This window comes from Cyprinodon tularosa, unplaced genomic scaffold, assembly GCF_016077235.1.
Source record: "Cyprinodon tularosa strain WSP-4 unplaced genomic scaffold, ASM1607723v1 ctg150, whole genome shotgun sequence".
Classification (NCBI taxonomy): Eukaryota; Metazoa; Chordata; class Actinopteri; order Cyprinodontiformes; family Cyprinodontidae; genus Cyprinodon; species Cyprinodon tularosa.
Window position 1 is genome coordinate 375,180 of NW_024038332.1, and position 144,179 is coordinate 519,358.

A 144,179-nucleotide genomic window follows, 5' to 3' on the forward strand; every position below is an offset into this window, starting at 1 on the left:
TATCCTCTTAAAGTTAAAAAGACACATTTCCGTGACCAAGACATTATCACTGTGTAGATTATCTGCTTAAAGCTCCACTGCTTCTCAACTTTGGGTGGAAAGGATCAAGCTCTGCCTTACATCACCTCTCACTGATTGATGAGAGAAGGCGTCTTGTTCACTATGGAGGTCCAGCACAGTTAAGATAGGTGCTACCTGCAAGGGGCCAGTAATTACAGCTCTATTCAAAATGGTCAGACGTGGGTAGAGAACTCTGGAATTTTAATCAAGTCATGCTACTTTTTTTTCTTTCACTCAAGTAAAAAAGGAAAGCTGAGACATTACAAAATTAGGAGTAAAAAATGGTTTGATAAAAATGTTTCTAAAGTACTGAGTAACTGTTGGATCATAACATCTGTTTTCGTCTTTAAACTGATGTAAAGAGACAGACAGTAATGTGGACATTTATTTCAAAGTAATACAATAAATGGGGGTTAAGAAGGATTGGTAGAGTAGCCAGAAATGTTACCCCAGTAAGAGCAAAAAAAACTATTATAATATTATTACTTAAGTAAAAAGTAAAGGACCACTACTCTAAGAAAAAAAATTGTATACACTACCACTCAAAAGTTTGGGGTCACATTGAAATGTCCTAATTTTTGAAGGAAAAGCACTATCACTCCAGTGTTCTAATGGTACGATGTGTTTGCTTATTGGCTCAGAAGGCTAATTGATGATTAAAAAAACCCTTGTGCAATCATGTTCACACATCTGAAAACAGTTTAGTTCGTTACAGAAGCTACAAAACTGAGCTTCAGTTTCTTTGAGTTTCTCTTTGAGATTGAGTTTCTGGAGCATCACATTTGTGGGGTCAATTAAACTCTCACTATGGCCAGAAAAAGAGAACTGACATCTGAAACTCGACAGTCTATTCTTGCTCTTAGAAATGAAGGCTACTCCATGCGAGAAATTGCTAAGAATTTGAAGATTTCCTACAACTGTGTGTACTACTCCCTTCAGAGGACAGCACAAACAGGTTCTAACCAGAGTAGAAAAAGAAGTGGGAGGCCGCGTTGCACAACTGAGAAAGAAGATCAGTACATTAGAGTCTCTAGTTTGAGAAACAGACGCCTCCCAGGTCCCCAACTGGCATCTTCATTAAATGGTACCCGCAGTAGTTTGTTTGTGCTGCACTATATGTTACCCTATAGTGCTGTACTGAATATTCAGACCAAAAGGAGGTTTAATTGCTATGGTGGTTCTTATTTCTAGGTCTACAATGGATCAAAGTTTATGTCATTGTAGCCTCCATATTTAAGAACCAATAAGCAAGTAGACAGGATTAGTGTAAGTAGATGGATAATTGGAAAACATCACATTCTTGCAACAAGTCTGAACAGCATTTGATCATCTCTATCTTCCGATCTTAATTACAACATGTCAGTTCTGAGTTAGGGAATCCAACACTAGACAGAGTCTGGAAATTTCTGATGACACAAAACAGTGAATTTCAATGTATTTTAGTCTGGATTGCTTTGAATTAGACAAAAACAGTCTTTCGACTTTTGTGGTTGACAGCAGCACTGGATTTTCAAAATGTTCACTAGTTGAAGAAAAGGGTAGACCACTAAAGGAAAAATAAAAAATTTTACAGTCTGTAAAAAAAACTTGCTTGGAATATTCCAAAAAAAGCAAAAAAACAAAAACAAAAAAACAATCCTCTTGACTTTATTACCAAGTTTGAAGACATTTCGCTTCTCATTCAGGAAGCTTTTTCAATTCAAAATGGGTGAGATACAATATCTGAGGACATGTAGTCACACTGCATGTAGAAAATTAACCTTTTTATTGGGTTACTTGAGTGATCAGACTGTTCAGGGAGAAAGAAGAGACACAAATGAGAATTAAAATGATGCTGTCTTTGCATTAAAGCTACTCACTTCCTTGTTTCAACAAAAGAAAAAAACAGAAAAACTGAGATCAGATTATTTCAATAGAATGTTAGTTAATGTGCTTTAAGGTGTTTGTAGTGTCTGTAGGCAGCTACAAGCAGATTAGCAGCAGAGGGAAAACACCCATTTTTAACATGCTGCATCTTGTTGCTTTGGTCTGCTTTATAAATACGGGTTGTAGAATCATAGAGAGGTTCACGTGAGAACTTTTCCAGCAATACTAACAGCTCCTCCCTTAAACGCCAGGTCCAGAGGCGCACGTGATTTTTACAATGATTGCTCAAGAATCATTGCTACGTTCAAACTTTGGACTCCTACTGGTTTGTTTTCACAGCTCCCAGTCTGAATTGAAACACAAGAGAGGCACAAAAACAAGACACAGTTTATGGGATTTTAAACCTAATCAATTTCACATAATAAAGAAATGTGTTTGATTTAAAGTCTGTTGTAACAGATTAAAAATTATTCTAATGAATCTTCTAAATTGAAGCTAATATCCAAACTTGTGCAGCTTGTTTATAAATGTTTATCTGGTTTTTGTTTTAAGCTGGGTTTTTTTTTTTTGGTAAATATGAATTTATATGAATTATTGTTGAAGTTGTGTAGATTTCAATGATTTGTTTTGGTTGACTTTGTCATATGGCTCATGAGATGCCATAGCCAATAAGGGCCAGCCTTATGAAAGCTGGCAGCAATCATTTGTGCAAATGAATGAATGAAAGCAACTGTCATCAGGATTCAAATGTTTGCATAGAAACAAATGCTTTTCATTTCTGCTTGTTTGTATTATGAGCCCATGTTTTTGTATTTTAATATTTATATGCATTAGTTTTTAAGGCGATCCTGATGGTAAGGAAAATATAAACCTAAAAATCCTCCATCCAGGTTGTGCCAAGTGTTGATCTGGAGCTGGGGGGCTGCAAGGACAAGTTTAGCAGAAACGGTCATGTTTATATATATATATATTTTTTGTTTTTTAAGGAATTGGCTGAGGTGAGTGGAGTACCTTAAATAATTTAAGAGCCACATAAGCTAGAAGTATTTTCTAAAATGGCTCTAACTGATCATAGCAGTAAAGTGTTTCCTATTTTAAATGATGCAATCAGAAAAACCGATATATATATTTAAATGCGCATTATGCTATTTTAAAAATACAAAAGTAAAATAATTAAGTCAGATAAATTACATAATTGCAAAAAACAAACGCAGGCAGAATGAACCCTTTTCCCCTTTTTTAAACAAAACTTTTAGAATTACAGAGGTTAATGTAAATGTGATATAACCAGGTGAAGTACATCTATTCATATTAAGCCATAATCCTAAAAATAACAATCTTTTCAACATTTGTGCTTAAAAAGATCTTACAATAAATAACCATGTCACGTTTTGAATTTTTTAGGAAAAAATATGCTGTACTTTTACACAGTATTCACATTGTTTCTTTTGATGTACTTGTATACTTCTTACTATATATTAACATCACTCTAAATGTCACAGAAGCTCGTCAGATACAAGCAATATTAAAACAACAAAGCTTTAATTCAAGAACGCATCATTTGATCACTGCTGCACTTTAGGAAACGGAAATGTCATGAAAGCTGTACAAAATTAAATTTCCTTTGTATACTTTATGTGTATAACAAATTACAATAAAAGTTGTCTAAAGTCTAAGTCTAAGAAAAAAGAATACCCCTTTTAATATAAACGTTTCTTTTTCTTTAGCATAATTTGGTCCAACTGCTTTCCCTTCATTCAGTTAAGTTACCAGAAATGGGAAAAGTAATATATTTATTCAAGTAATGGTCCAATATTTCATAAATATATCACATCAAAAAGTATGGTGCGATAAAACTTATACTTTTGTCCAAAAGTTAGTCAACTTAATATAACTTAGTAAATATAACTACTAGTTACTCTCCTCTGACAGAAGGACAACATGATCATAAAAGAACTATGTCTGATGACCTAGGAACCAAATCTCATTTTCCTTCGATAGCCTTCGAGTCAGTGAGGGAATGATAGATGTTGACATGGAGGCCATCGGCTCGCCGCCTCCTTTATACTGATCCATGACAACCATTGTTCTGCCCCAACTGTTTTGTGGGGTCAAAGGAGACACATTCTCAATTCAGGTCAACTCTCCACCAAAGCAATGAGGAACTAAATTAAAGGAGACCAGAAAAGTGGTTTTATGATATTACTGAGGTTTCAGTCAGCATTTGATTTTGTAAAATCAATGTTTAAATATGTTTGAATTTTGAAAAGAGCTGCTGTTTGCGTTGGTAACAGGTCCCATTTAGAAATGTTGGTTAGAATTAAATTGAGGATGGGGGTTAGGTGCAGGGTTAGGGGGGGTTGGTTTCTGAGTTGCGCTCAAGTCAAAATCTCAAAAATACATTATTGAGACAAAACAAAGCTTAACTTCTGTAACTCATTGGTGATTCATCAAAGAGTTGTTGTAGGTGCTGATGGCAGCCCTCCTTTTGCTGTCTGCCTGAAGTTACAAAAAACCAATACATCCCTTGTGCCTTGTGCTGTAAATATTTAGACCTTACTAGCCTGTTTTCTGCCACATAAAGTTGTGCTTTTATATATGGGTCATATGGGCTCTTGCCCAGGGCGGCATTTGGAAAAGTGCGCCCAATATCACAAAATTATTAAATATAGCAGGTGTGGCGTTAAATTTATTATTGCTATGAAACATGTAAAGACAATAGTGAACTGGTTCCCTATGTGTTTGTTGAGAATATGTAGATTAGTTTATGTTCTTTTTTGTATGGCTTTATATTTAATCATGGGAATATAATATGTATGTATTTAATTGGTTAGAGGACTGTAAAATAAGCTATTAGAAGTATAAAGTCTCATGAACAAAAAAGGGAAATAAAAAAGGAAAAACATGGACGAATGATGTAAAGAACCATCTAATAGAATAACAAATATCGGTTTTAGAAGCTGTAGGTGTTTTTATAACAAATGTTTTTTTCCCCACAATAGAATGGCATTAAAAGAACCAAAAATATGTTTTTTAGAGGTTTTAGAACAATCTGTATATTTATTGGAAAATTATGGAAATTATGCATTTAATTTCTTTTACATCGAATAATACGGTATAGAAGCAAGTCCATGTTTCACCTTAATTTACAAGCTAAAAGAACAGATAAACTGTTGGTTGTTTAAAATGGTAAACAGATTTGCAAAGGCAATATTTACCTTAATTAATAAGTTGTGTTTTATTAAAATGTCATGTAATATTTTGTGGCACTATACTATTTTTACTTAGTCGAACCCTGGGGAAAATGGCTCTTTGGATTTAAAAGTTTGCAGCCCTCTGTTCTATATGCACACATATTACTGTGAAAGCATTTGCTTGATGATTAGCTAGTGACATTTACAGACTTTAGCTGTTTATTTTACACAAAAATAACAATCAAATAATTCAAATTAAAATCTATGAAAATGTATACACAAATTTTAATACTTCAAGTAATACTACAAGTTTCTTCAGGTCTATGACAAAAATGTCCAGGTGGGGGAAGAACAATCCAACATCTGCCATTGACAGATGGACTTAAGTGTAGAAAAGCTCCTGGCTGTGAAGAGGAATTCTGCAGAAGAGGAGACAAAAGGCAAGGAGGGGACGAAGAGGCCGAAGTTCTGCTGGGGGTTAATGAAAGGAAGCAGAAGGAGGAGGTTAATGTTTATGGAGTGAAGTGAGGAAATGGTTATTGGTCATTTATCAGCACAAAACACTAAAAAGTAGATTTAATATAAATGATTTTTTTTTTTTAAGTGAGAAGAAGCAACAGAATTTCCTCATAACACTTTCTGTCTTTGTTGTTGAAGGTTTCCAACATGTGAACACATTTAAATATCCTCTGAAAAGTGTAAACAAAGAGGAGAAACCGTTTCAGTCTCTCTGGGCTGTGAATTTACAACCATGGGGCAGGGCTAGGTGCATTTGTGTTAATCTGTTGATTGGTGCTTCAAACTGAAAGCCCACTCAGTGGGTTTAAGCCTTACATAAGCAGTTCTTTATCTATGTAGATTTCTGGAGGCTCGGGCTGTGATCGCTATCATCTGGAGTCTGCACTGTTTTTATTTCTAAAAGCCTCCGAGGACTGTTAAGCTCTATGTGAATTTTCTGTTTATTTTAAATGCATCCTGTTTCAGGAAAAACTGCAAACTTATTGAGATGAACAGACTTGATTTGAATTAACTGTTCTTTACATTTAGAGTATAACATTTGGTTATATAAAAGCAAGAGTTTTCACCCAAACTTGTTCAAAATGATGCTTTTTTGTTTAAATATACACACATTCTTATTTTTGGTTACTGTATCTCACCAAGTTATAATGAAACAAAATGCTTTTTGTAATAGCTATCACCAATGTTCTAGCTAACATAATTCCTGATCGCTAATGAGACTATTTGTTTTTTTTAAATGAAAGACATTTTTTTAATTTTAAGTTTTATTTGCCATGAACATTGCTAAGAACCCTTTACAGTGTTTTGGGGCTTGGGATTAACCCTACAACTTTGAAAATGATCTATCTTTAATAGGTGATTACATTTATTGCAATGCAGAAGCACTGAAATATATTTGAATATATTTTTTTTATATATTGAATCAGCTAGTTTGATTTAAACTGATTAAGTGGGCAAAAGTCCTTTTTGTTCAGACCAGGTAGGTTTTTTTTTATAGCTTAGCTCTACTGGACCCTATGTTGTGCAGTGCAGTGGTGTACATCCACAATGTGTGATCCAAGCACAAGAACATTTCCTGCAGTTTCTGGCTTTAAGTAAGACTCATAGTAAAAGAATGGAATCAGAGAAAACCTCATGAAATACTCTGAATAAATACAGAACAGGTAACAGCAATAGAAGCTGTTACAAGTAACAATTTTAATAGAGAAAAAACAAGAACATTTTGAGCCAAACAAAACATTATGGTACTAATGGAAACAAGCCATTTGTGGAGCCCGCAGTATGATGCTTCCACCACCCTTTTTTAGCAGATGTTTTTTTTTTTTTTTTTAGAGTAGTATTTGTGTAATTTTATATATACTAACTGCTTTTTTTTAAATCAATTTGCACCATTTGGTGCGTATCGATGCTCCGTGTGGGCTGGTGTGGCTGTGGCATCGTTTTGCAACAGTGCAGTCTTGTTAAGTGCTTTAAGGGTCTGGAAGTTATGGGCCGAGAGCCCCTAGTGGCAAAATGTAACACAGTGTTGCTTTAATGATTTCAATCTTTAAATTAAATCATAAATGACCACGAATGCTGATTTTGAGTTTTTTTGGGGGGCTTTTACTCCCTTGAATCCACCCTGAATGGTAGCAGTGACTCTGACAGTCATGAGTAGTTGTGGAAGTAGGTGCTGAAAAAAAACACAAAACAAAAGCTGTCTATATCATTATTAAAAGCAACCAGTACTTTGCAGCATAACTTTATTAAATAAGTTGTGGAACAATTTACCACCATAGCTACGATCCATTTCTGATCCATTTTATTCCCAGTTTTTTAGCTATGGATGATATTTTCTTTTAGGTTAAAACATAGTTTTATTGTTTGTGAAAGCTCTGTGTTTATCTTGAAGCTTTTTCTCTCTCCGGTTCTTTTTCCTGAAAAGAGATCACCCGGGACAAACTCTTTAAATAACACTTAATAACATGTATGTATATAACCAGGAAACATGACAACAGATTTTGATAGAAATTGTAATCTTACTCAGATCAGAAAAGTTGACTTAGAGTTACAGAAGGCAGCTGCATACCAACTGTTCTCACTTCTCGTGAAGCGGCCCCGATTTACCATTACAGAATCATTTTAGACATCTCCTGAATGCCACATCATGATGCGGAGACATCCATGGCTCCAGCCATATCAAAATATTACACTTGCTAAATTACGCCACTTTCATTCTATTCCCAAATCTTTGCCACCTACAGAATAAAGATTATAACTGTATATCCGGACAGAGCAAGTGGCCTAATTAGATAAACTGCTGAGGAAAGCAGTTGTTCTAAAATATGCAACAGGCAGGTAATCTTAGGGTGCGCAACTCACACATCATCAATGATAATTATCCTAACATTTGATATAACTCTCTAGAACCATTCTTGAATGCATTTTATTTTGCTTTTTTTCTTAATATTTTTATATTTGATCTATTTAAATATACTTTAAACTTTAATATATATCTTAGGCTTTAAAATATACTTTAAACATAAACATTTAAAGTTAATAACTTAAACCGCACCACTGTAGACTGTGTTGACTTTCTTCTCAACTTTTGGATTTACGCCTTTACTTGAGACTAAAGTTTGACTTTAGTCTGGTTTAATCCAAGTGTTTTTTCACCAACTGTTTGTGAAATGTATGTAAAAACGCAATTTCTGCATTGACTCAGGTTATCTATACCTGATAGCAAAATTTGATTGATAGTCTGAATAATGTGTGACATAAGAGGAAAACAATTTTCACAGTTAACTTATAATTAAGTGTAACCTCCCAAATATTAAACAAAAATGACATCTTTTTAAGGAGAAAAACCTGTTAGTTGAGGGATTTGAGACCAGCCCTTTTTTGCTGATTTACCTATGGCTAACTGTGCATCACTGCGTGTGTGTGTGTTCATGTTTTTAATACATTGCAGGTCCCACTTTTAGGAAAAAGTCTCCAAAGAAGTGATGTTTAGGACTGAGATGTGAATTAAGTGTAGGCTGGGGTTAGGTATGAACCCATACTGGTTAGGTTTAAGATAAGAGTCAAGGTTAGGGTGTAGAAATTTGGAAGTGAAGAGAAAATCCCCACAAAGATAGTGAGACATGTTTGTGTCTGTGTGTGTGTGTCTCTGCACAGTCACTCATGCATCTTGGAAGTTGCTTAAAAAGTAGTTGGCAGCAGTTGTGCCGCCCATCTGTCAGTGACAGAACTCGAGTCTCTTTTCTACGCTGGATCAGACAGAGTTATTAATCATGGATAAGGTCAGGGATTAAAAGTTAATAAATTCCATGGGTATCAAAGGCAGCTTTATAAAATGGTTATAAGCCCAACAATTAGCTGCTCTCGCTCAAAATGTCCCAGATGCTTGGTCCCATTACTGGAATAATTGGCTACGGTGTCACTTATGGGTGCTTTAGGTTAAACATCCTGTTCAAAGGGCAATCAGAGGTGGAGAAGAGTTTTTCTCTAGGAGTTAAATATCTTCATTTTATTAGAAGCCCAGCACATTTTCAAAGCATCTTATGCGGACATCTTCAACTAGATACCTTAAGACATATTTGTTGTAAAGGGAATCAAAGCCAGGTTATTTTAACTGGTCTCCTTCAATAAATTTTATTGAAGGAGACGTCACTGACGTCACTGACGTTTCTTATGCATCTATAACTTGTTTAGTATTCATGTTTTAGAAGGATTTCATACCGTATAGAAATATACACAATTTACTTGTAATCAATGTAATTATTGACAACCAATTAATTTAACTGAGGGATAAAATCAGAACTATTAACCCTTCATCAGAAAAAAAAGGATGGGTTTTAACTCGTTCAGACATATTTCATTAGAAGCAAAGACTGAGTTTAAATTACAATATACTGCCACCTGCTGGTATTCCCATTTTAGTACACATTTCAATCCAACAAAATGAGATGGTTAGATTAAAAACTTTTTAATGTAAAGTTTGTGAAGACTGATAAATCAAATAAATCATCAGAAATATTTTTTCACAAAAATTATATATTTAGTTCCTTCTTAATAAATGGCAAGAATCAATAATATAATATAATATAATATAATACAATATAATAAAATATAATATAATATAATATAATATAATATAATATAATATAATATAATATAATATAATATAATATAATATAATATAATATAATATAATATAATATAATATAATATAATATAATATAATATAATATAATATAATATAATATGATGTAATATAATATAATATAATATAATATAATATAATATAATATAATATAATATAATATAATATAATATAATATAATATAATATAATATAATATAATATAATATAATATAATATAATATAATATAATATAATATAATATAATATAATATAATATAATATAATATAATATAATATAATATAATATAATATGATGTAACAGACCAGACCAGAACAAAACAGAGCAGAACAGAATAGAACAGAATACTCGTGTGTACATGAGGGAAGTGTTGTAAAAGCCTTTTTGAAATGTCTTTGCTCTGATAATGTCAAAGTAGTTCATGAATAGATGAGAAATCAGAAAGTCCCATTCAAGCTATTTAATACACTTGTTTTAGTTTTAAGAATGCAAGTTAGACTACAAGTCATTAGATCCCTATTCAGCCAGTTAATCTCAATATTAGAATATATCGATTGCCATTTATGCTAAGAAAAATCACTGAAAAAAGATAAACATCAGTTGAAATAAATTTTCTGAATGACTTAAACACAATTTTTTTTGTGCCTTTGAATTTAATACCTGTTTATAAGAAAAATTTAATCTTTCTGCTGGAGGCTAAATCATGTGAGATTGCAAAAACAGGCAATATTCAGCAGCACCGGCTTGGGGTGAGATGTAACTTGAGTTAAGTTTGAACTGTTGCAGTATCTTATTCAAACAAGCAGCAGCTAACTGTGGGAAAGAGGAGAAAAGATAAGTCGCCTGTAAACCGTATAAAACCTCCCTGTATTAGATGATAGAAAGGTTGTGCTGCTCCTGTTCAATCTGTGTTGTATTATTTCAATTAAAATTAAGCTTGTATTCTCTTTGTGATCAGAGGGTGAATTTAACTAATGCTCCATCAGTAAATGCCCTCTCCCTTACTTTATGTTTTACCAAACAGGGTCTGGGCTTTTTATATATATTACAAGCTCAACTAAAAATAAAATTTCAGATTATATTCAAATAGTGTACTGAGAGATACTGAGTGGCTGCACAGTGGCACAGTTTGTACCACTGTTGCCTTGCTGCAAAAAGGTTCCAGATTTGACTCCTAGCCAAGGGTCTTTCTGCATTGAGTTTGCATGTTCTGTGCATTTGTGGGTTCTCTCTGAGTCCATAATCAAGACTGTCGCTAACAGGAAATTGTCCTTAGGAGGGAATGTGTGTGTGTGTGTGTGTGTGGCCATGTCTTTAATACCTGGTGGGGACAATTTCCTAGGAATATGCTACATTTTGGGGACTCATAGGTACTTGTGGGCACCAACAACTAGTCCCCATAAGGAAAGTTTCTCTTCTTGGGGTGGGGGTTAGGTTTAGGACTAAGGTGTGAATTGGGTTTAGGTTAGGTTTAGGGATAGGTATGTGTCGGTAATGGTTAGGGTTAGGGCAAGGGTCATGGTTAGGCCATATAAATTAGTGGGAAATGAATGGAAGTCAATGGAAGGTCCCCACAAGGATATTGTGACACAACATGTGTGTGGGTGTGTGTGTGTGTGTGTGTGTGTGTGTGTGTGTGTGTGTGTGTGTGTGTGTGTGTGTGTGTGTGTGTGTGTGTGTGTGTGTGTGTGTGTGTGTGTGTGTGTGTGTGTGTGTGTGTGTGTGTGTGTGTGTGTGTGGGTGTGTACCCTAGACGGGTACACACCCACACACACACACACCCACACACTTTATTCATAAGCTTACAACCAAAGGAGTGTTTCTAGTTCTCTCTTTCACTCTAAAACCATCATCATGGCCACTGGGAGCATTTAAGAATACTGCTAATAATAACTATTCAGTATCATTTTACTAAAAAGGGTGTTGCATTTTTATGGATTGCTTTGACCTGTTTGAAGAAACTGGAAACCTCTCAGTCTTCATCAGCATCTCAGCAGAGCAAAATGCAAATGAGTTAACCCATTCTCATTGTTTTGACATGTTTTTCCCACTCTTTTGCAAAATAGTTAATGGACATGTCATTCAAGCAGTCCAGACTCCATTGCTTTAGATATGGTAGCCAAAAAAAACCCCGTATGTTCCCAGCTATTAGAAACTTAGAAACAGCCGACAAATGCAGCCTTCTTTTTGCCCATTTTGAAGGACAGGTCCGTAGATCCTCCCTAGGTTTGGGTGTCCAATGATTAATTGCAAGTCCAAGACAGCCAGGTGCTCCGTGCTCAGAGGAAAAAGGGAAATGGTGACAAGCAGTGGTGAATAAGTGCAGTTTAATATAATACAAGTATGTGAATAGTTCCGTCTTAATTAAAATAATTAGTTTAAATGGTTATTGAGTCAGATACAGTATGTGGTGGGTATTGTTTAGTTTATTGAAAGTTTTTTTCTGTCCCTATGCAAATGTCTTTGGCTGACATTTAAGCACAGATTCCAATATCTGCAGTGCACAGACTATAAATATGATCTTCACCGCGACGGCACTGCTACTGAAGCTCCTCAGAAACGTAATTAGCATACAAAATAAAAGTGAGAAGTTGTGCATCCATTCTTTGCCTGCTCTCTGCATCAACTGTCACGGTTGCTAGGTGACAGTCCTTGTGCTAGGTGGAGGTTTAGCTAGAGCTCAAGTTACAGATGAAATTCAGGCAACTGTGATTGATCTTTTGGTATATTATGCCCTTTCACTTTGAGTGGCTGTACAAAGAGTTCAACACATTTTTAATAGAAACATGGTTGCTCCATTGTAAGAGTTTTTCTACTGAAGAACAGGTAAGGATGTTAGAATCTAGAATTAAAAGGCTGCTGGTTGGTGAATTTTGAATGCTCAGCAGGAAGCAGCAATTGTGAAAATGGTTCTGGCAAATAATTCTATTAGGTTGTGTGAAATCAGCAGTGATTGCAGATCAGGGGGCATTCAGAAATGTAAATACTGTGAGCGAGACCACAATTAACCATGTCCTCAGAAGGGACCATATGGCCATAAAACAGCTCTACAGACTTCCATTCCAGGAGAACTCTGAGGTTATAAAGTATGGAAGCGAATCGTTACTATATTTCAAATGAAAAAGCATTTTCATTTTCATTTTAAGAATGTGGCTGCATTTTTTGACTCATAAATGAAATTAGTAATCAATCATCCTATTTGCATTTCCTTTTCCTCTTCTTCACTACTGCTCATCCTTTTACTTAATTAAAATGAAAAAGAAAAAGACATTTGAGATTTATATTTCAAAATGTTCCCCAGCAAATACATACCAAAATTCAATTTGAAATGTAAAATTTGAAAATGAAAAAGCATTTCCAGAAATGCCTTTTTAATTTTAAGAATATGGCTGCATTATTTGACTCATAAATGAAATTAGTAATCAATCATCCTATTTGCATTTGCATTTTCTTCTTTAAGACTGCACATTTTATGCCATAATCAAAGAGAAAACACAGCGGACATTGCGTTTTCGTTTTCGTGGTCTGCCAGCAAAGTGCTGTCCATAACTCGAAAACGAAAAAGCATTCTGAGCGGTGGGTTCAGGAGAGTGACGTCAGCAGCTGCTCTTCCTCAGGTCCTTGCTGTCCGGGCTACCCATCTTGTTCAGTAGGGGGCACTGTGCACATCTGCATTGCATTACATTGTAAGCATGCCGGTGGGAAACGGGTTGAATTGCCGGGTCTGACTATCGGGACATACTGAACGACCACTATGACCAAAACAGTGGAAGAGCTACTGAGGGAGGCCGCTGCTGCTTTAGAGCAAGTGCCTGCTTCTAATGGACCTGTGGCAACGCCGACTGCTCCTGAGTTTCCCGCCGGCACGCTTTCAATGTAATGCAATGCAGATGTGCATAGCGCCCCCTACCGAACAAGATTAGTAACCCGGACAGCAAGGACCAGAGGAAGAGTGGCTGCTAACGTCACTCTGCTGCCCCCACCGCTCAGAATGCTTTTTCGTTTTCGAGTTATGGGCTCTGTTCGAAAAACCTAGGACGCATCCTTAGAAGACCGGATTCGAAGGCTGATTACGTCATAGTGCGGCGCCGAGGTCTGGTCGGATTCCAAGAGTCCTCGTTATGCGGCCTTAAAATGCGTCCTTCTTTTTGCCCGATTTGAAGGACGGGTCTGATGTATCCTCGGATATCCCCGGATATCCCAGGATTCATTGCGAGTCCAAGCAAGCTGTGATCAGAGTAAAGGTTACTTTGCGCCGAACAGTGGTGAAAACTGGAAGTTCAGTTTAATATAATACAAGTCATTTAATAGTTCCGTCTGAGATTAATAAAAAAAATAGTTGTTTTAATGGTTATTGAGTCAGATATGTGGCGGTAATGTTTGGTTTATCTAAAGGTTTTTATCTGTTACTGTGTAAATGGGTTTGGCTGTAATTTAAGGACAGATTCTAATATATTTGCAGGGTGGGGACTATAAATCTGATAGGATTTTTATCTTTTTATTGCTGTTTTGCACAATATGCTTAACTACGTATTTTTTGTTGTTGAATTTTAGAGATTTTCTAGATATATTTTTTATAAATATATTGTTTAGATTTACTTATATCTTTCTACCCCTTTTATAGAATACAATAGAAAATCCCTTTATTGTCCCACAATGGGCAAATTTACAGCAGCAGAAAGATTATTGAAAATGGTCACACAAATGTGGACCTTAGAAAAATGTATAAGAATAACATAATAGGGAAGAGTTAAAATATAAACAATACAATACTGTAAAGTGTTTTAACAATATAAAACTGGAGAATTAATAACCAATATGCAGCTATGGACATTTTTACAGTGATGGATATTCGAAAATAGCAGCAACATCAGAGATGTGCAAAATGACAGCAGCATGTTATTTAACTGACTATGGTTTCTATCATTACATTTGATTTTATTTGTTCCTGCTCCCAGCTGTTGGAACCTTTATTCCACTCTGGATTCTTGTGAGTGTAGTCTTTGTTCACTTCACAATAAAAAAGAAATAAATAAACAGTTTTTAAAACTTCTTTATTCATTCTTTTCCTGCTTTGTGTGTCAACGTTTACGGTTGCTAAGCAACAGAGCATACGGCGGTAAAACCCGCCGAAGGGTAGACCTGGTCAAATTCACAGCCTTAACTCTTCCGGTCTCCTTATTTTCAAGGACTTCGAAGGATCCAGTCTAGGTAGACCGCGTCCTTGGAGGACACGTCCTAGGTTTTCGAACAGAGCCATGGACAGTACTTTGCTGGCAGACCACGAAAATGCAATGTCCGCTGTGTTTTCTCTTTGATTATGGCATAAAATGTGCAGTCTTAAAGAAGAAAATGCAAATGCAAATAGAATGATTAATTACTAATTTAATTTATGAGTCAAATAATGCAGGCACATTCTTAAAATTAAAAAGGCATTTCTGGAAATGCTTTTTCATTTTCAAATTTTACATCTCAAATTGAATTTTGGTATGTATTTGCTGGGGTACATTTTGAAAAATAAATCTCAAATGTGTTTTTCTTTTTCATTTTAATTAAGTAAAAGGACAACCTATTCTCATTATGAGTGCGTATGAAATCGTACGAAAAGTTATGCACCGTAATTTCGTACGTTTTGGACGTTTTTTTCGTCGTATGCGCATGCGCATCTGACGCACCATTCACGAATATAGAATATAAATTACAATTAGCCCTAACCCTGATCCTAACCCTAAGATATAAAACAGCAAGCAACATAGTTAAAGACATGAATAAGTGATGATCGCACTGTTTTTCCCAGTTTTTACGTCCGTCCGCGGATCTGCTTTTTTTTTCTGTCTGCCAGCGCATGCGCACTGATGTGGTTTTTTGAGGAAAAATGTCCAAAACGTACGAAATAGTGTGCATAACTTTTCGTACGATTTCATACGCACTGATAATGAGAATATGTTGAAAAGGATGAGCAGTCTTGAAGAAGAAAATGAAAATGCAAATAGGATGATTGATTACTAATTTCATTTATGAGTCAAACAATGCAGCCACATTCTTAAAATGAAAAAGCCTTTCTGGAAATGCTGTTTCATTTGAAATATGGTAACGATTTGCTTCCATAGTAAAGAAGGCCAGATGCCAATATGTGGAGGTAAGAAGACAGAAAAGTACTATACTTTTATGCCTTGGCATATCTCGCAGTTACTGTCAACTGGAGTTACTTTCATGTAATTGTAATTTTGCAATCTTTTTTCTTTAGCAAATTATGGAGCTTGTAACTTAAAGGGTGTTTTATGTTCTTATTTATGTCCATGAAGTCTGCTTCAACATATAAAAAGTGAGGCAAAATGGGAGGAACACCATTGGGCATAGGGCCCCTTTTACAGCTCTGGGACGGAGAGGCGCAAACAAACTATGTGTGCTGCTACTCTCAAAGATGGCATCCTCTACCATATGCCCGCGCCTGAGCGCCTCACTGTATTCCTTAACAACCTGCATGACAGGCTCATCTCGTCCCAGGAAAGAGCAGCAGCACCTAGAGCCAAAAGTGGCAAATGCCAGTTTGAAAACGGCAGATGCCAGTTTCATAATATCCTGATCTAGTTTTATTGGCAATATATTCAAAAATATATATAAAATATATTTTTGCATCTATCAAAAAGTAATATCTATATATATAGTTGTAATTTTTTCTGTGTGTTGAAAAAACATTAAACAGTCATACCACCAAATACTGTCATTGTGTTTGTTTTGACAATGTGGATGAATGTTCCGAAAACGGCAGCATATTGTCAGTATTACGTTATGAACTAGGATGTGATTGATCTGCTAAGCTGCAGCCTGGCCACCATCTGTACACTTCTTCACATTTGTCTCTGGTTGCCATCAACAGCTGATTACCACCCCCTGCTGTACATGCATCATGTGGGAGTTGGCTATAGATGCTAGTCACAACTTGGGGCAACATTTGCTGTTTGGTAGATTTCTGCCATCTCTGAGTGCCTTTTTAGTTGTATTTATGTTTGAATAGCTTAAATGTTTGAGTTTTAATGAAGCAAAAACTGAAGTCGTCATGTTTAGCCTTAGCACTACTCATGACTCTTTTTCATTGATGGTGCTCTGGAACCTTATCTCCAGTTAATGAAAACGACAATACATATATTTATTTGCAAAGACAAGTTGTTTTTTCAAAGTAAGTAAGAACTAAGTTACAGAAAGTGGTTAATGCCTTTGTTACAACTTGTTTTTATTATTACAATACTCTTTATGTTTTGGTTGGTTAGGTCTCACTTTCTTGTCTTCATCTTGTCTAAAATGCAGTTAACAAGACTTTTTAAGTTTGCCCATATTTGATCAGTTTTATCTTCTCTTCCATAAATCTAGTAATCTCCTGTGAGAAAAACACGTGGTTACGATGTCTTGTTAGTTAAATTCTCAAATACTAAAGTCAAAACATTCCTTTGAGTACAAAGCATCTGCATTCAACAAATTACTTTTACTGGTCCTCCACTAGATGGCAGCAGCTACTTAACAGGTCTGGGGTCTTCCTGCCAACCTGTGTGTGGTCCTGTTTGAAGTGTCAGTTAAACTCTGGTAAACACACTAAATTAACCATTGTGTCCCTTGCTCTTTGCATAGGTTAAAAGACAGGAAAGTGAGGTGTAATGTGCCTTCAGGTGGGCTGCCCACACTAATTATTGCACTCAGTCCATCATGGCCCACCAAGTCCGCATATGCGTCTTTGTTTGGCATTTCTCCAAGGAGACGGATGCTTTGATCTGCTGTTTGAGCCTGTCATTGTCATCTGAGTCAAACTTACACAGACAGATGCAAATCACCACGACCAAGCTGGGCAACTGTAAATGGATGGTCCTGAAGCTCTGTTGTTACACCGACCAATGAAGAATGAAACACAGACTTCAAAGCAACCAAATAAAATGAAGACCATTCACTAATTAAAAAATAAATTTAAACCAATAAACGAACAGATTTTATCTAGTAAAACCAAAAACACTGGAATGAAGAACTGCAGAATACTGTTAGGGAAACAATCATCTGATTCCCTGCTGATTTTGTACTTTTTTCCCTGGTTCTACATTTGTATTGGTTTCACATAGAGACAGAAACTTAAACAAAACACAGGAATTAAATTAGTCTGTAAAAGTTAATTATTAACTCAATGTATTAATAGATGGTTTTACATGGTTTCCTCTATTGATTAGCTAACAAACCAATCATTTATATATGTATTTTTTAGAATCTTACAAAAACTTTAAGACCTTTTTGATTCCCTGTCTGCTACTTAGCAGCACATTGCTTTAATTCCTTTTAGATATGTTTTAAGATTTGGATCTCTTAAGCCTGGCTTGACCAGTTTAATAAAAGTACTGCCACCTTTTTGTTGCCGTGATGATATATTTGGGGTTTTCATTATGCCAAAACCCATGTTGCGAGACACTTTCAACTGAGAGATGTAGCTTCTTGTCTAAGATTTCATGGACTTGAACCCAGCCCTAACCTGACAAACAACCCAAAGCATAATGCACCACCTTGCCTGTAAGGAGGCATTCTTTCTACATAACAAACATATTTGTTCCTTTAAAGATACATAGTCCAGTTGTGTAACATTTTTTTATTCCATACGCCAGTAACTCACTCTGGTTGTAAATGTTTTTATGACAAAATATGTCGTCCTGCTGGTGTAGTGTTATGCATTTTTTAAGCTGTGTTTCTGCTCAGTTTGTTAGTAAATATTGCCTTTCTGTGTAAATTTACCATAATAACATCATGTGAGGGGGATTACATGTGTCCCCGATTCAGCAGCCCCAGTGAGCAAGCAGGAGTCCGAGCCAAGTCAGAGAAACAGTCCAGAACAGGTCAATTCTGAAATCCAGGAGTCCGTAACCCGGTCAGGGGTTCTGATCAGAGCAGGAACAAATAGATCCAGGGTTCCAGGAATCCACAGAGCGTTCAGGCAGAATCAGAGTTCCATGAGTCCAGCAGCTCAGCTCAGGCAGACATGTTCAGATGGAGACTGACGGGGTCAGTAGTTAAGAGGCAGAGACAAGACATGGTACCGGGAGAACTGGGGAACTTTAAACTGGCTTCCTCCACTGAGCCAAAACAGGAACTAGTCACGCTTCAGTGCATAAGAGCCAGGACTAGGAGGTTTAAACTAGTTCCCCACCTGCTGAGCTGAAACAGGAACAGGGTGCGCTCAGCGGGCAAGAGCCATGATACACAAAGAAAAGACTAACACTAAGAATCCTCTCTAACCACTGGCCTCCCAAAATGAAAAATAGAACCAAGGCAAAGTGAAACTCAAAAACACTAACTCAAAAATACAATGATCTGGCCCCAATAGCTGGGCTGAACCATATATAAAGCAAAAAGAGCAGGTAGATAAAATGAATGATAAGTGAGCGGGAAGGGTTCGGTAGGTGAGTGAAGAGAGTAATCAGATCAGCTATCAGGGCAAATCATGACATTGCCTTTCTGTGGATTTCTGTTTGAGATTATTCCTGTCTGTCTTTCTCTCTTTCCAAGAAAATTCAACTTGAAAGTGTTCATAGCTTGATGGGAAATTCTGTGCATACAAGTTTATTTTCTCACTATTTAATGTTCTTTATAAGACATAGGAAGAACTGAACCCACTTGTATAGAACTCTCCTGCATCATGTTCAAACATGAGTGGAGATTATAATGATCAGAGAACCTATAAGTGGGAAATAGGAGGTATACACGTCTATGCTAGGAAGAGATAACTTCCAACAGCCAGCAGGTCCCAGCATGCAACTCTCTCACCAAGAAAAATCACATTATTCTCCAAACGCGTATCCTCTGAATCTGTTTATTATACAATGCAGCTTTATTATTACAGTATGCCTTAGGAAAGACCAGATGACTGCAGCTTCAGTGAGGACGTATAATGTGTGACTGATAACAGACCGACTTCTGACATCAGTATCAGATTGGGTAATTAAAACCTTAAAGAACATTTGCAGCTCAGATTCTGCATATAAACTTACATACATTTCCGAGAGATGTGTTAGATTTTAGGTTCTGGGACTAATGCCTGATTTTTAGTCATCTTATTTAGGAACCATTTTTTGACTGATATTAGTTTTAGGTACCCATTAGCTAATAGATATGGGAAATGTGAAGATCATTTGTGGTCATTCAAAGAATGTTCTTTTGAAATAAAAAATATATCTTTTTATTTTGGTTATTTGTGAAAGGGAAGGGAAAGAAACTCTTATGGCCAAAAAAAAAAAAAAAAAAAAATGCAACATGACAAACCAGATGTATTTGTAAAAAATTATGGAAATTTATGGGAAAAATGTGTTGCTGAAATTAATTGTTCAGTCTTCATGTTGGTTAAAACAGTTGCTTACGAGATCCAATAAAACCCAATCACCAAACCAGCTAAGCTAAAACGAAGACTCAGGCAGGATATTTCATCTATATTTTTCTGTAAAAGGCCTGAGGAGGTGAACATGGGGGGTCGAGGAAGTGTGGCAGTAACATAGGCAAATAGAGAATGCAAAGAGAGGAAATAGCCTGACCTAATAATCCCAGGCCAGGAGCAGCAGTGCATTCAGCTCACAGCACCTAGTGCTCAGCTTCTCTCTGTCTCCTTTCAATGCGGCAGAGCCTCGCAAGCGGCGCTTTATGGACAAAGCTCTGACACCCACAGGAAGTGTAAACAGAGGTCAAGTGTTAAAGTCCAACCCGCCAATTCTCACCTCCATTAAAAGGAGAGGGAGTCTCCAAGGACCTCTCAATGCACCTGGTAAGGGACCTTCTTTGAAGCACTGCAGCTGCAATTTTCATGAAGAAGCTTTTTTTGTGTAAAATATCAGAAAATCTTCCTGTTTTAAACGATCTTGTATGAGGGCAATAACAAATAAATAAATCATGGCTTTCCAAATTTTTTTAATATAAAATATAGAAAGAAAATTGTGCCATTCATCAGCATCAGTAACCCTGGTTTCTCTTTTAAATGATTCCCTGGGCTGTAACTGCAGCTGCAGCTTTTGGGGAATTTATCTAACCGATTTGCTCATTAGCAGACCAGCAAGCATCTTTAAATTTAAAGTTTGTTTATTTCAATAATAATAGTTGGAAAGGTCTAAACTGACAGGGCCTCAATATTACACAAACACAATTTGACCAACATCATTCCACTGTAGTTCGGTCTGTATTTTTATGATCATTTTCCCACTGATGGGTGGACCTCCACTTATCTCAAGTCTTTTGCAACCTTCAGTAGTTTTTTTTTTTTTTTCAGGTTTGTCCTGTAATATTATGCTGCTATAGGTTTTGAATGCTGAAGACTTAGGCCATACTTTTCATCATTCCATCTCTATTCTTCCATACTGTAGTCTGTGTTAGTTCAACCCCTATCGTTATGTTCTCTGCTTTTCCTGTCATACAGCTTCATCTGATCTGTTCTTGTTTTGTTGTGACATAATCCTGGAGAGAAATATCAGCTAGACTACTCCCATTAACACCTTTGTTTATATGTGTTGTAATATATTGTTGTTTCTTTTACTGTCACTAACTGTATGTGTGCTCTTTCATCCTTTGACATTGGAATAGGCATGGAGCTCATCTACCTGGCTGTAGCTGACAGTTACCTTTTGTTGTTTTCCATCTAGCAGCAGAAGGCCGCTCACACTGAGCTTGGTTCTGCTGGAGGTTTCTTCCTCCTGTTAAAAGGGGTTTTTCCCTCTCCATTGTCGCTAGATGCATGCGTAGTGTGAGGGATTTCTGTAGAGTCAATGCGTCAATGCAATCAGCTGGTTTTCCTTAGATAGAAAAACTTAAACCAATCTTACTGTATGATCTGGTTGTTTGACTCTGTAAAGTATCTTGAGATGACACTTTGTGAATTGGCGCTATATAAATAAACTGAATTGAATTAAAATAAAATCAATCTCATTCTCCAATCACGAAACTGAGCCCCACTCTGATGCTTAAAGAAAACCAAGATTTCACTAATGAAATCTTTATGCTTGGACACTCTACAGCTTCAGTTGAGTAAAGGTGGGCCTCCACTATGAGTTCTTGCCCTTTATGCTGATGATGTCCAGGTATATTTACTTGCACCCCCTAACACTGCCACTGCTCTTGAATCTCTCCATAGCTGCCTTTTGGACATTCAAAAATGGCTTGCACAGAATTTTCTCCACCTGAATGAAATTAAGTCAGACTTAATTATTTTTGGTTCCAAGGATGTCCCTCAGATTCAGTCCAGGGTCGGATCCAGGCAGCAATGATGTCAGGATCCTGGGAGCTGTCTTCGACCATGAATGGAACTTCAAACTACAAATAAATGCTGTTGTCAAAGCTAGCTTTTTCCGGCTGTGCCTTTTGACAAGGTAAAACCCTTTCTCTCATGCTAAGACCTTAGCTTATTAGTTCTTGGTTGGACTATTGAGACGCTCTCTACTCTGGCCTCCCACAGTCATCAGTCCAATAGTTATAGTTAGTGCAGAATGCAGCAGCTCGTCTCCTTTGTGGATTTGTCGACAGTTTGAGCTGTAGCTGAATACAACAATTGAACGATTCATTCAGTCAGTTGTATCCTACTCTTAACTAAGTCTGTGCAGTTCTTGACCCTTCAGGCCCCGTCCACACGAAGACGAACCCTGGCCTAAACGCACAAATTTTTCACCAAACCAGCCTCTCATCCACACGAAGCCGGCGTTTCGGGGGTCTGTAAATGATCTTTTTTTTTATTCAGCCTTCAGAGTGGGAAGATTCTGAAACGCCGTTTTCGCGTTTCCATCTTTACGCTCTAACCGCATATCTTCTTTTACACGCATGCGTCATAGCGTCGCCTCTAAACACGCATGAGCGACACATCACAAAAACAATGGCGCCGTTGCTGCTAATGCTACTCACCCTGCTGTCGGGCTTACAACAGAATCTTCTTCTTCTGGAATATCTCCAGGAAGAACGGAGCAATATTGACGACATAGTTCAGCACCTGAATTTGACTTAACCACGAAAATGGACCCGCAGGGCAACCATGTATAAATATTAGTGCACATGCCCAACATTTCGTCGCTTATTTTTGCTTTGGCACCACAGCGCCACTTACAGGCCTGGCATACATTTTGCAGCGTTTTCATGCATTTGTGTGGACGCTCACATTTATTTTACGTCTCCGTCTTTACGGCAAACGTTTTGGAAAATATCAGCGTTTCGTGTTCGTTTTGACTTCGTGTGGACGGGGCCTCAGTCTCTCCATTTTGACCCTGTTTTCTTCTTGACACATTTTGCTCCAATCAGTTTCTGCAGGTCTGCCTTTAAAAGCTACTCCATCGCAAAATATAAAATTATACTAACCTTTCATCTAAAGCGTGTGTAAATGCAGACTGTGGAAGAAAATATAATTTATATATATATATAAGTTTTTTCACTTTTACCATTGATGTCTGTTATATTTTTCTTCTGCACTTGGTTTACTTCAATTAACTGCAAGGCTACCAACTTTGCCGCAGACGCTGTATTTTCAGACAACTTAAAAAAAAAAATGTATTCACCTATTTGAAACTTTTCTAGATTGCTTCAATTTTTTTTTCCACAGCAGCTCTTACAGAGCCCCCTCACACGTGCGGGTCTTCTGTAGGAACTCTTCACTGAGATCTCTAACATATCCAATCGCCTACCATTCATTAACACAGAAAAGGAAACACTACGCTATCCGCATTTGAATGTACCTGCTTTTCAACGCAACAATTAAGTAAATGCATCAGATAGATCTCAGCTGGCATGCAAACTGCCTACAGACGTGTCCTAACTTGTACTTTGCCCCTCTGGACATGCTGTAACTAATCTTAACTAGTTACGGTACTTTGCTGTAAATCCAAGATTTTCTATGTTTGTTCAACTCTAACATGGTATAATAGCTATCATGTACAGGACAGTAGGAAAAAAACTCACAATGCACTATAAATCAATTTGTAAAGAGCAGAATTTCCTTTGAAATACAAGTATGCTGTGATTTCTGTTTGTTTTTTCAGCTGAACTGAAAATAAGATTTGTTTCTAAAGCATATTTAGAACATTTGTTGACCAGTGAGTATATCTAAGATGATCAGATTCACAAAACAGATTAATAATAGCATAACCCAAATCTGATTAAATTAGCAGAGAAACCGAGAAAAAAGTGACAAAAAGTCACAAAAGTGATTATGATCTAGAGATAATAAAGTAAATTTGTAAGTATTTTATACACAAATTTTTGATCTTGCGACATCCAGTAACCTGCTTTTCAAAGATCCAAATGATCTTGAGGGTTGTAGCCTAAATACGCTCGATAACGTCATTGGCCACAACCAGGGAGAAAATGTTGCTGTCCTGAAAGATAGCTAAAACCTGCACTAAAGCAAAATCGACTTCATATAATAAGTCATCCGGACTCTTTTTTTTTTTTATCCTCATCTTTCTTTACAAGTATCCATCCGTTTAGATCTGGCTTTTGTCCCATTCTGAAACCGTTGAGATTATTGAAAACTCATGCTATTTATAGACCCAAAGATGAAACTAGAATTTATGAGTATTCTATGGTCTACATTTTTTTGTCCCATTAAATAACTACCATGGTGAGGAGATTTGGTGTTTCGGTAAGAAGTCTAGCAACCTCAGGGTTAGGAATAAACTATCATGATAAGTTATTATATTGAATTAAGTTTAGGCAAGACATCCACCGAGCTAAAATGTTGAAAGCTTAATTGTTTATTTTTACCAATACATCTTTTAAACATACCCTGAAACCATAACACAAATATTTGGCAAGAAAAAAAAGAGTTAAAAAAAGATCCACGATCATATTCAAAGGAGACCACGGCAATGCACTGTTTCACAATTATTTTATACACCTCCCTCCAGTCCAATTGTTACAGCAGTGCTAATTTCCCTTTTTAATCTCTTTGAAATATTTTCTGATCTTTCAATTTCAAACTGTGGGAAAAGTTGAAACCACTTGTGTAGCTGCTTACAGAAGGACTGAATGTGTACTGGAGCCAGACGGAGAATATACCTGGCTTTAACTGGACTCCCATTCATAGCGAAGGTGGAGGTGGGGGCCCAGCAGGCCCCTGTAATGACCCACTCTGGCGTAGCTGCAGGGCGGCACAGCCAAGTCGTTCTGGATGTAAATGACTCTCTCATTAGCGATGGATGTAGAGGGACAGGAAAAGCTCGGCACTGAGAAAACATTCCCCTTTAGGGTCAATGATAATAATGATGACAGCGTTTTTTCTTGCTTTTGTTTCCTTCAATCACCTGTGAACTAGACTGAAGGTGAAGATCTTCTCATCACTGCTTCTGTCACTCCTGTCCTCCAGAACAATTATTCTTTTTTAATTTCTGAACTTTTATCTTGTGACTTAACTTGATAACATGTAACATAATATTATGAAATTCCAAAGATGCTAAAAATATAATTTTATATTGATAGAATTTGTATATATGGTTTTTTTTTCTATAAAAGCGACAGTTTTAGGCTTATACTGTTTCTCAATAGGATTGTTGCTTTAAATTATCTACCAATTTGGATTCATTGTTTTAGATTAAAGGAAACTCTTATTGCCCTGAGGTCATACTTTGTTTTTTTTCCCCTCATTCTGACTTATAAAACATGTTAAGGTCTAAGAAGAGCATCTATGAACATCAATGATGTCCTGCCAAAGAGGCTAACTGTTGCTCTACTCTCTGATTTGGTCGTTAACATAAAAATCTGCTTTGATCTAAACCGTTTCATTGTATGATTAGGGTTGTTGAAACTCTCCCCCAAGTCTTTTGAAGCCTTAAGCTCTGTCCAGCAAATCTGAAAAAAAGAAAACATCCAGGCAGCATGATACTGCAACCACTGTGCTTCACCATGTTGTTGTTTTTGTCCCTCTCATAAAATTTTGTTTAAGGGTAAAAACCTTTTAGTCTGTTGGAATGAGAAATATGGTTTCCACATGCTCCCTTTGTCAAAGTAACTTATTATGGTTTTATTTCAACAAGGGTTGCCTTGCTGCCAAAGCTAAATAGTATTATCTAAACAACCTTATATTTGTTGTCAAGAGATAATCCCACCCGAACTGCGGATCTCTGCATCTCTTAGACTAGATATGACAATTATGGACTGCAGTGTTAAAACGCTGATCTTCATTTTTAATCTTTCTTTACACATTGTGTGCTTTCCAGAACAAATTAGCGTTGCTGAAGTAATCCATCTTTTCAAAAATAGGGGGAAACATGAATGTAACTACAGACTCATGTCACCGTGGTTCACACATAAATTGAGTATTTTCTTAGAGAAGCATAAATGATTTAACGGAAAACACTATATATTTAGATCACAAATATCGATGTGTTTATCATTTATTGAATTGATACAAATCTGTTACAGCTGCAAATGAAAGAAAGGAGTGGGAGAGTTTATTGATTTACTGAAAGCATTTGAAACTATATAGCATAAATCATAATTGTCTAAATTACATCATTGTGGGATTAGGGGAAAGGCACCTCGTTGGGTTCAGAGGAATCTATATATCCTAAATGCAAGAAGTCTTATCAAGTGCAACTGTCTTACTGCAGATTATTGCACTTTTTGTGAGTTTAATTTTCCAAAAAAAAAAAAAGTAAATGTGAATCCCTTTATTGTCCCACAATGGGGAAATTCACTCTCTGCATTTTGGGCTGCCATTGTGTGGCCCCCGGGGAGCAGTGTGGGGTTAAGGGTTTTGCTAAGGAATCCAGAGTGGAGGCTGTGGTGATCGAAGCGGATGCTTGCAACCTTCTCAGAGCACAAGCACAGGAACACGCCAACACTCTCCTGTTCTGTTAGATTAATAATCTAAGAGAACCAGTTTTAATTCATATGTCAATCTCAAAACAAGATAAAAAAGAAGATTGTTACACATGGATATATGGACGATTTTTTATTGCATTCAAACTGAGTTGATCCAAACGCACCTGTCAGATTTGTATTTGTATAACTGTTATGAAGCATTATTATGGATTTTTTTAAATATTATTTTTCATTTATTTATTTGTATGTAAACCACAACAATGATGATGTAAAAAGTGTCTCAGTTCAACATGCAGGAACCCAAATTGCTGATGGAGATTTTGAAGCTGAAGGTGAGAGCCTTGTTTGGAAGAAGATAGCCCACTGAGCCATTAGTGAGCATCCTTTAGCTTTATGCCTCCTCTCAAGCATGACTATGAAAGGAAGGTACTCTGGGACAATGCTGCGTGTATTCCTTGTCTGGCTCCAATACACAAGAGCACCAAACTGCAGCAGCAACTGAAAGCCCTTTCTTTACAGGGGACAGCAACAAGCTTCACTGAAATCAAAAACAAAAGACAAAGCTGATTTCTCAAAGTAGATGTATTTGCACATCCTATTAGACATAATGTAAAAGTCCCCATAATTAATCATAGAAATGCAAAATGTTGTTTTCCTGATGTTAAATATTGGCCTGTTATCATGCTAATGGTAACTGATCCGACCTAATGGGATAAATCTATCAACCATTTGGTAGTAGTGGTACTGATTTTTTTTTTCATCCAGCATTTAATGCATAACAATTATAAATGAATATATTTAAACATTTTCTAAATGAAATAAACACTTTGCTTATTAGTATTATTCTGTTAATGCCATGCAGATTTGAAAGATGTTTAGTGCCGTAATGAATTTTAACTTGTTCATTGATTAGATATATTTAAAAATGATCCCTAAATAAGGCATATTTTCATTTCCTAGAAATATTGACCACGTTTTTCTTAAACAAAATGTTTATATTTAGCCCATTTTAAAATTTTTCTTTAAATGCTTAAAACCTAATGAATTTGTTTGATTGATTAAAACCTGAGTGTGAATATTTCTTAATAAATTATGCTGAATTAATTTAAGTGCCTCGCAGGTGTTAAACCTCATGATTTCTACTCAGGGATACTGATCATCATCATTAAATATTCTAACACTCTTAAACCAGTTTTATCAGCACAAGTCAATCAAAACAGCATATTTGAAGCCTGACAATATATTTAGAAGTAAAATTTGTAAGAAACAGGACATATTTTGTTGATTTTTTGGAAAAAGAGATTAAAATCTGCGCAAATAGATTGAAATCAAACTGTTACAAGGATTTTATTGGTTAATTAGTTGATCTCTTTTTATTAACCAAATATAGTAACTATAGTATATCAGTTTGTTTGTTTTTTGACAGTTTTTCTTTTTTATATAGGCCTATATTTGTGTCAAGGCAACAGTTGAATAATTAGGAATTAAATAAGCTGATTAAACCTTATTTGACCAACAAACGTCTGTAGTTCTGCCATTTATAGAAGAGCAGCTCTGTTTCAAGCTGCTTTGTGAACTGAGGGAGATATGGGTCGGTAAACAGCGCTCCTGGGGTGGGTGGTCCGGTACTGGGCGCATCACAGGAGCTCCGGTGGAGAGCGTCTGTGTTTGTCCTCTTCATTAGACATTCAAGTGTCATCTGGACAGAATAAATAAAAGGAACTGAGGTCAAAGAGAATGAGCTGTGTTTAAATGCGTTTTAACAGTTACTTAAAGCTCTGAGACGCTCTCTGTCACTTCCAAATGATGGAAATGAGCTTGCAAAGTTTGCAGAGCTGGAAGTAATCCCAGTTAAAAGAGAGAGAGAGACTCGCTGCGGATGGTGGAAGAAAACTATCACCTCCTTAAAGGAAAGTCCTAATTCACCATATTATCCACCCTTATCTTTCATTTATCTTTTATTGTTGAATACAATCAAATAAATAACAGAACCACTGCTCGGATCTTAACAGCCCCCTCCTCAAAGGAAGGGATGGATCAACCAGTGGATTAATGTAGTGAAGTGGGATTAGTGGATCCGTGGGGTGACCCCACCACACCCGCTGAATCTGACGCCTCGATTATAACAGGCATTCAGTCAGTCTGCTGCTAAAACGGACACTTTGGCAAGACAGATGAAACATTTCCAGGTCGATCATTTCTAAACCAACCTGGAACATGAGCAGCTCCTGGTGCGTAAAGCATCTACAGGTCACCAAATAAGGTGATTGGGGAACATCAAGGCCTTACCAGCGGTAATGATTACATTTGGATTTAAGACCCATGCAAGAATTTGTTACGCAGTAAATCTCTTTCAGCCCCCCCCATCCCCACCCCCCCAAAAGCGCTCTTCAAACGCTTTGTTATTCAAAGGGGTTAAGGATGTTTGACAATCTCAGCTTGTACAACTCCACCAATTAATTGGATGCGTTGCAGGGATGTTGGTCCCTCTCATCTCATGTGTTCCTTAGAAAGACAAAGGCTCAATAGGAGGGGGGACGGGGGACACCTCCCTGTGCCAGGGTATAAATTGGACCACTTCGGAGGGTCAGTCATTCACTTTCGGTTGGAGTTTAGCTTGGAGTGACATCAGAGACAGACCGGAGGAAACAAATAAAGATGCAGAAGCCAAATAGACCAGTGGAGACTTGCGGATACTTGGTGCGTAATTACGCATCGCCTTGCGCTCAGAGCAACGGGAACCGCTGCGCTCCGGCAACGAAGGCCCCCAGCGGCAAATCCTTCACCATCGAGGCTCTGCTCGCCAAACCGGATCAAACACCCAGGGATCGGAGCAGTCCGGTTCATTTTGGGATAAAATACCAGCCAGCTGCGCCAACTCTACCTCTATCTGCTTTACCGATTCCTTCAGCGCCTTACCTCTATTCTCCGAACCAGTTGCAGCCCAGTATTCACCCGCAGCCTGGATACTCGGTGTACTGTTACCCACCTTTCACCTACGCACCATCCTGTCGGGGCGGATTTTACGCACAAGGTAACATCTGGAGCAGCATCTCCTCGGTGGCGCTCACACTTTCGCGCTGCAGTGTCAGTAAAATATTTCTTCTTTCTTTTCACAGCTGCCGCGTCCAAAGTCAACGCAGGGCTCCATCAGTTCAAGATCAAAGGCGGCAAGTCGAAACGGATGCGCACCAGCTTCACCAGCGAGCAGCTCTCCAGGCTGGAGAAGGAGTTCGCTCGGCAGCAGTACATGGTGGGATCCGAGAGGTTTCTGCTGGCTTCAGCTCTGCAGCTCACGGAAGCTCAGGTGAGAAGAGAAGCAGCATGAAAGCAGCTAGAAAAATGGAAACGAGTCAGTAACGAGCAGAAATATAAAAATGTACCCACTGAAGAAAACTAGTTAACTTTAAAGATCTTTACTCCAGTTCAATACAAGTTCATAATTTCCCCCATTGTGATACAATAAAGGGATTTTCTATTATATTCTATTATATTCTATTCTAAAATACTGACAATTGGTTAGATTTTTTAATGTTGACTTTTAATAACATATTATTAATTAATCTAACATTAAAACCTTTGCAAACATTAGAATAATCGCATTGGAATCAAATCAGCACTATCTCCTAAAACATACCAAGAGATTATTTGATATCAAATTCATTCGATATAAGTGTTGCACAAAGATTAAAGAATTTGTTTAATTAAAATCTCATGAACCAAAGCTCAGTTTTATTAGGAAGCTTAAATTTAGCTTTAGTCCTGAAGCTAAACTACTCAAAGTTGGAGTTATATTCCTGCTTCAAGTTTCATTATGAGTAAAAATGTTCCTTAAGTGTTTGAAAGCAGAGAAACGTGTTATTAACTGATCTGAAATGGATCAACATCCATTTGGTTTCATTGGTATTTGCTAAACAATTCAGTTAAATTCTAAAATTAAAATGTTAACATTTAAACTTCATCAAACATAACATTTACAAACTGATATCCTTTATTCTGATCGAATGTCTGTGATAACTGTAATAGTTCATTTTAAAACCCACAAAGATGATGATTACTTTATTAATCAATTAATTTACTCTTCTTTTGATAAAATGATTAATAATCAAAGAGAAAAGCAGTTAAACTGGAATATTTTTGTTTTAAGAATATGAACAAAGTGAACCACGTCAGATCTGCATTGAGCTTTTCTAAAAAGGTTTCTCTTATTAAATGCAAAAAAATGTAGATTTCTTCCTACTTAATTGTTGCTTTGAATTACTTCAGCAAATTGTGTTTTATAAAGTCTGCATACTCCAGTTAATTATTATTTGTTTATTAAACAGTTATTTATAATCAGTCTGCAGGGTTGGATCATTAAAAACATTAAAACTCTTCTTAATTCCCGTCTTTTTCCAGGTTAAAGTCTGGTTCCAGAACAGACGCATCAAGTGGCGCAAACAGAGTCTGGAGCAGCAGCAGGCCAAACTGGCCAAACTGGGTCTGGCTGCTCCGCCAAAGAGCCCTGGATCTCAGGGCCACGGGGATGAAGGCGATGAAGAAGAGGATTTCTCTGACTCAGATATAGATGTTGATGTATCAGATGACTCAGTGGATCACTGCTGACCGTTTCAGTGGGACTTCTACAAAGACTTTACTGTACATAGTGCTGAGAAAGAAGAGACAACCGTCTCCAAATATGACTATTTAATAGATTTATTCTTATATATTTAATTTTCTACATGTATTTCTTTGGAAATGCGATCATATCATGTACTGCTTTATATCTGACATATTTTTTAAATATATTTTCGGATTTTAAAGTCATTTCAGTGTGTTCATTTCTTTCTCCTCTGCACTTTACATCAACATGAAGTTACACATTTATTCTCCTCAATGAATTATGAAATAGCCTTTTTTTCCAAATTTCAGATTTCTAATGTAAATAAAAAAAATTAGAACTGCAAAAGGTAGAAATCGGATACAAAATAAAAGGTTAAATCCCCTTCACATTAGGCATCAACTCATTTTAGGTGTGAATGTTGATGATGTTAGGTTTATTGAAGACAATTAGTGTGTGTACATATTAATCATTGAAGACCTGCCTCCAGCCAGAAGGTCATTACAGGGTCATTCTGTCTTATGACAGTTGTGATCTGTTAATAAAAGGCTCTACTGTGAAGGGAGCAGGGAGAAAAGGTGCTGGTTGTGAGCTAGCAGTTCTTCTCCCTTCTGCAGAAGCTGTTGTTGCAAATCCCTGTCTGTGTCTGATCATTTCGTCCTCTATAAACTCACATTTTTTGAACCCAACAGATGAGTTGATAATTTTAATGATTTATTTGAATTGTTTGTTCTTTGGGGTGGAATAAATTCATGACGCAAAGCCTAAATCATTTTACCAGCAAGTTTTGGTTGTAAAAAGAGTGAAATTATGGTGGATTATCAGTCATAATTACACAGTTTCAGGTTTATACATGCAATAAATCCTTGCTAATTGAATAAAACATTCCATGTTTTTTATCCACCAACAAGCTTGTTGTATAATTCCGGTGGGTTATTTGACCGAGGTTTTTAGATAGAACTGGAAGCATTGACTTTACATGGTAGGTGTCCTTGCTGACTTACGATCTCAGTATATATTACGTCATTTTAAGGCTATGTTTGTTTCTTTTGGAGAGCTCTGGTTTTCCTGGGGTTTTGGATTGGAGGTCAGGCTAGAGAATCTGAAACCAGCCCTTTATCTTTTCTTTTTATTCCTTCAATTTAATGTATGCATCAGTGCAAGTGGAAGAGAAACAGGCCCCCGGCATGATGCACCGCCATGCTTTATAGTGGCTGAGCTTTCTTTTAATTTAAAGACCTCCCCTCCTCTCTTTTAAAAATATCTTAGGTCACTGTAGCAAAAACATCTGTCTCAACTTATCATTAGATTTTAGGTCATTTGGTTTTTTCATGCGTATGTCTGTGACATTCAAGGTGTATTAATTATTAAACTAAACTGGCTTTGCCGTATATAGTGATAAGAGCATCATATAGTTTATGGTCAGCTTAGCTAAGTAGTTCATCAAAAACTTCAATAATTTCTTTGCATTTTGTTACTTTGGGTACAATTGTTGAAATGTAGACACTAATTTCTAACTGAACCTTCCATCAGGACAGTGAACCCAAACACATCCAAACTGGCTTCGGGAATAACAACAAAAGCCAACATTTGGCTTCTGGAGAGGCTTTGAATTCAGGAAAACAGACAAACCTTAAATACTATGGAGTAAATTTTGTCTCATTATTATTGCATGCAACATAGCAAAAACCAAATTTTTACTGTTCAAGAGCAAGCATTTGTAGGCTTAAAGTGAAGAAAATTTGATCTGTAAAATTCTATTTCAAATGAATACTATTGTAAAACCCGATTTGACAATAAATCTGAAAAAAAAAATGAAAATATGAAACATTGAAAAACTTGCAGCACAATGTATTTTTTATCAAAAATAAAATATAAAAAAGGAATAAAAAAAAAACAAATAATATCTAAAAAGAAAAAAAGCAGAAGTTACTTTAAATATATATTTTTGGTCAACCATCTTTAATTTTCCTTTCTGGATTGCATTTTATATTTTTCAAATTTCAATGAACAAAACCCGTTGCTGGTGAAGGTTCTCAGTCATACAGGTCATAGTCATTCCAAAAAAACAATCCACTGGACTTTGAAGACGTTTTGCTTCCCATCCAGGATGCTAAACGTCAAAAGAAGCCAAATGACCCCATTACAAATAGGTGGGCTCCTTCGTCTGTTCCAATTTGCATGTTTTCAAAACAAAAACAAGGCTTTGTTGGGCTACTGTATAAAACCTCAAACTCAACGCTATTCCTAACATTTTGAATTAAAAAAGCTTCCTGGATGTGAAGCGAAACATCTTTAAACTTGGAAACCGAGTCCAGTGGATTGTTTTAAATTTTTTGTGAATCAAGCATTTTCTGTGCTTGCAATAATAATGGAACACAATTCACACTATAAAAGCCTGGTCTGTGCCAACCAATTTAAACAAGTTTGAGATCTAATTTCTGAGGTGATCAAATATCCAGATGAGAAGTTTTTTTTTTTTTTTTTTATGAAAAAAGACAAGGTTTTCTGAAAAATTAGACAGGCCACCTCTCTGTCTCATTTTAAAACTCTTCTTAAAACCCACCTCTTTTCTTTGGCTTTTAACACCATGTAGAGTGTTGATTTTATGTACAAATGTTGATTTTATGTATACACATGCATACTTTTATCCTGTGCGGGCAGTGCTTTTATTTTATTTTATTTACTTTTATTTATTTTATCTTTTTGTGCAGCACTTTGGAAACCATGTGTTTATCTAAACCGTGCTATATAAATAAAGTGGATTGGATTGGATTGGATTGAAAACCTTCTAAGGGTCATAAACAGTTTATAAACATTAGCCCAGAAATATTAATTGGGGCCTTTATGTATAATTTGGTTTGTAAATCTACATTTTTGTGAAATGTATGTAGGCTAATGAAAAAAGAACAGTTGTTGAAAAAAATGGGCAAATACAACATATAAACTTCTGAATAAAAACTTTCAATGTGTGAACATTTGTGCAGACAAACACGATTAATCACCCTTCATTCCCTGAGCTGCTCAAAGAGAGACTGATCACAGAGACCTCTGACATTTGCTTGTTGTCCCTCTTGTCTCACTCTCTGCCCAGTGTGAAGATGATGAAGACATTTTCTCCCAGGTTTGATCTCTTGTAAAGTCTGAGACAGACTCTGGTTCCCCTCCGATTTCGGCTAAGCAAATAAATAATCAGCTCAGGGATTAGTTGGGATATCTGTAACCTGGGGTGGTAGGGGTCACTCTGTCTCAGAGCTGCAGAGCCAGGTCTTGCTGCTTAATCTGTTTAAATCGTCAGCATGCCAGTTCTCACTGCTGCTCTGCAGACAGGGTTCCCATATGCCCACCCACCGCCGGCAGGTGTCCACTCAGCTCTATTTAGACTGGGGTTTCCTCCAGGTGGAAGAGGGGCTCACGCTGCTGCTCTGCCTGGCAGACGGTGGATAAAAAGAGAAGAGACGATGGAGTGGAGATGTGGGAGTCCTATTAGAGCAGCTAATTGGGGCAGTCAACCTGAAACTGGCATCCTGTGGATAAGCAGACCTTATTGAATAAAGTGGGCTGATCACACATAGGATCATTCATTTGTGCTGGAAAATATTTTCTAACATAATGTTGGTCTCCATGGGAAAATAAAAAGCTTTTACAACTGACGAGATGGAGCAAAAAAAGGAAACTATGGAGCTCTAGTTTTTTACACTGAAAAAGATGAAAATATAAGATTTGAGATGGTGGTTAAGGAAAAAAAATCAAATAAATAAAATAATAAAAACGATTTCAAATGGAATAAGTTGATTTACATTTAAAAAAATATCTCCATTAATGTATTTCAGATGAATAATATGTAATTATTTCCTTTTCTGGTCAAAATACTCCTCTCATTGGTAGATTTTCTTATTTTCCTGCTCCAATTAAGGGAAATACTATTATTCTAAGAATGTTTTATCATTTTCAGATGATTTTGCAGTATATGCAGGTTAGAAATCAGGTAACTTTCCATCTCGGATGGAAATAGAAGTGAAACTAAATGGAAAAAAAACTCAAATCACTGCTATACTGCAGCAAACAATGAACTCATACAGGAAATTGAGGACTGTGATAATAAGAAAAGTTCTGAATTATATTAAGTTGTCAAACATTATCAGATAATTCATATTGCAACTAGTAACCTCAAAGTTTTCATGTAGTAAAGCAGAATAAAGTAGTGCACAGTTCTATAGTGGAAGGCGGAGTATGCTGTAAATTATTCAGCTATATTCAGTTTATTCATATAACGCCAATTCACAACACATGGCATTTTACAGAAACAATTCAACCAGATGATCTTTGATTAAAAGTTTTTTATCTAAGGAAAACCAGTTGATTGCATCGACTCATTAACTTGAAGGCAATCCCTAACACCAACCATGCTTATAGCGACAGTGGAAAGGAAATCTCCCTTTTAACAGGAAGAAACCTCCAACAGAAACAGGCTCTGTGTGAGCAGCCATCTGCTGAGGCCAACTGGGGTTCAAGGAGACAGAAGCAGAGATACAGAAATAAGCAAAGATACAAACTAAATTGTTAAGGAGCTCCACAGGCGGCCCCATCCAGGAAACACACAGCCAGGAAGACGAGCTCCAAGCCCACTCCCACATCAGAGGACAAGAGAGCACATCCAGCCAGTCACAGTCAGGGAAACAGGACTACACTGAAAAAAGGCTGATCTCAAACATCTATAGACAAAGGTGTTGATGGCAGCAGCACAGCTGATATTTCTCTCCAGGATGGAGTCAAAGCCAAACAGGAACAGGCCAGATGAAGCTACTATGAGAAAAAGCAGAGAGAGCACGATGCTAGAGATTGAACTAACAAATTCTGCAGAGTGTTAGAACAGAGATTGAAGCAGAATGATGAAAAAGGGGTCCCTATGTCCTCCAGCAGTCAAGGCCTATAACAGCATATCTATAGTGATAGTTCAAAACCATCAGTTCATGCTCCTTCTCTGCTCTCTCTTGCTTTTTATGCACCTGTAGTTTCTCTTCTAACTGGAGTGGACCAATTTCTGTTGCTCATGTCAACTTCTGTTACACAGATGATATATCACAATGTTGGCAAATTGCCTCCAATGAAATATGCCGATGGTTCCTATAAACTCCTACTCTTTCATAAGCTAACCTATTAAATATTTCTGCAGTGTTCTCTCTGAGCTCTTTGCTGGGTTTCTTGGTCTTCATGGTTTACTAAAGTTCTCCAACAAACCTCTGAGGCTCTAGCATTACATCTAAGGTAGCAGAGTACAGGAGCCTGAAAAGGAATCAATGCCAAACTTTCTGTATTTATATTGAAACAATTCAAAAAGTTAGATCCTTTTCCTTTTGCTGTATGGTTATTTGGCTGTTTAGGGGGGTCTGTTGTATAAAAATCCAAACAAAATACATTCATGTTTGTGGTTATAAGGTAAAGAATAATAAAACGCTAATATTCAGGAGCAATTTGCAAAATGTGAAAAAAATCTGAAGTAGAAATTTGTGTCAAATCAGGTCTGGCAAGTAGAAAACAGCTGCTGAATCTAGCAATGGTTGGTTATAGGGCCAACAATGGCTCCTGTTATAGCCCATTTACTGAATAGATAATACAAAATAAACTAATACATGAAATATAATAGATACTAAAACATAAACTGCAACTGATTTAACTAATTCATTTTTGTTTTATTTTTATAGTTTATTTTATTTCTGATTTAAAATCAAGCTGTTGTACTTTTTGCTTCAGGTTTCTAGAGCTGCGAATGGCTCATTGGTTCACCTTATATGTCAAAGCATGAATGTTTGCCCTTTTTTTTTCTTTTTTTGTTATTTTGCTTTGTACCCCCATTAAAAAACACCATAGTCTATAGGTAAAGCTTCACACACAGCAGAAGACATGGTCTCCAGTATTGTCCACTGATTATGGCTAATGTGCATCTGAAGAAGAATTTGAGTAAGAACCCATGGCAAGCTTTGTCTGACACGATCAGCCTCAGCCAGGAACCGAAACGGCTCCCCTTCCTCCTCTTCTCTCTCTGCGGCTCAAAGTAATCCCATTGTGGAGCAGACAGAAGCAGACTGAATCCTGGGAAAAAACCCTAAGAGAGTCCCGGGGAGGGGATCGGGGTCATTGTCTCAATTAGTACGAGGCACCTTAACGGCTGGAAACACGCCGGGGCAGCTGTGTTCCGGCAGGGTCTGAGGGGAAGCTGCTTCTGAAAGGCAACTGTTACCCCTTGGTTTGTTTCTAGAGCTGCTGGTCTCATCAGAGGAGTCACAGGTTAGCTCCCCGCACAGGCCGAGAAACAGCTACTACTCTTCTATCTCTGCCTAGAACTTACACTGAGGGAATTATTCCCTTTCTGTAAAACGCTGTCAGCTTATGGAAGCCCATTCCTGCCACTTGAAGGAAATAAAGTGTTGTGGTATTCTAGATTCATAAAGTTGTAATTATGAGATTTCAAGTCAGAATTTTAACTTTCAAAGTCAGTAGATATCAAGAATCTAACAACAATGCTTTAATATCTCATAATTAGGACTTTATATCAAATAACTATAAATTATGACCAATGGCGTAACGACAATAATAGGCCCGTAAGCAACATTATCAGGGGGACCCCATATGAAGTACAACACCCCATCCACCCCATCGCATCCACCCTACCCCCATTGACAGACACTGCTGCCGCCGTAGACAACCGACCCGAAACATGCCCCATAAATACAGGCTTCATCATTCTTCACTTTCACTAGACATGGATATTCTTGAAAGAACGTGTTTATTTTGGGAAGTTTTTTCTGTTCTTCCAGAAGCTCTTCTTTGCTTATTCTTTTCTGGATTCCGCTTAAGTACCTCATTTTGGTATCCATTGTCGCTAACACATTGTACATAACCGATATGGCTTTAATCTATGCTCTGGATTACCCATAATTCCAAGTCGAAATGTAAAAAATACAATACTCAAATACATCGTTCTTTTATGATCTTTATTGCGGTTTGAAACATTATACGAGCTTATCTTTTATACCAACCGTCTAATGAACTAAACTCAGTTATTAACATAGTAATTAAAGTAGCACTATCTGCTTTGCTATTGGTGTCGTCTTTAAACGGCTCACCATCATGTTGACATCTGGCATGTCTTTGGGTATAAATAAGGTCAGTTAACAAAGCATCAGGTGGGTTCAAGAGGAATTTTTCGCACCATTACATCTGCAAAGAAACGTCCTAGTCCACAATTGCGTAGGGGGCCAACCAGGTGTCAGTGACCGAGGTCGAGGGCCCTAAGCAACTGCATTCCTTGCTTGCCGATATTTACGCCATTGATTATGACCTTAAATCATAATTGTGAGTGTTGCTGTCCTTTCTAAGTTGTTACATCTTCTCTGCAGATCCCACACATGCTGCATGCTACTGTTCAAAATTTAGTCATCAGAGAACTTGTTACCAAAAAAAAAAAAAAAAAAAAAAAAAAAGGCTCCACAGAATTTCTTTCTTGTCCCAGACTGCCTCTCTGATGAGGGGAAAGACCTAATAGTTTGGCCATCTGATAGTTATAGTGAGGGATATTAGGAAAATGTAATATAGATATTATCAGGACATATTGGTTAAGTCATGATCTCATATCGATATTATCACTTTCTTTTATTTCCTACCAAACATTTTGAGCTAAATCAACAGAAAAAAATAATTGTTGGGGCTTCAGATTATTGTTGTCTCACTAACTCTGCTCTAAATCTCCCCCTTCAATCCCTGACCTGCCCTCCATGTTCCTCTGTCTTCAATTTGTTCTCCCATGTTCTAACAAACCTCTTTGGCTTCAGACTGAAAGTGTGTAAAACTGCATGTGGTTCCATCATCCAGATGGAATCACATTGTAATGCTGCAGCGAGGTGTGAAAGTTCTCATGGAGAGCAGCAACCCTGTTGCTCCAACAGGGAGAGGACTGCACAAAGGAGGTGATTGTTCTAAATAGAAAATCCCTTTTGCATTTTATTTGCAGAGTGAAGGCCACTTTACTCCATCTAATAGTCATTAGCTTTCATTACAAGCGTTTGAAGTGGATGCAGTTCTTTTGTTGGGTCCCGAAAGAGCCGCACAAAGACGAGAGGAGCGTCAGCAGCATCACTGCCCAAGAGGACTGCATGGATGAACGCATAATACCGTTGGACGCATCCGAAATGCGCCTCTTTACGCGCCAAGCAAGTACTATAGGGAGAAAATCCTAACTTGATAAGTTTTATATATTTCTTAAAATACAGAATAAGTATTAAACAAACAACATTTAAGAGATCACATCCCCTCAACCCCCTGTTCGCCGGGCCCTGTTAAAAGCGGGGTGTTTGTTTATCAGGAGGAGCGCAGCGCAGGTGGCTCCTGGGGGCCGCCACTTCTCACGCAGGTGGCACAAACGCAGCGACCTGCTACTTTTCCCATCTCGTTATAACGGGGTGAAATTTTCCAAGTATTTAAGTGGAACAGATTAGCTGAGCACACAACGCTAATGCGGGACAAATTAGTTTATTAATGAAGAGGGGAGCCCATCAGACCGAAGGGCCCCTTGATTCAACAAAGAGCTGGGAATGATCCCACAGATATTACATTTATAAAAAACGTTTTCTAAATACATGAGCGAATAATAACAACCGACCTTAGACGTTCAGAGCTTAAATATGTTTATTTTATTTTATCAGGTTGTTTAATTATATTAAATGACGTTTTTAAATGTGCTTCTCGCTATTACTCAGCTGACAGCCCTTCTGAAGCCCCGTTTGCACGACTGTGAGTGATGTGCTATGTTGACCACTAGATGGCAGCAGTCCTTTTTCTTTTGTAGCCTAATCTCTTGGAGGTCATTAGAGGTGGACAGAGCTGTTAAAAAATGTAATGTAGCACAATTTTCACATGTTTTATCTAAAGTAAAAGGAAGCAAACAAAGAAGTAACTGAACTTAGAGTAAAAAAAAAGTATTCTGTAAGAAAACTTCTAAAGTACTGAGTGACTAATCATTTGATTCATATTTTCAATTAATGTATTAAAATGGAAAAATATGGATACATTTGGGCATAATAATATTTTCTAAATATTTTTAAAATATTTATTTTCTAAATATTTTAAAACATAAAATCTAATAAATTAATATTAGGAGGAAATGAATACTGCTTAAATATGTAGGCCTATATGAGATTTAATGATATTTCTAACTATTCCTTATCATTAGCGTCCAATTTGTTGATAGATCCTCACTCCCACCAAAAGCAAGTCTAACTCTTCGGTAAACATTCAGTTTAAGGTTTTTGGAGGGTTTCAGATGAGAAAACAAGAATTCATTTCTCCACTTTAGTTTGTCCTAAAGGTTTTCTGTAAGTTTAAGGTCAGGACAAACTTCATCCACCTTCAGTCGTTGAAGTGATTTGCACACCCAGACAACAAAGCTTAAGTATGAAATATCAGCAAAAGATCTGGCCTGTTTTGCACATTGCATTCGTACAAGAATGGACCTAAAATGTAATAAATTTTCCCCCACATTTATTTTGGTGTTTAAACCAGAAGATTTGCACTCAAATATGGCCCAGTCATCTAAACTATTGCTGCCAGGAAAAATCAATTTTTGGTGTAGACTAATTGACAAAGAGGAATAAAACATCTTAAATAAAAAACAAACAAAAAAACACTGCAATCATTCTTTTGATGGTTTAAAAAATAAGAAATGTTACGGTACATGATTAGGGGAAAATGTACAACCTTTATACATAGTAACGGTATACATGCAACCATGTTTAAAAGACACTCATTGAAACTAACAATAGCACAGTTACTATAAACCATAATTTCTTGTAGTAATAAAGTCTGATAAAGCTCCACTAGAGGGCAGCACCTACCTTTCTCTGTGGTCTTTTCTTTCTTGGGACCCTTTAACCAACCCTGACTGTATCCCTTTATAAAATGTCTTCCTACTTCCTAACAATAAATATGCTGTATTTTGGTAAAATATTTACATCATAATTACTGTAGATTTCAAGCCACCTTTCAAATAAAGAATATTGGATTAAAAGTTATTTTCCCATCTTGCTCATTCAGCTACAGTCGTTTAGGACTTGCTATGTTTTCTGTGTTTGACAACCAGAGCCGGGCAAAACTTTGGAGGGCCCTGAGCAGAATTTAATGTAGAGCACCCTCTTTTATTATCATCTGTGAGTTAATAGGCCCACGGTTGACCCTCACAGATTTTACTTTACATTATTAATGGCATGATCACCAACTAAAACTTATGAATATATTGTTTTAATCCATAATCTATAACATATTAATTTGGTCTGGCACTCATGGTGTATAGAAATTCTAAAAATACACTCAACTGATTATGAAACTTGGCTGCAAGAACTGCAAGCTTAGAAAATGTGTATTTTTTAAAATCTATTCCTTAGCAGATAGAGGGTGCATACAATATGACTCCCAACTAGAGATAGGCCAATATTCACCCAGACAATATTTTGACCAATATCAGCATTTTTCCTGGTATTAGTATTGAACAATATGTGCATGCATTGGCCAGTTTATCCGAGCATTCAGCGACCACGCCTTGAGATTATGTGAAGGATCGGCATTCCTGCTACTTCCAGCTACTATCTATTTTTAATGTTGTTGGATTTATTGATAAATGTAGCCTCTTTTTTTTGTTTAAACTGAGACTTTTTTAACCTTTTTTTTTTTTTTTTTTATAATTGTGTCATCATAATAGGGGAGTTTGGCCTAGTGGTTTGGGCACTGCACTTGGAATCCAGAGGTTCTGAGATCAAGCCCCATTCCCAGCAAAGACCCTTAACCCCACACTGCTACCTGGGCACGGCACGGTGGCAACCATAGCTCCCCAAGGGAATGGATTAAATGTTCAGTACTGTGGCAGTGTAATGAAAATTAAAGCTGTAAAAAAAAGAAAAAAAAAAGTAAGAATTGGCCCCAAAAAATCAGCAGCACATTTTAGAGAACGATTAGACTGATAACAAATAATTAGTAGTGGCATTTGTCTGAAATAACCCGCCGTATAGGTTGATTTTTATTTAAAAAACTGAAAACAGCAGTTGAAATCACTCAACTAGTAATATCTGGTAGCATAATAATTATCAAAACATTGTCATATCCATACAAAATGGTAATTTTCTACAAATGAAGCAGTTTTTTAGGTTTAAAAGAAGGATGGAGTTCAAAACAAAGATACTCTTGGAAGAACATCTCTCACATCCTGCAGAAACTTTGCAATTATCTCCCACCAGGACAAAACTCCCCAAACATACAGACAGAGCCAACATTATATAAAGATGTAAAAATGGGCCAGTCAAGGTCCACACCTCAACATTCTCTATCCAGACTGACTGAGTTTGAAGGATTTAATGAACAAATAGAAACCTTTTGGAGACATAACATCTCAAACCTATGCAGGTAAAGTTGATTGTGAAACTGATTCAGTAGATGAATGCAAATGCATGCCACACTATTCAGAGTTCTTTTAAAAGTGAAAAACATGCATCGCTTTTCTTCTTCTTTACACTGCTGAGAATTCGTTCTAATTAAAGAGCAGCACAAGCGAATAAACATTACTGCAAGGTGCTTTTTGTGTAATATTGCATGCTTGACTTCTTTCTCTGAAATCAACGCGCTTTGTTTTTTCAGGAACATCATATTACTGATATGAGACGATCGACTTTTAACTAGAAATATTAGAGCCACAATAAAGCAGCTCACCCTGCGGGATTGAACTATAAAGGCGTCCTGATAGTTCCACAGAGGAGCCGCAGTGAAACCCCCTGTGGTCAGACTGAGTGACTCTCCCAGAGCCTCGGGCTGGGAAATCAACAACAGGGAGGGGAAACTGCAGGCCCTGCTTTGTTTTTGGTCCAAAAGCCTCTGCGTTCTGATCATGTATTAACCAGCAGCAGCGACGGGGGTCAGTGCGCACAGGCCTGCAGGGGTTCATCATTAAGCTTTGCAGCCTGATCGGTCAACCTACAAGTTCCTGCTGCTGGAAGGTGAAGCAAGGAGACGGTTGATGCATGAAGCCACCACTTACATGTGCACCATTCATTCAGCAGATCCAAATCGTTTATTATAATCTTTATTAAGAAATTTTAAAAAACACAAAAACTTATTCAAGATCAGAGAAAATAAATAATTATTTTCTGTTTCTTATTTCTGTTTTCTTTAAACAAGAACTGAACATACTGTTTAAAACAGCTGACAGTCTGATTCACAGAACTGCTGCCTTCTTTAGTAGCCTTTAGCTCTAAACACCTAATAAACAACTTGTTTTACCTCATCATTTCCATCGGTAATGATTTTCTAATGCAACCTCTACCCAAACGAGCGCACTAAAGCAGATAATGATTAACTTGTGTGGCTCACAAAGGGAGCTGCAGCATTTTCTCCCACAGGACTCTGCATTCTACCTCAATGTTTTTTCAGACGACTCAAGATGTTTGATGGTTCAATCCTGAAAAAACACATAACAGTATATAAAATTGTCGGTTTGTCCCAGAACGAAATCAATGCAAGGATGGATACTTTATTGTAAAAGCTGCATATAAAAGTGGATCTGCTGCTTCATAAACAAAACACTTCAGAAAACTACTGGGTTATATTTGCAATGCATGTTTCGCAATTATAAGGTCATTAAATTGGATTAAATAAGTGTGATATTCGGGCTTTATATTTTTGGTAGATTCTAATCAGTGTTTTAACTCATGTATGTTCCAGGAAAAAAAAATACTTAGATTAAAACCAATAGAACAGAGGTGGAGCCAGAAAATCCTAATAGGGGTGGTCAGTCAATAACCAATGTACATTGAAGGCTGGCTGAAAGGCACCAGAACCTCAGGGTCAATCTACACTGTTCTAACAGGAACGAGCACAACATCCATATTTTCTAAATAAAAAGAAACTATGCTTTCCTGCAGCCTTTGCCAACAAATAGACACTTATATTTAAACATCTATGCTGTGTACATGAAAGGTACTGTGGACAAAATTCTTTCATGTTTGAGCTCTGGGGCGAACACATTTTACATTTATCAATAAACATTCTGCAAAAAAACGGTATTTAAATTTATTAATATCCACAATTAATTAATTTTTAAGTTTTTATCAAAGTAGTTATTTATCTATGATTTCACTGAAGGCTCCTAGATGATTTGCAGAGGCATATCATTTTATCTTTACCCCAAATAATTCAAAATTTAGTTCTGAAAAGAGCATGAATTCTTTATCTATCATCTTTAATGTTTGTATACTGATGTGCATAATTAACCACAGTGTTTCTGTTGTAAAGTAGTTATTAATTTATGTAAAATTGAAATATTGAATAAGTTTCAACATTCCCCTTCAGAGTTTTACTGCTGACACCATCTGTATTAGAGGGGGAAAATGGTAGGGGTGGCCACAGGGGTGGCCAATGATTGGCTAAGGGTGGCCATGGCCACCCCTGGCCCCCATCTAGCTCCGCCCCTGCAATAGAAGAAAAAAAACATTTTCCTATCCTAACTAAATATTTCAAGTCCTTAATCCCTATTTCAAATGTTCACTAAGTTGACTAAATGAGTCATAATTCAACCTAAATGATTATAAAACAAAACCCTCAGTTTGATTTAAAGTCAAATCTTCACCTACTGCCACACACACAAAAACATTTGTCTGAACACATTTTTAGAAGCTAAAATTGCCATCTAAAATATATTGCTATGTATATATATGATTTAGCCTCCAAAATCAGTGATTAAATCAGTATGTTGTCGCAAGACTGGAGTCTTTGGTCAAAGTGTGGTAGCGCTAGCTGCTAGCTACTAGCTACTTAGCCACTAAAGATGAATGACTTCAATTAACAACCTTAATGAACAATTTAAACTAAAAATATATTTATTGGTTCACACAAACTCACTTTTTTGTATGTTGTCTATTGAAGGTTTTCATAGCGCAGAACTAACCATATAAATAATTGAATTACCTTTTTATTAATTGGGTTTATGATTTGTCCTTTTTTCATCCGCTCTTTTAAAGAATATTTACTGAAAAATAAACATTAATGCATCTTTTGGATCAACTTATGCATATTTAGTTACTTTAACACAATTGTTTCATGTTGCCAGGGCAGGACATGAAACTAGAGTGTTAGAGCAACTAATGCAAAATATGCAGTATATAAGAGTATTTTTCTTTTCAGTTTCTGCATGAGAGAAGCCTATAAATTAATTTGCATAGGTCTGTATTTGAACCAGGGCTGAATAAGAAAAACAAAGCAATCTGAACTGGTTTAATATCAGTTTAAAAGTTTGTGTGACATTGCTACACATATTGGCTGAAATTAAACACATAAAGAGCATCAAAATGACAGCTTTCTGCCTTTAGGCATGGGCACATCAGTCTGTGTAGGCAAAACACAATAATAATTTAAAAAAAAGCGAAACAAAGATAATTATCTTGAGTTCTTAATTTTGTCTTTGAATAAAATGCTCTAAATGCAAACACAATATAACTACTTAAATGTTAAAACATCAAAAACGATGGTTAAGATTAGATGTTTTAATCTTTTTTTTTTCTTCAAACATTGAGCTTTTAAAAGTAACCAAAATGAATATATTAATTCTTAATTCTAAAGCAGCTCCCTCACATTCTCTACCGACTGGAAAACGACATATTAACCCTGAATGTGAGCCACAATGGGCCCTTAATTGGCTGCGCGCATGTGTTCTCAGGGTGCGCCTGTAACCAAGCTGGCCCGGACTCCTGTGATCTATGCAGCAGGTACTCCAGGAGACCAATTGGTAGGAGCTCCGGTCCAATCAGCTCCCTTCCTGCTCCACGTAAAGCCACTTGGGAGAGAGTTGAGGGCGCTTTTTCTGCGTGCGCATTTGTGCACAGACGCCCTCTGGGAGCGCACAGACTTCTAGCGCTGTTGAGTTTTGTAGGAGCATCTCCAGAAGGTTTAGATTGTGTAGGCATCCCCCGCTCTTTCTTGTCTTATTCCCACCATTGGACACCCCACCAGCTTCGGTCATGGTGCAGCTCTAAACAGCAAGAGGAAGTTAGGAACGACTTTCTACAGATTGTTGCGTTTAATTCCCACCTAGAGATGATGTTCTCTTCAGCGGGGAAGCGCTGCTTCACCATAGAGTCTCTGGTCGCTAAAGAGAGCCCCATGCCAGCCGAGGACCCCATCCGGCCGACAGCGTTAAGTTACTCCAACCCGACGACGGATGCCTTAATGAACGGTTACCAGGGGCCCCCGGCCAGGCCCCTCTACCAGAGTTCGGAGCTGGTGTTCCCGGAGTCGGTAAATCCGTCCCTCACTGTGGCCCCGCACCAGCTCGGAGGCTCCCACCTACAGCATCCGCACTTCTTCGGCACGCAGCACCGGGACCCCCTCAACTTCTACCCCTGGGTGTTACGGAACAGATTTTTTGGACACAGATTTCAAGGTATAAGGATCTGCAGAGAGATGGAAAGATTTGGGCTTTGGGATGCTTCTGAAGTCTGCGCGTAAAGATGATGACTCATAAACTAATCATTCTTTTAGAAGGTTGAATCGTTTTTTTTTTTTTTAAGGTGAAGGGTTAATATTTATTTGCTTTTTCTTTTTCAAATAAATTGGTAACTTATAAACTTGAATAATGAAACATCGGGCGCTGAGAGTAGAGAGGCTTTTTTTTCTCACAAAAATCACAGCAGAAGAAAACATTCATGCAAAATATTTCCTGCTGGAGTCATATAAAACAAACACTGAGAAAATATAAGCCAAGTAATGAAAGCATCGATGATAAAGGTATTAATGATAATAGGCTAACTATATAGATTAATATTATATATAGATTAATAGTTGATTACAGCATCTATATCCATCAAATCTTTCGTTTCATTACTATATATTTGTAAAAAAAAAAAAAAAGGTTGCCATAGTCTTTTTTTATTAGTTGATTTATATTTATCATTAAAACTAAAAACATTAAGGTAATTTAGATGGGAGTGCGCAATGTTATAACCCAAAAGGTCATGTGAAAGAAAGAAAATAGAAACGCTTATTAATGGAAATAATACATTTTTAGAGCGATTTAATTCGCCTCAAATATTTTCAACATTTTCCTGCACTCATGTTTCTTTTAACACTGCTAAGAATTTGGGATTCAATTAAAATTACTGAAGGGTAAAGGGTAGCACTGATTTATTGGCTCGGTTTAGAGCGAAATGTGGGGTGAAAATACATTATTTTCATTTTATTTTTTTCCACACAACTTTCATTTATCTTAGGAAAAAAATAGATATTATATATAAAAAAAGGATAAATTAATATAGCAGAAAGCTTCCAGTTTAAATACAGCTTTAAAATAGGAAAGGTGTGTTTTACCTAATTTGACCACATTCATCCATTCAGACGAATTTAGACTGAAGAAAACCATTTTCTATGTGAACTAATGGAAGCATTGGGTTATTATGCCCTGAAATAAATATGCATTTAAAAAGCAGCTCCGATCAAAATGAATTACAAAAGTAGAGGTTGAATAGTCCAGGATATTATACCCATTTGATAATAGTTTAAGTTTTAAAAGCACTACTAATGTTTGTGCGATAAATCAAAGATTTTTTTTATGTATAGGTTTTTTTTCCCCTCCATATAAATTTTATGTTTTGATTGGGATACATTTTGTAACTCAGCGATATTTAACTCAAGGTGTTTATTTATTTAGTTGAGGTGTTTTATTTTGACTCTGCCGGCAGGTAATGATGTGTCCCAGGACAGCCTGCTCCTTCACGGCCCTTTCGCCCGGAAACCAAAGCGCATCCGGACGGCCTTCTCTCCGTCTCAGCTGCTCCGCCTGGAGAGAGCCTTCGAGAAGAACCACTATGTGGTGGGAGCTGAGAGGAAGCAGCTGGCCAACAGCCTGAGTCTGAGCGAGACGCAGGTAAATTCATTCCGCACGCGCCGTTAATCCTGCTCCTTTTTTTGTTTTATTAGTGTTATTATTATTATTAATTTTGAGTCAGAACCTACTAAAACATTTATTAAGATATTAAAATCCAGAGTTTATTAAATAATTATGACTTAAATATTTTTTTAATGTATGTTACTCGAATTAGTGCAAAAACATTCAGTATTTTACTAATTTAATCTTCAGGCAGATAATCTCTACCTCATCATGATCCCCAAATTCCTTCTGATCACACAAAATAAACATTTTATTTTATCATTACTTCAGTTATAAATATCACAAAATTAGAGAGACCATAATTTCACTCATCCTTTAGAAGGGAATTGATGTGAACCTGAGAGCTCTAAAAGCTGGACAATTGTGCATTTAGTCAACATGTCTGATACTAAAAAACACAAAGAATTTTAAATAAAATAAAATAAAAACATTTAATCAGTATGCAGACAGTACTATAGATTTAAAAGGGTTCAGTTAAGTGTTTCTGTTGTCTTTAAATATGGGGATTTATACTCTAAACTCTAAACATGTACTAAACTCTTGGCTCTGAAATTGATGTCAGGGTTTCAAACTCTGGGAATACTGATCCCCTGACAGGCTGGGATGGTTTTAAGGAAGATATCTTTTTTTAAAGCATTCTCCAAAATGTTATACACAGGAAAAAAAAATACAATGCAACAACACCAGAAGCAAATGCCAGTGTCTTCTTATTATTAAAAAGTTGAAAGGGACTTTTTACAGCAAAAATTGCAAAAAGAAAAATAACATGGTTTTATTAACCGATTGTATTTATTTCTAAAATGTCTTCTTTGTAATACCTGGGACCCATCTTTCATCAACAATAATGTTTAGCAGGAAATAATGATGTATAATAATGGTTTCATCTATATCCATCTATGTGTGGATCTCATTAGAATCTCTCGTTAGATTCTTCAGAATAATTTTAATTTATTCATACAGAGAACAAAAAATGTACATATAAGACAAAACTCTAATCTAAAATATGATAACATTAAATAGAGCAAAGCAAAAAGCACGCTGAAAAAGGGACTTTTTGGTCCTGTAAATATTCGGGTTAATAATCGGTTTTATGTTGAATTTATTGCAAATGTCCTCGTAAGGGCCTATATTTCAAAATGACACCTTTTTATAAAATGTGTTATTTAGAATTAATTTGTAAATCTATATTCATCAAAAGACAATAAATTTGAATTATCTTACCAAATAAAATTAACAAAATAATTTAAATGGTTTCCCAACTTAACAGATGCAATAATATGTATTTATTAGATGTAAACTTGGTGCTTTTTTTTCTTTGCCTGACCATGTTTAGGTCTTTCTGCATGGAGTTTGCATGTTATCTCCGTGCAAGTGTGGGTTCTCTCTTGGTACTCCGGCTTCCTCACAGTCCAAAAACAACTGACTGACTGTTAGGTTAATTGGCTTCTCTAGATTCTCCTTGTGTGTGCTTGGTTGAATGTCCAAGGTGTACGCTGCCCAGACTGCCGGAGATAGGCATTGGTCCCACCACGGACCTTATGGAATAAGCCGAAGAAGATGGATTGATGTTTACTTGTTTGACTTAAAGAATGCACAGTAACTGTCTGAACTGGACACTGAGAAATTACTGAAGTCAAACAGCCAGAGCCTGATTTGGTAATGGTGTAACGTTTTATTGAGTTTTACTAAATGATTTTTATAAATTAAAAGCAAAAAAAAAAAAAAAAAAAAAAAAGGAAAATAATATATAGTTGCGCATTAGCTTAGTTGAGTAAACTTCAGGTAAATATTAATTCAAAATAAAGCAAAGAAAAATCATTACTTTTCACTTCAGTTTTGGAATTGAATCAAATATGAGTTGAGTAAAATTTTATAGCTAAACAAAAGTAGATCCTTTTTGATAACAGGTAGTAAAATTTACTCCTCTTAGATTTACCAAGCATTTCTATATGGAAAAATGTACTTACCTTTTTCCAAGTAAATGGTACTCCAATTTTTTTTCAGTGCAATAAAATATTTTAAAACCTTAAAAAAAAGCAATATCAGAATAAAAAAGAGCAAAAATATAGTACCCTAAAATAAGAATATAGAATCTAACTTTTAAATATATAGAAAACCATAACATAATAATGCTAACAGGAATAAAAAATTTCAAATATCATAATATACTGTATTTATATAAAAAATAAAAAATAATCAGAAAAAAATAGAAAAACATCTTAATTCCAAAAGTAAAGCATACAAAATAATAAAAAAAAAGATAAATTTAAATGTTAAAATAATTTAATTCAATCAAAAGGAAGAATACAAAAAAATCTGAATTACATAAAAAAAAAAGTAAATACAAAATTATAATAAACCGGCACTGATAATAATGATAATTAAGATAAGAAAAAAAAAGGCAACATAACATGCCTGTAAACTTTTGTAATATCATTTAGATGTGTATATATATATATATATATATATATATATATATATATATATATATATATATATATATATATATTTGAAGTGTGCAGCCATCAACTGAAGAAGAATTATTCATACAGAAAGTATAAATGAATTAATTAGAAACCAGAGAGACTTATATTTCATTTATTAAATAACGTCAGAAAAAGTGTTCAATCAGTTATGAATTAATAAAATGTATATGTATCAAACCAAATGTTCCTTCTGCTTAGGTGAAAGTGTGGTTCCAGAACAGACGGACGAAGTACAAGCGTCAGAAGCTGGAGGAGGAGGGTCCGGACAGCCAGCAGAAGAAGAAGGGGAACCACCACATCAACAGGTGGCGCATCGCCACCAAACAGGCCAGCTCCGAGGACATCGACGTGACCTCAGAGGACTGAAACCCCCAGACAAAGCTGCCCCCACAACACCAGAGGACCAACACTATTTATTATGTAACACTATTATGCATTGTTAGACTCATTAGAGGAAGACTCAAGGATTCCATATGTGATCACGACACGTCTTCATCAAGGTGCTCCTCTCAGTGAGTACAGACGTCCTGCTCTGTGACATCCATGCTAAAGAGCAGTGGACCAGGGGAGATCCTTGCATCATGATGACTGAAGAGGAAAGTCGTACCTAACGGTGGACGGGGCTTGTTTTGTTGTCTTGTTTTTTTTTGTACATAGACCAGTAATGAAGGTTGTTTTAACAAGAAGCTCATAGTTTCCATAATTATTTACACCTCACTCTTCAGTCTTTCCTTCATCTGTGCACCACGTCCACCATGTCCATTTCATCAGTTTAATAAGAACTGCAGCAGCGGTGCACTGGCATCTTTAACTCACTCAGATGGAAGAAAACATCTTTCAAGTTTAGCTGCGTGAAGGTTGAAGCTCTTCTGCAAATGAAGGTTCCTCCCTGAGAGGCGGGCTGTGAGCAGCTGTGTGTGAACACATGACACATTGAAAGCCCATGTCAGAACAAGTTGAGTCACATCATCAAAGCAGCAGTGCTAGATGATGTCCATTCTTTTGCTGCGTGTAGAACAAGACATGTATGGAAACACATCGAGCACTGCATGTAACGATAAAGGAAGTGGCTTGGAAATAATAAAACTGAGAGAAGTGTCCCATATGCATGGGATATGTAGGTGTATTATTTGGATCGAGATGCTCATGTGTAGGTTTCACTCAGTTTACCTTCTCCACTTAAGGCAGTGCATGTGCAGATAGGTGTGAAACATGCTGTTGCAGCGAGGAAAAAAAACAACCTCGTAAAAGCTAGGAGGAACACAAAGCGGTGACTGCACTACGGATTCAGGAGGATCGGATGGATGCATATTCATTTCTTAAAATACATTTTTCACAGAGTTCTGCATCTTTGTGCAATGAAAGGATATTAATATGTGGTTTTAAAAATTTACATTTGAATAAACCTATAAAAAGAAGTGTTGAAAATTTGTTTTCAGGCTTACAGAATAAAATTCCTTTTATTTTTTAAGTCTTTTTATTAGTAAATTACTTCCTGTAATAATCTAGAAAGGTGTATTAGAGAACAAAGTAGTTCAAGAAACACAGCACACCCGTCAGTGAATTTTGAAAATGTCCTTGAGCTCCATTTGATCCATCATCTTCAAATAGAATGAGGACGGTACCCCTGCAGGGCCAACGAGACATGGGCGTTAACTTGTAAACTGGCCAAACCAATATCACCTAAAATGATCTTCAAAAGTCTAAAATTTATCAATGAGGCTGCAAATTTGGAGGTAAAACGTACCTCTTGGGGAGGAGACCAGTTAACAGCTTAATCTAAACGGATGGAGATGGCCAAGAGTGTGCAGGTGGGGCAGAAATCCAAGAATGAGTCCTGATTACCGTTTTCCTCATCTATGTAGGGACCAGCACACATATGAAAGCAGAAGAGGTTCTAGAGCAAAGTCACAGTAGGCAGTCATGGAGGCAAAGAATAAAGGAATAAAACAAAAAAATAAATACATTAAAAAAAAAAATTGTCAGCACTGCCTGAAACCCTGATGGTGGCAGCATCATGCTGTGAGGAATGCTTTCCTCAGCAGTTGACAAGGATGCTGTTCAGAGAAGAAAGCAGGTTGGTTGAAGCAAAATAAAGGATTACTCTAGCTGAAGGTGTGAATACAACTGCACTCAAATGGCACATGTGTATGTAGGACTTAGTATCAGGAAGTGTCTGCTTTGTTATCGACTGGCATGTCGGACATAACAGCAAAACAAATTAATTAAAGGTACAAAGTCATGTTATATGCATATAAAAAGACCAAAATACAGTTGAATTTTATTAAATCAGACAATATACTCTAAGCATCCACCCTGATACATGTTTTTATCCTCCTTCCTGAGCCTAAATGGAACCCCACCACCGGGCGTAAACAGACATGGCGCCATCTACCTGCAGTACCATAGCATGCCAGATGGTGGCCATTTCTTCAGCTACTATAAAATTCCATACCACGCTATAATACCTGAGAAAACCGAGAAATCAGAGGATAGGGCTAGACATCTTTGCTAACACCAGTAGGATTGTTAGTTTAGGACATGTACTTATGTCTATCAACTTCATAGTGACATTAGAATGCATCCTGAGCTTTAGCTTCAACAGTCAGACTGTTTTCCCAGTGCAACTCAATTACTATCCCCTCTAAAAAAAAAAAAAAGTCTTCACCTTTTTAAACGTTTTCCTGGACTTTTAGCTTTTTTACTATGCTGGGAGTTCCCCATTCACTCGCTTCCATTCCTTCAGTTTGTTGACCAATTATACGCATGCACAAGGATGTAATCCCAGTTTAACTTGTAATCCCAGATTATGTCGTTATGGTAAATATAGACAGAAAGGGTATATTGATTAACAAGCTGAGCAAAAACGCAGCTTAAAGGACAAAATGTAACAAATACCTCACCAGCAGGATGACATAATTTGTCATAAAAACGTTGTTAGGCAACAAGAGTTAGTTACTGGCGTATGATTTAAAATGTGTCAAATAAGGTGACTATATACCTTTGAGCTGTATAGTTACTTAAAAGGGAAAAAGCTGAGATGCGTGTTATAGAAATGGGTTTAGAAATAGCAACAACTTGAGTAATTTGGACAGAAGAAATAACAGAATATGGTCCCTTATGTATGACCCTGGTGTCTTATTTTGTGAGCCTAATGGCTTAAGTGGATAAAAACCACTGCAAAATTTGCCCTACCCCTTTTTCTTATTTTTTTTAAAGCTAGGTGCGTCAGGCATTTCGAGGTGTGAAAGGGTCACATGGCTTGTTTTGAGTTTGGCAGGATATCCTATACTCACTGCAGGTGCAAAAATGTGCTGAAAGGATGCACCGGTTATCTAAATAAACAATGTTTTTCTGCAGCTCATGAGTCATGGCTCCGTGACCCTTCTTCTCAAGAAGGTTAGTAAAGACCTGTCAAGTCCCGGTTTGGAAAAGATGAGCACAATTAAAGGGCAGCAGCACCTCTTTGTTGTCTGTTAAGGTAAGAATCACCCTCTCCTCCCTAAACGCTGCGTCTCCTGTAAGCCGAGTCAGCAGGAAGGAGACTGAGCAGGGATTCAGGGTGAGAAACGAGTAACTCTCCAGAGGAGCAGAGAGGTGCAAAAAAGAAGAAGGGGAGGGGAAAGGGGGCCCTGCTGTTGTTACCGAAACAACAATTAGTTTAAGCAAACAATGCTCTAAAAATTCCCAGCAAATCTTCAACAACTGAGATGCTTTACGCAGCTGGTTTATAATCATCTCTGGCTGCCAATGCATCATGTTACAGATACTAAATATATTTAAACTGGAACAAATAAAAAGCAGAATTCAGATACACATTTTTTGGGCCATCGTCCTCCACCAGCACGGCGAGCGGTCTTCTGTCGAACTGCTCTCTCCTGCAGCCTACTGTGCACTGTTCCCACAGCAACCACTCAAACATGCTGATGACAGGGATAACAACACAAGACAGACTGTTTATATAAGCTAAATGACAATGTAAACATAAAGATTACAGATCTATAAACTGGATAAAATGTAATTCTTGCATTGATGATTGGATTTTGGCTATAATACCGATCTGTGCAATTCTGTATACTAAAATATCTTTATCAGGACTTTATTCAGCACTAATCTATCATGACGTGCCTTTGTGCTAAACAGACCATAGATGATCACTACTTTTCAAGGTGCACTATGGGAAATTTAGAGTCCATTACTTTTTCATCCAATAGACATTCGGACACGCATTTAAAATGGCATAACCACTATATAGTGCCCTATATAGTGATCAGGGCGGGGACTCGGACACAGCCATCGTTTTTTGTTTCTTCTGTTATCAGACTCTTCATTTTGTTTAAAACAGTTCAGAGGTCATCAACACCTCATACAAAGGGATCATTGGAATAAGTCTGGTATGTTTAAGAAAAAAAAAACTATGTGACAGGACTAGTAAAAGAAATAGTAGAAAAAGATTTTTTTTCCTTTTTTTGAATAAAATTAAACTTGTAATAAACACATCCTTTTTCTTTGTTTTTCCACAGGCCCTAAAAACAGCAATTATCAAAACGGTGTCGGAAAAAAAACCAGCTTGGACAAGTTAGACCCATCTCAATCCCATTTTTATCAGTAAGATTATTTAAAAAAAATGTGTGTTTAAACTACTAAATACATTCCTAACAATCACCATCCATTTAGACAACTTCCAGTCAGATTCCCACGCTCACCGCAGTGCAGAGACAGCCCTTGTCAAGGTGTTCAGTGACCTCTGCATTAAAACAGACTGTGGAAAAACCACAGTGCTGGTATTACTGGACTTGGGTGCAGAATTCAACACTGACATTCACTTAATTTTATTGGAAGGCAGGGAATTTTGGTCTTTGTGATACTGCACTTTACTTGTTTAACACCTGATTGAAGTATTTTTTGTCAGTAGGTAACTTTACATTGGACACTAGAAAATCACGTGGCGTTCCCCAAGAGTCCATTTAAAATTGGTCCTTGGGACCCACAGTAAGTATCAAATTATATAAATTTGATTTGCTCCTCAGCGGACACCAAGGGTAGCAAAGGCCTTTTAAAAACCATTAATTTAAATTAGGTGTGTGGAGGCAGGGAAACACCTAAGACCAAGGTCAGTGGTACTGGAGGAATATGTTTGAGAACTACTGGCTTAAACTCAATAAGGGAAGGTGTCATAAATATGCAGGTGACACGCATCTATATATTAGAAACCCGTCCAAGCACTGGGTAAATGGTTTGAGAAAAAAAAAATACTAAATTTAAGAGTAGATGGATGTTATTGTCCTTTTGCTTTTACTTAAGTAATATTCTTGTACATTTTCTGGTTACTCCACCCATCATGAGTTACAGAGATAAAGTTAAATTACACTTGCACATAATAACAGCAGAAAACTTGCTTAGCCTTCCCTTTCCTAACATGAATGTTACCCAATTTAAAGATTAATAAAATTTATTTAAAAAAATGTTTCTTCTGGGCAAACTCTTTTTATTAGTATTTCATTTTATATTTTGAAATACAAAAAATTTCACATCACAGTTTCTCTGAATATGTAATTTATAAACATTAAATCAAATATTCCGTAATTAAGAAGCCACTTTACATTGTAATTATTTACACTTACTAAAGTAATTTCTTGGATGACTACTTCCTAATTTCACTTGTGTAAAAAATGTGAAATAGTGGTCCTCTTAGTCTACTCACCTCTAAAAGGTAAAAAAAAAAAAAAAAGGAATTCCTTGTAAAACGTAGAGGTGCCTTAGAATGAGCTGACAGCCATTCTCGAACCCAAAAACAGTAATGTGACAAATGCTAAACGTCAGTAAAACAGAGACAAAGAGGCAGACATTGAAGTACATTTGTTTATTGTACTTATATTCAACTGAAATAATAGTCATTTTCTACCAAGCATTTGCTGGTTGTTGTTATCATCACAGTTTTTCTACCTGAGATTCAAGTGTAAAAAAAAAAAAAAAAAAATGCTGAGAAAGCAAATTCTTCCAAGTTTTATTTTTCTACTTTAAGTCAGAGAAAAATCTTCAGTCAAAAAGTGGCACAACTTTTAGAAGGATGGAAATGGAATCGGGTTTATATAATTAAAGGCATTTCTGCTTCACATTCATAACAGATAAGTGTTTCTGTTTTCATTATACTTTTGAAAAACTTTTCTACAAGTCGGTTTCTCATCAGCGTGAATTTTTGCTTACAGAAAATACAATTGTTTTTTGATACAGATGTTTTTTTGCTTTTAAGCCGTTATGTTTTCCAAGTTAAACAGGTTGCAAAGCCGCCAGAATTATGCAGCTTTTTTTTCAGTTAAGCTTATTTGGCACCGAATATTTGGTAAGTTTCCATGATGTTATGTTCGCTAACATTTGAGGCGTTGTGATGTACATTTAGCTGTCACTGTTACTGCTTATCCAGTGACTATCGTCTCTACTGACATGTATAGTCAGGATCAGCTGCTGTTTTCTGCAAATATATGCTACCTCCTCCACATTCCTTTTCTGGCAGCGTCGGACGGGGTCGACCCACGGAGAGTGAGCGATGGTCAGGAGGGATGCCTCACAGCCCTTTATTGTACGTCAAAATCTTACAATCTGTTGCCATCGCGATCTCTGGCTCGAGCTGATTCACACTGATCTGTGGGAGTCAAAGCACAACCAAAAGGTCAGTCGCAGAAGTGAAAATAATACGCACAAGCATTTAGATGCTTGGTTTACATTGTTTATGTGTATTTTATAGATGGATCTATATATCATTAACATAAGTTGTGAGATATTCAAAAATCTTTAATGCAAGTAGATATATTCTTTAAGGCTTTAACTGTTCTTCATTTGCCACTAATATGCAAAAAGAGCCAATTTGGCAGATTAAAGTCTAATTTGAGGTTTACATCTAATAATATTTGAACCAGAGACAGATGGCTGTTTGGAGTTGGAGGCAGAATCCTTAATCAGACATCTTGCTAGGTGTGAAGTGGGGAAGTGGGACAAATTGAGTAGGTGGGGGGTCCCAGAGAGCAGGGCTTTCTTATTGCTTATTGGGATAGATCTTTTTTTTTCCTTTTGCTTTTTCATCTGCTATTCCTGCGAAAGTGCAAAAAGGACTAGTGAGAGAAAAACAGGCTCCTCCGTGGAACGGGAGGCAGCTTTTCACAGGACCGTTGGCGGCACATATGTCTGAAGTTTTTTGCCATATGGCTGTCTGAGCTATTTCCAGTGGTAATTAAATCCTAAACATTTTAAAGCCAGGGCTGGCTGGCTTGTGTCAGCAAGTCACTTGGCAGAGAGAGCACAAAGATGGGGCGAAACGGAGTGAAAAAAAAAAATGTTACCACGGCCGTTTAATGAGCAGAATGACACGTTCTTAGCCAATGAGGCTAAAGTTAGATCTCGGCCCGTTGGCCTGGATGGCATCAGTGGCAGTGAAAAAAGGCTGGGAGCGGATCAGAACAACACAGGTTACGTCTCAGAGGGCTACGCCTCATTAGAGAAACACTAAGGAATTCAGGAGATGTTAGTGGGAAAACATCAGTCACTGAAATTGAGTCATGGCCAACCCGAACTGAGGGGGTTTTCAATAAAGATTAGATTTTTTTGTTAAATAAAGCACAAAATTAAATCACTTTCTGACCCAGTGTCAAATATAAAATGAAATGAATCTTAAAGTTTGATAATTTCCTTTAATGTTTAAGCAGAATTCCCAGAACAGCTTTAAGCATTTGGTTGGGTAACTCATGAACATTTGATACGTCTGTTATGCGGGTGCATTCTACTCTGCACTGGTGAACGTGCTTTCATTTGCCTTTTATTGTCTCTGAGCTCTGTCAAACACAGAAACAAACAAATCTTCACCTGTAGGTTCTGGTAACACTTAAAAACCAAACTGTTGTATCTTTCTAGATCCAAGAGGCTGCAAAGGATCCATTTAGTGTTTACCACTGAATAAAATGAGACAGAGCTGGCTCACATGTACAAATATCTGGATATTTTGAATTTGTCACCTACTCTTTTAAGCCTGATGTGGAAAAGCTCAGACAAAGGCTAAAATTGAAGCTGGGTTTTTATGTGCCAGTGTTGAATAATGCTAGAGTCAGTCCATCTTTCTTCTTTGAGGATCAAAACAAACTGAAAAATGTCAACAAATTGTTGTGATTAACATTCATGGTGGGATGGTCTGGTTTGGCACCTCATTAAGTTTTTATTACAGAATTACTTGGTCTACTTCCGGCTAATATCTGCCCTCCAATATCTTTCGCTCAGACAATATGCTGCTGGTCTCTGTCCCTTTTTCTCAGAATGAATGGGGCAAAAACAGCCTTTGTTCACGCTCCTCCTTCATGCTGGAACTTGCTTCATAAAACTTTTTAATGAACTGAACTTATCTCACTGCAAGGTTTTACTTCCAAACTAAAGGCTTTGATTTAACAACATGTACCTTTATTTGTTTTCTTTATCTATGTAGATTAGATTTTTACACGCTGTTACCTCTTAGCCAGGACTCCCTTGAAAAATATATATATTTTTTAATTTTCAAAGAGCACATCCTCTTTAAACAAAGCTGAAACAATAATATAAGATAAAAAATGCCTTAAATAGATTGCACATAAAAGCATTATTTTAAATAAACTGCAAATAAGTCAGTAGCAGTTTCTTGGGCGTTTGCTCGCCTTATATTTTACCAAAAATCCGCCTGATGAGTGAAAGCAATCCACACGGTGGGCAAAAGGCTCCACTAAACGATCTGCTGGGTTTTGGCTTCACCTAAAAATGGCGGAAAGGTTGTTATGGAGCAAGTCACTGTACTGTATTTACTTTGGAAAGTCCAACAGAGCCACTGGCGTCCCGTTGTCCAGCAGATCTTCCAAAGATGCTACCAGTTTAGAGAATCCAGAATCAACGGCTAATGATCAGCTGCTTCTCGCAAAGTTTAAGTTAAGTTGAGGCTAATCTTCCCCAGGGCTGGGGAAGATTAGCTTGTAAAAAGGGGGGAAAATACTTTTAATTTCTAATAATGTCACAGTTACTGGCAGTTTTTTACAACATGAAGAAAGAGAAAAATGGCAACCATGGGAGAGTTCTGAGTCACAAAGAAAAAAAAAACATCTACAGTACATGATTATCAGTTTTTCAGAAAAATCATCTGTGTGATTAGACAGAGGCCGTTTCTCAATTCACAATAACGCGAGTACGGACTTGTGTCCTTGCCAAGTATGTTCTTGAGAAGAACACAGAAAAGTCTGGTCCTGGTGAGAATGGGAGAACGCAGCATAAATATGTTTCAATTGGAACAGAAGCGTACCTGTTATTAATAGCCTCTATATAATAATACATTTATACTTTTTTCATTTATTGGGGGGTTAATAATTAATACAGTCAGATAAAACACAAATCAAATATACATTTTGCAAAATAAAACCAAAAAATCGCCACCAGAGCCAGCGGTACTTCACACGACTATGCCGAGAGAGGACTGCTGCAGAAGGGCTGCGGTGAGACCTGGCTGCCGTTAGCCTCGGAGGTCCGCAGGTTACCATGGTCCTCTCATCTTTGGAAATTGTTTTTTTAATTACGCATTAAATCAGTAAATGAACCATATAGTGATGCTTAAAAGTATAATGTTCTCGCCTCAAATGATCTTAAAACGTACTTTTATTGAACAACAGCAACAGAAAAGAGAAGTTTTAACTTAATACTCTGAGCTCTGTGAGCGCTCCATTGAAACCTGCTGCTGCCGCAGTGCATGCTGGGACAGCTGTCAATCTCAAGACTGGACAAGTCTGCTCTGATGCATACTTGGTAAATAGGGGGGGGGGGGGGTGAGAACAACATCCAGGCACTTTTTCTGTCCCTGGTCTGCTGTTCTTGTGAATTAGAACAGTACTAGGGCTGAGGCTGATGACGTGTCACGAGTACACAAGCACATGAGAACGCACAAGTACACATATTGAGAAACGGCAAAAGTTGCCCCCCCCCACTGGAAGACAGCACCTCCATGTATACAAAGATAAACTAATAGTGTTTTAGAGAAGCACAACACACCCGCAGTTAACTGTGAAATAAAGAATAAAGTTAGTAAGCTTAGGTCTATTGTGTAAAAAACTGATGATCATGTGCTGTGCATGTTTTCTGCAAGGTTTGGTGTAAATTTTGTTGTTTTTTACTTTTAAACATATATCTGAGCCACATCAGCTCTGAACCTATGGGTTGTTGTAACGAGGTACCTGAGACATCTGTGGGAAGAGGCTGATGGCGAGTGGCAGAGCCAGACCAAAGGAAGCCAGACACACCAGGCTGTGGACGGGCAGGACGAGCCTCGGCCGCCTCTGCAAGAGAGGAAGCCTGGGAGGGAAGAAAAAGTTAGGACTCTTTTATTAAAGCAATTTAACTTTGAATAAAATTTAAATCTAAACACCCAGGAAAATTATTAAACAATCGGAAATACTTTCATTCAGTCCCGTTTTCAGAAGATACAGCTAAAGAAAAGCCTGCAATGCATTGCCAGAAGTAAGGACATTTTCTACATTGATTTCCTGCCACAGGATAATCTGCTCTTCAGTGTGTGGGACAGTTCCCTCAGCAGGAGCTTTCTCCTCCACCAGTGACGCCCCCCCATAACAAGGAAAGCAACTGCCTAATGAGGGAGCTCATTAACACATATGGCTGCCATGGTTTAATTAGGCTATGCATGCATGCACGCACACACACACAAACACACACACACACACACACACTAGAGTAGATGCACATCTTGCAGAAGTGTATGATAAAGAGAGAAGTTGCCACATATGTTTAGAAGCAAGTGGTAAGGTAAGGTAGGTCTGGGTGTTCTTTAATAAGGAGGAAAAGATGTTATGCCATTAAACCCTTATTGACACAAATTCATCTAATTCTGCTTGCATTTAAATGCTCTATGTAACCCGTAAACAGAGCAAGCTCAGGCTGAGGTCTCACTGAGTTTAACTTGCTGCCATTATTTAATAATTCTCAGCCACTATCCTGACAAATCTGGATAAAACGTTGACATTAAAAATGAAGAAGCTTTTGCAATAGGAAAATAAAATGAAATACTGAAAGTTTAATTCATTTATGTAAATTTTTTTAGGGTAAGGATAGCAAGAGTCCAAAGGGACAAAGAGAATTTGGTATCTGGAACACGGTGTTGTCAGCTCAGGATCAACTTCCAGTAGATCTAAGGCAACATGAATGCAAACATTCAGCAGTTTTCATATACATCATTTATTTAACCAGGAGAAAGCTCATTGGGATTGTATCCTTTCTGTCCTTTGTCTGAGACAGCAAACCCATGGACGCTCAGTATTACCTCAGAGCTTCATGCTCCAAGTATAGTTAGCTTCTTTTACAAAACAGTCCTTGCATTTTTATTTCATTTTAAGGATGTTTATAGGACTTGAATAAGGTGTTTGCAAAATTTTATGCTCTATTACATTATATGCTCTGCAACGTATGAATGTTATAAATGAAACTTTGTGGTTACATTTATTAAGACAGTGGTAATATATTCTGAGAATGATTATAGTGCACAAAATTAATTTTGGACATCTCTCTTTCTATTCAGAGCTTTTTCACATACAAAGAGGCTGACTAGTCATGTGGGGGATTGCATCCGAGTCAATGATTCAATGCAATCAACTGGTTTTCCTTAGATAGAAAACTTTGAATCAATTTGAGTGTATGATCTGATGAACTGTAAAGTGCCTTGAGATGACATGTGTTGTTAAATGGCGCTATATAAATAAAACTGAATTGAATTGAATAGTCATGTTATCTCTTCTATCCCACTGCATTTCACCATGACTTATCCAGTGTGTCCAAATCAAGTCTGATCCATCCTCCTATGGTAGTCCCAGTGTCCTTTTGACTAAACTGACCAACAAGTACCTTCCTTGTCTGCTTTTATCACACCATGTAGCCACAAGTCACCCTTTCAGTCAGCCTTTGATTACCTCATTTGGAGGATCAGAAGTTTACCTTTCTAGCCTCCTCACCCATTCAGAGAGTATACACAAAAGCTTAAACTGCACATTTAAGGAGGCTTTTTACACAAGCTATGAGCCCAACATACTCTGGCCAACTAGCCTCTCTCCTCTATTGCATGGGATAAGATTATTGTCAATAAAAACATAAGCTTAGGTGTTTGAATTTGTAAATTTAAGTAAATAAGCAGATTTGTAGTTGTTCTTTTTGCAAAAGTACTTGTACAAATCACATACTTACCAGAACAAATTATAATCCCGGGTAAAGAGGTTAGCCTGTAATGCGCCTGAAGGTTGTCTGAACCATAGATGGAATGTTATATCTTTGCTGTTGTTTTCAATGTACGCACAGTACAATGTTCAATCAATGGTTCGTTTAAAAAAAAAAAAAAAAAAAAATAAGCTGAACTTTATCTATCTCACAATGGAGAAATTAACTCTGCACAAATGCATTAAAATTGCAATCGGGGGTTTAGGGTCTTGCTCAGAGACCCAGAGTGGCAGTCTGTGGGAGTGGGTTTCAAACTTACAACCTCAGGATTCCAGGCCCTAACCAATAGGCCGCCACTCCACCCAGTTAGTCTTCACTTGGCATTATGCAGACTTTTCGCTGCATTACCACTAAAGGATAAGTGAAACAGCTTTATTAGGTAGTTCCGCTCGGGTAAATTTGCAATTCACACTTGTCTACTTGTAATTTCTACTCGCAAACTTTTTTTTGTTATTTGTCATCATACATTTGGAATTTCTACACTTCAATACAGTTTTTGTAGTTTTGCACTGTTGCAATGTTGCTACTTCTAACTTGTATTCGTGACTTTTAAATGTGTCTTCTCACAGATTAAACATCTCATGTCACATATGTATGAGTTAAAGGAATAAATAAAAAAATCTTAAATTCTCGTTATTGACTTACATTTACAATTTTGAGCACGTGCGCATATGTTTTTATTGACTGCTATCTTACCCCTTACATATGTGTCATGTTATTCCTTAGCTACACAGAGGGACCTAATGAATGAACTGCAGAAAGCTAAACCAAAGTAACAAAGGCTGCCTTCAGTAACACACTATGACCAGAGGGACTCAGACCCTGCAGTGCCGGATGTGTCCCTCTGCTAAAGACTGAACTTGTCCAGGCCTGTCTAAAGTTTGCCAGAGAGCATATGGATGATCCAGAAGAGGACTGGGAGAATATCATGTGGTCGGGAAAAACCAAAGTAGATCATTTTGGTTTAAACGCAAGTCTTGGTGTTTGGAGGAAGAATAATGTTAATGCAGGAACACCATACCTACTGTGAAGCATGGGGGTGGCAACATAAGGCTTTGGGGCTTTTTTTCTTCAGAAGGGATGGGATCACTTATCTGTGTAGAAATAATTGAAGTCGTAGAGAAACGGTGGTTCCAACCGTTGCTTTTCCGAATTCTCCCGAGTGGTGCCTAACTTTACATGAGCAAATAAAGTGAATGGGATTGGTCGTGTATCAAGAGGTCGGAATTGTTGTGGCGGAAGGTTCGCAAGCAAGTTTGATTTTGGCCGGTTTATCAGAAGCACCTTGCTAACTAGTTAGCAACTTAGTGCTAGTACTGTAGGTTCCCAATGGGAAATTACATCGGGACTAAGAAGCACTAAATTGGTGGCTTAGAAACAACACTGTCTAGGAACGCTATGGAAAGCGGAAGAGGAGAGTTTTGAATCGGAGGTCGTGGATGAGTCTCATCCGTCATACACTTTTTATATAATGGAGGAAAGTGGGGACGAAGATGTTGTGGAAAGGGACGCCAGGGTGGCAGAAGCTTGGTTTAGTGTAGAAAGCTTACAGCCATACGTGTTTGAGCACTTGCCTTGCAACGCTTGCCAGTTCTTTTAGCTCCACGCCTGCTGAAGACACAGACGTCCATCCCTGTGAACACTGGGACGTAACTCACGGTAAAGTAAATGACTCTTATTTCTTATTTCAACCTTTACATATGTTAGCTGTGACATATGAATCAAGATCCTGACCGAAATAATTTGATTGACAGATGACCCTTTATAAATGATTGGCCGAATTTAGGTGTACAAGCTGACGTATAACTAACTGGCCGGCATAAGGTAATAAAAAAAAAAACCCAACAGATTTTAAGACAGGATTTTTTTTTTTTAAAGAAATTTTGGGACAATGTAGTCTGATAAAGGGTACATTTATATACATGTTTAAGCCAGAATGATTTGACCTTTATATATGATTTCCCTACGACTTTAACAGGGCCATGAATGAGATTTTGAATGAGAGAGCATTCAAAGTCACCATTCAAAAATGAATGGTGATCTCAAAACCTCATTCCATCAGTGACAACATTGAAGATGAAATGTTGCTGGGTCTCAGCTCAGGTAAGCTGTGTATTTTGGATCATTGTCATGCTGGGATCATTGTAATGAGGGAGTGGTTCTATAAAAAGTGTGTGAAGGTCCTTGAGTGGCCGAGCCAGTCTACAGACCTAAATACCATAGAAACATTTGTGGTAGGAGTGAAGGTCAGTGTTGACCAGTAACAGCCCCCAAATATCATAGCTCTAGAGGATGGAAGAATGGTGAACACCTGGAAACAATTGTCTGACCTCTGTCAATGACAACCAAAGTTATTGAGCTGAACCTTATAAATGACCAAATACTTTAAGGCAAATTGGAGGATGTTCTTTTTCAAGGTGGATCATCAAAATAAGTTGCCCACCGAATTGACAATCACTCTGATGATATGTTTACGTAACGGTGGTGAGTCTGACATTGTGGAAAAATTTAACATCTTCACTTGGAAAGGAAGGTTGTATGAGTGATGCAAACAGCAACTTTTAAACTGAGCATGCACAAGGAGAAAGCATACTCTTGCATGCGTCCAATAGGCGTTCCCTCTCGGGAGCAGGTAAAGTGGAGCAAATATTTAAAGTGGAGAGGGTGGGTCTTTTCAAAATATTAGCTTTTTCCTTTAATTTTGTCAATAATTCATAAATAATTTCAAAAACTTAGTGTGATTCCTTCTTTTTTTTTCTCTCATGTTGTGTCTTAGTGTAAATTGTAGCCTTGAAACCTTTCTAATCTTACTAAATAATAGGACATCTACAATCAGTGGCTGACTACTTTCTTTTCCTACTGTATAATTGCCAGTGTATGTAGGTTAAATTGTTAAAAGGGCCTTGATTTTTTTCTAGTATTCATGGTAGAGACCCATAATTTCCATAATGTTTATTAAACAGTGAAAGGTGTTACATTAGTACTCTAAGGTAATTCTTTCATGTTGTCAGGTCCTGAAATACATACTTAAACAGTTATTCTTCTTTAAAACATATTTTTACATTACAACATAAAAAGCTTGTTCCTAAATCTCGTAACCTCAGTACTTTGCCTACATTTTCAGTTGTTCTTCTAAAAAAAAAAATTCCCTTAATATACTCATAGCAATGTATGAGAACAGATCTGCTTTCACTCCTCTAAATATGTACTCAACAGGGTAATCCATCACTGAGGGGCCGCCTGGAGGACCCGTCTCTGTCCCCTTGTTCTCGCTTCATTGAGAGCCATTGAAGGCAAGCTGACATAAAGGAGGCTGAGAACTACACACAAACCTGGTCTATCACTTTTAAGCAGACCCCTACATGCACACTCCTTCTGTCTTTCTCTACCTCCCCGTTCAATTATTCAGGTTACAGGAATCCCAAACACACCTGGAGAACAGGTTGTGCTTTCTGAGCCCGCCCACTCATAGTCGTTGGGACAAGTGCTGTCAAAGATTCCCAAAGATGTCTAAATTCCTCCATTAGGCTGAAAGAATCCATCGATCGAAGAACTGCTAAACAAACGCTTCATATCTAAAGGAAAGCATCTAAAGTCTGAATATGATAACAGAGGATTCAATTAATGGAAGAGACTTACAGAACAGATGTTAAGATTTACCTTTCATAGACCCTTCATAGGTATACTAAACGTTTCATCTTTTCTATAAGGTAGGTGGAAATAACATCGATTTGTACCCACTAAGAAGATGCACAGCCGGTGAAAGGTTTCTTTTGACCAATTTTAATTTTTCTTTGACGAAAAAAACCCTAAAAGGAACAAGTGAATGTGAAAACACATCTGAAAATGAGATGGGTTTAAATAACGATATCTAAGTAGAAAAAAAACGTATCTTCTGGAGCGCTCCGCTTAAGGAAAGAGAGCTTGTGTCCAAAATGTCAGGGTTGGCAGCTCGATGTTATTCATCCTTTCCTCGCCGTGTATAGATCCTTAATGGAGAGAAGGTCAAGTCAGATGGTCCTCTAACTGTTTGTTACTGTTTGGACCTGTCCTGATTTGTGGATGTGCCAAACCAATCAGTTATGGATGGGTATCAAATAGACTGAATGAAAGCAGGTCAAAGGATGATAAGCAGTAGAATGTGGGAAGCTGTAGGCCTACTTCTTGAGCTACTACAAGATGTACAACCTCACCTGGACCTTCAACTGACCCGTTACTATGAATGAGGGCGATATTGGTTCTGAGAGAGGCTGGTTCCCAGAACCAGAGGTACTCTACAGTAGACACTGTGCTGCTTAAAACAGTAAAGGAAAGTCATGTTGTGGGAGTTCTCAAAAAAAACCATCGTCATCACCTCAGTCTTGAATGGGTAAAGCTCCAGGTGGTTTGGAGCTTCTATAGACCAGCCAATTAATCCTGACTATTCAAGGAAAGGGGTGAAGGTTTACCTTCTAAAAGGATGACAACTCTAAGCAATCAATCAGTTCCATATTTTGTTCTTAATTCATCAAGTTAAATTGTGATTATAAGGGAGATCCAGCTTTATAAATACAGGGTTAAAATATGATTTTATTTCAATTCTTCACCAACTTCAAGGCAACATAATCAAAAGATTAAGTAAAATATGTAAAAATAATGTTCAACATTTGGACAATCATCTTTATTTTTGACTGAGAACTGTACTCATAAGACAAAATGCCCAAAGGGGTACACAAGTCAAAAAAGGTCAGGAAACACTGCTTTAAAGCACTGATTGAGCCAAAATGTGGTTCTACAGATTACTGACACAGAAGCTAAATACAAAACTGTTAGATTTTAATTGTAAACCACATTTAAAACCATTAATCACTTTACTTCCAGTTTAAAGTTCACTATTTTCTGTTGGTCCATCACAGAAAAAAAAAAATATATATATAAAAATCAAATGATAGTGGCTGGGAAGTGACAAAATGTAAGCAACATTAAAGGGTATGAAAACGCTGGATACCATAAGGGTTATAATTCATTTCCAAACTATATTGGCCAAACTGAAACAGATAAACACAGCTGAAATAAAGACATTTTATATTTTATGTAATTTTTTATATTTGAAGTCACTGTGGTCCAAATCTAAAACCAGATAGACTTCTACATTTCCTCAAAAGGTTTAGAGACAGCAACATATATAACAGGGGAGACAATATTAGCGAAAGAAATGTTCTTACTTTTCCAGTACAGCCATAATCATGGGAGGAAGCACCATGATAGGCATGGGCATGACCACTCTGGTCAGGGCAGTCTCCATAAGTGCCTGTAACAAAAATCAGAACTCTTTAAATGTACTGTATTTTACAAAAGTATAGATAATAATAATAACAATGATAATATTATCATATTAGCTTTTTTTTATCTCACAAGCCAAATTGCAAAAAAAACAAACCCTGACAGTTTTTTATATTGACAAGTAGAAGTTATTACACTTTTAATTTGACCAGGCAGTCATTTAAAGTTTTATTAGGGGGTTAAAAATACTAACTGAAATAAAATATTCTGTTTCTATGACCTGGTAAAGTAATAATAATAGCATTAACAGTTGTTTTTATACATCTCTATTCAAATACACAGATAGGGGCTTTGCGACTTACATGCTTTGCTGCAACTTTTGACGTCCCCACCACCTGCCCGCTGTCGTCAAGCACCTCGATACCATCAGACAGCTCAGTGTGTCTCATCAGCACAACATTGCAGATATTTGCACTTGCTGTAAAGAAAGAAAATAATGAAAAAGGTTAAAGAATCTCATTGCTGACCACCTCTCATATGTGGTCATGCAATACTGTGTGGGGACTGAAAAAGAATAACTGAATGGGAGATACACTGCTGATCAAAGTGTTAAGGTCTGGTACAAAAGTGAAATAATTTGTTTTTACACTATTGGGTCTTAAGAAAGCTCCGGCTAGATTGCTACAATGCTAAAAGAAGGGATTTGGGTGCTCATGGAAATGGTTACACTAAATAATGAGATGCAACTTCAACTACATATAGCTCTGAATAACATTGTGTAATCTTTCTAGGTTTTGCTTTTGTTCTTTGTATATAAAAGAATGTTCCCTCTTTTGTTTTAGTTTCTTCCTTCTTGTTTCATGCAAATATGGAATCAGACTGTTAGGAGTTATTCTGAATTTGTATTTTCTCCTTTATCACTGTGTCTTTCCTTTAATTCCCATCCCTTTTTCTTTTCTCACCTCTTTTTCCATCTTTGTGTCCATTGAATTTTTCCCCCACAAAGCATCTTGAGATTAAGTTTCATTCACAATTACCAAGTGGAGTCTTATAGCAACAGCCATACTGATCCACTTGTAAAAGCAAATATGTTGTATGTCATCCAGCAACAGAACATATAAAAAAAGAGAAGGCATTTCTAAATATGCATGTCTCTAAGGGAACAACAGCACATCACTGAGTATTCCCTAGAAATCACATTCCTCACACTAACAACGAGCCCTATAGACATCAAAGGGTGCTTTAGTTTAATGCGTCATGTTATCGTCAAATATTATCCACAATAGACAGCCCTGAACCTGACTGGAAATCTGTACAAAAAAAAACAAAACGTTAAAACAGCTTTGGAGCTTCTGTCTTATTTATTTCAGTTAGCCAAAATGAATACAAATGTATGTCAGTGTAGATAGACCTTTCTTCTTGACTCTAATAGGAAAGAGAAAAACTCATTTTAGAGAGTTTAGTGGTTGTGCCCCGAGCCTTTTTAATTTAAGACAACAGCATTCAGAGTTATCTTTCCTGGGCCCCGCCCGAAGGGACGGCAGGTTGCCTTATGAGGTGGATTTAATTAACTGAGGCCATTTAATACATGCTAATTTAGAAAAGGACAGATATAATGATTTTGGCAAGAAATAAAGAAAAAATACAGCTAAAAGATCAAATTCTCAAAAACCTGTTTGTAATTACCTTAACAAAGCCAATAAAGTAATTGGGAAATTGTATTGATAATTACTCAATCTGTGCAGCTTAATTTTGACATTTCTTCTTGTAATTATTTAAAATAATGACATTTATGTGCACTCTAATTGTATCTGATAACTACTGGGAGGCTTGTGGATTAGAATTCCTATTTTAATGAAGTTCTAAACATCACACATAATGAAAAACATTTCAAAAGTAAAGAAATTCTTTGCCAAATGTTTGAACTATTATGGATTTAGCTCCAGGTAAAGTTTTATTTTATTATTTATTTGAATGACAGGCAATTCCTTGATTAGCTTATTACAAAATAAATCTTGCCTTAAGTAACTAAACACAATCAAATGGGTGAAAATTCAAACGCACTTTGCTTTCTCTCGCTTCAATTAGCCGTTTTAATTACCTTTTATATGGGCCTGCAAACACAACAACTGCAACAACAATGCCCAAACTGAAATCAGGTAAATGAGGCCTTGACATAGACGCCACTTTAGGGGTAATTATCCAATTTGTTTGCAGCAGTAGAGTTCCAGCGAGCAACCAATTACCAAGCAAAGGCTGCACTGCAGAAACCTGTTGATTTAATTAGAAGAGCCGCCACGGCATGGAGGGGGTGGGCGGCAGGCAAACAATTTATTTACGCGCCAGCAGCCCCGGGCATTGTGGGACACGGGTCTATACCCCTGGGTGCGATTGTGATGCAGGGGGGTGGCACGAAAAATCAGCTTTGTGGCTCTGCTCTCATCTGACAAAGCAAGCTCTCAGCACGTCTCTAACCCTGCAGAGAGGAAAACGGACAAATAAAAAAGGAAAGAAAACAAAAAATAAAGAGAATCGCTCCCTTCTTGGATTTCACACAGAGAGATGGTTTGATCTCAGAAAAGAACCAGGTTTTCAGCACTCAATGGGCTCCATAGATGAATCAGAGCCTACATCCTGAAGCTCTGATGTTCTTTGAGAATAATTGTGATGTTATTGTCATTAAAATAATTAAAAACTAAATATAGACTCATACCTCAAGTCAACTTAAAGAATAAAGGTAAAAGAAACGAACATCATATTTTTTAGCTTACCAACGGCAGGGAAGGGGACGAACCTCTGCACCAAAAGCTTGGTGGTCGGACTTAATCGATTCGCTTTCTGGATTAAAACATTCAGCCCAACCTGAGGGATTAAAGCAGGTGTTTTACTGTTTGCAATGCTGCTTAACATGTAGAATATTTAGGATATTTTAAACAAGGCTTCCCTTGACAGTTAAACTCTGCTGAAATTTAAAACCCCAAAGTGTTATAATCAAAGGAGTACGTGTTCAGATAACAAACCGACGTGAAAAAACCTCAGCCTCCAGCTTTCCCCAGCCCAGCGTGAGGTTGCCACTAGAATGGATGTGTAATTGGAGGGCTCCTGCCCCCCTCCCGGCATGTCGTTCCTCCCTTCAGAATCCCTGGGATTTTTTTTTCTTCTGTGCTCGCCATCGTTGTCAGGCCTAAGGCCATCAGCCGGAATACGCCCAGCAGGACCAGTAATTGGCTCAGTTTGAGGTCTTTGTCCAAGATTGAGGCCGTCTCAGCCAGACGTACAAGAGGACATTATACTCTTTTGACGACTGAGGTGATGACATGGAGGTAAGAAAAAATGAAAATGTGTTCGGAAGGCTGTGAAGGAAAGCTTTATGCAAAAATTAAACTCCTTTAAAATGGCAGCTTTTATATGAAAAGGAAATAAACACCTGCTTAATGTAAAAAAAATAAATAAATAAAATAGAGGACTTTAGAATTTAATTTTGTAGGGATGTTGTTGCTTCTACAGGATAACAAGACTAAGTAGGACCATCGCATCGGCATGTGGATGTGTTGCTGACTGCAGCTCTTAACCACAGGGATCCTTTAAAGCATGTGTCATAATGATGGGGAGAAAAATCATGCTAATGAGTAAATGTTAGGGAGGAGGGAGCTTCAGCTACGAGGAAAATAAACTCCTGTAAATTCTGTAACCTTCCTCGACAGCTGGATTCTGGCAGTACCTGTGTGTTTGCAGACACAGAAGAATCCATCTCGTCCCACTCATGTCTCAACTGTTCAAGAACCAACCGCGAAATGATTGGCCAATCTTATTGCAGCATTAAGCTTTAAGGCGGGACATACAGCTGCGAAGAAAGCAAGAGCTTCCAAGCCCACAGCCAAACCAAAACAAACGTAGGAGGATGAAAGTGTAGCTGCTGCTCTCTGTTTTATCAGAAGCAAGGATTTCATACTTGTTAGAGGAACAGTAAGAAGCTTAATAGATTTCTAGGCACGTTGGTAGGCGGTCACTATGCGTTACCTTGCCCAATCTGCTCAGGAAGTCTTGCTGAATCAGAATGTATTACCAAGCGGGTTTGCACTTAAAAGGAATTTGACTTGGTGTTGATGGTGCAGACAAATTAGATATATAAAATGACAATGTAGTCCAACCTTTCCCCGAACGGATAAGATGGGACTGTCACTACTATTGCACAAGTACTCCATCTGTACTAGTGGCATGATCCGTACCAGCAGCTCATTTGCTCATGAACAACTAGAAATACATCAAGGGGTCACCATCTATTGCTTTTTAAGAGAATAGATTGAATCACTACTTATAAAAAAAACACCTTTGAAAAACCCCTCAAACATTTGTTTTCAGTTTCAAATTATTCTTTTTATTTAAAATTTTGTTTTCTGTTTTATCTTTTTTAGTTTTGGTTTCAAATCGTTTTTTTCTTTCAGTTCAAAATGTTTCAATTTTTTTTCCAGTTTCAAAAACAATTCTACAAACATAATGGGCTCAATTAAGCTACATGGAAACGGAGCTAGATCTATTCCTGAGTCCTGGATTCTATCTTTTGAAAGAAGAAGGATTTTTTTTTAAGCTTGTCAACCTTTTCTCTTCCAAATCTTCGTAAGTTTTGACTCATTGTTTGACTCATTGTACCCTCTTACAAACAGAGTGACTACCAATTATTACAGGCAGGAAGTGAGAATGAATTTTAATAATATTTTATCCAAAATATTTCCAGGGTATTTGGACATAGTATAAATAAATTAAACATTTTTAGTTACACTAAATTCATGATGACCACCAGTGATGTAGTTAGGACATGATTTTCCTTTTTTTAATTATCCACATGTACAAAAATTAAAAGTTGGGATTCACATTTTCAAGGGGATGTGATGTTACCGTAATGCTTCTACATCAAGGGTCCAAAAAAAGCTTATGGGCTTTTATACCTATGTAAAGTTATTGATCAGCATCAACTCAGCATTTCTGGAAGAGGCAGATGTACAACAGGAACTTACAGCGATGGACACAGCACTGGTCACCGCCCCCGCATAGCCTTGGAAGAATTTGTAAAATGGTGCAGGCTAAAGAGAGCAAAAGACAAGTAGGAAAATCAACAATACAAAAATAATCACTTTGAGTATATCCACTGATTTACCTTTGACGCATTGCGGTTGCTGTAGTTGACACAGGCATTGTGACTCTGGTTTAACCACTGGAAAAAATACAACATGAATAGAAATGAGGGAGAGTCCTAACGGTAGATGTAAAGTTAATTCGTAAGGGTTTGGTGTGCTTCCTTATTTCTGTTTTTTTATTTTTTTTTTTATTATTATTGTTATGCATCATATATGACCTAATTAGAGTAAAATGGACAGTCTTTAAACAGAAAAGAGGATAAGATAGAAACACTGGGTAAAACGGATGCTTCAAAAGATGAAAATATTTTAGGTCTCAGTTTAAGGAGCACCTGCCAGAAGATGGTGGAGGCCATTGTTTGATTAGGGAGAAGGAGGCCAACAACCTGCAAACAAAACAATAAAATACAACTTCAGTTTAGATCAAACTAATTGAGACGACTAAGAAACGTAAAGGCCAAGTCTTACCACAGGAGTGCCAAATGGGATAAAACCTATAAAAGACAGTCAGTATTATTGCCCTGACAGATAATCCATTGAAAACTTTTTAAAATCCCTTTTTCATCTTATGTAGCAATTTAACAAGAGTACAATGGGGAAATCTTTCTTTTTTTTTTTTTACCATAGTAAAGCAAAATAAAAATATCTTAAAAAAAACAAAATAAAAAAAACACAATGTCACAATGCGTGCATGTGTCACGCAGCAACGGCTCTGCATAAACATTCAGAACAAGAGAACAGTTACAACACAGAAAGAAAGCAATGTTCAAAATCACTTCCTTGGGTGAAGTACCCCAGAATTTAACTTTGGTAACAGTGGCACGGCTTCAATTAATTTTTTAAATCTCAAGTAAAAGTAGAAAATAAAAATCCAGAAATTACTCAAGTAAGATAAAAAAAGGTTGCTTAAATCCTGAGTTTACATAACATCTGATTTAATGTTTATGATGTAATCAAACAGAGAGTTAGTTAGTTAATTCTGGTATTTCAGGCTTAAAATAGAGTTTGTGCAAAAGAAACACCTTTCCGCATCAATCATTTTAACATAAACTTAGAAATCTTTACTGCAAATAATGTCAGGAAAGGATATTTCACCTGATCTCAAGTAGATCAAGTTACACCTGATGGAGTTACTCCTACTTGAGATAACCTGATCTCAAGTAGATCAAGTGAGTGCAGTAAAAGTAGAGATACACCCACAGGAATATGAATTTATTCGTGGTAAAAAGTACAATAAAGTAACTTTTTTTCTTGTTAAGTGAATGTAACTTGCTACTACCCACCTATGAATGTAACTGCATGTAAACCATCATAATTATGCTTTCTTATTTTTCTGTTCAGCATCATGATACAGACTAATCGTGCAGCGGGTCTTGGCAGCAGTCTAGATGGTGATGTGGTTTCTAACGCTGCTGCCTTATAACATCTCAGGCTGTTCTCTATTGAAATTTTTTTTTTTTATAGAAGTTACCTGTTTTTTCTATGTATTTCATACATGTTTAAATAAGACACCCTTTACTAGTACAATCTGAGTAAATGTTCTCAACCAAACTGACTACAATTTTTTACCTTTGCTTTTTTTAATTCTATAGATTTTTACAGTGCAAATCTGTTGATGCTATTGTCTGATCTATTCTATTCTAACTTAAAGAGGTGGATAATAATTCAATATCAATATATTTTACAATATAACTAGTATAAATATATTCTAATAAAGTATAATTACAGAATGTATTACTAAATCAAATACAGATTTTATTTAGTGTTATGTGTTTGTTTTTTCAAAGCAAATATTTATCAAACGTTATATTGACTGAATGTTTATTAAAACTGTAGAAACCAACCGTCCAAACTTTTAAGAGGCTTTTATTTAGTTTATAGCAATATTAAAATCATATCGCATCGACCAAAACTAATAAATATATTGTGATATACCTATTAAGTATCATCCAGCCCTTCTTACACAGTACTTTAAATATGAACTTAGATTTTGAGCTGTGTTTGCCTATCATCCCTACTGATTAGTCAGGCTAATTAGAGCTGATTTCAAAGGTGGGACCAACAGAATCAGCAGAAAAAGTTTAGAATCAATCAGAAAACTATAGACTTCATGCAAAAATATCTTTAGCTTGAAAGAAAGGCTTTTACAACAGCCAGTTGTTGAAATTTTAACAACATGACCAGGTCTTTCACGATAAACAGTAATTAATAGCATTATTAAAAAGTCGCTCTGTTTCAGCTGCAATCTTGACTGTTATAGTTACAAAAAGCCCAGTTGCATTACAGGTCCGCCTCCCTCTATATGATTGGTTTAGTTTGTTTTAGGCTGAAGACTTTATAGATATAGATTCTTACCAGACTGCCTAAACATTGTAACTCAGTCTGCCTGGACAGGTTAAAACATACAGGCAGAAATATTTAGAACAAAACGTATTTATGCTTTTAAAATAGCCTAGTTAAAGTCTGATATTTGGAATTTGTCTCAAGATCTGAAAATGTATGTTTATATGAGTCTTTCCATCTGACTCTTTTTGATATGTTTCACTAAGAACAGTCAAACATCCCGTCCTTTGCCTTGTGGCTTTTACGTTTGCAGTCTGGCATTTCTATGGTTATGAAATTTTATTCATTTATCCAGTTTATTTCTCTTTACAGTAATGCAATACTTAGTGTTGGTATCTTCACATATAACCCAAGCAGATCAGATGCTGTTAACATTCAAGGCGGAGCCGGACCGTCTTCACAAAAAAACTTCAGGTTCATGTGGTTTAGGTTTTTTTTTTTTTTTTGAGACACGCAGTAAGTTGGTCTGAACTGATTAACGGCAGCCACCTTATCTTCTTCAACCACCCTGCTCTCCATCGCTCACTCACACGCTCTGTCTGAATTATCAGAGTTTCTTAAAAAAAAAAAAAAAAAAGAGGATGAATTAATTATGTTTTTAAACCAAAATACTCCCTTCTCTACACTGCCACCACAAGAGAGAGGTTTTAATCAGCCCCCAGCTGAGTGTGACCTTTTCCAGGCCTGAGACAACCTGAGGAGCACCGCTGAGCCCTGACAGGTCCCAGGGAGCACGACGCCTCCATGTTGGACCACATAACAAGCCCCTAGATCCCACTTCCCCCAGGACTTCCACACCGGAGCGTTCTACCTGACATCCGAAATGGCATGAGGATCTTCTCCCCTGTGTCTGGGTGGATGATGGCCTGTAATGAAAGTGAAATCAGGCGATAATGAGGATAAAATGATTCAGGTCTCTGAAGGTGACAAGAACCAGTACACAGAAGGGGCAATAAAACCGCCTTTATTAAGGTGGAACTACTGCTTCCTAGAAGCTACAAAGAGTCTACAGTGACCACCATCCTGTTTGTGCTTTTTATTTTGTTTTTTTGTTTCTTTTTCCTAAACCACTGTGTACCTGATATGGTGTAGCATTTAGAACCGCTTCTGAACAGTTATCTCCAGACAATTTTACTACTTTGTGTTTTTCTGAAAAGCTACTCCCATCTTAACAGACCACAACTTTAAAAAGAGAAAAAATATCCAGAGCTTTTATTTGTTATTCTTCAACAGTAAATAAATTCTGCCAAAACCAGAATGGGTCCAAATATCGATCAAAAGTTTCCATTAAATATGAACGGATCAAAGTGTTTTTGACAGATTTCAGTTAGTTTATCAATTTGAAACTTAGCAGCTCCAGGTTTTCATGGATAAAGAAACGTGTGTGTAAAAAAAGCTGTCATTATTTGAACAACCTAATATCAGACATGATGTGTTCACAGACCAAAAAATAAATAAATAAATCACGTTTTTGGGGGGCTTTTGGGATGTGGAGGAAGAGACCATAACCCATATATGGGCTGTCACAGGTTCAGGTCCTGGCCCTGCTGACCTTTGCTGAAAGTCTCTTCCTTATGTAACATGTAGATATTCATATTCTAAGATAGAAATATAATCATCTGATTCTTTACTGCTGTCTGCAATGTCAACCAATGTAGTAGCAGCCACTCAACAAGAAAAAAAAAATCCAAAAAAGGCTGAATTGTCAGATTTTTTTCTTCCAATGTGGCCTTGACAAATTCAAAGATTATTAATAAACATGTTAATTAAAAGGTGCTTAGTGATATAAATCATACTTTTTTGTGCGACTGGTGTCTTAAAGAAGCCTGTTCTAAATTTGGACCTTTTGATTTGTTTTGTTTTTAATCATCACTTTTATAGTTATCTCAATAGGCCCACAAGATATGATAGGATTTCAAATTCATATCATCCAGCCCTAGCATCCAGTCACATAATAATGCGTAAAAAAAAAAAAAACTTAAACTCCTACCTGCTTTATTTTCTGGGCTTGCCACAGCTGATGAAATGAGAGAGAAAAATTAAAACAGCAGCAACAAACCTTCAAAAGCAGTTTTAGGTTACTGAATGGTACAAAGGGATCATCCAAATAACAAATAATGATTACAAAAACTTATTGATGAATAAACAGAAACACAGTATGTATGTCATTACCTCTGCATCGGTGACTCCTGGAGGAAGAGTTCCTTGTTTGAAGCCATCCAGCAGCTTAATGCACTCCTGCAGCCGTTTCTGATGTGATCAAAGATTTGAAAGAAGACTTACAGTTAATTTAGGATGATGTATGAGTTGGAGTTAGATCAAGTCTTGCTAAAATCTCCACGTTATTCATCAGTTGACAAAAACATCATATCGAACAGACAATGATCATCTATCTGTCATATGACGACCCATCTGCTGCCAAGCAAGACTGCAAAAACCTCTTAGTTTGTACCGGTGGTCTCAGTATTTATCGACATACAGTATCTTACAAAAAAAACCTGAAACACCTGTAATTTATCAACACTTTCAGGGCTTTTAAATGTAAAGGTCTGGATTTTGCACCTAAACCCTCCCGCTGTGAATGGGGACATTTAACGCTGCTCTCCTAGAGGAAGGAAAATATCTCTCCCAGTTCTAAACCTTCATTTTGTTGTTGTATTTATGAGCCGTTCACCCTATGATAATTTTATTTAGGTCTTTCTTTTCCTTCATGCTCCGACTGAGCTCCCTATTCCTACAGTACTTAGTAGAAGCAATCCCACAGCATGATGCTGTTACCACCATGTCTCATAATTAGCGATCGATTGATACAGGTTTAAAGGACCAATAAAATTTAGTGTTTTTTACTTTTACTTTTTCTAAAAAAATTCAACATTTCTATCGATCAAAAGAAAAAGAAAATCCTCTCACAATGGGTCATATACTCAATTAGTTTTCATCAGCAGTCTCAACTTTGAGTACCACTGGTCTAACCAGTGATTTTTTTTGTTGGGAACTTCTTAAGGGCAACATTTCCTTCTCTTCCACTATCTATAATAGAAACTACAAAATTTTTTTTGCATAAGTCTCTGTGTAAACAAAGAAACATAAACATTGGATTGGATATGAATGGAAAATGTGCTCCGTGTGATCTCAAGTTATGGCTGCTAAATGAACCGATAAATCGGCAAAGGCAGGCATAGATCAGGCCAATCATGAATGGTTTGGTACAGAATTCAGATGGTAGGATAACCTTAGACAATAATAACAGTATTATGATTACAGCTCTATTTATGAAATGTTTCAGAGAAAAAAATAAAATTCTTGCTGAATTGTGGGCTGATCTTCAGCATAAACGCTACAACATACACTTAAGCGCAACAACTCTAAATTCTTTTCATTCTTTTCTGATTTTCTCTTTATTCCCCTGGGATGTTAAATCTTTTTTTATTGTTGTACTTTCTGTTAAGTAACCCACCACAGACCATGACCCTCCATTGTCTGTGAAAGATTCTTTAGAAATACACTTTTACTTAGTCGGTCATAGTTACTTTATTTGTTGCTGCAAGCTATTTTTAGATCACAGTTATGATGCCAAAACGTCTTTCTCCCATCAAGTTTTTCTCTCCCATTTAGGATTTTTGGCACATGAAGTGCATGGTTACAACTATGGCGGCATTCAGTACTTTCGTCTGTAACTTAAAACTAATTAAACACACAAGCTCAAAGGGAAGGTTGTTGCCACCACCATCACTAAGCCGTCTGCCTCAGTAACGCAGTGGTTTCTGTAACATTAATGCCTAACGATGAAGGGTGGCTTGGTGATTTGGTCAGAACAAAAAATAAGTAAATCTGGAAAAATAAATACAAAACTGTAAAAAAAAAAAATAAAAATCTACCTGGAAAAAAAAATACAATGAAAAACTATTTGTTAAAAAAAATAAACATAAAAAACAATACACACAACACTTTTATTGTTGAAGCATGTTATTTTTCAAAACCAATCAATACACATACAAACCAGTTCCAGTTCCCATGGTCCCTGAATGCATCAGCTGGGTTGTTCAGCCGCTGTGTTGGCCTCTTAATCATAATTCCACACCCCTGTATTCTGAGTTCCCACCCCCTATGACATAAATTTGAAGTACAAATAAATCAGCTAGTACAAAAAAAAAAAAACAGAATCTGAAAACGTGTTATCAAATTGAATCTCTGAATTCAGTTCTGAATCTAGATGTTTTAAATCTGGGTTTAAATTGAAACCATGAACTGGCCCATGCTAATACTGATACAAGATAAAAATAAAAAATAAAAAAAACACTAATATTGGGCCAAAATATCGACTGGGTGATGAATTGGTCTACCTTTAACAATAACGTTGAATGATAAATTTCCGCCACACTTTTCAGGATTTCACTACTCAGCAATGTTAAAAGTCTTAGTAATGTTCATCTTCCTTTTGGTTAAAATATCCCAGTAAAATCAACTTTAGTTTGCCGTTAGAATAAACATAAGAGGGATGAAGAACTATCTGTGGCACATGAGGTCCTATGTAAATCATGACCCTTGTAGTTTGTCTCTTATCACTGGAGCCAAGCTGAGGTGATGTCTTCCTCAGGGGGGATGCATCGCTTACACCTGCTCCGTACGTCTGCAGCACAATATTCCTGTAACCAAAGAGCTCTCTCACAGCTTCATTACCCAGAGAGCTCTGGCTCTTAATGCCACAACATGCCAGAGAAAGGGAGTGAATATGACAACAAGCAGAGCAGCCTGTGTCCCTTGATCAGTACTTACATCAAAGAAATCATTACATATGCAGATGATGCTATCATCTACATACATAGGAAGGATATCAAGTGACGTCAAAATGATTCTATGCAATGGACCAAATAATCTGAGCTGTTTATCAGTTATTATTATTGGACTAAAGCGGGACAAAATCAGACCAACCAAACACAGCCAAGTTTTCAACAACTATTTCTGTTATAAATCAACACTATGACGGACCAACCAGATTTAGCCTAAATACTGTCTAAATGATGTCTGGTGTTGATTGGCTTACATCTTTCTTGCTTACTTCTTAACAAAAAAAAAAAATGTAGGGATGTATTAAACAAAAACCTACATGGAAACTCCCAACAGCTATGTTAAGGGAGAGAAAATTTTTTTTTGAAAACTATAAAATATCTTGGTGTCCATTTGGATCAAAACCTAAGATTCAAAAACTCACCAAAAAAAAACCTCAGTAATCCTATAATTTTTTTAATTCTTTTTGTCCCGTTCTTCCCACTTGACACTCAAAACTATAGTTCTATAATATCCAATATATCTTCTTATATACAAAGAAGTGGTTTAACAACTGAAGCATCTTTCATTTATTTCATAGTGAGATCACGTCTCACATCACTTACCGCTTGTTCAGTATCTCTAAAGCCAGTGAGACATTCACAGTCAGATCTCTCTATGAGATTACTTAGTTTTGAATAATTAATTTGATATAGAAATGTGTAAAACAATCTTTAAAATCAAAACAACATTTCCCCACCCAGATTAAAAATATTTGTCAAACTTTATTCTGAATAAAACGACCTGGATGTGCCGCTGCGCGGCTCAGAGAAAGTGCACCATCCTAAAGAGATCCTCAGCTTTTTCATTTAGTCATCAGACACTGAAATCAGCTTCCAGTTAGTCAGAAAATATTTGCCGACTTGAAAACTTCGAAAAACATAAATAAATACTTATTATTAAAATCATCTGAGCCAATAGGCATCAATACAGGTGAAATCTTTTTATAACCTATGCTCTCTTTCTAACTTAGAAATGTTTATCATGTAAAAATTAAATGTATTATATTTTAATGCCATTTCATAATATAATGTGTATATAATGTTGTAAACCTGCTCAAGGAATGCAGATGGAAATTAGCAATAGCTGAATTTGGTACAAAGCATAATTTCTCTGAAAGAATAATGTATTTTGAAAAATGTCCCTAATAAACTAATCATACTAAGAGTTTATGGAAAACTGGGGTTTAATATTAGAAGCTGCTGCCAGAAATTCAGTATATTCTAGGTTTTATCAATTGAGCAGTTCAGAATTTCTACACCTTTATTACACCTGAACCTGAACTGCTGTAACTATAAACAGTACAGTCACGCTGTAAGAAAGCTGTCGCCAAAACACAACAGATCTCTGCTGAGAGTCACACCATGAGTTCAGGATTAAGGTCTCTGCCTTTATTTGTGTGTAATTTCTTATCCGAATTGTATCCTAAAAAATTATCAAATATTTTCTTGATATCGATATTGAGTTCAATATTTTAGAGTTATAGCAACCCTAATTTCAACAGTGATTTAAAAGTTTTAACTTTTAGCTTAAGTTGAACAATGAAAACTTGTTTTAACTAAAAAAAATAACGCTCTCATACTGTATAAATGAAAAATTTAAAGCACTTACAGTGGATTATTTTCAGTTGCTTTTCACAAAAACTAATTGTATATCAATACTAAACAAATATTTGATATTGAAGTTATCTATATATTCATTTTTGCCATTGCAATACAGGGGAAGTACACCCCACCTCCCATTGCAACCAAACAGTTTGACTGCTGACACGATGTCTTGCTGTTCCCGTTACAAACATAGGGCCAGGCTAGAGCTGAACTGCAGGTAGAGCCTGAATTTCCCCCTCCGCTCCAGGTTAGGCAGCACCTCCATCACCTTAACGAAGGACTGGTACGCAAATCTGAGGAACAGGTTTACCTCATGAAAGCATTTTTTTTGTCAGAGTTCTGATAAGCTTATAAATAGGATCATTCCAATTCAAATCATTGTCTTATTTAGAAATTGATATAGTGATTGAACTTTATTGATCTCACAATGGACATATTAACTCATTAACTCCAATTAACTGTATTTAACCAATCCCCTTGGAGAGCAGTGGGCTGCCACTATGCAGCGCCTGGGGAGCAGTGTGGGGTTAAGAGACCCAGAGTGCAGGCTAGGGGATTGAACCGGGTACTTGCAACCTTCTCACAGCACAAGCTCACTGCTCTAACCACTAGGCCAACACTCCCCAGTGGACTTCAGGAGGAAGCAGAGGCTCTTGCAAGAGAATGTTCAAATGTATTTAATGTCCTCAGATGGAGAGATATAGCTCTGACTGGGCAAAGTTCAGTACATACATTTACCTTACAAGGGAACCTCCAGGGGAACCAACCCACCCCCTGCATAAAGAACTTTCTCACATTTGATTATTCCCAAGAAGAAGAAAAAAAAACACAAATTCATCAAGGACATAAATTTTAGCCAAATAAACACTCAGAACAGGTCTCCCTTTCATTGCAAAAGGAGGCTGTGTGAACTCATTCTTATCTCTCATGACCCTCCCTTCACCGTTGTCTAGAGTAGGGAGGCAACTGCTTTCTGTCATCCCCACTCTTAACTCCATAACTTAACTCCAGCAAACAGACTGGTACAAGACTTCTAAATAATCGCCCCTATTTAGGCAGAGAAACGGCACACTCAAAATATTTTATCTGACAAATAGGCCAAGGAAAAATATGCTTCCACATCCCCCAATTTTAATCCTAAATTAATAAATTATTAACTATCAATAACTTGAATAAAGAAATAATTACATACAATTCACTTTAGAGCCGTCATGATTTTATTTTATTTCTTGTTTTATAAATTAAAATCGTTCTTGCTAGAGTAAAAAGCAGAAAAAAACAAAATGGAGATAAAAGCAGGTAGTAAAACAAACAAAACAGCTGGACTATGACCTTAAACTTATAATACCTCAGTTAACATTTTAACTTCCACAATCAAAGGCAGTTTAGTTTGACTTAAATGAACTCAGGCTACAGAGTTGGCTAAAATCAGAAGAACCGAGTGGTCTGGGAGGTTGATACACTGACAACAAATCTGTTATGTGTTAAGGTGCCTATCCATTCAGTGATTTATAGACTAACAGAAGGATGTAAAGTCTATTTTCTGAGCTACAGGGAGCCAGTGGAAGGACTTCAGAAGTGGGCTGTTGTGTTCTGCTTTCTTAGTGTTAGTGAGAACATGGGCAGCAGGGTTTTGGATCAGCTGCAGCTGTCTGGACTTTTTTGGCAAACCTGTGAAGACACTGTTGCAGTAATTGATCCTACTAAAAATAAATGAGTTTTTCTAGATCCTATTTGGATATTTGTCCTTTAATCCTGGAGATGTTCCTCGGGTGATAAAAAGCTGACAAACGCTCTGATTGGATCATTGTCATCTGGCGACATCGTGATGTAAAGCTGTGTAGGGCTGCAGCTAACGATAGTTTTGCACATTGAGTAATCTGTGGATTATTTTTCATATTAATCAATTAATAATCAAACAACCAAAGATTCTTGAAAGAAGACTTTTTACAAAATTAAACCAGGTGAAACTCCACTTGCGGAGTTCTTTATAAAGCATATTTACAGCCCTTTTTTGTCTTAAATGCAAAATATTTACATATTTTTTCACAAAGTCTTAGTGTTAAGGATACATACTAGTACTATACTTACTTACTACTTACAGTTGCAGTTTTGTCATTAAGATGTGATAGTTTCAGTCCATTTTAGTCGACAAAAACTCAAAAAGGTTTTAGTCTAGTTTTAGTCAGTTTTATATTGTACTTCAAAAACCTTTTACAATTTCAAACAACCAGATTCTTCACCAGGCTTGCAGCTCTTGCCTAGATACTACAATTGTTGGGTATAGAATGCTGCCAAGGGCAGCATGTAGATGTTGAATACGGGCGGCACCAGAATGGAGCCTTGAGAAAAACCGCATGTGATTTTTCTGGTCTCTGATTTAAAGTTTCCGGCTGACACATGGAAGTCCCTATCCTTTAGCTAGGATTTAAACCACTGTAGTGCGAGAAAGGCCAATCTAGTTTTCCAGATGTTTTACCTGAAATGTTATTATCTTATTTAACAGAAAAAAGAATAAAAACCTGTGAAATAATCAAAAGCTGCTTTAACTGCACAAGATAACAATTTAAGATACAAATAAAAAGTTAAGAGCACTGACAGAGGCTGATTTGAAGACATTTGCAGTGATAGATAAAATCGCTAGTTAAAACCGGTTTAGCATCTATCAGCCGCTCACCAAAATCAGCACCCATACATTTTTTTCTGATATATCTGGAGTCTTCAGAGCCACAAGAAGTTATTTGGTTCTGCAACTATTGCCCTTTTTTTTTTTGTTCATACCCCACCACCCAATGGCGTAACGACACAACGATAGGCCCGTAAGCAACATTATCTGGGTGGCCCCCATATGAAATACAACTACTATGAAGTACTACTTTTATTTAAAAAAATCATCAGGGCAACCATTGGTCCCTAAACTAAACAATTCCTGTAGAAGACAAACACACCCACAGCATCATGCATCCTTTCCCAACATAACCATAAACATGAGGTCATTTTCACCACTTTTATCCTTTGTTTTTAATCCACTCACACCAGGACTGTTTCCAGCCTCCAAAAGGAATTGCTACCATACAAAAAATGAAACTTGTCATATATGTAAGACTGAGTGGGTCCCTGACAGAAATCTTTTTATGTTTTACCCTAATCCAGCCTGGTGGTCAAAGGCAAAAACAAACAAAGAAAAAAAAACATTATGTGGATGACAAATACGTTAAATTCTAGATTTTTTCTGTTAATCATCTTTATCAAATGTTCTGCCCACAGTCAGACTTCCGTCTAAAAAACTGACATTTTTATGGATGAGTTGTAGTTTGCATACAGGTGTGCAAATTCTCCTAAGTTAATTTTTACACCTCAAAGCCTGAGTTCATCAAACAAACAGCAAACTGTTTAAACTCCTCATTTATAAGTAACTCTTCCCCAGTCTCTAAAAATAATAGTTATATTGAGCTCCACGTCATAAAAGATAAACCCATGGATGTTAGGAGCCCGAGTACCTCAGACACGAAGAGAGTGCTGAGGTCGATGACGTCCAGGAAGTGCCGGAATCTACCCAGAAATGTTTCCTAAGAGAAAAGGAAAAATTACACCATTTAATTTAGCTGCAAATATTCATTGCAGCAATAAACTTTAACTTCATTTGATTTATTTGAATGTTTATAAATGCTTTCTAAATGTTGTACGTGTGACAGATCAAACCTGAACACACAAAACACAAGTTAGTAAATGAAAATCTAAGTTTTTCTATGACTTTGCAGCTGACCTAACTTCATTTTTGCTTGAACTGCCGGCAGCAGATGCAGATTCAGGATTGTTTCTCTACACAAACAGCCAGAGAGATTCCAGCTGCCTCTCCCAGTGAGCAGCGATATTAGAGCTCGCCAGCTGTTCCCACACACCAGGTGGAGCCTCCTCATTACAGTCGCTGGCAAACTGTTTCCCATCTTCATCTTTTAGACGCCCAAATCCGCTCGCACCGAATGCAATTAATTCTTTAATGACTGCGCCAGGAATACCTTTCAATCACTGATTCATAGGGCTGGCATAAGGAATCATTTAGAGATTCAGGCATAGAAGATACCCCCCCACACTCTTCTGGTTTAATTGCTCTAACTGTTAATTTGGACAAAAAAAATCTGTTGAACATATGGATGCCTGTCAAAAACATAGCATGGGTGGGGGCAGCTTTTGATATCAGCATATTAAAAAACGGGACTTTTCCTCTCCTTCAGAAGCGTCATCTGTGATGCTCCCTGATAGAGGCTTTTGCACCATCATGTCAGGTTGACTGGAGGCTTGGCATTGTCCTGATTAGGCCTTATGGATATGTCGAGATTTTAAAAATAGAGAGAATAGATTTTTATTAGGAGAGCTAGAAGATAGGTCTGTGTTGGCTATATCAAGATGTTCAACATTAAAATATAATTAAAAGTTTTATGGATACTGATAGGTTATTTTTAAGTAGTTTCTGACATGATCTGTTTTTCTCCAGCTGTTTTTTTTAGAAAATGTAACTGTGTGACATTTGGGACAGAGCTCCAATCAGAGGTGTTTTTTTATTATAATTTTAGGAAAAGAAAAGCATACTGAAATTAGAGCTGAGAGGGTTAATTGTGATTAAATGACTATTAAAAGTATCTACTAATAATTTGTTGTTGAAAATTGTTTTCTAGGGTAATGGTAGACTCTAAAATAGGCCATTTGCTCAAAGAATAATCTACTTACAACATCAATTAAGACAAACTCTACCAAAAAAATTACACATTTTCCATTTATATACAGACAGGATAACGTGACAGTTGGATGAAATGCAAAATGAGTGTTCAGACACTTTAAAAAATATTAGATATATAAAGAGGTGTCAAGTAACGAAGTACAAATACTTTGTTACTGTACTTAAGTAAGGCATCTATACTTTACTGCATTACTTATTTTTCTTCCTACTTATGACTTCTACTTATTAAATTTTCACACAAGTATCTGTACAGTACTTTCTACTCCTCACATTTTTAAAACAAATGTTATTTGTTACTCTTGACTTTGGTTTAATGTTTATAAATATTTATTTCATGTCATGTGCGCCATCCACATCTAGTGAAAACTAGAGTCATTGGATGAGTCATATAACGCAAACAATCATTGGTTGGTGGAAATCATCATAAGAAACAAGGTGTTCTTCAAACTGCAAATGTGCATTTGCCTGCAGTGTGAACATCACCTACATATTGGTCATCACAGATCGGACCAAATTGAGAAAATCAGTGCAGCCCTTCTTTTTACCTGCTATATCTTGGATCTGCAGAGCTACACGTGGCTTTTTGGTTCTGTGTCTCACTAAATATTTTAAAAGAATAACTAAAGTCCTGTTTTTTTTGTTTGTTTTTTCACTGGTATACTGGTTCCGAGAAATGCTGATTTGTTTTAAGGAATACCTATTTCTGTTTATAAGAAATAATCTTAAAAATCTAAAAGAAATAACTCAATTTAATAATTAAAGTTCTGAAATAGAAGACAGACTCCCACTCATGTTTAGGCGCTCATGCTGTTTGCTGTCAAATATCCCTTTAAGGTCCACGTGCTGAAATAAAAGTCGCTTCTTCAGATCAATTAATGGTTTTAATTACGTCAGCCCTACATTCCAAGCTTAGCTGACTTTTATTTTAACCTTAGACACCCAACTTCAATAATAACAATAATAATGATAATAAAAAGTAAGTTGCTTTTTACTATATTTTTTTTCCAGCTCGCTATGTTGAAGTCACTGTTCAGGAGCAGAAACAGTCTCAAATGCATATTTATAGCGGATAAAAACCCTGTATTTTAATTATGAATGTCTGTTTGAATCACAGTTGAGAGCATATTGTTTTGCAGTTTACAGTCAGTTCCAAACTCTACAACTTTCTGCAGTTTCGGAAAAACTTTTTAGGTGTAGAAGCTTAATTAAAAGTACCTGGTTGAAACGAGACTTTCCGTACTGGAATGGTGGGAACTCAGACATGCTGCCAGAAAACACGACTCTTCTCTTTATTCTTTAAAATCTAGTTTTGCTTTATTTTCCCTCGCCGAACAGTTTCACCGTCAGGGCTGCTTGGCAAAACACCCAGCTGTCGCTGTGTCCACGATGCATTGTGGGTAATGTAGTTATCCTGTTCTGGCGTCTGCAGGCAGACTGTAAATTGCTTATTAAATTTGACTACATATCCCAGGATATTGTGCCTTTTTTTTTCAGCTTTACCAAAAAAATAATATTGCAAGAGAGTAGTAAAATATGACCTTGTACATCCTGAGAGATGATCTTACTATCAGATCATAAACATTTATTCAGATAGTGTTACAGATAAAAACACAACACAAAGCACTAAACCAAAGTCTATGATTTAAAAGTATCATAAACAGAATGTAAGTTAAAATTTAAATATAAAATTGCACATAGAACAATAAAAACTATAACCCATTCCTGTGGTAACCAAGCATAGAGTTTCCCTCTGAAAGTTTGGGACATGTAGTGAATGAATCTATATTTGTAAATAGAAATAAAAAATAAAGCATGCACATATTTTAAAAACTGAGCAAAAAAGAAAAGCAACCTAGAATTAAATTGAAACTTTGAAAAAAGAGTTATATAACAGGTTATGAATGCAACTCTGCTGTGTTCTCATGTTTTGTTATTTCAGTGAATTCTTATAAGTTTATCTTTTGCATTTTTTTTTCAAAATGATATATATTTTTACAGATTTTGCTTTTTTATAAAATTTTTGCTGATTTTTTCCTCTTATTTCTGTTTTTCAGATTGAGTTTTACAAATTGCATTCTTTTTAAATTGTTTTTCACAGATCATATTTTCTTCTCTTCACTTCAAAATAGAGAAAAGCTCTTGACTAAAACAAAAGCTGCACATGTAGCTGCACTGGACATGTAGAAATGCATCTCAGCTCCTCATTCCATAAAAAAAAAAACATCTCCAAGAATTTAAGAAAATGAGATATGTAAAACTCAAATTGTAAACAATGCATTCCTTAAAACTCAGTGTACCTGAAAACAGAAATTCTATATATAAAAAAATATAGAAATTGTAAAATCTATTAAAAACAACAAAGAAACATAAAAATAATCTGTGTGTGTTGTTGGGTTTGAAATTCAGAATGTATGTGTGTTTCAAGAAAATCCTTTTAATTTTTTCAGAAATTCCTGATGCTCACAATGTTTGTGCATCTTTAATTTCTCCTCTGTGGTTGATGCAGTGTTCTTCCTTCCTCTAGTTATTTTAGCTGACTTAACAAACACCCAGTTTGGATGAGCAAATGCTTCAAGTGATTTCCTCACGTTAGTTCTTTCCTTTCTCCTCTGTAACAAGGCAAATACTGTCGACCCAGTAACTCAGAGTTCTGATAACAGAAAGTTTATTTTTCAGCAGGTGATGTGAGTCAAACTAAAGGTATTGGTATTGTAGGTATGTGTAGGTTTCCGGTAAACCTCAGTATTAAGACTCTTATTGTCCTCAATTTTCACAGGACAGTCCAGATAGGGCAAGAAGTTTTTGGCTTTCTCTCTAGCGAACTTTTTGTCCACTGAATTGATATGAATGGTGAATGCCTCAACTTCCTAGGTTTGGATTTTGACCGAGGTGTCATCCACATTGCACATTGCCCTGCAATGGACTGGCGACCTGTCCAGGGTGTACCCCGCCTCTCGCCTGTAGACAGCTGAAGATAGGCACCAGCACCCCTTGCGACCCTAGCAGGGATGAGCATGACAGAAAATGGATGGATGATCATCCACGTACCAGTGAAATGATTGTGTTACCTTATATGTGCAGTCATCTCCTCTCCATCTCCTCCATATAGGTATTGACAACAATAAACTGGGGAGCCCATTGCGCTCCTATGTTTCTGTCAGTTAAAGTTATCCCTGTATTTGAAGTATAAGGTTGATAGGCAGAGGTCCAGAAGGTCATAAATCTAGTTAGGTGTAAAAACTGTCCTGCCTTACAGGGTTTCATCATTTTCTAGCTGTGTCCTGACTGTGTTTTTTGCTTCTGATGTGGGAATACAGGTGAAGAGAGCAGTTTGATCAAAGGAAACAATGGATTTATATGGAGCTAGTCTCAAATGCATGAATTTGGAAATAAAGTCTGTAGAGCTTTGTATGTGGTGTGGAGAGTTTTCAAACTATGCAGCCTTGACACCATCAGTGTGAATGGATGGATAACTGAATGTAGTGTAAAAAGCTTTGGTCAGGTCTCCTGACTTGAAAAAGTGCTGTATAAGTGCAGACCACCAATCCAATATTGTGAGACACACAGTTTATGCTGCTCACAATGGGCCTGACTGGGACCCCTTAATTCCTTGTGTATTTTTGGCATTTTGAATGTTTTTTTCTTTTAAAATTTCTATTCACAAAACATTTTCTTAGTCTGCAACCATCATGGAACAAATTTCACCCCATAAATGGGCTAACTCCAAATATCCTGCAGTCCAGATTGTATGTTGATCTCTCTAAATTCCCCTTAGATGAACTGATAACCTGTCCAGGTTGCTTCCTTACTCAGGATAAAATGCAGGAATGACTTAGTAGATTTATGAAAAATCAAATTATAGCTGCATGATGGGAACATTTATAAATGTGAAGTATAAATGTCTTAGTCTTTTTAAATGTGCTTTCTATACTATACTACAGAAAATAATCTGAATAGCATTCCTCCCTTTAGGTACCTTAAGGATTTTCACTGCTTGATATGTCTCAACATTTCTCAACCCTGTAGAGAAATAAAAGGAAAAATATTTATGTTTTTTAAGAGGCACATTTTGGCACAAATTAACATTTTGGCAAGACCCTAACTGAAAGGAAGGGCTTTTTTCTGACATTACCAGTGAAGCAATTATAGATATCATCATAATTTTCCTTGTTTTTTCCTGTGTAATAGAGAAGTATATAAAGATGTATTACATTATATGAAATAGATATGGTGTGTAGAAATTAGTAAGATTAAGAAAGCATTTGCTTCTTACAAACTGTTCTTAAACTTTTTTTTACTCTATACATTTATAGATGTGTATATACGGATTTCTTCTGCTTACTTTTTTGCCTTATGTCCAAATAAACATTTTCAAATTTCAAAATGCAATTTGTTGCATTTCCACTACCAACCAGTAAGGACTGTGAACTAGGAGTGCAGCTCTTCTTCTCTTGTTCACATCCCGATTCCCCATAAATCTTTTCGTGATAAGTTTTGATCATATTTTAATTTATGGTGAGTAACAATGTATCAGAGTTTCAAGTAAAATTGTAAAAGTACAATTGTATATCTGTGAAGAAAGGAAATAAAAGTAAAAAGCATTTTTAAAACACAAAAAATCTGATTAAAATGCACTTAATTACTTTACTACTATATAATGAATAGCTTTTTTTTCCCCAATTCACTTGATCAGAAGATTTGGGATCCTCAACACATTAAAACAGAGTATTCCCCCCCCCCCCATTAAAAGATCTGTTAAATATTTTTGTTATTTTAAACCTAAACTGACCATTAAACAAGTTCGTTCCATCATACTGCCAGTATATTCTGATGGGATAAAATATTCTAATGATGGACAGAGATTAATCTGATTTTAAAGAGCAAATGTAGCCCCCTAGTGGAGGCTTTGCCATTTTTACACCATCTTTTACTTTTATCTTTACATTTATTTATAAGAGTTTGCCAGAATAGAAAAAAAAAAAGCCTAAGGCCTGACTTTAAATTTTTTTTAATCAGTGAAACAAAGATGGCCATTAACCTGTCCCGCAGAGACAGACTGCAGGAGGGACCTCACCTTCATGCTGTGGCTCTGTGGAAGTGTAATGTTAAAGCCAAAATAGGGCTGGAGTTTCACTTCCAAAGAGCCACAGAGAACATGGAGGATTTTATTCAGTTGTGAAGTTTTAACAAAATTTTATGTACAGTGTCAGATGATGGAGAATTATAATATAAAGAGCCCCTTATTTAATGATTTCTAGCTGACACTTGCTTTTACCTTAATAGTGATTTTAAACTGACACGTGTTTACATTAATAATTATTCTATTGTTTGAATTGTGTAAATAAAGTGCTGTTAAAAGTCATTTTTAAACCATGTGAAGACATGGTGTAAAATATAATACTAAATAGACACAGTTTTAACAACAACAACAAAAAAGTAATTGTGAGGCAAGGTAAATGTATTTGTAAAGTATTTTACTTCTCATGCATCCCTTCATCTCCTCTGATTGGAAATAAGCTGATTACCACATCATGGCTGAATAATACATTTATGTATGAGGACATCTTTCCCCTCACAGATTTCAGAACAGGGCGTGTTTTGGTGGTGCTTAGCGCACACGATCCATGCAGGCAACCTGGGTTTGAATCCCGCCTGTGGTCCTTTCCAGCATGTCTCTCTAAATTGCAGACTTTGGGAATTTCAAAAAATTTATTTTTCTTTCATCAAGTCATTGTGTTGCTTGTTTGGACCATCCTTGGATTCACTATAATGCTAAAAATCATATCCCTTTTTTTTTTCAACATTCTAGTATAAACCAAAATATTTTGGGTCAGCTCCTCATGGATCATTAGGATGATATCAACACAAAAACAACATTGAATGATAAGTGATTCAACTTTTCCTGAAATAAGTGTATTTTCCCATGATTTAAGCAGGTAAAAAAATTTGCATATTTTAGAATAATAAAAAAAAAATATATCTTATTTCAAATGCATAATATATGTCTTATTATAAGAGCAAAAATAGAAAATCCACAGGCAGATCACCTTATTTACCATCAGTATGGTTCAAATGGAGGCAGATCTTTTAGCTATCCTCTCCTGTGGAGCCAACTACCAGATGAAGCCTGTGAGTAGCTTCATCTGGCCTGTACCTGTTTGACTACAACACTATCCTGGAGAGAAATATCAGCTGTGCTGCTACCATCAACACATTTGTTTATTGATGTTTGAACTCAGCCTGTTTTTTCAGTGTAGTCCTGTTTCTCTGACTGTGATCTGCTGGATGTGCTCTGTCCTCTCATGTGGGAGCTGGCTCGGAGCTTGTCTGCCTGGCTGTTTGTTTCCTGTAGGGGCCGCCTGTGGAGTTGGTTGACAGTTGCATTTGCATCACTGCTTCTCTCTGTATGTCTGCTCGTGTCTCCTTGAACCCCAGCCAGCCTTGGCAAATGGCCGCCAACACTGAGCCTGGTGGAGGTTTCTTTCTGTTAAAAGGCTGTTTTTCCTCTCCACTGTCACTACAAGCATGCTTGGTGTGAGGGATTGCCTTTGAGTCAATGCAATCAGCTGGTTTTCCTTAGAAACTTTGAATCAATCTGACCGTATGATCTGGTTGAATTGTTTCTGTAAAGTGCCTTGAGATGACATGTGTTGTGAATTAGTACAGTATTATCTTTCTTTGTTTTTTGTTGGTCTCATCTAAAGAAGAGATCTGCAACCTTAAAAATTCAAAGGGCCCTTTTGCCCCATGCCTGGCTGAGTGAAGTAGTTGGCCACAAATATTTTATAACCCTTTAGCAAATCAGCATATTTTTCTTTTAGTACATCTGATATAGGAAACCTTTAGAAACAAAAGTAAAAAGGTTTTATGACGATGGAGCATGGATTGTCTTCTATTATAATATTTGATATATATAAAAAAAATCTAATTCATTTGTTATTGTATTACATGAGGCAATTGTAGAAGTTACAGTGAGCCACTTGCAGCTGCAGAGCTGCACAGCACTAAGCTAAAGGATATGAATTAAAAAAATATCTGGATAATCCTCCCACTTTTCCTCAGGTTAATCAGATTCCCCATCACTGATGGAAGTTCGAAATAAATCCTCAAACTGAATCAAAAGATGCATAAAACCAGGTACTAAAAGGTTACTGCACCTTCAAAATCTAAAGAAAATGACAACAAAAGATACGGTGAGCAGGAAACACAAAATACTCTTTATTAAATATACAAAATTTGTGAAACAGAATTGCATCACGTATTGTAAACGTTCCAGTCTTACATACCCCACTGAGCACATTCCACCAGCATCACACTCATCACAAGGATAAAACACAGTCGATTCAAAGATAAATAAAAACCTCGCCAAACGGAAGACATGAAAGAAAGTTGTTGTTCCTGCACTCTGGGAGCATTGCACCTCCTCTAGAATCATCTCAACCCTTCATATCGAGATCACCCCGCTGAACGAATGTGACAACAAAGGTGATTTATTTTTTTTATTTTTTTACGTTTGATGCTTTGAGCTCACTGGCAAATCATGAATGTGTGGAAAGAAGGCCTAGTTCTTAACCATAGAGCGATTAGAAAGTGCAATACGACGTGAAGTTGATCTAACTATACCAATATCACAAAGACAGGTACAGCAGTTATTCTATCGAATAAGTAGTGCAAGAACATCCACGAATGCTGTTTAAGGTGGCATCGTATCAGAATACTTTACGGTGAATCAATCAGCTCTATAGATTAAGCTTCAAAAGGCTGTTACATTTGATTTTTTTTGGCATTTCACAGTTAATCACTGTAATTATTCCTTTTCTATTTGTATGCATACATTTGATTTTTGTGCAGTGACCTAACCAATATCACAAAGCAAAATAACCTTATATTCAGAAACAATAGAATTCAGCAAAACAGATGGTTTTTAGGTTTTCAAGAAATGCCTGAAAATGAAATAAAAATAAGTGCTAGATAAATGAATTGTAAAGAGAAAAAATTACCAAAAAAAAAAAAAAAATGAAATAAGGCAGCGTTTGGCGTTTTTAAAACGTGTATATGCAGGAAAACTGCAGTCCCTTTGTGACACCTGAAAGCGCTACACATGCCAGAGCAGATTAGGATGTGCAACACAGAGAGACACTGAGGGAGGGAAGTCAAGCAGCGGCATGTCGCAGGCACCCCCCCCCCCAATGAGCTGCAGTCTGTGTGAATAACGCACATGTGTGAGGAAGGATGAAAAGGCCTGATCTAGATGGCGAACGATACTGTCTTCACCTGACAGTGAAATTCTGTTTACATCGTTGGGGGGAGGAGCTTAAGATAAACAAGCACTTATCCTGTGTTAAAAACTGAAACCTATTGGCTTAAGAACACTTTTGAACATTCACATCCGTTCTCAGTGATGTTCAGGTGAAAGTCAGCTGCTAATCCGTCTCATTTGGCTTACAGTTTGTCAAAAAAAATAAAATAATAATAATAATAATAGTAGTAAGAGAACTCTGCACCAGAGTGTAGAAAGTATTACCAGAAAAAAGTGAGGAGGCAATAAAAAATAAACTTTGTATATTTCTCTTACATTGATCATCGAACTCAAACTGAATTTCTCGAACATACGGCGCCACAGCAAAGTATTTTACCCTTTAAATATCCACAATGCATTTACTGGGGACAAAAAATGGGTTGACAATTGTGCAGTAAAAGGAAAATTTCATATGGCTTCTAAATTTTATCCAAAAAAAAAAAAAATCTTAAATTGTTGGGGCATATTTAATTGAACCCCTGAACTCGGTTACATGTAAGAAAAATCCAAAGGCATCAGAGCTCGGCTGCGTAAGTGATGGAAAACTACTAAAGGCAGCATTATGTTGAGGGTGAGGGAAGAGGAAGCAATGGAAGCTAATCAGAGGTTAGTTTTGATGGAGCTATATATATAGAGAAATATAGAGAAATCCTGAAATAAACCCTCCCGGAACATGCAAAAAAATCCAGATCAAATCATGACATCTGGGGAAGTTGGTTGGACTGGATATATTTATAAGTATCGGGGTAAAGGTGGCAGAGGAAATATTAACGGCAACATTTTCTGATTTATTTATTTCAATATAAAGCAAGTACAAATTTCCTTTCATTTCACAATTATTAATTTTTTTGAGCTGATATGTCACAAAAAGTCTTAATTAAAAGAAAACTGGAGATTATTAGATGTAACGTGACAAACAGAAACGGTTTAAGGCTTCTTGTGCTGTAAAGCACTGCATTACAATGATTTCAGGCTTATTTCCTTCCTTTTCCTCCCTATTGTTGCCTGCAGTTGACATATTTTGTGGTCAAGCCTCAACTTGCAGTGACGTTGAATTCACTGGCTTGCTCTGCTGCCTTTGCCTTTTAGAATTGAGCACTGTGCAGAAGGTGGGGATTCCCTTTAAGAAAGTTCTGACAAACAGTCGATTTTATGAAAAATGAAAACAGAACCTGCGGATTCCTGTCTGAAATTAAAGATAACGACCTCTAGTTTCAACATAAGTGTTAAAACCTGCAAGCAGTTTCTAGGCACACGAGGAAACAGACATCTTCTGCCTTTAAATGAGGAAATCTGTCATGAAAATGCCTTGCACCGATCTGACAGTCTGTTGTTATTGAACAAATCAAAGCAAGAAGATTTCTAAATTTCCACATTTGGTAAAGTGTTCACCGCTGTGGATTTAAAACCTATAATTATGACTCTTTAGTGACGAGGAGACAAAGGTGATAGGCGCAGTGGAAAGAGGGATTCAGATCAGGATGCTAAACTGGAAGCATCTGGGTTTGGAACCCTCCATCAGGCTCCTTGAGCCTGAAGACAACCTGAGGATGCGCTACATTCACAGCCTCGGGAAACAAAACCTGCTGGTGAGGATTTGTTTCAGAGCGGGGAAGCATGCCGGCTAGAAAACATGGCCTCTCTGTGCATAAACCCCTGTATCAAAAAGGACTGCGGAGCAGTGAGACTAAAACAGCTGTTGTGGGGGTTTTCGAGTGAATAGATGAACTAAAATGGCCGCATCCTCATTTGTTTTTTCTTTCTTCATTTCAACTTGGAGCGCACTTGCAGCAGCGTAGGCTTCTGGTCCATGATGCGCACCAGGAGGGTGTCAATGTAGTCCTCCAGGTCTCGGACCTGAGGCTTAAGCTTCTTCAGCTCCACCTCCCGCTTGGCCAGTAAGAGTTTCTGACGTTCGAATTCGGCCTTCTGCCTCTCCAGCTCGGCCTCACGTTGCACCAGCAGGGCCACCAGTTCGCTGTGAGTCAGGTGGTAGTACGAGCCTGCTCCTTCTGTCAGAGACTGAGAGCAGACAGAGACATGGTAAAAGGTTTCAGTTTATATTGATGATTTTTCCTTTTTCAAACATGACAAAATAAATAGATTAGGGTTACAGAACAATGCCTTGCATTTTATCACTTTGCTACAAATGCAATGTACTCATTTGATTTATTGTGACAGACTCACAACAAAGTAGTAGAGACAGAGCGATGCATTGGCTGGCAGATCATTTTGGCCAATATGAGTGTTTTGGTTTTTTTGTATCGACTGATATGTGCAAGCATTGGCCGATTTGTAATGCAGCAGTCTCCAAAACCGGCGAACATGTCCTTTAGGAGTGGTGAAGTCTAATTGCGGGTAGAAACTAATTGAATAGATGACAGAGTGTGCAGCTAATACTATATATGATGCTGTGACACCACCCTGGAGAGAGCTGTGCTGTTGCCATCAACACCTTTGTTTATAGATGTTGAAGATCGGCCTGTTTTTCAGTGTAATCCTGTTTTTCTTACTGTGACTGGCTGGATGTGCTATTCATCCTCTGACATGGAAGCTCATCTGCCTGGCTGTGTGTTTCCTGGAAAGGCCGCCTTTTACAGTTACTTTTTGTATCTCTGCTTCTGTCTCCTTGAACCCCAGTCGGCCTCGGCAGATGGCCGCTCGCACTGAGCCTGGTTCTGCTGAAGGTTTCCTCCTGTTAAAAGGGAGTTTTTCCTCTCCACTGTCGCTACAAGCATGCTTAGTGTGAGGGATTGCATTTGAGTCAATGAGTTGATGCAATCAACTGGTTTTCCTTAGATAAATAATGAAAACTTTGGATCATTTTGACTGTATGATTTGGTGAACTGTAAAGTGCCTTGAGGTTAAATGTGTTGTGAATTGGCGCTCTATAAATAAACTGAATTGAATATAAAAGATTGCACAATTACCAAGACAATATTAGATAATGACTGTTTTATTTTTCTTGTTTTTGTCTTTTACCTTCTTGTTGTCTGCCTCCTGTTCAGTGATCTGGCTGCTCCTCCCTGGGTGAATGGTGGACTTTAGCTTTTCCAGGCCCGTGGCCAGCACTGACCGCTTCTCCTCAGCCACCATGGCAGTTGTCAGGGGCTTCACCGGGTGGGGGCTTCAAAAGTCAACAACAAAGCATACACAGCAATGCACACAGTGAGTCATTTAGTCTGTTCAAATACTGATCACCCATCACCTGCCCAATACCAGTCTGGTGGTCATACTGGAGGTCTTTTACATTTGGACATCTGCCATAACAGGTTAAAAATATAAAATCTGAGCGTTTATTGTGAAATCACCCAGAACATTTACACAATGTTTCCTTCTGGAAACAATGGCTGTTTGGAAACTGTGGCTTCCTCTCTGAGAGCAAACAGCCACATGCCAGCTCTCCAATGTTACAACATGAAGAAATATATGAGACAATGCCTTTATAAAGAACAGGAAGACTACTTCCTGTGTTGCAGACCTTGAAGTAGTGACTTTCAGTTAATAGCCACTACTCGAGTGTCTTCAGAGTAATTAATGAGAGTTTAATCTATATTAAAACATAGTAGATTTTTTGTGACCTCCAATATGATGCCAGAGATTAAAGAACCAAATAAATAAATCAAAAATAACATTTTACTTCACTCTGATTAGGATCAAAGCAGGGTAAACAGGTGTGAATGTCTGGAAGAAAGTGGTGAAAATTAATCCTCAAATGAAGGATATAATTGCATGCATAGGTGTAATCAAACATGAAGAATTGTGTTAAGTGTGTTATTACCCCAAGGTGAAAAGGAAATGACAAAACAACACCTTTTTTCCTCGTGTAGAAAGCTTGATTTCTGGTTGATGTATTTGGCATAATAGTGTTGCTGTGTGAGAACACAGGCTGTCCCTGTGGAGAGGGGGTTCAGTGTGTATGTGTGTGCGTGAAGGAGAACTAGAGTGGTAGAGACAAAGGTAAAATAATAACCGCTAATTGGCCTGAGGCTTTAGTTTCCCCTCCCCTGTTACCTCAGGACACACAGAAGAACCCTACAGAAGAGTCCTTTTCACACCGATACATGAAACATGGAGTATCACACCACAAAGAAGTGGTAATAGAATAGATGCAGGCAGAAGCGGAGCAGAGGCACAGGAGGAGTCTCCAGAAGAAGGGTAGAAATCGCCCTCCACCTTTTCACCAAGCGTTGAGCGTGTGTGACCTCACCTGCACGGCGGATTTGCCGCTTGCAGCTGCTCTGTCACATCTGGGTTTGGCACGGCACCCTGTGCTGAGCTCGGCGGCACGGTCGCTGAAACGGTTGCAAGGGGAGGGTGGGTGGGGAGCGCTACATGGAAGCTACTGCTTTCAGGAGTTAGAGAAGGAGCAAAGGGGTTAGGAGAAGGAAAGTTGGGGCCTGGTTGAGCTAACAAGGATTCCTGTATTGTGCAGGGATCACTTCCAAAAGAGGGTAGGAGTTGTTGTTCAATGGCAGGGGTGAGGGTCCCCTCGGAATGGGAGCGTTGTAGTGTAGCATGTTGTCCCTCTGGACATTTTAGGAGGAAGTCATCCTGATTTTCCTCCCCTACTTCACTGAGGATCTGTGGATTATAGCTCATGTCTGGCAGTGGGGCAAGCAAACCTTGTAATCCATCCCCCACTGTGAGGCTTGACTCCAGATCTACTGCTTTGCCTTGATCCCCAAAGAGGGATTCTTCAAATGTCTTGTTCTGGTTGATCTCAAAGTTGGAAGTCTGGGATAGATTTGTATTGTCCGTCCCTAGAGGCTCAACGGGGTCTGCCTTAACATCATTCATCTCAACACAGAGAGTTGAGTTGGCTGAGAACAGGGTTCCATTTAGCTCTGAAAAGCTGGACCATTTGGAGAGCGGTTGAGAGTCACAGGTCAGATAATCCTGCGAGTCAGTGCTGAAATAATGGCTATGGAGTAGGCTGTTGCTACTATAATCAGACTGTACTGGCAACAAAGTGCTGTCCTGCTCAGGAGTGCTTGCAATGCGACTGATGTTGAGGAAATTATCAAAAATCCCCAAATCAACATGGGCGTATGAGTTAGCTTCCTGCCCCTCTGAGCTAGTCTTCTCAATCGTCAAATCCGAGGAATCGTGCTTGACATCAGGGGATGAGGTTGTGACGTGTACTGATGGTAGTGTTGAAGAAAATTCATCCTCTGGAGATCCGGGGATAACTCCTTCAGTGCTATTCTTAGAAAAAGGGTTGAACTCATCAGACGGCTCCACAGTCAAATCTGTGCTTTCTTCTTTCAAGCCATCAGTTGATTGCTGAGGTAGAGGGGATGTTGGTTGTAGTGTTGACAACAGATCAGGGCTCATTGAAAAGGTTTTAGGTGTTTGATTGTCCTCATGTTCACTTTCTGCTTCCTGTTCAGATGCCATAAGAGTTGGTGGTGGAGTCTGAAGAGACTCGTCCAAGAAGTCGAAAACAACCTTTTGTCCGGGACTCTCCTCCTGCTGAATAACCGTTTGATTGGCATCGTCAAGTAAAGGCTGATTGCCTGACCTGTCATTGAGACTGTCTCCTGACTCAGAGGTCTTTACATTTTCAACCACAGCTGAATCAGATGGGGTTTTGATGCGTGGGATGTTGCCTTCAGCTTCTTCTGAGGAGACCGCAGAGAACTTCTCAGACTGAGATGAAAAGCAGGAGAGGCCGTCTTCTTCGGTTGAACTGCCGAGCCCGGAGGAGCTGGGGTCTGGAGAACTGTTGTTCTCATTGATTTGAGCAGATGAGATGTTGAAGGGAGCTTTATTGACGTTAGTGTCAGAGAAATCATTGGGAATATTTTTGTCTTGTGCAGCTACTTGGAAATCCCACAGTTCAGGAGAGTTAGTGGGAGTATTTAAGGTTGAGTCATCACTTTCAAAGCTTCTTTGTTCTGGAATTGTTTCAAGGAATGGCGGGAAAGTATCAATAATATGTGTGTTATTATTCTTTAACTGGCTGGGGACTGAAAGTGCATTGGAGAAAAACCTGTCCCCAGGCTGATGATATAGAGTGTCGTTAACATTTGTGCGGTCATCAGCATCTGGGTGGGATTGTAATTCCCCTTTATTATGGTCGTGTTCCAGTGGATGGTCACTGACTGTATTTTGCTGTGTTCTGTACTCCATGGTGAGGTCCTCGGGAGACTGCAGCCTCCCAGCTGCAAATGCATCAAAGGATTCTTCCCACTGTGATCCCAGTTCAAGCTCATCAACAGACATAAAGGGGTTTGCTGATTTTTCAATTAGGGGTTTCTCTCTTTCCAAGGGAATCGGAGGAAGTGGTCTTTTCTCAAGTTTGCCTTTTGCCTCCATTGTAGTGTCAGTGGCCCCTACTGATGCGTCATCTTGGGTCAGATTGGAATCACTTGACTTTGGAAAGAGATCAGTTATGGGGGGCCGGGAGCTGGAAAGATAAGGCAAAGGAGGTAGCGAAGAATTTAGTGGCTCATTGGTTAACATATCTGTAAAGAAGGGGTTGTGCTGTAGGAGGGAGTAGAAAGGGTTGCACCAGGGTAAGGGGGGTGGTGTACTCTGTGTGCAGCAAAAGGGGTTAGTGTGGTGAAGTGTGGAAACCAAAGAGGTAGGATCAACAGGGGCACCCAAGGGGTGGCGACTAAGTGGAAGAGGTGTTGGGTGGGGGTAAGTGCTTGGCTCTAATTTAGTGGAGACCACCAGGCTGTGAAAAGAAGGACATATAGTCCTCACAGTTAGTTCGGCTTGTCAACATTGCTCAAAAGCATTCTGTTTAAATCACACTCCAAAGGTATACTATGCAGAGTTTATTGCTTTAGCATAAACTGTGGTAACCAAATAAAATCCACTATTGTTTCAAAATGTGGGGCTTGATGAGTATATTTATGTGTGTATTAGACTATAATTATATGTTGTTTTTAGAAAGATGTGGAGTTGTTTGATCTGTGGTTGAAGGACTAGGACTGGGTATTGGTTCAAGTTACAATAATTGATTTGATTCTGATTCTCAAAATTTAGAATCGATTCTTTTCAATCTGCTTTGATCTCAAAGGAATAGTGCTTTAAGTATGCTTTTTAGGGGTTACTGGAATTACATTGCTGTGTTATATATCAGGTATGTATGATATTGATAATAGTATAAATCAACAATTAACAGCAAATTAATACATTTATGGTATTTAACTGGGGCTATAAGGTCACAGTAAAATCTTTGTTTATATGAATCAATCTTGCCAAGTTTATATGAGAATTCAGAATTGGAAAATCTTTTTACTTTTTATTTTTTAAACAGCACTATTGAAACCACTTTTCTTAAGTTACAAACATTGTCATAATACCACATTCAAATACCAAAGAACCCTTGAAAAAAAGTGTTATTAGTGCAAAGCTGTTGTTTACCTTTACATTTTTTCAGATATGAACATTGTCCAAACTACGATATTTGCCTTTGTATAATTAGGAGAAACTAACAAGTTATATAATAAGGAACATAGTTGTGAACTGGAATAAAAAGGAGTTCATAAAAATGGTAGTCTGATTAAGTCACATTAATGTTCTTATTTACTGTGCAATATATATTTTTATAAATGTTCTGATTATAAAAACATTTTATTTGTTTCTCATAAAGCTCAGAAATTCAACAGTTTTTGCTATACTGAAAGCAGCATTAGGTGGCAGCAAAGCAGAGTTGAAGGTGTGTTTACAAACACTGCTGGTATTCTTCCTCTGCACAGTATGCCTTTACACAATTCTCAGATTCTCAGGAGGTAGAGGGGTTTGCTTGACATTTTGATAAAAAAAAAAATTAAAATGTACTTCTATAACTCCTGGATGATTGATCAAAACCAACCAAAATCTGCTCTTTATGACAGCTTCTTAACATGTAAAGGGGGCCAAAAAGTATTTAACCAGCCACTGATTCTGCAAGTTTTCCTACTTAGAATAACGAGAGAGGTCTGTAATTTTCATCATAGGTACAATTCAACTATGAGAGATAAAATGAGAAAAGAAAAAAGAAAAAAATAATAATCCAGGAAATCACATTGTAGGATTTTTGAAGAATTTATTTGTAAATTATGGTGGAAAATAATTATTTGGCCAATAACTAAAGTTAAACTCAATACTTTGTAACATAACCTTTGTTGGCAATGACAGAGGTCAAATGTTTCCTGTAAGTCTTTACCAGGTTTGCACACACTGTAGCTGGTATTTTGGCCCATTCCTCCACACAGATCTCCTCTAGAGCAGGGATGTATGTTGGGCAACATGGACTTCAAACTCCCTCCACAATTTTCCATGGGGTTGATGTCTGCAGACTGGCTAGGCCATTTCAGGACCTTGAAATGCTTTTTACAGAGCCACTCCTTCGTTGCCATGCTGGAAGAGCCACCCACATTTCATATTCAAGGCTCTCACTGATGGAAGATGGTTTTGGCTTAAAATCTCATTATAAATTCATTCTTCCCTCAACATGGAGCAGTTTTCCTGTCCCCTTTGCAGAAAAACAGCCCCAAAGCATGATGTGTTCTCCCCCATGTTTCACAGTATGTTGGGTGTTCTTGGGATGCAACTCTGCATTCTTCTTCCTACAAAACACGACAGGTTGGGTTTTTACCAAAAAGTTCTATTTTGGTTTCATCTGACCACATGATATTCTCTTAATCCTCTTCAGGATCATCCATATGCTCTCTGGTAAACTTCAGGTGGGCCTGGACATGCACTGGGTTGAGCAGGGGGACACGTCTGGCACTGCAGGATTTCAGTAACACACTACACCCCCTGGTGTAGTGTGTTACTTATGGTAGCATTTGTTACTTTGTTCCCAGCTCTCTGCAGGTCATTCATCAGGTCCTTCCATGTAGTTCTGGGATTTTTCCCACCGTTCTCATAATCACTTTGACCTCACGGGATGAGATCTTGCATGGAGCACGTGGGAGATCAGTGGTCTTGTATGTCTTCCATGTTCTTAATATTACCCCCACAGTTGATTTTTTCACACCAATTTGCTTGCCTATTGTAGATTTACTCTTTCCAGCCTGGGGCAGGTCTACAATTTTCTTCTTGGTGTCCTTCGAAAGCTCTTCTGTCCTGGCCATGTTTGAGTGTGGAGTGTGACTGTTTGAGGCTGTGGACAGGTGTCTTTTATACAGATAACGGGTTCAAACAGGTGCCAATAATACAGGTAACGAGTGGAGGGCAGAAGAGCTTCTTAAAGAAGAAGTTACAGGTCTGTGAGAGTCAGAAATCTTGTTGGCCAAATACTTATTTTCCACCATAATTTACAAATTAATTCTTTAAAAATCCTACAGTGTGATTTCCTGGATTATTTTTCTCATTTTGTCTCTCATAGTTGAAGTGTACCTATGATGAAAATTACAGACATCTCTTATTATTCTAAGGAGGAGAACTTGCAGAATCAGTGGCTGACTAAATAAATTCTCGTCCCACTGTATAACGCAACCAAATGCTAAACTTTTATGAATTCAAAATTCTACCAGTGTGAGTGCACTGGATGTGAGCGTGACGCAATGTTCTTTTCGGCCTCCGTTATTATGAACAGCTGTGTGTAAACTTTGCGAAGACGGGTCATATCAGACTTTATTATATACGGGTCCATGTAGTCCCGGCTGGGTTTTAAATGGGGAAAAATGCGGATAACGGGTCGTATCTCGGTTCTGAACTCCATGAGTGTGGGCAGATACAGTTTTGAAAAATCAGACCAATGCAGGACCATGGGTCCCCCTGTAAATTACAACCATCAGTTAATGCTCCTTCTCTGCTCTCTTGCCTTTTATATGCTTATAGATTATCTTCTACTTGCACGTGTACCTGTCCCTCATGTCAATTTTTGTTCCTAAATCAATAAACAATGCTATACAGCATCTCTAAAAAATGATTGGTGACTTTTCTGAGACATTTTGATACCTTAACACTTTCTCCGTTAAACTGATTGTCTGACGTCATCATTGGACATGCTCAGAGTAGCAAGATAGGATTAAACCCTGTTTATCTGTATTTTTGTTGGGTTTTTTTTCTTTAGATTACGCACTATATACCATAAGGTTAACATGAAAGGAAACAAGAAAACTCAAAAAGACAAGATTTATGTTTAAATCCAAAGCCGAAAAAGTTTACCCCGGAAGTAGCGTAGGATTCCATTCTCGGTAGAGACGAGTGATAAAAAAGGATTTAAATACATTTATTTTCTCTGGGAATACATTAGTAACCTTTAAAACATTATAGTTTAGTACGCTTACTACATGTAGGGAGAGAAAAATGTAATTTAGGTATTTTTTACAAAGTAAAATCGAGGGCGACCCAGATGTATATCTGATTGAGTAAATGAGCCAATGTTAGGGATCGTGCTACCGGTACAGATTGGGTGGTAACACAGCTATTAATATAAGGATGCTTTGCTAGTATTACTAGCCGAAATTAGGAAGAAATCTATAAAGTCTTGCCCATTTATTATTATTATTATTTTATTATTGTTTTTAATACAGTCCTGTACTGTTACCTGATGTAATCTACGGTGGTTAAATTAAGGGTTTTTTTTAAAAGAAAAAAAAAAAAAAACAGCACTGTCTAAAACATGAGGGATTTCTTTAAAAGTAGCCAATCACAGGCAGTTTACTTTCTCAGGTTGGTTCCACCCTAAACGTGACAGAAGTTGCTAGAGGGCATAGAAACAGGTCTAATGACGAGTAGGGAGAGAATCTACAGGTGCATAAACATTAAGAGAGCAGAGCAGGAGCATGAACTCATGGTGTAATAGATTGTGGGCTCACATGTGAGCTACATGCATAGAAATAAAAAAAAAAAAAAGCATGTGACGTGTAGTTTATATTCATATGTTTTGTATTAAACTGCTCATCTAGGTATTTATAACACGTGTGAGCTTTTTGGCAGAATTCAGACCTTATAAACTTTTACTAGCTTTACAGTGAACATGGAAAAAAGATTCCTCTGACAGCGTTTTCCATCTGCTCTGTTTTTTTTTTAAACTCTAAAGGTCAGAACAAGGCCCCTTAATCTAGAAACATTATTTTCCACGATTTTTAGCCATCTTGTTGCATATAAATCTAATTTTTTACGCTTTTCTTTTAATTAACAGATGACTGCTGTCATTAAACAAAGCAGTGCACATACTGTAAGACTAACAAATGTAATTTGATAATTTAATATTCTTTCCATCTGAGCTGCTGCAGAAGCACAGAACAAAAAGAAAGGCAGCAGACGACAGCTTAATGGAACAAGAGCAGCGTATAAACTAAAATGAGATATTCCTTCTGCATCTTAAACCAGTCAATTAAATTGCAAGAACGCATAGAACCGTCCTTTAACAGGACTATCACATACACAACTCCTATTAATAAGTTTGACATTTGTTTGGAGTTATATGTATTTTAACTGAGCCATGGTGCATGGCTCTGCACCATGGCATGTAGGTGCAGTGAGCCAACCTCAGAATCTAAGGAGAATTTGCAGAGGGGTGTGTGACTTCAACACAACCAGCATAAAGAGCTTCTATTTATGTTATTATTTGAAGAATGTGACTATGGAGTGCCCTGCAAAACCACCCACTTCAGCTTTAAAGTTTTATGTCACAGACCAACACAAAGGAAGGGAAGTATAAAAAAGGGAAGAAAAATTTGAAGGAAAATGGAAGCTTTGCACATTCTTTCAGTGTGCTTTGGATATTTATTCAGCCCCATTTACTCTAGCATCATCAAATAAAATCATGAGAACAAGAAAAAAAGTGAGCAATTAAATACAGCTTTTGTTGATGTGGCGTAAAGCCAGTTTTTTAAATGTCAATTCGATATCACTTTAGGTGATATTGCGTCGTCTACCTCCATGCACATCATAAAAATGAAACACTAACAAATATCACTAGCATCTAAATTTAAACAAGAAACACACATTTACAGACAAATCAAGCAGAATGTTAACAAACGGATCTCAAATCATGGTAAATAATGGTGTATATTGGCCGCTACCGATTAAAGAAAAAACACTGCAAATATCTCAGTGTAAATAAAGCTTTTAGTCTACATCTGCCGACATGCAAGATGCTATGAACGGAGGAAATCAAACATTACACCTTATCCTGAACACACTCATCACCATGACAACACTCTGGGATGGCAGCATTATGCTGTGGGGTTTGTTTCTTCCCTCTCTAGATATGCAGCCCCAGTTTTCAACCTAATGAGGGCTAATACACACCCATTTCAGATTTTCAGAATTTTTAGAACCGTTCATCCTTCACATGTATACACTATTGCCTACTAATCTAAATCCCAATAAAATCCATTAAAGCTTAAATAAGACAAGTGTCCTATGAATACTTTTGCAATATTTTGGTAAGAGCTAGATGACGTCTGATTAAAAGATTACTGGAAAGAAAAATAAGTTTTAGCTCAGCATCATTTAAAATAGACCACAAAAACCAAATAACTAATTAAAGATCATCTTAACTGTGAGCACATGTGACAGTAATAAAGGGACACCCTCATCCTGTTCCTACCCCTCACCGACAAATGAACAACCTATCCAGCCTTTAGTCTAAAAGAGTGCAGTGAGTTTTCCAGATCATGTTTCCAAACCAGAGGTATATTATTCCATAGGGGTATTATGGGCTGTACAAGGTTAACACTATAAGAGTGGCTCCTCTCCTCCATCTGCATTGCAGACTTGCTGTAACCAGAGGCTTTATACATAAAACTGATACACAGGAAATAAACCACAACAATGCTCTGAACTCGTTTTGTATTTGACATCAAGTGTTTGTCCCACTTTAGACTGTAGAGGACAGGCTTTGTTAGAGCCACACATTTCAGCGTGATGTCATCTTGCAGAGAAACAAAGTAGAACATGACTGCTAAGTGGAAAAAGAGGGGGTGGAACATTTTTAAAATGATCAGCAAATTAAAAAATATGCATTTTGAAAAGGGTATTGTGGATTTTCTTGTCCTATTACCCTACCTTAGTTGTCACGGTTGAGGAAAAGCATCCTCGTAGCATGATGCAGCCACGGATCGGGCAGATTTAACCAGAAATAAACTTTATTTTCTAGATATTCATCTCCAGGGTTTCATCGTGTCCTGACCTTCAAAGCATGCTTTTCCAGAGTCCATTGTTGCAAGACTTTACAGTCACTGTTATGTAGAAAAGTTATTACTTTTACTGCATGTATGGATGTACGTGCTAGCTGGAAATCTCTTTGCGGTCGTATGTGACAGCCAGAGGCGGCCTTTACTTACAACTCTACTCAACTAAAAACAGATCTACTATCCTTTTTATTTAAATAAAAGTAAGAAGGAGTCATCTAAGAAATTACTCAACAGTAAAAAACTGCCTGATTGAATGGCTGCTAAAGGACTGAGTAACTGTTGATTTAATGTTTTTAACAAATTTTGTGCAAATTCTGACATTTTAAAGTGTAAAAAGGGGATAAAAAATACTAAAAACATAAATAACATAACAGAATAAAACACTTTTGAGGAAGAAATTTTATACATACATTTTCTCCAAACTTATAAAACCAATCTTTACAGTTGGTAGTACTTAATCTGGGCCTTCTCTTTATTTCCTTTTTTCCACAATTGCTTCACCTTATTGCACAATTACACACATGAACAGTGACCTAATTCTGCTCACATGATGTTTTTATTGTAAATCTACACAGAAAGGCTACATTTACTAACAAACCGAGCAAAAACAAAGGTTAAAAGACAAAAATAACAAATACTATGGTAGCTGGATGATGTACTTAGTTAAAGAAGTGTTGTATGCAAACAGAGTGTGTTACTAACTAGGGCTGGGTAAAAAATCGATTTAATCGATTTTGGATCGATGCCTTTACATTTGAGCGAAATCGATGTCTAGGGAATGAGATAGATTAGTTTTATAATTCACATTCAAATGAGCAGGCGTGTGCAAATGCTGACCCAAGTAACACACCGCTCAGCAAGCTGTCCCGCCTGAAGTCTGATGTCTGGAACCATTTTGGATTTAAAACAGCTGAAGATAATGTGCTGGATATGTGACATTAAGGCCGCGGTTCTCAAAGTGTGTGGCGCGACCCACTGGTGGGGAATTGAGACGTGACAGGTGGGGCGCGCCAAGTTCCGGTGTGTGTGTGTGTGTGTGTGTGTGTGTGTGACTATAAATGTAGAATGTGTGAGAGCAAACTGTCCTTATAGCTGTATGTTGCCGCTTTTTAGACCAATCAAACCCACAAAGTAATCATTACTAGCCTACATGCAGTCTAATTAAAAGAACATTAGATATGAGAAAAATTTCCCCTGGAACTGAAGTGCCAAAATAATGATTGACGTGACGTCGGCATATTATTTGTAACAGAATAAACTTTCGCGCCCCAGTGTTGCCAACTCAGCGACTTTGTCGCTATATTTCAGACCCCTCCAGCGACTCTTTTTCAAAAAAACAAATCTAGCGCCTTTTGGAGACTCTTACGTGAAAGCACGTATCGTTCCTTTTCTTGTCCTCCAGCGGCAGGTGCTGCCGTGGGGCGCCTCCCCCGTCCCAACCCCGTTCTCCCCCGCTATTGCAGGAGTCCCTATCAGCGCTGCAGTCAGAGCAGAGACACAGCATGTTTAACTTTTGCGTCCAGACTGCAAATAAAGCGCACATGCGCCGGGATTGACGGCGCAGGTTGATCATAAATAACTGAATTTGAAATATTTTATCTTAAATAAATAACGGCGTTTGATTCACACAGCCACATGTTCATGTTTCTGGTTAGGAGTGGAGAGCGAGTATCCACTCATCGGGCAGAGAGCTGTGTGCATTCTTCTTCCCTTTGCCACATCATATCTCTGTGAGATGGGCTTTTCAGCTGCTGCTTCAATGAAAACAAAATACAGATCTCAGCAGAACATTGAGCATGACTTGAGAGTGGCAGTATCAAGCCTGCAACCCCGTTTTGAGAAACTGCAATGCAAAACAGGCTCATTGCAGCCACTAATGCAGGGATAAACTGTCTTGCCAGATGGATTTCACTTCTTTTCTTTTATTAACAGATTGCAGAGTGGCACTTTAATTGTTTCTATCTTTGAGCTTGATACAAATTTTGACACAGCTGCATTTTTATTTTCTTTATTTTTGAGCTTGCTGTTATTTGATGTAGATTTGTATTTAGATACTACTTGTTACTTCAATAAAATTGGAACATTTTAAGATTGTTGAATATTTCATTAGCATTGTGTTGGGGCGATGGGGACAGGCGGGGCTTGAAAATTCCCCCTTGTCCAAAGTGGGGAATGACAGAAAAAGTTTGAGAACCACTGCATTAAGGTGACTTCCCTCTACATTGATAATGAGTGGCGCCTCGCATCTCATGCTACAGACCACAAAGATTACTTCACAGCTGCAAATATAACCAATAGTTTGACTGATGACATTAACAAGTGGAGGCTGACCAGCAAACACCCTGTAGTTGTTACAGACAACGCTGCAAATATGCGTTGTGCATTGAAGATAATGCAGCTCATGCATGTCTGCTGTGTCACGTCTGCTTGCTCGAGTGAGGCTTCACTTTTTCACTTTTCACAAACAAGTTTGCACTTTTCAGACAGTTTTGTTCACACCTCAAGTTTAAACTGTCTGATTTAGAAGTTTGCACTTTGTATTTAATGTGACAGGAAAAAATAAAATGCATGAGTATTTTGAAACACAGTTGACTCACTTTCATTATTGCAAAAACAGATGGAATCGAAATTAATCGATTTACAACTGTATAAATCAAAATCGAATCGATTCAGGACTTTGGCTAAAATACCCAGCCCTATTACTAACGTATACATTTTAAAAATGTCAAATAACACAACTCTGTGCCTTTAAAGAACAGTAGCTGATTTAATTTATGCAGGATATTGCAAAGCCAATAACTGCTCAGACCTAACCACTGCCTTGCATAATATCCGAGTGAGTTCCAGGACTTTTATTTAGATTTAATAAAGTCTTAAATCTAAATAGAATTTACTTTTCACTTCACAATTCTACTTTTCTTTGTGTTGGTTTATCACAAAATAAATCCCAGAAAGAATACTTAAACAATGTGAAGAAAATTGGTGTGAAAACTTTTGCAAGGCACTCCACCCATCCAGAAAACACATACCAAAATAAAGCAACACCTACTATGACTGTGGCCTTAGAGGACTTCTTTAGCTGTCTGAGGAACAGGTTTATCTTAGAAAGGGACTGAAATGTACATGACTGCGTTCAGCAGATCAGGCAATCAGTGTGACACACCGAACAGGTTTGACCAGACGTCCTCTATTGAAAGGTCACCAAATGCACCGATTAACTTGTTTAGTATGTAAGCAAACAAATGGGAACGTTTATGGGGGTATTTTTGTAGGTTTGGAAGTGAAGCACAGGTTAAGATACAGGTTGGCATTAAAAATAAATTTTATTTAAAATATAGATCAAGCCAAATGAACAACTTTGATATAAGAGCATTATTTTTTTAATTAATTTCTCTATTGTAATGCATGCTATAGACTTGCTCCTTACTTGTGTTGCATTTATTTTTAGTTCTCAGAGGATTAAACATCTAAATTTGTAAAACCTGATCTGATGACAATAAAGATGAAGTGTTTAAAATGTATTTTTTCCATCCTTTAAGAGAATATAGCGACAAAGTATTTTTTAAAAAGTGTTTTTTTTATTTTATCCTAGCATTATTCATCAGTGTAAGTTTAGATGGTAGCTAAAGAAGTCTTGACATGTCATGTGCTAACAGCGAGCATCTCACCTGGGTTTGTTGTGCGACTCCTTTGATCCGAACCAGGCTCTGTGTCTCTCCTCGGTGGCAGCCGAGATCTGTTCAGACACGTCTTTGGACTGACTCTGACCCTTCCCTGCAGACTCACTCCGCCCATGTGAGAACAAGTTCTTCCTCTGCTTTTTCACCTGATTCTCCGACTCCGCCTTAGAAGCTTTTGGCAGTGATGCCTGTTCTGGCCGCTCCTCTTCTTCACCCAGCATGGGGCCACTTTTCTCCAGGGCTGCTGCAATGGCTGCCTTCTCCTCCTCGCCAGCCCTGTCAAAAGACCAGCGACGCCCGTCTCCACCGGGGCCTTTGGGCAGGTCTGTGAAGGACCTGGTACTGAGGTTCTGCAGTGAAACGGAGTGGGGCATGGACTTCTGCAACAGTCCCAGGCCTAAAGTACCTGCTGATTTTCCTGAGCCTCGATCCTGGGCCTGGTTTTTGTATGCATGGCTTCCGTTAACGCAAACCGTCGGCACTGCAATGGTGATTTCGCCAGCCTCGTCACCATAATCACATCTGAGAGAGGATGATTTAGGAGACGTGTTTGCTGTGTGTTCTGCAACGGAGAGATAAGGTGTAAATAAAAAGAATTGAGGATAAAAGGTAGCAGTAACAGCAACAATCTTCACTGCAAGTGAAAAAGACAGTCAGCTATTTTCTATGAGAGGTTTAAAATAAAGTTAAAAGACGCAGAAAAATATAGAAGAAGTAATTGAAAAACATTAAATCAAATTCTACAACATTTCCAAACATGCTTTGATTCACTGAAGCTGAAACAGAGCAAGTGATTCGGAGGAACAGAAAGGCTGAACTTATCACAGAACAGTTGCTCTGTTTAACCTGTTTAACATGGAAATAAGTGCTTCAACTAATGATCATTTTCCAAATCCTTTACAGTGTTGATAAGTTTTTAGACTTTTCAGTTAATGATAGGACGACAAAAGCTTTCTTCACAAGATTTTTCTTTACAGAATTTAAACAAGGCGAAGCTTGAACTATGCCACTTAAAGAGTTTTAGATGTAGCATATTGATGGAAAAAAAAGGTTTTCCATCTTAAATGCAAAATGTTTTCATATTTTTTTTACTATTTTGGTATAATTACTGCTCTAAGTATGCATGTAATGTTTTATAGTCTATACACACCAGTTAATCATTAATCAATTAATAAATTAGCTGACAATTATTTTAACAATCCAATTCATCTCAATTAATCGTATCAATTGTTTCAGTCCCAGTGGAAAAGTTCAAAACCTTTTGAGAAACTCAAAGTTAAGGTTAACCCAGAAATTGCAGATTTAAATTAAAGCTAGCCGCACTAAATCACAAATGCAAGGATCTAAAATCAAATTGAAATATTAGAAAACACATTATCAACGCTCTTCTTCTAAAATTAACCGGTGAATCTTTTTTTCAACGTTTAGGATATGGCAATCCCCTATGCACTAATTTCTATTTCAGGTTAATTCTATGAATTTCCTGAACAGGCTTTGATATCAGAAATCGATACAATATCAGCCAAAAAGCAAATATGCAGTATATTACATCGGCCTTCATCTAAAATCTTTTGCAAACAGGAAACACTCAACTTTTGTTGAAATTTTCAACGCATTGAAAATAATACAAGGATCAGTAAGAGATGAGAGCTATGTTGTGTTGTGATACATGTCACGATACTTGGGTTACAAGGCAATATCACAATATTACAATATCACTTTATATTGCGATATTTTTCCCATGGGAAGAATATCAAAATTAAAAATGCTATCAAAATGAAGTGTATAGATAAAAAGCAAGTGCTGTATATGTTCAACAGAAGATATTGATCATTTAGTTATTTTTGTATCCATGTTGTTCCACTGAGCCTGCCTCAACTACAGATATGGTGCTGCACTGCACAGCGAAAGGGCTCCACAGCTCTATCTGTCAGAGTGGCGGTGCAGAGGCCCATTTTTTCTCATTGTTATAGGTAAAAAAGTTTTTTTTTTTTTTTTCTTTATCGATATTAGGAAATGAAAGATTCATATTATATCGGTCAGCAGAAAATCATGACATTTTGACAAATCAATTTTCTCTCCACATCCCTACTAAGTGATGTACGATTCATGTTGATATTGGTTCAATATCAGTATTGTTCAATTGTCAAAGGTGCAATATGGGTATTGTATAATAAAATAAAAAGTTATATCAAAGCACCCCTTGTTAAAACCATTAATATATTCACAATATCCTAGTTTTCTTGTTGCAGGTTGATAATAAATCCTTTTAAAGGCATATCCTAAAGGTGTCGACCGAACCATTCCGAAATTTATGTGATGCCAACAAAACTGGGGCTAAAACAATTATTCAAATTGTGATTAATCGATTATTTAAATATTCATTAGCTAATTTAGCAACCAAATCGAATCATTACCTAAAATAAAGATGCACAGATCCTAAAAGAGTCCATTTACTGAAAGAATAACCTACTTACAGCAGTTAACAGGACAAAACTACAAATATAAACATTTATAAACCTAAAATATAATATTCGTCGATTATAATTTTATGATGTGTAGGAATATTGTTCTGTTTTGCTTAAAATTCTTAATCCAAATATTTAATTATCAAGATGTTTATTTTCTGCAGCATAAACAAAACAAAAAACACAAGAGAAGATGGGAGGAAAAAAAGGAGCAATGCCTTTTTTTGATTTTCTAGATTTTTTTAAAAACCACCAATCTCTTTTCATTAAACTAACACCAGACTGTAATCTTCAGATTTGTTTGTTTCACTAAGATCTTTGTGGCCATAGACCTCTTTCTGATCACCTAGACTGAATTTTAATTAATATTTATTGTTCCAGCAGGTTTCTTCTTTCAAATGCATGTTTTGGAGTGGCTCAGTCTAATTTAAGTCAGATTAGGAATCTGTGGCAAGATATGAAGATTAGGATGATGGCTAGGAGGCCTTCAAAGGCCAACTATTTGGTGCTTCATGATGAAAAATTATTCTAAATATCAATGGAAAGATGTATAAAGCTGGCTATGAATTTAATAGAGGGTTTGGTTACTGTTAAGCAAAACATGTTTTTGGAACCAGAAACTTTAGGGTTAAATAAAAAGAAAATAAATCAAACTCTGTCAGGGTTAGGAATAGTTTCAGTTAACCATAATGTAATAAGATTATGCGACCACATTTTTGCACAAGTATATTTTTTTCAAATTAAAACCTTCATTATTTAAACAAACCTCCCAACATGACTGAAATAAAAGAAAAATATAAGACTGTAACCGTTAACCTGAGTAGATCCAAGATCCACTGCAAAAAAATCTATGAATAAGTGAAAAATGTCTTAAATTAAGTGTATTTACCCTTAATTTGAGCAGGTAAATAAGATGATCTGCCATTGGAATCAGTATTTTTACTCTTAGTATAAGATCATTTGATAATTTTCACTTGAAATAAGACAATGCAATTATTTTCTATTTCAAATGTTAATTGTTTTGTTCCAGTGGTAAAGTGTCTCACCTCCTCAATTCAAGACAAAATGCACTTATTTTAAGAAAAAATTATTTAGATAAAAAATTTTTTTGCAGTGTATGATACACAGCACCGAGTTGTAACAAGAAATAATCTTCCAGTGTGATTCACCTGGACTGTTGTCTGCAGTTAAGTTGCTGCTGTTGCTGGGGGAGTTGGACAGGTCCGACACCACCACACTGATTCCAGCGGTCGGACTGAGGCTCCCGCCCCGCGATGACGACTCGCTGCTCTCAGAGCCCAGAGAGGTGCTGGAGCGAGTGTCTGATGACTTCCGTAACTTCCCTCTTAAAAAGAAGGTCCTCATCTTGCTCCGCCGGACCTCACCCCCCTCATCGTCCTCATAGTCCTCCTCTCCTCCGCCATCACTCGGCAGTCTGTGGCGCATCCTGTGCAGGGTGCTGTATCCGCCTTGCACTACAGCTGAAGAAGAGTCATCATCGCTTGATCTCCTCTTCCCCTTCATGCGCTCCTTTAGTTTGCTGAAGGTGGAGGCTCCCTTGTCCTTCATGACCAGGTCATACATGCTGGCCGTCAGGTTGTTTCTGGTGAACTGGATGGTGACCTGAATGTCTCCCCTCTCCTTCTCCTTCTTTCCCGTCTTGGAGTTGAGTCTATACCATCTGAAACAAAAGTTGGATCACATGAGACACAAGGACATTGTTTTACTTGTAGTAGATATCTTTGTCATCAAGCATATATACAGATTTTTTTTTGTTTTTTTTTTCCAGAACCTGAGGATGATGGCTGGTATGGTGTGAATTCTGTTTCATTATGTTCATTTTCTTTTTTAAATTTAGTTTTTCTCTCCATTTCTTTTTTTTTCCATATAGTAATTTTTCCCCCAATTTTATTTACACATTTTATATTTTCAAATTCTATTCATTAAGGTTTTTATACATAAATACAACACATTTTTCTTGTTAAAATTTATTTTCAGTATTTGAGATTGAGTTTTAAGAATTATTTTCAAATATCTGTTCAGAGATCGCACTCCCTTCTCTTCTAGGGGACGGCTTTCCTTTGGTGTGAGGAGCAATAATGCATTTCTATTGGTCTGCATGGATATTAGCAACAAAATCGCATTGGTCAATATTTGCATTAAGTGTGAGCGTTTGGGCCTTAAGTGAAGAGAACCTAGAAAATGACATTTCAAAGGAAAGCAATTTGTGAAACTCGATCTCAACAAATCACACACGTAAAGTGTGAATATGAAAAACTAGATGTTTTTTTACAGTGGGGTCTGAGAAAACAGCAGTTACTTTGAAAACCTTTTTTTAGCAGCACCTTTTTGAAGTTTCATTTACAGTTATTTTTTTTTTTTTCAAAATTCAATTTACAAAACCTGTGCCTTGTTTTCAGCAATAATAGAACAAAATTCACTACATAGAGTAAAGAGAATGAGATCTGTAAAATGCTATTTGATTAGAAAGCAGTTTGTTAAATTCAATCTGAAAAACAGGAAGCTGATTAAAATAAATACATAAAAAATATAAAACCGTTAAAAAATGTTTTTAAAAACAAAATTGAACAAAAAATTAAGCTTGCAAAAACTAATAAATTAAAAAATGGCAAAACTACTCTCAAGACCTTTTTTATTTTATTTAAAATGCTTTACAAAGTATACATTTTTCATTTAAATTACAGTAAATCATCTTTTTTTTTTCTAAAATGTCCATCTACAAAACGTATTATTTGCTACCAACAATATAATAATATTAATTCATATTAACCCATGGAGTGGTCCCAGTAAAGTCAAGACCACCTAAACTTCTAACATAAAAAAAAAACAGATCTAAAATCTCTAACAAATTCTGTTCTATAAACTGTTTTTACCAGTGAGCTGGTGATTATTTTACACAGGAAATAAAAGTAGGAGGTGGTGCGTCACCAATGACCTTCATGTAAAAAACAAAAAGGGGAACTACCTCCTATAAGAGAAAAGAAGGGGATCACCCTTAATACTAACCTAATTAAATACTTTACTGAACTTCCAAATTGTTTCTGATCAGAAAACAGAGAAATAAAAGTGTGACTCCCCCAATGATTTCCACATTAAACTAATAAAGAAAAAAAAATATTTCAAGTATAAAATATTCAAATTATCCTTATTTAAGGGCAAAAATACTCATTCCATCCCAGATTATCGTATTTACAAGTCTTAAGGGCAATTACACTTATTTTAAGAAATGTTTAAGTAATTTTTAGATCTTTAATTTTTGCAGTGTAGGCAGGACGGTAAACTGCTATACCTCTAGTTAATATTTAAACATTAAAGCCCAGTGCTCTATGTATGAAGAGAGAGAAAAAGAAAAAAAAAGTTTTTGTGGGTTTTCTTCAAACACATTTTTTTCAGAACCACAAACAAAAAAGGGGCCAAATAATCAGGTCATGAAAAACAAAGAGATAATAACAAGCTAACATTAGCTAGTTTCTCAGCTGACACTTTCCTGTTTAGGCTCTTAAAGCAAAAGGTGGCTTTACTAAAAATATTGTGTGGAGAATCAAACATCTATCCATCCGTTTTCTGTCATGCTTATCCCTGAGAAGCCAATTAAACTGACAATCGTTTTTTTGGACTAGGAGGAAGCTGGAGTACCCGGAGAGAACCCACGCATGCACAGGGAGAACATGCATACTCCATGCAAAAAAAATGGAATCAAACAGAGAACCTTCTTGCTGCAAGGCAGCAGTGCTACCACTAACCCTGTGTTATTAAGAAGCTCTAAAAACTATAGAGGAACGACAAATAAAAAATAAATAAATAATAAAAGGGGTGAAAAAAAATATTAAGAACATTTGGTGAATGAGTTGCAACACATCTGAACATTAGGATAATGATTCGAAGTAGTGGAGTTTAGGACTGTTTATATTGACATTAAAAACCTTGTTTAACTGCTGATTGGTTCTACTAGAAAACTTCTTTCACAGAACCAGAAAAGATTATTTTTCCACCAAATTGTAGAAATATTTCACCTTAAATAAAAAATGTTCAAGTGTATAAAGCTAATAGTTTGCTTGTTCCACTGAGGATGTGTTGGCATGGGTGCTTTATTTCCAAAAATATGACCCTTGGGTTAACTGGTCTCTTTAGATTTACCAATGACTGCTGGAAATAGAAATAAAAATAAATCTGACATGAACCTTGGGTTTAGGCATCTTTATTAAAGGCAGACATTGCTGTTTTTACCCTGGGTTTATTTTTATTTTTTCAAAAGGTATCTATAAAAACAAAAAACTAAAGAATACACCATACTTTTTGTAAACTCTCAGAGGCATAGAGGCAAACAAACATTTGGATGGACATACTGCAGGTAACTGGGATTTTTGTTGATCACTTGTTTAGAACCTTGACTACGTTTCCCTTTAAAACACAAGTGTCCATTTTGCCTGTAAAAACAACAAAAATATTCAACTTTCTATAACTTAAGACTTCAGTAATCTGGTAAATGTTCAAGTAATACCTATAATGGTTAGGCATTTCTTGCAAATATGCCCTAACCACTAGAACGCCACTCTCCACGCCACTTATGTCCCATTTATTTTTCTATTCTCCAAGGTGGAACTCAAACCAGTTCACAGGCATCCTTCCTCATTGGCCAGTTTACCATTATGTTAACCGTCACCCTTCATCTAGATTGTATTAAATATTAGGTACATTCTTCCTGGTATACATAACCTCTGTATTCTCACAGACTTTATTTTCCTCGTCATCTCCATAACCATTAAAGCGTTGTGCCATGTGTCTGTCCATAATGGATAAGTGTGTGATCCATTCATGCATGTAGAGCCAGAGTATTCCAGATTAATTTCATCTTTTCATACTAGAGTTTCTGTTATGCTCATCCAGCCTTTAGAAATTGGTACATTTTGCTTTGTCATGCAGTAAAAGTAGATTCAATCCCTATCTCTGATGCAAGATGGTTCTCCATCATCTACACTGATCTGGTGAGAATTACACCATCAAATACAATGTCTTCTGTTTGCAAAGTAGAGCAAAATGCATGGATGACAGAATCTGTGTGAATCTAACAAGATGAACAGGATTTAAAAGCTGAAAAGATCAACAAGAAGGTTGAAAAATATTTATGTTTTGCATTAAAAAAAAGTAGTGAGAGAAATAGAAAAATAAATACGAAAACAACCTAGAGTTCCAACAATATTTATTTATCCTTTCAGGATCGATAACCTATTTTTAAATTGTGCTTATTTTGAATTTCCTGGAGACTTTCACTCTAGAGAACATGTCTCCTCTGCTTTAGGTGTTCCCCAAGAGTGGTTTGTATAGAGTATGAATTTTTCCAAATATATAACAGCCACGAGTTCATGCTACTTCTCTCGCTCTTATTACTTCTGTGGAATTGCTTCTGTGGAATCTCTCTTAACACTGTGTGGAGCTGTTTCTGTGCGCTCATGTCAACCTTTGTCAATCGGTAAAAAATGCCATCCTGCTTAACTTGGAAACTAGAATCCCGATGAGTTGATGCCCATCGGATTAAATTAATAAAAGTAAAAGATAAAACAAAACATAATCTATCAAATCATTTTTAGTAAATAAAATGATAAAAAAATTATATATATATATATATATATATATATATATATATATAGCGACATTGTTGCATTTGTCCATACACTGCTTGTCTTATCATTTTATTTTATTACAAATATACCAATTTTTCAAACAAACAAAACAAATAAACAATTAAAAAAACGTAGATACATGTACAGTCCTCTGTGCTCGTAATAAACCACATCATCTATCATTTTAGCACTAATATTCAGTTTAAAGCACTGCAGATCTAAACAGGGCCATATCATCTGTGTTGCTCTAAAACAGGACATCCCTTCTGAGTGTGAGGTGAGGTCAGATCAGGTCACATTCATTTCGTCCCCATAAGAACAGATCAAGTGAAGCGAAACAGTCTTCGTTTGAGCGTCCTGTACGAAGGTGACAAGAAGCATGTTTTTGGCTGACTGTAAATTCTTTCAGAGTGGGCAGAGAGGTGCACCTGCGGAAACGCCAACAACTGAACCACATCATGACTCACAGGAAAGTTTAATCTGTTCTGCTGAAAAAAAAAGATAATAATAGATGACAGAGAAAAACTTCCCCAGTTAACATGCACCTCTGTAACCAACAGCAAATTTTAACCACTACCTGGAAAGCAAGAGGAAACCTGCCTTTAGATTTCTATTTCCTGTGATGTTGGGCTATCTTCATGCTAAACTCTTCTTTGCATTCTAAGCTTTTTTTTTTTAATGAATCTGATTTGAACATCCCATAAAATACATAGTTAACCGTGGTGCAGAAGTATTTGCAAAACATTAGGAGTGCCTTCTAGTAAATATAGTTAAATATAACCTTAAGCTATTCTAGAAAATGCCTTAAAGCTTTGACATAGAACATTTATATAGGGACTGCAGTAGCTTAGCTAATTCTTGTTTAAAGCATATTTTCTATTGACCATTGGCAGCAGCATCATGCTGTGGGGATCAATTCTCTTAAAGAGGATAAGCTGATCAGAGTTAAACTTACTCTTTGCTACTATGCAAAGGCTTAGATATTATGTACATTCATATATCTGAATTGTCTCGTCAGCTTAGAAATAAATCCAACTGGGGCAAGAGTCCTTAGCCTCATTTACAGACAACACCAATACTGTCTGACAAAGCTGGAGATCTTTGCAAAGAAGAAATGGCTAACCCATCATTAACTGAGTAAAGCTGGTAGAGAAAGACCCAGAGCAAGAGGGTTAACCTTTTGGTAGAGAACTTTATGATGGTCGATCCCACAAGACCCACAGAAGGTTTGGGTTGTATTTTAAAACATTTACAAAGGGTGTGAATACTTTCGCAAGACATCATATTTGCTCATCATGATTCATTGTGGACAATGGCCATTTTTTTTCTTCTAACCACTGCATTCTGTTTTGAAACCCAGTCCTGCAGCAGCGAATGTATGAAAACAGGATGCTCAAAGTTTCAAAGCCTTGAGCAAGAGGTGAGCTTCTCTGTTGTGACATAAAAAAGACAAATTCAGAAGAAAAAACATTAAACATAAAATCCCCCGACTACAAAGAAACAATACCACGAGTCTAAAGATGTAGAGTGTGATCCTAAAAGGAGCTTCACACCTTTGCCGTTTGAGATCTCTGGTCTCTGTTTCCTTTTCACAGGGTAATTCATCTTTACCTTATTACTCTACAGTAAGATGATGCAAAGCACTGCCAGGCAAACAATCTAATAAGGCAATGATATCCTCTCCAGACAATGACTAACTGGTGAGAGATTTCCTTGGTATGATAAGCTCCAATGAAAATGCTTTTCCATTTGCATAAAAGAAATGATAAGATAAACTTCATGTGATATAGTAAACAGCAGTTGCTACAACTATGAAAATATTCCACTTTTATATCATAAAAGATATACCTAGAACATTGATTTGTTGTTATATTTGTTGCGATTTAGGACTAAGGTAAAAATATAGACTAAAACCTCTACATTTAGGTATTTTTAACCAAACATACATGTTGTGCAGAGATGCATAGAGTCTAATTTACCAATATTAGCTCGGTATTATTTCAGTTTTAGCTCCTGTTGTTGCTAGCCTACAGCCTGCTGCTTCACATAGAAGCTTGAAGCTTCCTATAACTTGTTAACTACAGAACAAATATTAAGTTTCTCTCAATAAGATGGGTGGAGGGTGTGCCTTTAGATACTAATTGTGACAGGATTTTCTTGCACTGGAAAATATCTAATAAGTCATTTTTTCTTAAAATAAGTGCATTTATTCTTGGATTGAGGAGATAAAACTGACTTTTTGCCAATGGAACAAAAAAATGTACACTTAAAATAAGAAAACACAATTGCATTGTCTTATTTCAAGTGCATGTTATCTAATTATCTTATTTTAAGAATAAAAATACTCATTCCATTGGAAAACTATTTAATTTACCTACTCAAATTAAGGGTAAATACACTTAATTCTTTTTTTTTACTTATTTCTAGATCATTTTTCCAGTGTGTTGTTTCATTTTAGGCACAATCCTGCCACCTTACTTTAGTCACTTTAGTTTAATTTAATAAATTTTGTTGCTGTTTAGCAAAAAATGTTTAACAAAGCTTGATAAATCGCTTTATTACCTCTTCAGAATGCCATCAGAATAAGAAGTATGAGGAATTAGCTTTTTTATGGAGTGAATTTTGTTGCAACATTGTTGAAAAGAATATGTTTTGTAAACAATTTAGAAAAACGAAGGTTCAGAAATTTAACTAAAATTATAGAAAAAAAAAACTCAGGTGTTTATTCATAGATTTTACTTTTCCTTGATTTTTTTTTTTCATATTTAATTTTTATATTTATTTTTTACAGATTTGAAAGAAATAAAAATCTGGGAAAACAACAAAGTTACTCTCAAAGCATTTTTTTTGGTTGAGAAGTTCAAAGTTTAATGTCTGGATTGCATATTTTTGCAAATGGCCATTTTCAAAACCTCTTCTTCAATAATGGAGCAAAATTTACTTAATATATTTGGTGGTTAGGTGCAATACAAAACCAAGAATGAATGAAAGGATAAAGGTTATATAGGAAGAGCAATATGACAGACGCACAAAATAAACAATAGTATGAAATTAGTTTAAAAAAAGTCTGGATATAGATACATTGAGATGTTTGAGGTTCCTTTTTTTTTTAGATTAATGAGGCTCGACAAGTTCTGCAAAGATTGATAGTGAGAGTTTTATAAATGTAAAAATGGAGAACTTTAAAAACATGCAGGCCATCCTCCTGTGAACATGGAAGTTGGTGATACCTGGTTAATTAGGGCTTTAAGAAAACTGTTTTCTTCATAACTTACTTAAATGTATTTACCCGGGATGTTAAGTAAGAACAGCTGACATCCTTCCTTGACAATTCATGTTATGCACATATAGAAATAATTCCTAGTAGAAAAGTGTAGTAACAGCCAGATGAATAGTGGTGTGCCGCCATGTTGCAACACCATGTTGCAACATCACAGGGCTGGAGCAAGCCCTGACCAACGAACGTTGGTGATGAAGTATAGTCAATAATATACCACACTAAAATGGAATTGAATAATCAAATTTAAAAATCTCCTGTTTTTCAAATTAAAACTAAAACTAACAAATTAAAACTTAAATATGGTGGGCCACCATGGCGAAACCTATCATGCTTAAGAAACCCCACACTGTGCAGAAATGGTGTGATGGAAAATATTAATGCTGCTGAATCCATAACTGTTAAAAACTATAATATACCTTGAGAAAAATAACCAGCTCGTAAAGCTAAATAATATTTAAATATTACCTTTTTAATGTTTTGATGATAAACTTATAAAAGTACATATTGTCCTGCTGTTATTCTATAAATTTATCACTTTATTTTATTTAGATTTTTTTATGCTCTTTTAATATTACTTTCAAATAGTTTTTATACCTGTGTACTTGAATACAAAGTTGATGTTGTCTGTAATTGCCAACAGCACAGATTTGTTTGGAGAATTCAATAACCTTAAATAACTTCTGTGTGGAAAAAAGATCAAAACAAATCTATTCAACCAAGAGGAATATCTAATTTAATGGTGGCAACAGACCCAGATAAGTCAGCAGCTAGATAACATAAATCACAGACGCAGACCATCTTATTTACAGGCCCCGTTCTGTTCTAATGTGATTACAGGGAAGAGTCTGTGCTACAGCAAAAACACAGGCAAAACCGAGGCCTGCAGGGGAGAGGAAAAAAAAAAAGGTCACATCATCGACTGCGCAGGCTGTTATGTAATTATCATCATCCTGCTACTGACCTCAAGCTCAGCCCTAAAAACAAGGTAACACCCATGAAGCATGCCAGAGAAAACAAGAAGCAAACCAACAATGAGAATCACAATGTGACGATCAGGTGGAGCCGAGCAAATAAAACGGAAAGGAATGTGTCTGACTGTTCTAGCTCCAGAATGACAACAAAGGCACATTTGCGTGCATCTCTAGATACTTTCCAGACAACTGAACATTTAAGAAGTGACACTCCCCATAAAACACACAGCCCTAAATCTCCCCGGTCTGGACGGAGTTTCTCTTATTCAGATAAAGAGGAAAATTCCTTAGCATTTCATCAAATTACATCCCTGTCATGGAGTCTGCAGCTACACATCAACAGCTCTGAACCTTCTTGTTTTAAAACAGTTGGAGCCAGATTTCTGTGCAGGCATTCAGAGGCCTGCTTGTGAGAGAAGGACTCAAGTTTCAGATCAGTGCTCCAACAATAGCCTCAATCCTCCTCCTCCTGACACATCAGCCCACTCCTAGCAGCCGGGCTGAGGTAGACATAAATGCAGGAACAAGGAGCTAAGCAAGGGATTCCCCTTACAAACATCCACACAAAAATAAACTCATTGTCACTATAATTACACATTTTCCTGATGTAACTTAGAAAAATATTAAATAAGGTTTTAAAGAGATCATTTCTATTCTTAGAGAATATAAAGCCAGGTAGTTAAGCGTTTCTTCTACTGCTTCAGTCCACTGTCTCCATGTGTTTGTTAAGAATCTGGATGCATCACAGCAGGCTTAATCTAAATGCTTCAAAAGCTTTCTAATGCTCTACAACATATCGTCTAAACTTGTATTTTAAGACAGAATTTATCTTTTTCCTTATTTAAAAAAAAATGTGGGGAGGTAAATAAAATAAATTGATTGTAGTTGAGGTAAACAAAACAAAACATTCCTTTATGCATTGCATTTTTTTCGATGAAGAATACTCTTATTTTGAAGTTTAGATTTCCTGCTAAGTTGACAATCAGCTTATGTGTTGTTTTTACAACAGGGTTAATATATGAACTTTTTTCCATTTTGTACTTATTATTTATTAATGATTGTTGCAAGCAAAGAACATGTATTGTAAATAAAAATTACATAATGCAATACAAAAATGAAAGGACAAAAACTTTATCATAAAGTTTTGAGAGTAACTTTGCTTTATTTATCAGTATTTTCTTTTACTTTATATTCCAGATTTTATTTTATTTTATTCCTATTAAGTTTTAAGTACAGCATTCCTTTCCAAATTGTGTTTTCCTCATCACGTTCACTTCTGGGGATTTGCTTTCTTCTACAGGAGCGAAGATGCATTTCCATTGGTGTGCATGGATGCAACAACATTTTTATTAGGTCAAGACCGAGTGTTTCTACAGAGTTTAAAGTAAATAGAATTAAATTTTTATTTAGAAAAATGAAATTTATAAAACTTAATCTGAAAAAATTAGAATTACATTTCAAAATAAAAAATCTGTAAAAAAAAAAAATTAAATGAAAGTTTAATAAGATAGGAAAAAAAAAAAAAAAAATATATATATATATATATATATATATATATATATATATATATATATATATATTTTTTTTTTTTTTTTCCTGATTAAGCAGTTTTTTAAAGTTTCAATGCTAAATTGCTTCTTGTTTTTTCAAATTTAACAATCTTAATCAAACTTTCATTCACAAAACAATTTGCTTGCAACGATAATGAAACCAAATTCACCTCATTGTACCAACAGTTTATTATAAGGTAAATGAAGAGGCATCAGTTTTTTAACATTGTTTGGCCACAATTTAAGTACTCACAGAAAAACAAAGTGGTCCAAACGACAGAGAGTATCCAAATGTTTTAGTATATTTAGCATTTTGGCAGTTCTTACACCCCTAGAGGGGACATGAGGCAGTGTCTACAGCCCACAGAGGAAGGCTCAGGTAGTGTAGCTCCTCCAACTAGCAGGCCAGAAACAGACAGCATGCAAGTGTTTCTGAGTGGAACCTGTGCTGTGTGTTTATTTTAAGGATAATTCAAAAACCAAGACTTCATGGGATAATATTTTAGTTAGCATTTTTTATTTCTGTTATTTTGTGCTCAATTAATTCACTATAATAAGAATAAAGCCTTTAAACTGGAATATTTCAATCACTGCAATCTCAAAATAGTTATTTTATTAATCTCCTTATTTTATTAAGCCGTGAATTCTAATCATTCAGAAAGAGAGTTCAATTATTTGAAATGAGCTGAATTTTACAAGAAAAATTTAAACAACGCTTGGTGAGATTTGAAATTGTTTACTAAAAACGTACATGTGACACTTCAGCGATTTTCCCCTTTGATGCACACGAGTTAAGGCTCTATTTAGGGCTGTACATCTGTGGGTCATGTGATGCATGAGTAAGTCTGACAATAACAAAATGTGAACACAAGATAAAAGACAAGAGGCTTGAATCCTGTTACAGAGACTAAAGCAGCCCACATACAGAGCAGTTTGTTTCCAAAAAGAATCAGTAAAGCAGCATCCCACACAAAAACCATAGTCCCACAAGGCTGAACTGATGCAGTGTGTAAAAGGTTATGAATACCAGATTTAACGCTCACAAAAATCTGAGTGCGGCAACAATTTTTGGAATTTGTGGGGGACAGTTTGGACAGGCGTATTCAGTCGTTAACAATCCCATTCCAGGGAGCTGCAGACCGTGACACCATATCTGCTCTCCTATCTAAAAGAGGAAAAAAAAAAACAGGAAATCACAATACTCCACCCGAATCCATCATGACAACCCCTCCCATTCTTCCTCTCTCCCTGATCCACAGAGGAGATACCCTCCAGCTGAAATAGCTCCCTTTTTATCCATACTAAGCAGGTAGCATAACAAAAGTTAGCCATCAGGCTAAGGTAAATAAGGTAAATATCGAACCTCTCTTCAAAAGGCAGATTGATTAGACACATATGTGGCTAAATCAAAGATTGACTGTAAAATATTCCAAAATTATAAAAGTTTTTCAACCATAACCTTAAGTATTTTACTTTACTTGTAGATTTCCAGTATTGGCAAATGAGATTTGGCAATAAAACCTAACATTTAGCACTCTTTCAGCAGATATTGGTTCACCAACTCTTTCTGTGGGGTTTTTCCCCACACCATTTAATAAAGAAGTGTCACCAATAACATGAGCCATTACCTTTGGTTTCCACAAAAAAAGCAAAAACCAAAGGATTAGCTTATTACTTGAACCGATACAGCTTTTTTATTTAATCTTTTATTTTTTTTTGCGGCCAATATTATTTTGACATCAGTCCCCCACAATAACAGCCGATATTTTGGGCTGATTTTCTTATGCAATGTTGCTTTCTCCTCCTTCATTAAGATGATTAACTTCACGAAATGGTAACAAGTGTTAAAGAAGTATTAACATAAGCATAAAAAAAACATTATCGAATCCAACAAAACATTAACAGCGGATATCAAATGCAGGGAGTGGCAGTGCATGTGCCTCACGTGATCTAAAGCAATGCCTGCTGGTGCACTAATGAATTGACTAATATAAATACATGCACATATCAGTCAAATAAACAAATAAAAAAAAAGAAAAACACAAATTTTAGCCAAACATTTTGGCCAGCAGATGTATCGGTCTATCTCTTCCAATATAGGAATTGTGATAGACATACTTCAGTAGGGATGGGCGATATGGACTAAAAAATGTATCACGATCATTTCTAGGTTTTACCATGATAACGATAAGTGACAATAAAAAACAAAACAAAAACACAATATCAGCCTAATGTATCAAACCAATCAAACAAGCCTGAAATATGAGAACAAATTTCACATTTATGTAAATGCTACACAGCAAATATAACTTGTCTTATAAAAGTTGCAAAGTAGTGCAACTGTAAATACAACCTAATCAGTAATCACCCCCTAATATAAATAGATGTGTAAATTACCAGTTGCTGGAACATGCCATATATTTGATAAATAAATACCAGTGCAAGTTCTAACATATGTTACACTCACCTCACTAAAAATAAAATTCAAATGTTATATCAACCTGTAACAACCTTTTTTGTTGTTGGGCTACAAAAATGTGCAAATGGCATGATAAATAAAGGGGGGGAAAAAACAGAGAAATCTAAATACTAAAATAGAAATAAATAATTTCAATAAATTCCAACAAAAATGTAAAACCTGAAATACTTTTTTGTGCAAGAATGTACAAATAAGACTAGCAGGATCGTTAGCATACTAAACAATGAAATAAAAATAAATAATTTCAATACATTTAAAAAGAATATAAAAACTGAAATACCTGTCTGTGCAACGGCCTCTGTTAACTCTTTCCATCACTTGCTTTGGCTGTCATATGGTGTGGAATGAGCAAACGCGTCGGCAAGTTTTGTTTGAGTGGCAGTCGGTTTCTTAACAGAGGTTTTCGAAGTCGAGGCTTCTGCTGCATCGCAGCACATCTTCTGACTAGCATCATATTATCACTACTATCACTATCACTACTATCTGACTAGCATCATATTCCGGTTTTTGTTTGTGTTTTAGGTGGTGAAATAAATTGGTAGTGTTGCTGTCCTTTGTCGTCACAGGTTGTCTGCAAACTTTGCATATTACGACTTTCTGCTCCGTATCAGACTTTTTAAATCCAAATCAGTTCCAGATAACGGAGCTGGAGCCTCTTTTAGGAACCAGGTCTTGGGGCACGTCTCCTCCACCTTCCGCCATGCTTGTTGTTTGCACATGGCTCGCACGTGAGTTGGACTGCAGGTGTGTCACGCGCAGTATACGTCACTGGCGGGAGTTTATCGTTTTTATCGCAAGATGACAAATTGTTACCATGAGGAATTTCTTTGACGATATATCGCACACGATAACATATCGCCCATCCCTATACTTCAGTTCTAACTCTTTCTGTTAAAAGTTTATTTAACCTATTGTTTAGTATACATGGGTCATCTACTGATGTTGACTCTTCAAATTCCTTGATTAGGCCTTTTCTAACATGCAACACTACAGAATGAATAATAAAAGTGTGTATGACCGGTGCAGATAAATCGGGTAGGGTTGTCAAAAGTATCGATACTCAAAAAGTTTTTTATCAAGCTTGCTTAATGCTGTGCACAGCAAACAACCTCAAAATGTTGTTCTTATTGTTTATTGTATTTGTTTATTTATTGTACTTTAATTATTGATCAAAAAATTTCTGTTGAAATTTGGAGTTTTTATCCTTGTGATATGGAAAATGGTATCGAGTTTCGAATATTTTCCTTAGTATCGGTATCGAGTTGAAATGTTTAGTATCGTGACAACCCCAATATCGGGTCAATATCAGTATTGATTAATACTCAGAACTGCAATATTGGAATTCTATCTGCAATGAAAAAGTTGCATTGCGATCTCTAGACGTCTAAGTGACAACCTGAGCAGTCTGTGCTACAGAGCTCTGCATTTAAAGAGGTCAATGTGAAAAAAATGACAACATGATCAAAACGTTTACATTTCATTCTGTCTTAAGCATCTCCTACAAGCAAATTCTATATTAAACACAGCAAATGAGATGTCCGAAGCAGCATCAAATACACACATACAGTGTTAAAACTCTTAAAGCTACTTTCTAAAATACCAGTGGTGACGAATATTTACTGAGGATGAGAGATTAAGAGGTTTTCTTGTGCAAATATTTAAAGTTCCTGGTAACAGTTTGTGTTTTACTTCTAACTAGTGTTGCACTGATGCCATTTTTTGCCCCGATACCGATACCTGGGTGTGCAGTATCGGCCGATACGATACCATCTGTTTGAAATTCATGTGTTTGTATATATACACGAAGAACTGCATACTATTTGTATGTAAAATAATTGCCATCATGGCTTTGGTCAAGCTGCTGCCTACCTTTAAAACCTTTGGCTGTCAAAATGGTATCGGTGCCCTATTTGTTGGTAATCGCCAATAACAACATTTTAGTGCAGTATCAGGGCCCTGTCCGATACCGGTATTGGTATCGATGCAACACTACTTCTAACTTAAATGTATTTACAAATTGGTTTAAAAAAAACTTCTTGTTTAAGAAAATAAATATATTCACTGGACAAAAACAACAGCTTAAATTCTTATCAGAGTGGAATTTTACTTAGATATTAAAAGTAATATGATCCTTAAAAGAAAAAAGCAAGGTCATCATTACTGGCCTACTTCTATAGTGTTACTGTTACCTAATGCAACATTTTAATTACCTTCTTTTTTTAGGCCAACACCCAAGGAAGGTTGAGAATTTGACTCAGGACTTTCTTTTAGACCGTACACCATGGGTGAAGCAGACAGAACGGGAGATTCACAGCACATTCCACATCTGGATGTGATGATCTCTGACCACAGCTCAAACTTTCCTACAATCTCACACGTTCTTACACACCAGCATTCAAAAAGCATGCACCTGCGAACACATTAGGGATCAGGTTCATGTTTTTATAAAATACTGTCCTTTAAGTCAATATAAATAAAAAGGTCAGTTACAAAAAGATTAAGACATTTTTGTATATTTTTTTATATATGCTTAAATAACGAAAGTTTTAAAGTGAAATGACATAAGTTCTTTTTTTTTTTATACAGTATGTTCTAGAATATGTTATCGTGTCCCATGAAACCCTCTAATATTTTCAGAACCATTTTAACCTGTGTCAAGAGCGACACATATCCTGTTAGCTTCCAGACAGCCTTAAGGTTAAAAAGGTTAAGAAAGTAGCACATTCTAAAAAAACAACGTTAATAGCCCGTTTCTAAACCTAGAGCTACAGTCCTCCTTAAACTCATATCTTGCTCAGGTGGACAACGTTTTCATGCAGCTCCATTTGCTAAAGCATAGTACTAGCATGTCCCAAAGTTCCAGTCCCAAAGAAGCCTCAAGTCACCTCCTTCAATGACTACCAGCCTGTCACACTGTTTCCCATCATGGTGAAGTGCTTCGAAAGGCTGGTTAAAGATCACATTGTCTCCACTGAGGGCGCCATCTCCTCCACTCTCCACCGGAGCCTGGCACACCTTGAGGAGAAGAACACCTGTGTGCAGATGCCGTTCCTGGACTTCACTTCAGCTTTCAACACCATCATCCCACAGCATCTGATATGATACCTTTGATATCTTTGAAATTGGCTGCGAGACTTCCTCACAAGCAGACCTCAGTCAGTCCAGATTGGACAAAACACCTCTGATGTCATCACCCTGAGCATAGGCTTCCCTCAGAGCTGCGTCTTGAGCCCCCTGCTGTTCACCCTCATGACACATGACTTTGTCCCCAGGTTCACCACCAATCACATCGTGAAGTTTGCAGATGACACCACGGTTGCGGGCCTCATCAGAGACGACAACGACCTGGACTACAGAGAGGAGGTGGAGCAGCTGGTGGACTGGTGCAGAGAAAACAGCCTTGTCCTGAACGTGGAGAAGACGAAGGAGATCATCGTCGACTTCAGGAAGAACCGGCCTAACCACGCTCCACTGGTCATCAACAGCTCAGCAGTAGAGGTTGAGATAACATAATTCATTAAAATTTGAAAAATGTTTTATTAATCCCAAACGGAAACTAAATAAGCTAGCAATGTATTTAACAAGGTCCCACCTTCAAAGAAACTTTGTGAAAATGATGTGCAGATGCACTGGGATTAAGCCTATTAAAGTAAGCTTAATCCTTCAGGGTTCTGAAAGCTATTACACAAGTCCAGTTAAATGTTGCTTAGTAACCTTTAACGTGCCCCGGATACCGTTCATTTATCCTGTCCGCTGAACTGCTGCTAGTTTTACTGACATGCCTGGAAGATGTCTAGTGCTACTTTAAAGAAGATTGTTTTTTATGAAATTAAACCAGGTAAAACTAAAATTTTTACACCTGAGGAGTTCTGGATAGAGCATATTGACAGACAAAACATTTGTTTTTTATTTTAAATGCAACAAGTTTTTATATTTGTTTTTTTACAATTTTGATATAATTAATGCTCTAAGTGGGTTGCTCTGTCAGCTAAAGGCATGTTTAACAGTATCTATACAGTTAACGATAATCGATTAATAAATTAGTTGGCAATTATTTCAATAATTGGTTAATCACAATTAATTCAATTAATTGTTTCAGCCCAACTTAATATACTGTAATTTAACATTAAAAGAGCAGAGCTACATTTATATCATCTAGGTGGATTTTTTTAGGCCACATGCTTATGTAACCTACTCTTTCCATTAGGATCTACAGCAGTTTGTCCAGACTAAAGGTTCTAAAAGGCTGTCCTTCATTGGCATGGGATTGATTTGGATGCACACAGACACACACGCTCTGCTCAGCAAACTCTGCAAACAGATGTTCACTTACAAAGGTCTTATGCAACATCACGGGTGTGGCTAACATGATGGCGCAGGGCATGGACGAAGTAGACAGAGATGAAAAGAAAAAAAGGTATATGCCAAATCTGAAGTATACAGTGTTTCTGAAAAGTATTCAGACCTCTTATTTTCTTTGAATCACAGAGAGTTGTGCATAGATTCCAAACGGATGTAAGAATATATCTACTATCCTATGTACTCTTACTAGGGAAGAGGATAGTTGAATTCATGATCTTGACTTAGAAAAGATGTTCCAAAAATGGATGTCCACCTGAAATAATCAGAGAAGAAGCCAAGACGTCACTAATAACCCAAATGTATGGAAGAACATACTGACAGGACAACTCTGACTAACACAGGCCACACTGAACGGTTTGAAAAGAACAAAGACATTTTTCATAGAAAAAAAAAAAAGAAATGTGGTAGGAGGTGTTCTGGACAGATGGGACTGGAATTTATCAAAACAATGTGTAGTGGAAAATGAACCTTACTGATTCTCCTTGAAAACATCATCTCTACAGTCAAAAATGGTGCCATTATGTCTCTGAGAAGATTTTCTTTAGCAGGGACAGGGAAGATTGGCATAATTTTTAGTCGGATTGAGCTAAATAAAGGGTGAACCTGGAAGGAAACCTGCTGGAAAATGCTAAAACTGGAGCAGATGCATCCTTGCAGCTTTGAGTTAAATGTTCCACAATGAAGAATACAAATACACAACCCCGTATACGTTCCTTACAATATTCTAAGTGCATGATTACAAGAAAAAGAGGTATTGTGTTATAGAAATAGTGATATAATTCATGATCCACCTCTAAATTTTGAAATATACCACAGAACTCACTTTGCTTTGCAACACGTTTTGATCAGGCTGTCTTCTTAGCTTCCTCCTAGCAGACCCTACAGGGGAATTCACTCAACGCCCACCTTTCCAGTAATCAGTTTCTACACCAGTAATTCAGCACAAAAAAATACCTCCAGTCACGACAAACCATCTGCGGTTTTAATCTTTGACCAAGGGGGTTAACCAAACAGTTTAGGACCATATGCCATATCAACAACAACCCATTTATAAGTTAGTCTTCCGTTAAAGTGTTAGAAAGACTTGCATTTAGTCGACTGTTAGCAGTTTATATTATTGTCCAACATAGTAAGCATCATAATGCTTTCACATATCTATACAATCTGATCACCAGTGCCATTGCCATAGTTTGTTTTGGACGTTTTAAAAAGATTGCAGGGTAATAAGTGTCACAAACGAGACCTCACATATTATGTGCCACTGCTTCCCCATTAATGCAAATGCTACAAAAAAAAGGCTGCAGCAATAACTTAATAATAAAATGACTCTGTATCATACTCTGCTGTGCAAATGCATTGTCTGCGCAAAAGAAGATACACTCCATCATTACTGTTCTGGTATTACCATGTCCAGTGTTGTTTACCTTAACCACATAATCTATCGTATTAGTTCTCATCATTAATTTTCTTCAAGCTCGAAGATTAAAAAAAACATCCTTTTCTAAATTCGACATAAATCAGAAAAACTCATAGAACAACAGTAAAACTTTTCTTTCTTTTAAAGCAGCCCATAAAAGCAAGATTTGTCTAATGCCTTTATCTCAAAAAGAACAAATCAATGGATTAATTGAGGAATTACAAAGTTTGTTTAATTAGACCATTTATGTATATTACCAATTGGATCAGCTGTTTTTTTATGACCTATGACCAAAGTTGATCATCGACATTTCTTGAAAAACGTTTAATTGCACCGGTACTTTTTACATTTAATTTTTAATTTTTTTTTACTTCTTGGTTCACAAAGTTGGTGCAGACCTCCTGAAGACAAGCAACAGTGTGCTTTCAGGGGGTGTGGTAGAAATCTATTCACTAAATAACCCCTTTTGAGAGTTTTCTTGGAAGTTTTTTTTGGAATGTATTGATAGCAATGCTGAATACAGCTGTTACACAGTTATAGGACCCATTAAACTTAAATAAATTCCACTTTAAAGATAGTAATTGTGTGATTTAAAGGCATTATAGATCATTAAATTAGTTTGTTAAAATGGTTGGTCTGGGGTTGGTGGGGCATGAAAACTCTCATGCAAACTAAACAGTTATTGTGCAAGAATGGTTTGGTACCAACTGCTTTACTTCAAGCACTTACAGGCTTTATTAAAGTAAGACTTCTTGTTTGTAAAGAAGCTTTGTTGTTCGAAAGTTATTTTGTATTTTCTGGACCTGCAGCTGAAACTGAAGGTCAAGTGAGAAAGTAGTAAACAGAATATATTGTCATTAAATGTGATTTATAGTTTTATGTATACATTAAAAGCTGATTCATAAGGTTTACATTGAGAAAATTATTGACTTGATAATGCATTTCTCTCTGCAATTGCTATTTTGCAATCCATCATTCAGTTAGTACTGGATTGGCCTTTTTACCAAATACTTTTTTTCAAATCTTATTTAGGTAATATCTTGGATAGGAAAGGTTTACCTTTACATAAATAAAAATCTGTCAAGGTGCTCTTTGCTTCTCTCCCCAACCTTTTGAATATCACAGATTACCTCTGATCAACCCATAACAGCTCCAAGCAACCTCCTGCTGGTAGACATTAATTATTAAAAATCACATAAACACTTTCATCTCATTAAATCATAATCAAAATACAGAAAATGGCGATAAGTACGTACCCCCTGCCCTTAAAAAACAGTACCAGACGGAGACAGATGCTCCCTTAAAATGACTTAAACCACAACAGTGTGAAACAACAAAATCATCGACATGGTTTAAAAAGAAATACGGGAAAAGCCAAAGCATAGTAAAGCCTTTTACTGTCCTGTTAAACCAGTTGTAAAGTGCAAAATATCAATGATCAACTCTTTAAAAAACCCTGTGGTAATATAAGAATTTCTCATTTTTAACCAAAAGCCTTACATGTTGATAGGATAAAAGAAGTATTATGAATCTTGCAGGAAAACAAGAACAATCATTATACTATAGCCAATACGTGACAGCTAACGCTAATTTTTTTTAGCAGCAAATACCTACAGATTATACCCAAAAATTAAAAATACGAAATGTTGCAAACCAAGTTTTAAACACTGGTTGCAAGCCTTTCTCTATCTTATTAATTCTTTAAAAAAAAAAAATTCCATGTAAATCCAATAAAGTACATGTATTGCCTGTGTTAACGAATTTCATGGCCAACCATTGTTATATCATTTTCTGTTCCTCATTAAAATAATCCAATTATTTTATTGCCCTGCACTAAATCTAAGCTTTAATCTAATGTCAGACAAACACTGACATACAATGCATGAACTAATGTACTGAAGTAGAGTATTGGTGGAATAATAATACAACATCTACTTCTCAGTATACTATCCACATCTATTTATAGAAAAGGCTTGCAGGAGCAGTTAAAAACAATAGTGAAATTTTAGACTTTTATAATTCATAACCATCAAATAGCTCAGAGCCAATGCTGCATCTCAAAGTAGCAACATTTCTGTAGTTCTTCATACTGTAGGTATCAATTTTATTGTCATATCCAGTCCTCTACAGAATACAATGAACACTGGTAATGCAAAAGTAAGCATTGATTAATCACCAAAACTTAGAATGCATAATAAAAATTCTTATTAGGCCATTAGTTAATATAATAAAAAATTTAAATCTAATTTCCAGTAGGTTTATTTTTGTCAATCTGTATAAAGTAATTAGAAGCCTGACTTGAGTTGAATAAGCAAAATTATTACTTCCATATCCGCAAACATTTAATAAAGCCTCGGGAACTAAAACTACAGGGAGCAATAAATCCAGGACAGAAAAAAAATGTCAGAATCGGAGAAGCTTACATTTAAATTCTTTATCTCTAAATTTCAAACTCAGCTTTGATAGATAAAATATTCACTAATTTACTCCATTATGGTTCCTTGAATATAAAAGAAAACCAGATACCTTTACACTGACAATACCCTTTTAAAACATCCCTAAATAAAAGATCAGGCTCTAAAAAAAAAATCAGAGTTCATCATTTTAAAGATAAAATGCACTTAAATTAAAGTCAACCCTTAGCTTTCATGATGTAAAGTTATCATCTCCATTAACTCTATTCATATTTTTTTCTGCTTTGACTTATACAGAAAGCCTATAAGGCTGAAAATAATCTTATAACAAACCCTAACATGCCCATGGAACATAGTTTTACATCCTTTCTGAACACACTTTACTGTCCCTAATTGTATAACACAAAGCATATATTTATATTGTAATAAATCAGACAACATTTTTCTGATGGTATCAGTTTCACTCTTTATGGTCTGTAAAGTTAAAAACAAAATATTATAAAAAAAACATTTTGAAATCAACATTACATAAAGAAGACATCTGTTGTTGTTTGTTTTTTTTCGTTTCTGGCACTTAACATTTTGCCCTTGTCTTATTTTACTAAGATAAATAGGTTGAAAACTGGGCTTTTTTGCCCATATGCCCAATACAAATTTTATTTGAACAAAAGGTGTGGAAAGTCATTGTTTGTTAGTCTATTTGTTTAAACCTAACCCCTTTCCAACTACATATTCTTCATTATGTAAACTTCTTTTTGCTTCGAAACCACATTTTCAGTGTTTATACAGAGATAAAAATCTTTTATGTCTATTCAATGAAAATATTCACAGTGGATAGTCTTAGTTACTCATTAATCAAAAGCAGTATTTAATGCAATGTCAGTGAATACAATATTTAGTTTATGCCTTGGAGTTAAAAATGCATAGAGATTTGATAATAAAAAGTTCCAAAAACTACATACATGTGAAAAATGTATGCATTCAGCGCCTTGCAAATAGTCTTACTTCTGATTTTAGCTTATAAAACGGCGTCCTTTAAATTGACAATTTGTAAAGTATTGTTTAATATATGACCCAAAAGTAGCAACCCAATCTGACTGGTGAATGCCTATTCTGACAGGTAACCACTTATTCTGACAGGTGACCATCTAATCTGACAGGTGGCCACCTAATCTGACAGGTGACCACCTATTCTGACAGGTGGCCACCTATTCTGACAAATGACCACATATTCTGACAGATGACCACCTATACTGACAGGTGACCATCTTTTCTGACAGGTGACCACCTATTCTGACAGGTGACCATCTTTTCTGACAGATGACCACCTATACTGACAGGTGACCATCTTTTCTGACAGGTGGCCACCTATTCTGACAAATGACCACATATTCTGACAGATGACCACCTATACTGACAGGTGACCATCTTTTCTGACAGGTGACCACCTATTCTGAGAGGTGACCACCTATTCTGACAGGTGACCACCTATTCTGACAGGTGACCACCTATTCTGAGCGGTGACCACCTATTCTGAGAGGTGACCACCTATTCTGAGAGGTGACCACCTATTCAAACAGTTAGCCACCACCTCTGACAGGTATCTACCTAAAACGACAGGAAGCCTAGAGGCCCGTTGTAGCTCTGGATGAGCTGTAGATGTCAGGAGGGGAAATCTATTCAAAGAAAAATTTGCGGGACTTCCGAGTAACTTGGCAATGGCAAAAAACAAGGAGACTGTGTGAATTTGTACAAAGTTTACTTCATACCCAAACTTTTTGCCCTTCGTGTAGAATGCTTTAAATTAGTAAAGCACTTAGACCTGAATAAATTATTGAAAATACAGTGATGGTATCGTTAAGATACTGGGATAGGATGTAGCCAAATGGAGCCAAATAAAGGGCAGTCATTGAAGAAAAAAAATAAATGTTTAAAGTCTGCAAAAGAACTAAATCTTGTTCAGAAATCCATGGTTCTACAGGTCGACAATACACAGCCAATGCTAAAATATGTTGATTTAGATCAAAGATGTTCATGTGTGAAAATGAGCAGTTTGTAACTATAATTGCTCGACAAATTATTGATTCAATCAGATTTGAGTGACTTAGAGCAGTTATAAAAAGAAGGAATGAGCCAGAAACAAAAGCTGTGGATTTACAAAATTAATAGAACCATATGATGAAGACTTTTAGCTACAATAAATTACAGACTTATTGTCAGTGAATCAACTGTCCAGGCCACCCAGGCTGTCTAGCTTAAATCTACTTTGCACACCCAGAACTGGGACCAAATTTAAAATTCAACTCTCATGCTCCACTAATATGGAATAAATGTCCTAAAAACTATAAAAGTGCTGAAGCCCAAAGGTGCTTTAAATCCAGATTAAAAAGTTATTTGTTGAGAGGCTTTTGAATGTGCCATCCAAACATTATTTTTTTTGTTCAACTTTCCCTTCATTTTATCATCATTCTTATTATTTATCTTTTAATAAAGTTATATTATCCTAATTATTCACTTTTATGCTCTGCAATTATTCCTATACTTTTATGTCAATGTAGTTCACTTTCTTTTTCTTCTCATGTTAAGCACTTTGAATTTAATTTGCTACTGAAATAAATACTATAAATAAGCTTGTCCTGCCTACAGATTTTAATGTACTTCCTCCCCATGCTGAAGAAATGCATCACCACAGCATGATGGTAACACCACCTTGTCTTACCACGGCAACAGTGAATTATGATGATAGCTGTTCACCAAGCATATCCAGTTGCATGTCAACTAGAAAAGGCATCCTGCCTCACTTTCCACATGCATGCTCCATGATCTGCAAAGTTGGAAACAAACTGAGGACAGGAATTTTTATGGTTTTCATCTTGCCATTCTTCCACTAAGGTAAAAGTTGATGTCTGCAGGGTTGCATAACCACGTGTTGGTAAATTTCGAAGCTCAAATTTTACAATTCAGGTTTCCTATTCCCTATTCGATATTCGTAGCTTGGCATTGTGTTTGTAAAAAGTCACAGTAGCCCATCTGCTGAGCTCCAATGCGTTTTATTTAGCCATACCATGCATTTACCTCTAATGAATTTCTAGAACAAATTTCTTTTTCCTCCTTAAAGTTCGAAGTGATGCACTCCTCATCTTTCTCCTATAACACCAAATTAAATTATCTACTCATAAACTAATGTCAGATAAAAGATTGTAGCTTATCAACTGTCTGATCATGCTTTGATAAAAGGACATGTTATGCTAAAAATACCTTGTAGCTTTGGAATCATGGAACTCTTTGTTAATCCCTGGATTTGGGACAAGCATTAATCCCCCTCCTGCATGCTGTCCACATGGCTCTGCTATTAGGGAACAAACATTGTCAAGAGCCCCCCACCCCCCAAAACAAGCCTCCAGCATCCTAAAGGGAGGCTGGTGTTTCTAGAAGTTTTGGGGATAGCCTGCTTTAGTGGGTGGATGTCCTCAGAGTTAGTTTTGTGTATCTGAGAGGAGGGAGGGTGTGTCTGCAGGGCCCTGCTGCAGCATCAGAGATTTGACAGCTGTGTTTATGTCCCACAACAAACTATACAAGGAGTAAAAAAAAAAAAGAGCAGATAGTAAAAGGAAACAAACACCCAGCTGGGATCAGAGAGGAGGGAAACAGATGAAGAAGGAGCGCATAATGCGCATCTGTGTTCATTTTTTTGGGAACATAGAGGCTCCCAGCTGAAAACACGCACTCTACTATAACAGACACCGACTTCGCAGTGGAACTTACTCGTTTTTTACGTATCTGCTTTCATGGAATAGTTTATCCAGCTGGATCACAGCCTGTCCCAGAAACACATCCAGCCCGATCAGCGCCCGGTGCATCACGGTCAGGACCAGCTCGTTACTCCCCCCGCGCTCCAGCGCGCCGGGCAGCAGCTCGAACGAGCACTCCTCCCTCCACTCCGGTTCGGTGGTCTTCTCCGCCACGCCGGTCGAGTACTTCTCCTTCCCCAGCTGGATGATGGTGTACACATCGCTGGTGCCGTGTTTGCCCTTTCCCCGCAAGCCCCTGCCTTTCAGCACCGTCACCTGGACGTGCGTCGGTTCCCACTTCTGGTCCTCCTCCTCCACGGTTAGTGAGGACATGTCCCCTTGCAGACAGACACAGCTGGTGGCGTCCGCCGCTTCCTCTCTGCGGCTCCAAACGCAGTCACATCAGCGCCGGGGTCCGCGGGCGGTGCCGCATTATTCTTCTTATTACCTTCCTCCCCCCCTGGCCAAGTTATCTGGGTCTGTTTTCGAGCCTCGGCTGCTGCGGCAGCATGCAGGGTCCGTCCCCGCCTGTATGGGCCTGTCTGCGGACAGCGACGTCACGCCTCCTCCATCCTCCTTCTGCAGGACGAGGAAGTTGAGCAGCTTGAGAAGCACATGGCTGCAAACACAGAGACCGCAATAAGACGCCTCTGCTGGAACGCAGGATGTCATACTTCCTTTCTTTCTATTATTTTACGAGATTACCATCATACTTATACAATAAAAAAATCCGGACTAAGGAAAGACCTGCATTTAAACCTACAAGTTATGAGGTTTTTTTTTTATACATTTCTGCATTGGCGGTTCTAGACCAAATGTACCAGGGGGCCAGGAGGGGACCAGCGTTTTTTCATGGGGGCACAGAAAAGTATCCAATAAAAAAAAACTGGGCAAAGGATTCAAATATATTCAATCAATCTCTTTATTTAGACACAATTATGGTCCCACAATTATGGTCCATAAACAGACAAAAACAAGAACAATAAGAAAAAATAGGAAAATAAAAAATATATAATAAAATAATCAATCACTGACATAAACTAAAGCGCCAATGATTCCACAAACTGGAAAAGAATCTCACTGAGCTTTGAACAGGATTGGTCAGAGTCTGAATGATGCAGTTTGCAGAGTCTGTTAATCTACACATCTGCGCATAATGTTTCGAAGCACTGCAGCGCAGGTTGGTATATTAACATTCACAAACATCTGACTGGCACTACACCATCGGGGCACCTTAAGCAGCATCCTCATGCCATCATTATAAGCGACCTGAAGTTTATTTATACTGCTTTTCCTGTAGTGGGCTGTATACATTGGAGTACAGTATGCTTTAAAAAGTGCAATTTTGACAGATGCTGAGCACATGGAGAACCTCCGAAGAATATTAGCTTGTACATATTGAGTACAACACTGCCTGTAAATGTCTTTATCATCAGACAGGTCAGCGGTGATGTAATGTCCTAAAAATTTGACCTAATCAGTGACCTGGAGGATGCTGCCAGACAGAGTGAAGTCAGGAAAAGATAAGTTAGTGTCTTCTTTGCTCTTAACAATCATGATGTTGCTCTTTTTTGCATTGTATTTAATGTCATGCTGTCACCCATACTGAGAGCAAACCCTTAACAGTTGCTGCAGACCAGCACTATATGGACAGAAAATCACAAGATTTTCAGCATACATCAGGTGGTTGATGGTTCGATTACCAACCCGACAGCCAGTCCTACATTGATTCAGCAGGTTAGATAAATCATCCATATACAGGTTATATTTAAGGGGAACACCGTTTTTTTTTTTTTTTTTTACATTGGCCCCTTGATTTTACGTTATTACATCATGTTCTACTCACCCATATGAGTTTTGTGTCATTTGGAGCCATTCTGAAGATATTCGTTTAGGTTATATACAAGTAACATCTTCCTGTGGGCAACGACTTGAAGGCATAAACTAAGCTGTTTATAATTTATTATTTATGGTACGCCAGCTTTCATAACATGTAGGTGAATCACGGTCCCCCAGACATCCGCGATTATATATTTTTTATATATATATATATTTTTTTTTTAAAGCGGAGTGTGTATGACGTCATCCCAAGCCGGACTGGAGTTGTGACATGCCGCCCGGGCCGCAGGCGGCTACGCTCTAAACCTTCTATTCATTCGGCTAGCTAATCTAAATAATTCAATTCCATTTCGAGAGCGAGATCCTCTGTGGTAGTAATTTCTGGCTACACCAGTTTTAAAAAGCAAGAACTAAATGAGGTGGGTTTAAATTGAATTTTAGATTTTTTTCAAATGTTCATAATTTTACAATATTTATTAGCTCTAACATTGATAAAAACAGGAAATTAATGCAATACAGTCCAACACAAAGAACATATTACTCTCCATATTCTCAGCATAAAGCAGAGGACTCCTACTAAACACAAAGGAACAATCATTCCCCAATTAAAGCATAGGTTTCCTCAGATGCGAAACCAGAAACTTTTTATGGGTGGCCAAGCAATAAGCAATGTACACTGAGGTGTGGCCGAAGGCAGATGGGCACCAGAACTTTAGGGTCAATCTACACTGTTCCAACATAAAAAATGAACGAGCAAAACATCCATATTTTCAACAAAAAAAAAGACAAACTGTACTTTCCCACAGCCTTTGCTAACAAATATACGCATATATTTAAACATCCGTAATTTCTAGATAAAAGGTATAGTGGATAAAACTCAGTTTTGAGTTCTGGGGCGTAAATCAATCATCATTGTCATTACTTACCTACTTGTATTACATAAAATTGATATTTTAAAGCACTAATATCTACATAAATTGATTATTTTAAGTTTTTTAAGTTTTTATTAAAATTGTTATTTATCTTTGATTTCACTGATGACTCCTAGATGACCTGCAGAGACGCATCATTTCCTCTTTACCCCATAAAACACAAAATCTAGTTCTGAAAAGAATGAATGAATTTTGTATTTATCATCTTTAATGTTTGTATATTGATGTGTATAATTCACCACAAAAAAATAAAATACTTTGAAGATTCCACTAGAGTATTACTGTTGCCACCATCTGTATCGGGGGGGGGAATGGTAGGGGGGCCACAGGGGTGGCCAATGATTGGCTAAGAGTGGCCATGGCCACCCCTGGCCCCCAATCTAGCTCCAACCCATGGTGTCCTTGAGCTAACTTTGCCTGTAAGCTGGTTTCTTGCAATATTTGTGCGTTCACAAACACAGAGAGTCAATCTGAAAAACTCAAATTGGTAGGTACACTTACGTGTCAGTAGTCACCATAATAAGTGCTATCCAAATAGTGCAGGTAGGAAGGAGCTAGGACCAAGAAGCAGCTTCATAGCACCAATGTAATTAGCAGTGGGGTACACATACTTTTAGAGGGGCAGGGGCATAAAGGAAAAAAATGGCACATATGCGAATCCTTATCAGTGCTCCCAAGGGGAAACTTTAGAGCAGGCTTTGGCTTCCAAGAGGGCCCTTTAGCAGGCGCTTTGGCTCCCGAGAGAGCACTTTAGCAAATGCTTTGGCCCCCAAGGGGACACTAACATGAGTTAATATCTTGCGTTACAGGATGTATAGACACAGCCCACCTTGCTGGATTGAACAAAAAGACATTATTTATTCAGGTGCACGCAGTGTGACAAATGCTAATGTACACACCTTCATATATTTGGGGTTTTATAACATATGCCCCTGCAGCTGTTTTCTATATTTGTGTAGCTTTTTTTTTTTTTTTTTTTGTGGCTTCCCTAAAGGCTGTTGTCCAACTTTGACCTGCATCATTCATAGTGTGGCCATTTCTATAGCACAAAAGGAGGACTTTATGCAGCATATCAATAAATTACTAAGGCGTACCTAAGAGTCTGGTAAAGTGTCATTTATAGTACAAT

General features: G+C 36.9%; 4 protein-coding genes across 5 annotated transcripts; 2 read left to right on the forward strand and 2 right to left on the reverse strand.

Moving 5' to 3' along the window:
* The first annotated feature begins 29,165 nt into the window (after nt 1-29,165).
* On the forward strand, nt 29,166-31,376 carry noto (notochord homeobox). The gene is made up of 3 exons (XM_038279510.1): nt 29,166-29,620; nt 29,706-29,893; nt 30,985-31,376. Exons 1-3 carry the CDS (start codon nt 29,245-29,247, stop codon nt 31,189-31,191), a joined length of 771 nt encoding a protein of 256 aa, XP_038135438.1. The 5' UTR covers nt 29,166-29,244; the 3' UTR covers nt 31,192-31,376.
* Nucleotides 31,377-46,061: 14,685 nt separating this feature from the next.
* On the forward strand, nt 46,062-51,754 carry emx1 (empty spiracles homeobox 1). The gene is made up of 3 exons (XM_038279502.1): nt 46,062-46,658; nt 47,953-48,137; nt 50,846-51,754. The coding sequence occupies exons 1-3, from the start codon at nt 46,313-46,315 to the stop codon at nt 51,011-51,013; spliced, it is 699 nt and encodes a 232-aa protein (XP_038135430.1). The 5' UTR covers nt 46,062-46,312; the 3' UTR covers nt 51,014-51,754.
* Nucleotides 51,755-56,495: 4,741 nt separating this feature from the next.
* Nucleotides 56,496-88,216, reverse strand: sfxn5a (sideroflexin 5a). The gene is made up of 14 exons (XM_038279450.1): nt 88,045-88,216; nt 85,592-85,660; nt 77,830-77,907; nt 77,648-77,674; nt 76,469-76,523; nt 73,783-73,808; nt 73,647-73,700; nt 73,335-73,391; nt 73,195-73,260; nt 70,951-71,041; nt 68,542-68,657; nt 68,122-68,207; nt 60,874-60,991; nt 56,496-57,290 (listed from the first exon to the last, which is right to left on the reverse strand). Exons 1-14 carry the CDS (start codon nt 88,090-88,092, stop codon nt 57,213-57,215), a joined length of 969 nt encoding a protein of 322 aa, XP_038135378.1. The 5' UTR covers nt 88,093-88,216; the 3' UTR covers nt 56,496-57,212.
* A 7,557-nt stretch (nt 88,217-95,773) lies between these two features.
* Nucleotides 95,774-140,777, reverse strand: rab11fip5a (RAB11 family interacting protein 5a (class I)). Of its 2 annotated transcripts, XM_038279451.1 has the most exons (6): nt 140,254-140,777; nt 115,543-116,054; nt 111,894-112,467; nt 99,339-101,813; nt 98,111-98,255; nt 95,774-97,150 (listed from the first exon to the last, which is right to left on the reverse strand). In XM_038279451.1, exons 1-6 carry the CDS (start codon nt 140,610-140,612, stop codon nt 96,893-96,895), a joined length of 4,323 nt encoding a protein of 1,440 aa, XP_038135379.1. In that variant the 5' UTR covers nt 140,613-140,777; the 3' UTR covers nt 95,774-96,892. The 2 variants fall into 2 exon arrangements, with proteins under 2 accessions (XP_038135379.1, XP_038135380.1); XM_038279452.1 differs by lacking the exon at nt 99,339-101,813.
* Nucleotides 140,778-144,179: the final 3,402 nt, after the last annotated feature.

What these genes read in the sequence shown, in the direction of transcription:
- noto (XM_038279510.1), top strand. Translation starts at nt 29,245, where the DNA reads ATGCAGAAGCCAAATAGACCAGTGGAGACTTGCGGATACTTGGTGCGT. An exon ending in GGGCGGATTTTACGCACAAG is followed by an intron (nt 29,621 to 29,705) that starts GTAACATCTGGA and finishes TTCTTTTCACAG; the next exon opens with CTGCCGCGTCCAAAGTCAAC. An exon ending in TGCAGCTCACGGAAGCTCAG is followed by an intron (nt 29,894 to 30,984) that starts GTGAGAAGAGAA and finishes GTCTTTTTCCAG; the next exon opens with GTTAAAGTCTGGTTCCAGAA.
- emx1 (XM_038279502.1), top strand. Translation starts at nt 46,313, where the DNA reads ATGATGTTCTCTTCAGCGGGGAAGCGCTGCTTCACCATAGAGTCTCTG. An exon ending in TTTTGGACACAGATTTCAAG is followed by an intron (nt 46,659 to 47,952) that starts GTATAAGGATCT and finishes CTCTGCCGGCAG; the next exon opens with GTAATGATGTGTCCCAGGAC. An exon ending in TGAGTCTGAGCGAGACGCAG is followed by an intron (nt 48,138 to 50,845) that starts GTAAATTCATTC and finishes CCTTCTGCTTAG; the next exon opens with GTGAAAGTGTGGTTCCAGAA.
- sfxn5a (XM_038279450.1), bottom strand. Translation starts at nt 88,092, where the DNA reads ATGTCTGAGTTCCCACCATTCCAGTACGGAAAGTCTCGTTTCAACCAG. An exon ending in CAGGAGTCACCGATGCAGAG is followed by an intron (nt 77,675 to 77,829) that starts GTAATGACATAC and finishes TCATTTCATCAG; the next exon opens with CTGTGGCAAGCCCAGAAAAT. An exon ending in CATGCCATTTCGGATGTCAG is followed by an intron (nt 73,809 to 76,468) that starts GTAGAACGCTCC and finishes TGTCTTTTATAG; the next exon opens with GTTTTATCCCATTTGGCACT.
- rab11fip5a (XM_038279451.1), bottom strand. Translation starts at nt 140,612, where the DNA reads ATGTCCTCACTAACCGTGGAGGAGGAGGACCAGAAGTGGGAACCGACG. An exon ending in AACTGCAGACAACAGTCCAG is followed by an intron (nt 112,468 to 115,542) that starts GTGAATCACACT and finishes TCTCCGTTGCAG; the next exon opens with AACACACAGCAAACACGTCT. An exon ending in GAGTCGCACAACAAACCCAG is followed by an intron (nt 101,814 to 111,893) that starts GTGAGATGCTCG and finishes TTCTTTTCACAG; the next exon opens with CCTGGTGGTCTCCACTAAAT.